Genomic DNA, 126,786 nt, shown 5'->3' with positions numbered 1-126,786 from the left:
GGAGGACGGACTATCACACACACGGAGCCTTGGGAATAAAGCCGGAGCTGCCTCCCCGCGGAACCGCCGGGCCCGTCTCAGGCCTCCAACCTCTGGACGTTACAACAGACAAAGTGACCTCTGCACGGGGCCTGGGCTCCCTGGGGTCCCCAAGAGCCGTCTGCAGAGATGACGGGGAGCAGGTCTGAGGACAACGGGACGGGGACCCTAGGACGGAGGATGAAACACCTTGTTCGGAGTCCGCGCCTTGGGGTCCTGGTATCTGCACCCGGAGCAACGCCTTCCTGCGGGGACGTCCCTGTCCCGTCCTGTCTCCCAGACGCCCATCGCCTGTCTCCTCATCGCAACCCCGTCTGGGCCCCGCCTGCTGCCCACAGCTGTCCTTCCCGACCCCACAGACACGCTGCCGCCTCTCACCTTGAACGACCTTGTATTTTCAGGTGAACAAGAGGAAGCCGGCAGGGTGGACCCCAGGACCCCAGGAATGGCGCGGCAGCTCAGCTACTTGTGAGTCTGCACTGAGCCTAGACACCCCTCAGCATCCCCCGGGTGAACAGCAACCCCTATCACCCAGGCTCACCGTGACCCTCCCCCCAGCCTGCTGGCTCCAGTCACTCCCCACCGGCCCCCCGATGAGGCGGCGGCAGGCGGACGGCTGTGCCTGGAGCCCCACTCCCAATGCACAGGTTGAGGGACCCCCTTTCCGAGCAACCTGGGTGAGTCCCTGGGCCTCGCTATTTGTGGTCCGGCTTATTTGCATTTTTCAATTATGGAAAAAACCATCAGGGAGACCCAAGGGGATTTGACTAACGAACAAACCTAGACACAGGCGGAGCGGACCCAGCAAGAATAATAACAGGCAGAACCGCACCATGAATACATTTCTCATCCAGCGGCCCCGGGAAAGGCAGCTAAAATGTCCCCAGCGTGTCTCCGGCTGGGCTGAACTCATCTATTCATCCATTTAGCACGACCCATGGCATCACGGGAGAATGACATTTTGGAGAGTTTGCCCGGACTTGGGGTAAGTACACAGGACAGGGGAGGAGCCCCGTGTTGGGAAGAGCAGATGAGAAGTGAGGTGATGCTGCTTCACCAACCACACGGGTTTCAACTGTGCAACTCAACACAATGCTGTCTGGACAGACGTCAGCGCAGGCAATGCATAGAAAACAGAACGAGATGAAAATCATGAAAATGAGGGCCCTCAACGGATATGTAGACACTGTTCACAGCTGCCAAGAGGTGGAAGCCACCCCGGTGTCCACCCCTGTCACCCGGTGGGTCTGAATGTCTCCCCGCAGGTCCCCCCCTAATGTGTGTCCATGGGCTGAGCAGATGTGCATGTAAGTTCTACGGTTTATCTCTTCCCTCCCCTCCCCTGGTCCCCTTGTCCCTCTGAGGTTTGTACCCTACTTCTATGTCTCTGGGTCTATTTTGTTCATCAGCTTGTACTGTTCATTATGTCTCACAAATAAGTGAGATTATGTGATACTTGTCTTTCTCTGACTGGCTTATTTCACTCAGCATCATACTCCCCAGCTCTCTCCATGTCATCTCAAAGGGTAAGAGATCTTCCTTTTTCACAGCTGCATAGTATTCCACTTTGTAGACATACCACAGCTTTTTAATCCACTCATCTACTAATGCACTATGACTGTTTCCAGATCTTAGCTGTTGTAAATAATGCTGCTATGAAGATAGGGGTACACATTTTCTTTCTGATTGGTGTTTCGGGCTTCTTAGGATATATTCCTACAAGGGGGATCACTGGGTCAAATGGCAGGTCTATTTTTATTTTTATTTTTGGAAACTTGTATCTAATCTACATTGGCCGACGGCACGTGAGCAGACTCCGTTTTCCTTTATGGACCTACACCCCAACAGTACAAGAATACCCCTCAACAGGTAGGCTGCATCCGTATCTCGGCTATTGTAAATAATCCCACAGTGAGCAGGGGGTACCGGTGTGTTTTGAATCAGTTTTCAATGCCAGCTGTGGATGAGAGTCATCGGGGGATCACTTTGGAAGTCCGACAAATGTCTAAGTGCCATGCTGTCCACCTGAAACTCACACAAAATAATCCTGAAGGTCAACTATCATTAAAAAAATAAATAAATAAATGCAATGATCAAAAAGATGCACCTGAAATAATAGCTAGTTTCAAAATAATGATATCGTAGGGGCTGATATCGATCCAAGTGGATACAGGGGTTCAGCTTAGCCTGGGGGCGCCCAGCCTAGCGGGGCCCAAAGACCCACCTCTGTGGCAAACACACTTTTATTATTAGAGGGGATTGACAATGTGGATATTTTGTTACAGGACGTCATTTAAGTTATAGCTTCTTTGAGGGTGGGGCAGGTTCTCAGCAACCTCTTTCTTTTTAAAATATTTTCATTGGTGTTTTAGAGAGAGTGGAAGGAAGAGAGAAATAGAAACATCCATGAGAGAGAAACATTAATCAGCTGTTTCCTGCACACCTCCTACTGGGGATCGAGCCCACAACCCGGGCCTGTGCCCTGACGGGGAATCAAACCAGGACCTCAGTCTCTATGATGACGCGCTATCCACTGAGCCACACCAGCCAGGGCAGCTCCCTCTTTTTTTTAAAAGAAAATCTCCAGCAAATTGTCTAAATGCTTTCCTATCTTTTTCGGTGATACACATGGTTTGTTCTTTATCCCAAAGTTAAGATAAAGAGGAAGAAAAAAAAAAAAAAAGAACAGATAAAAAAAAAAAAAAATCCCAAATCCTTTGCAAAGCAGGCTTTGCAAACTCTGTTGACTTTAAAAAAGCACAGGGAGCTGCTCGCAGAACTGGTTCGAAACACGGCGTTTGGATCAGAAGCAGAGACATTTTCAAAATTCTCCCGGATCAGGGACGCCGTCGGCCTGGCAATGGCTTCGTTATCCCAGGCAAGACGCGGCAACCTGCACCTGTCCGTTTTGTCCCTTGATACATTTACATACAACAGTGTGCATCTCACCTTGGAATTTGGAATCTATTGTATCTTGGTTCTTACACAACAGTTACATTGTCACGTTTTGTTGCCAAAGACGTCTGGGCGGAGGAGACGCTACAATGTATCTAAACCTCCTAATGACGTCTTCTCCCTGCTCTCTGCTTCGCGGCCTTGCTCTGGCACCTTCTCTTCATCCCGGTTGATAAAAGTAGACTCTGAAAGATACCTCCCGAAGGTGGCGACCCCATCTTGATACTGCTGCTGTGTGATCACACGCGATACTAATTCAGCATTTTCTGACTGTCCTGCTTCTGCCGTGACAGGCCCCCTTTCCAAGCGCCGCCTTGATAAACGGTCCTTTTTAGCTTTTTATCATCTGAGAGAAAAACAGACGCCATCGGGCATCACCTCCTTGTTCGTGAGGCAAATGGGGGGCGTTGGTTTGTCCTCAGCTGGTGACACATTTCTCCCTCTGAGCGTCGTTTTCCGAAAGGACGTGTGTGTTTCCTTTCTTTCTGATGGTTGCCCAAATTCCTCTGATTAGAACCAAAAAAAGGGTTTGACTGGGGGACACGCTGTGCGCGCTGCTCTGTTTGTTGGTTTCTTGACTTTCTGGGCGTCTGGAGGAGAAACATCAGACGCAAATCAACACACGAAGAAACGAGACCTCGGAGTCCTCGGCTGTGAGTCCTCGTCCCTGAGCCCTGAAGTCGTGCTTTTGTGTGTGAAGCAGACGGAGATCCCAGCGCCCGGTTCCACGTGCATTTGGAAACGGGCGTTTTGCAGACGCAGACATGTCTGTTCCGGATGCTTCTGCAGGAGGAAAGGACGTAGTTTCAGCGAGATGGCGCAGAGCGGATGAGCAGGTCCAGGGAGGCCGGTCGCCTCTGGGATCTGCAGCCTGCCCTTCCCCAGGGGTCTCTGACCGAACACATCGCCCAGAAGACTGTCTCCTGCTTTATCTGTGCTCTTTGGACCTCGGTAGGCAGAAAGGTCTAATTTTAGGAATTCCTGGGGTCGCCTGGGGTCGAGCTGGGTGACGCAGAGGATCTCCCTGGTCTGGTCAGCACAGCAGCGGCTGCAGGTCCACCTGCAAAGCCCCCGTAGGGTGTCACCCATTTGCAGGGGAGTCCAGGGGCTGCATTCTGGGAGAAGCCAACAAGCCCAGCATGGACGACAAGGACCAAGTTAGGGAGACAGTGGGAGGCGACGCATGAAGGCAGCTGAAGAGGAAGAAAGAGCCGGACACACATGGGATGGTGGACAGTGGGTTTTCATGATTTTTTTTCTAGACAATGTCCATTTGGGTTAATCCACGCTGAACCCACAGCTGGTGTCCAGGCTGACGGAAGACATGGTGATGGTTGAGGTGCAAATCTTCCTGGTGCCGAGATGCAGGGTAAGGCTGATAGCGCCAGGTGTGGAAAGAGCCCTCTTGGGTGTGACCCGGCTGCACGCCACCCGCTAGGCTGGGGAACCTTGGGGAAGTCAGGGTACCACTCCGTGCCCCAGAGTGTCCATTAAATTCGGGAGACACTGGGATTCTGAGACCCGGAGATGAGAGTTTATATAGAACAAGTGCCGCAGAGACCGGTGAGTGCCAGGTGCTCCCTGTTCGCGGCTGTGTCCATGCGAGGGACCCTAATATTGCTGTCGTGATGGTGACAACGGTAACACGCTACCCTGGGCGTCTAAGTGAGGGTGCTGTTGTGACGGCTGAAACAGAAGGAAATCGTCCCTTGGCGACGGTGTGGTTGGAGCTGGAGACCATTATCCCGAGTGAAATAAGCTAGTCTGAGGGACACGGGTACCACGTGACCCCACTAATATGTGGGATCTAATGAGCAAAATAAACTGACAAGCAACATAGGAACAGACCTGCCCGGCCGGTGGGGCTCAGTGGTTCAGCATCGTCCGTAGACTGAGAGGTCCGGGTTCGATTCCTGGTCAGGGCACAGGCCCGGGTTGTGGGCTTGAGTCCCAGTGGGGGGCGTGCAGGAGGCGGCTGGTGGATGTTTCTCCTTCACTTCAATGTTTCTCTCCTTCTAAAAAAAACCAATGAAAAATATTTTTAAAAAATACAGGGAGATGGTTTTAGAGGTTGGATGAAAAGGTAAAAATATTAAGAAAAAAAGAAAAGAAAAGAAAAAACCACAATACGTCCTAGACAACAGTGTGGGGGAAGGGGGTGGGGAAGTGGAGGAGGGTGAAGGGGGTACATGGTGACGGAAGGAGACTTGACTTGGGGTGGTGCACACACAGTACAATATATAGGTGATGTCGTATAGAATTGTGCACCTGAGACCTCTATATTTTATTAACCAATGTCACCCCAATAAATTCAATAGAAACGTAGAAAGAAAGAAAGCTGGAATGGTCCCCATGGATCATCTAACCATGGAATCTCCTGGACAAGACAAAGGACCAAGGACAGAGAGGAAAATTAAAGAATGATGAACTAGTCATAAAAATGCTACTTGTGCATTCACTCAGTGACAGACGTTCAACTGAGCAGGAAGCCAGTGGTAATACAAAGAAAAAGAAGAAATAAACCAACGCATGATAGTGATTGGAGCCTGGTCCCGGTCCGATTCCCAGTCAGGGCACATGCCCAGGTTGTGGGCCCGATCCCCAGTGGGGGGCGTGCAGGAGGAGGCCAGTCGATTTTCTCTCTCATCCATGTTTTCTATCTCTCTCTCTCTCCTTTCCTCTCTCTCTAACATCAATAAAGAAAAAATATTTAAAATACATTAAAAAAATAGACTGGATAAAAATGGTGGTATGTATATGCGGTGGAATACTACTCACCCATGAAAAAGAACGAAATCTTACCATTTGCAAGAACATGGATGCATCTAGAGATAATTATGCTCATTAAAATAAGTCAGACAGAGAAAGACCAATACCATATGGTTTCACTTACATGTGGACCCCAAAGAATAAAATAAATAAACAAAATAGAAACAGACTCATAGATGCAGAGAATAAATTAGTGGTTGTTAGAGGAGGGGAATTGGGGGCTGGGTGACATTTTTTAAAAACTGAGGACCAATAGCCAAGCAGGACAAGGCAACCGTGGAAAAAGGGAACCTGCTGTGTAATTTTAAAATTAGGTTTAAAATGGGCAGCTGTGACATATTCCTTTCAAGCTCTGCTTCCCCATTTTCCTTAGTTTCTCCTACTTTGGAGACAATTTAGCTCAGGACGTGGTTATGGTTTCTGCAAGAAAACGACACAGAAGGATTTAAATACAAATTGAACGTGAGCAGCGAGAAACTGCATTTCGACAGGTAGTTATACACGCCAGTCATTAAAAAAAAAAAAAAAGGAAGACATTCCCGGATATTCCTCTAAATATTCACTTTGATGTGCCAGGAGCAGGACTGCGAACGTCCGTCAGGTTGCAATTAGGGAAACGCGGCTTCCCCCGCGAGAGGGGCGGGGGTGCCCGGGAAACACGCAGAGCTGAACGGCTTTGTGCGTTTTGCCAAAAGCGCGGTGCATTTTGACAACACGCCAGCCTCGGAGAGATCCTCGAAACAGAAGAGCTACTAACGCCGGGCATGACGAGGACAAAACATCGGCCGGGGTGAGGCTGGGGAACAGAGATAAAACCTGTTTCCTCGGGTCCCTTTTCACAACCAAACCTTGGAGCAGCTGGTTTCAAAGCTGTTTTGTTCTGTCTCGATGATTTCGGCGGACAGAGGCTGAAGAGATATTCCTTCCCACTCTCTTCTTTTTATTTTACTTATTTTTTAAATTAATTTATTGATTTTGTTACCGATATTTCCCCATTTCCCCCCACTGATTCCCCCCTCCCCACCCTGTCCCCAGCTTTGTTGTCCATTGTTCATGCATACATGCATATAAGTTCTGTGGTTTATCTCTCCCCCACCACCCCCTCTTCTGGGGATTGTCAGTCTGTACCCCACTTCCACATCTCTGGAACTATCCCATTCCTCAGACTGTTATGTTCATTATATTCCACAAATAAGGGAGATCATGTGATACTTTCTCTGCTTGGCTTATTTCTCTTGGGATAATACTCTCCAGGTCCCTCCATGTCGTCTCAAAGGATAAGAAATCTTCCTTTTTTACGGCTGCATAGTACTCCATTGTGTACATGTACTACAGCTTTTTTATCCATTCGTCTACTGATGGACACTTGGGCTGTTTCCAGATCTTAGCTATTGTAAATAGTGCTGCTACAAACATGGGGATACATATATTCTTTCTGATGGGTGTTTCAGGCTTCTTAGGGTACATTCCTAGAAGTGGGATCACTGGGTCAAATGGCAGTTCCATTTTTAATTTTTTTTTTTCCATTTTTAATTTTTTGAGGTAACACCATAGTGTTTTCCATAGTGGCTGCACCAGTCTGCATTCCCACCAGCAGTGCACTAGAGTCCCCTTTTCTCCACACCCTCGCCAACACTTATTGTTTGATGATTTGTTGATGGCGGGTATTCTGACAGGTGTGAGGTGACACCTCATTGTTGTTTTAATTTGCATCTCTCTGATGATTTGTGACGTGGAGCATTTCTTCATCTGTCTCTTAGCCATTCCCACTTTCTTAAGAGCAAATGACTTAAAAAAATAAATTAAAAATAAAGGGAGATTTAAATAACTCACCCAGGGGATGCTGGATAAAGGTGGCAAAAGGGTTTATGCCCCTGAAACCCAGAATTGGATTCAGACCCAGTCCTGGGTGAGCAGACCCCACAGAAGGGCAAAGATGGGGTTCGGTGACCGGTCCAAGGCCTCCTTCGGAACCCCCCATCCGATGAGGGTTGCATGTCCATCAGGATGTCTCCCTCATGCCCTCTGTAAACTCATGCAGATCCTCCGGGGGCATCTGAATCCTTTTCCATGAAATTCTCAGAGATCACGAAATGCTCTTAGGGACCACAGATGACTGGTAACTACTGCCTCGGGGTCGACGAGATGTCCAAAATCCTTGAACTCTGTACCGTCCGGTAATCTCGTGATAGTCATCAGCCGCATCAACCACGTCCCTCCTCCAGATCCGTCTTGGCTTCCGGCGGTCATCGTTATCAGTAGAAGTGGGGTGTCCACCGGTGGAAGTGCCCTGGGTGCTAGCGGTTGAGTCCTTATGAAATCTCGACAACAAGAATCTTCTAAGACTCGCTCCGGAGAAGGAGTGATTTTTATTTGCGGGACATGACACCGCTGGGTTCCTAAAGTCCCCTTTTCTTACTCCGATCCTGGAGGAGATGCAGCTAGGGATTCAGAAGAGGTAGAAGAAGAAAAAAAACCAGTGTCCAGGGCTTCTGTCCCACGGGGGACGGGTCCCACAGCACCAGGTGAATCACCGTCCGTCCGTCCACGGTGTGAGGGGAATTCCCTTCATTCCGCCCTTTCCCCAGGGTTTTCGAGAAACAGACCCGGAGGGTGTGTGTCCAACACACCTGTTTTACCTGGCCTCCCCTTGGCTTCCTTCCTGTTCATGCATCACCAGGTACATGACAACAATATCAGGCAGGAGGGGCAAGGGTACATGACCCAGGTGTTCACCGAAACTCGGGCAACACCGCGGGCTTTGGGTGCACAAAGCCCGCTGAAGGATCTGAGAAATGGCACAGAGCGCCGGCACCCAGAAAGTTTCCGCGGGGCTGAATGTGATTATCAGAGAACACCTCAAAGTGCCCCCCGTCTTCGGAACACAGGAGGGGGCCACGCACAGGTCAGAGGAGAGATGCAAGAGGCACCGAGTGGCCTGCACTTGGGCCGGAGGCATCGTCTCGGGGAGCTTAGTCGGCCTCGAGGGGATGGTTTGAAACGGATGCGTCTTGACGGTGCAGGGTCCGTGCTCATTCCTGTCAAGACGGTTTCCCTCCAAACGCAGAAACTCGGCGCTGCTGGGCGCCGACCAGCCTCTCCGGGGATGATCATCGAGAAAGTGCTGATCAAAGGCGTGTTTCTGCCTTCTCCGGACCGGCCCCGAAATGCCACGCGTAAATGTCACGAGCACGACGTGATCAGGGCGCCGGGCAGACTCGGGAGGGCGAACCCAGGCTCGAGAAGCAGATTGAATGCGTCCAGAAGCCACATCATAGGACGAGGGATCGTTTTCCGAGACCCACGCCCGGATGTTTGACCGAGGACGGGCCGGCAACGGACATTACTTTCCATTCACGGCAATTAAAGTCGGATGCTACACAACGGGTTTCCAAACTCAGAAGGCAGGGGAACTTGTGGGTGACGGAGACAGACAAAGGGATCGTACCCTAAACGATCCTTATTTTTAATCAATGTATTATCTATCCTCACCCGAAAACATTTTTCATCAGACAGAGCGTGAGGGAGAGAGGGAGGGAGAGAGAGTGAGAAACATCGACGTGAAAGGGACACATCGAGTGGCTGCCACCCGCACAACCCACCAGGGCCGGGGACAAACTGCAACCGAGGTCCGTCCCCTTAGCGGGAACCGAACCCGGGTCTCTCTGGTGTGTGGGCCGACGCTCTAACCACTGAGCCAAACTGGCCAGGGCAGGCCATAAATTATCTTCATGTCCCCTTCCTCAGACAAGGGAATTTTACATTTTCCCTTAAAAATACTTTCATTTACCCCTGGACGGTTTGGCTCAGCGGTTAGAGCTTTGGCCCTCAGACCAAAGGGTCCCAGGTTGGATTCCCGGGCAAGGGCGTGGGCCTGGGTCGCAGGTTCCATCCCAGAGCTCGGTCAGGGCGTGTGCAGGAGGCAACCGATCCACGTGTGTCTCACATCAGTGTTTCTCGGTCTCTCTCCCTCCTGTCCTTCCAGACTGTGCCTCTGGTCCTCTCTCTCCGCCGCTGCCCCACCCGCTCACGGGTCCACCCTCATCCTCCCGGCCCAGGGTCTGTTGGGCGCCGGGCCTGCCCATCGCAGAATGACCTTTCACGTCGATGTTTCTCTCTCTTTTCCTCCTTCTCTCCGTCCCACTCTATCTGAAGATAAATGCAAAAATGCCCTCGGGTGAGGATAAAAAAATTGGTTTTAGAGAGAAAGGAAGGGACAGAGAGAGAAACATCAATGTGACCGAGAAACATCCGCCGGTTGCCTCCTGCACGCTCCCTGAACAGGATCGAGAGCGAGAGAGAGAGAGAGAAACACTGATTGATGGCCTCCCTTATGTGCCCTGACCAGGGATCGAACCTGCAACCCAGATATGTGCCTTCACTGGCAGTCAAACCCACCACCTTCGGGTGTCCAGGACGACGCTCCGACCCCCGGACCCTCTGGCCAGGGCTCGTCACACTCGCGGGAAACTGTTTCTCTCCAGGATTGCACGAGGCCGTCTGGAAATTTTTCCCCGCAGGCTCTTCTGACTTCGTTGGCGCTCAACCCCATCTTCCTAGAATTCGATGGAATCCTCGCTCTTGGCGACACCCGTCTGCATGTTTGTCTTGGCAAAAACAACCACTTGGCAGCTGGGCGGCCCGTCTTGCTCACGGCGCAGTTAGAAAGCGGCCCCTGAGGACGTGGGCGGTGGACGTCCGTCCCCACGCGGGTCTCCCCAGTGGTGTTTTGCAGGAACGTTGCCCCGCGGAGGGGTGCCGGCCCCGTCCACCTGCAGAATCCGGGGGTTTAGCTGAGCCCCTGTGCCCTGAGCTGCCGTCAACCTGCAAACGTCAGTGCTTCTGATAAGCTGACCTTGTTGTCTGAAAAGCACCTGACAAGGATGTTTGGTTCCTAGGATTAGGGGTCCTCAGATCTCTGCGCCTCCTGGGCCCCCGGCTAGGACCACGGTGTCTCAGGAGCCGCAGGCTGAGACACGGCAGTGCCCACCGGCTTTGGGCTGAGCCCTTCATCCCCGAGGACGCTGCCGTGAGGGCTTAGCTTTCATTGTTCCGGGGAGCATGGCAGGACGATGCGTCAAAGGGTTTCATAGCGCACAGCAGCGATGATCCCCGTGGGACGAGGGATCAAGGATGTCACGAGGCAGATCTCGCTCTGTTGGCTCAACCCAGGGACAGACGGGGGAAATGAGCGCTTTAGAAATGAGCCCTGGACGGGTCGATCCTTGTCCGTCACGCTCTCAGACGCCCCTCACGGCGCGCCGGCACTGTCCAGGCAAAGGCACGTCTCCCCGAGCTTTTGTCTGGACGGTGTTCATTCAGGTCTTCCCTTGAAGGTGAATGGTTTTATCTTTTCCGGCACGGATTAAAAGCAAATCAGATTACGGAGACGGCGGAGCTGACGTGGGAGTAGATGGATGGAGGGTTTAGAGTGCGTGCAGGGAGGGGGGAATGGTTGTTTGCAGGGTGCACACAGCTAGAATGAGGCATCAGGATTAGGCTGGGCAGGCGCTGAACCCCTGAGACCATAGTGCTTAATGACAGAAGTTTGATTGTCTCACGTAAAAGTTGACTCGGTGGCTTTGTCAGATGGTCCTCAGACACCGGGCTTGTTGAGTCTTCTTGCTCCTCTATGCCTAGTTATGACCACTGTCCTCATGGTGCCAGATGATGGGTTGTCATCCCAGGGGGGATGAGGGGAAGGGAGGGAGAGGAGAGCAAAGGGCAGGCTGTGTCTCTCTTTGAAGAAAGGTTTCTCGCAGGTGGTAGTAGTGCTGGGCAGAGAGAGGAGAAATCTTTGTCTTGGGAGGGACTGAGTGGGAGTCATGGTGACCTTATTGGTTAGCTCTGGGACTTCGGGCAAGGCTAGATTTCTGTGGTGCTAGCCTTGTTCTCTTGTAATGTGACATTGGTGATAGTGAGAGGGTGGTGATGATGGTGGTGGTGATGGTCATAAGGATGGTTATGATGGTGATCATGGTGATGATGGTGATGGTGATGGTGGTGGTGACAGTAATGAGGGTGGTGATGATGGTGTTGGTGATGCTGCTGCTGCTGATGGTGGTGGTGATGGTGATAAGGGTGGTGATCATGATGGTGGTGATGATGATGGTGATTATGATATGATGTGATGATGATGGTGATGAGGGTGGTGATGGTGGTGGCCATGAGGATGGTTATGATGGTGATCATGGTGATGATGGTAATGATGATGGTGATGGTGATCATGGTGGTGGTGATGATGATGGTGATGATGATGATGATGATGGTGATGATGATGGTGACAAGGGTGGTGATGGTGATGGTCATGAGGATGGTTATGATGGTGATCATGGTGATGGTGATGGTGATGGTGGTGATGATGGTGGTGGTGATGGTGGTGATGATGGTGATGAGGGTGGTGATCATGATGGTGATGAGGGTGGTGATGGTGATGATGATGATGGTGGTGAGGGTGGTGATGGTGGTGGTCATGAGGATGGTTATGATGGTGATGATGGTGATGATGGTGACGGTGATCATGGTGGTGGTGATGATGGTGATGATGATGATGATGGTGATGATGGTAATCATGGTGGTGGTGATGGTGATCATGGTGATGAGAGGGGTCAAGATTATGTTGATGATACGGTGGCCTGCCTCTGGACTGTCATAAAAGACAAATGACCTAACTGATACAATCCTCTGAAAATTACAGTGTTATACAAACAGTAGTTGCATTGTTGACCTACTTCTAATAAAAGTCTTTACTTTGCTGAAGGCTCCCGCTGCAGAACAATCCCCGTTAATGAGCCAGGAGGAAATTGCTTATTATTTCTTTGTTTACATATGCCTGCATTGATCTAACTGGAGAGATACATGTGACTATTTCCCCATTAAAATTTAACATCTAATACCACAGAGGTTTAAAAGCACCGCTCGGAAAAAACAAACAAGTTTTATTTTCCCCAACGTGTTCTCAGACTAGACAGACGACGCCGTGGTATCGATACCCTGACCTTCCGGCTCATATGTTCATCACACCTTGGAGGAGAAGGACTAATTTCTGTCTCCCTGGTGTCTGGCTCAGTGTCTAACATCTACAAGATGCCCCACCATAGCTTCCCACCACATGAAATTCTGAAACACTGTTAATGAGCCAGATTGAGGGGACAGGCATGGCGCAGAGCAGGGCAGGTGAGGGGAAGAAGAGAGAATGAGCAGAGCAATCGTGAAAGCGACAGGCCCAGCCAGGGTGAGACAAGCCCAGCCAACCACTCAGGCTCCATTAATCTATTCATGCAACTCATCGCACCATGATGTAAAACACTCTAGTGCTTGATAATTTTACTTTTCTCAAATTAAAAAAAAAGCAAAAGCAAAAAATAAAATAAAATAAATCTACCCATGATTCACGGGTCCTTCAGGATAGAAAATAACCCTGGATAGAAAGGTCTGCAAATGGTTTTTCTTAGACTAAACAGGGAGAGGAAATTGGACAGAATTTCCGTGAGGGGTAATTTTATGTTTCAGCTGGGCCAGCCATGGGGTGCCCGGATATTTGGTTAAACATTATTCTGGGTGTGGGATACCTACAGGTACCTTTGTCCTACCCCAGGGGGCTGAACCAGAGAACCGGCAGAAAGGAAGAGAGGAAAACACAGTAAGTCCTCATGGAATGTCCTCCATAGGTTGTTGGGTTCCTTGCAAAATGATGAATAACGGACCTGACTCTGTCATCAGCTAACTGATACAAGTAAGAATTAAATTGCTATAGCACCTTCCCGGTGATATAACGAGATTACATAGAGCAACATGGCGTTATTTGGGGACCTGCCTCCACGAGCCTGGCCTTTTGGGGGACGTGGCGATTATAAATTGTGGCCGACTTCTGCAATTTCTGAACAGAAGGGAGCAACCTTTCCGATCATGTGTCATGGGAAAGAATTGTGTCATAAATATTCCACAATCCGTTGATACAATCTGTATTACGTAGTTTGTGATGTATATTAGTATGTGTATGTCTGTATGAGTGTGTGTGGGGGGCATGCATGCTTATATATGTGTGTATATTATGTACATTCAATCACAGATATTGATTATTGATCGCAGGTAAATCATTAAGTGCATAAATCCAACCGCAACAGCCACGGAGATGTGATTGGCGGTGAACGTGGACAGATGTGGTCCCATCAGCAAATGTAACACTGAGCCTGTCCGGTGTCTGGCCAACAGGGAATCCGGGTGGGATAATGTCCACCCTCAGAGAGAGGTCCTTCCGCCTCTATAAGCCTACACCTTGTAGGTTTCCCAGCAGACGGTGCCACACGTGTGGACATCAACGATGAGCTTCAACTGTTTACTACAAAGCATTTCTGTTCTCCGCCCCTGGCACCTCTGCTTCTGCACCGAGGTCCTCCCGCACCCCCTACTCTGCTCCTGTGACTGTGGAATTAAGCCGGCACTCGGCCTCGATTGTCTCATGTGAAAAGGTCGACCAGAAGATTGTCCTCCTCCCCGGGCTGTTGTGATGGGCCAGCTGACACGTGCCCAGACCACGGCTGGGTGGACAGAAAACCTTTGAGGATCGAGTGCAGTCTGCTCTTTATCCCGTTCTCGTTTTGTGTGTGACCCTCATGGTCCTCTGTTCATCAAGGGGATGTGTCCAGCCAAGCCTCCCCGGACAGACGGACCTGCTGGACACGCATCTGTGGCTCACCGCTGAATGCGCTTTGGCGGGGCCGGCCGCTCTGGACCTGAGTCTCGGGTGGACCTGAGACTGTGCATATTAAGGAAAGTCTTCCGTTGAATCTGTTTCTGAGGACCCACCACTGAGGGTGCTGGACATGAGAACACAGCAGGGGTCCCCTAGCGCATCCCCAAAACACCTGTAGGCTGAGGGCAACAGTGAGGATTTTACTTTCCAATAAGGTAGCGTGTAGAATACAACATACCACTCTGACGCACACACACGTGCACATGCACACACACACGCACAGACACGCTCCCGTGATCCACCAATTCTCCGTAACCAAGACCGCCACAGAGTCACCCCAATTCAATTTTCCAGGTCCTTCCGTAAACTAAAGAGAGGACCTTGAATTTCTGAAATTAGAAATGGTGCACATTTCAGAAGATTCGTGGACGCCTCATTCTTAACGTGCCCCACTTGACATGGATCTTTTTCCTACAAACACCTTTCTTTTTTCTTTCTTTTTTTTTTTTTTTTTGTACCACATAACAGTGGATGACTCTTGGGCCAATAATTGAACCATTCAGAAAGATTTCCAGTTCTAAATTTTAATGTGGGAACCCGCTCCCCCTGTTAAGGGGCATTCGTCTCCAGAGGCACGTATAAAATTAAAATCAACTCATTGTGTTTTTGCCTTCAGAGAAAATATCTAGTCCCCATCAGAAAATCCGATTAAGGGTCATTTGACCCTGTGCCTTGGACGGATAAATCTGGAAACAAAAACATGCGTTGGCTGCAGCTGAATGTTCACTAGACTTTTGACGATCATAATCTGTTCTGCTTCTGGTGTTTGATTTTTTTCTTTTCCAAGTGTGGATTAAGAGTCAAACATGTTTACCCATTTGAACGGCTGTGAAGGTGGTAATCAACCATGAGCAAAACAGTCTGATTTCAGGGAGGAAATCTTTTTTGCTGCAAAATTCATTCATTTGCTTAGAGAGTGTTTGTCTGCCTGTCTGGTGTTTCTTCAGCCCTGCAAAATTCCTTTAGTGAAGTAGAGTTCACAGTGTTAAGTCTATTTTAAATCATTTTAACCATATTTTTTTTGTTGTTGTTTGTTTGTTTGTTTTTTTAAATCCTCACCCCAGGATATTTTTCCATTTTTTGTTCAGATAGAGTGGTAGGAAGAGAGAGGAAGGGAGAGAGAGAGAGAAACATTGACGTGAAGGGACACATCGAGTGGCTGCCACCCGCACGACCGACCAGGGCCAGGGACAAACTGCAACCGAGGTACGCGCCCTTAGCGGGAACCGAACCCGGGTCTCTCCGGACCACAGGCCGACACTCTAACCGCTGAGCCAAACTGGCCAGGGCCATTTTAACCATATTGTGGGGAGAAGTAGATCATTCTACAGTGGGGGTCACTGTGAAATGCTTGATAATAATTTTTCCTTCTCCTCCAATGCTTGGCTATTTAATATTATTCTGTAATTTCTTGTGGGGTCTTTTGTTTGTTTGGGGGCTCCCTATGAATAATCAGTTTTATTTTTATTAAAATTTTTTTCTTTATTGATTTTAGAGAGAGAGGGAGGGAGAGAGAGAGAAAGAAAGATGGAAACATTGACGAGAGAGAACATCGATTGGCCGCCTCCTGCACGCCCCCCACTGGGGATGGGCCCACCAGCTGGGTATGTGCCCTGACCGGGAATCAAACCGGCGACCTCTTGGTGCAGGGTCAACGCTCAACCACTGAGCCACACCGGCTGGGCTTTCTTTAACTTGTTGGAGAGTTTTACCAGAATAAGTCTAGAATTGATTCTGTTTCACATTTTAAGATAACTCAGCCTTTCGTGAGTTGACAACATTTGTCTTCTACCGTGTCTATAATTATCGCTTCTGATCATTGACCCACATTCCCTTGTAGCACATCCTACTGCTCGTGTGTTGGCTTTGGCAAGATTCTCAATGTCTCTGCATTGATCCCCCCCCACCCCCAGCATTCGATGCTTTTGTCTGCCTGCCACAAACGTGTTTTCCTCACGGGTTTCGTACTTTCCCCAAATTTGATAGCTCACACTGCAAACTGCCCGCCTCGGTACGTGAAACTCAGCCGTTACGTTTTCTATCTTACAAAGACCGTTTCATCTCAGTCTGTTTATTTCTTGGGAGCGACTAATCCAATTACCTCTCAACCTCATAAATCTTGTACACCATACTTATTTTTTTGTTACTAAAAAAATATCGTCTTCTCTTGCTAATTCTGGTTGTGTTTTGTCCAGCTCAGCGCCTCCCATGCTTTTGGAACAGGAGTGTCACTCAGACCTGCGTTTCAGGGGTGATATTGATTTCTCCCTGTTTGAACACTATGAGTCAATGTCATTGCAGTTTCGAGGTACAGTCCTGACAGGCATTTGCTCTGTGGGAGAGTCTTGGGAAGACAGGATAAGGGGAGACATCCCAGGGAGGGGATGCTGCTTCGGAAGTGGGAGGCAGCTCGGACGCACCCCTCCTTGGCTCAGTCATCAATCAAACTTCGATTGGTCACCATCAGGAGGCAGGTCCTGGAAGGTGCTAACAGCTTCCCATTAGAGACACTTTCTACTCCCTGAAGACATGTATCACAATCAATAGCAGACATAGATGGTGAACAACAACAACAACAAAATGAATGACTGAAGAACGTGGTGTGTGTCTCAAGGATGGACAGCGACGGTGGGAGAGGTCTCCACGAATAGAAAAACCAGGGACGTCCCTCTGAGGAGGGGACGGTCAGCGTGAGCTCTGTGAGAAGAAATGGACTTCCCAGGGAAGACGCAGTGGAGAGCAGAAAGGGAGGGGTCGGTGTGGAGAGCGGAGGAAGCTTGGTGTGCCGGCAAGACGGTGACGTTGGTGGAGGACCTGAAGCATGAGAAGGTGACACTGCTCTTGAAGGGTTTGGTGGGGCGGTGACTTGTTTTGAGTCCGTCTTGGGAGGGAGGCTGTGGTTGGTGCTGCTTGGAGAACAAGGTGGAGAGAGGACTTTGACCGCGGTCCAGGCCCCTGGGGCGGTTGGGTTTGGGTTGGCGGCCACCGTGCTGGGGAGAATTGAACAGATTGGAAGTGAGTTTCATGGATACAATGGACAAAGCCTGAAAATGTATTGTATACGGGGAGAAGGAGAAGGAAGAATCCACGTTCCAGGCCAGGAACCGGTGGAGAATGGGGGGTGGAGAAGAGAGACTTTGCTTGGGGGCACAGAGCCAGTGTGCTGGGGATGTTCTGTTGAGTTGTCCACGCGAAACTAGCATGGTTTTGTGAACCAATGTCACCCCTATATATTAAAAACGGAACACTTCACCTTAGCATTACTCGGGAAGACTCCAGGTATGTTAGGTAGATGCTCCGTGTGTCCTGAAATTTCCAGTTACCTGGCAAGGACTTCCCTTCTGTGTGTGTTCAGCTCTTAATGAAGTACCGTGAACCACCCATTCTCGCTTCCGATATGTCATGTCCTGCCACCCCCTGCTTTTGTCCAGAGGGAAGGGGGTGAGGGAGGAAGGGAAGGGTGAAGGGGGATAAATGGTGACGGAAGGAGACTTGCCTCGGGGTGGTGAACACACAGACAATAGACAGATGATGTCCGGTCAAATTGTGTACCTGAGACCTACACAATTGTACTGACCCACGTCAGCCCGATAAAGTCGATAAAACAAGACTCGTGAGGCTGAACACTTTGTGGGTTTGTAACCCTGTTTAAAGAAGTTCTTCCCAAGGCAGCGTCAGAGTTGTTGGGAATGGAGTTGGTGACACGATATTAGACGTGTATTTAGTTGATTCCAAGGATGGCTTAGGTTGATTTAAAGCTGATGACCAACAGGGTGGTGATGTCCAGAGAGAAAGGGGTGTGGAGGTAGGAAAGGGTAAAGGGGATCAATGGTGATGGAAGGAGACTTACTTGGGGTGGTGAACACACCATACAGTAGACACATGATGTGTTATAAAATTGCACCCCTAAACCTATACAATTTTATCTACCAATGTCACCCCAATAAACACAACAAACACAAGAAAATGATTATAAAATTGGGCATTAAACAAAGAAAAGAGAGGACGCTTTTAGGTATCAAGACGCAGACAGTGATGGTCATTACCCAAGGCAGCCCCAGGACCAACGGCAGCTCTGCACCAGCCTGAGCCTCTTGAGTTCGTCTGGGGAGGGTCAGGTGTTTGCAAGGGGGCAGACACCTCTGCTCCAAGGAGTTGACCCAAAGGCCTTGAAAATGTACGTCCACACCGGACCCTGCACATGGATGTTCACCACATTCATTCACCGTGTACAACGCCCCGCGCAAGGAAACCACCGTCCGTGCATAGGAAACCGACCGACCCGACGTGAGCTGCCCGCACCGAGCTGACCGTTGTACCCCCAGGAGGGGTCTCTGACATACTGCAAGTTTGTTGCTGTTGACTGACATGTCTACATTTCTCCGCACCTCCAGCCTTGGTCAACACCACTCCTGTCGTCTCTGTTTCCACGAGTCTGACTCCTTTTGATTCTACAGAGATGAGATCACACTGTCTTTGTCTTTCTGAATCTGACTTATGTCCCTTCCCATAATGTCCTCCGGGTACCAGCCATGTTCTTGGCAATGGCAGGATTCCTTCCTTTTTCAGGGCTGCATACTATTCCGTTGCATATACACAGACACTGGGGATTTGGATAGTTCTGGAGCTCAGAAGCCCCAACGCCTCGGTGGACATGTGAGTTGCCATCATGTGGGGACAAAGCACGTTGTCCAAGAATTCTCAGGGCAGACCTGTCTCACCCTTCGCTTTGCTCCACTATCTGCCTCCTGCCTTTGGCTTCCCCTTTGAAATTTCCACTACGCATCAAAAATAAAATGCACAGATTGAGAGGCGGGACATAATAATAATAATAATAATAATAATAATAATAATAATAATAAAACACCAGGTTGAAACTCTGCAGAAACAGCACTGCAGAAACGGGGACGACAGACACACAGGGACCACGCAGGGGCCTCGTCCACACAGCGGCCTCAGCAAAAGTGCAGGCATCCGGACTGACTTCGATTTGGAAGCGGACACCATCCCACATTCATCCGGTCAGCCAAGGATGGTGACGTCTTGCTGGGATGGGCAGAAACACCAGAGAAAGGTCACTGAGTGGGCGTTTGAAATAAGGGTCGACGGGAGCCAGGAACGGCGGTGGAGATGACTTCCTGTTCCACGGCCAATGTGCCACGACTCCGTGATTATCACAAGGGGTGGGGTGGGGGGAGGGTCGGCCACACGCAGGACATCACTGATCATGACAAAGTCCCTGGTGCGATGATGACCATGTTCACCTGCCATCGCGGTCTTCTTCCTGCTTCTGCTGTTCGTTGGCCACCTTCTGAGCGCCCCGGGGGGACTGGGGCAGTAATTACACATCATCCGTGCTTTCTGCTCTCCGTGAAGCTGAGGATGGTGGCAACAGAGAAAGTGTGGAGATAGGGATTTTTACTGAGACAGAGAGAGAACTGAAAGTCAAGAGAAATGAAGACAAAAGAAGCATTTTCCTTCCAGCCCGGATCCCTTTCTGACGCGGAGCTTTGCCAACTGAACGAGCTAATGAATTTCGCCGGATGAAGCGACGGGTGGGAACAAAAGGGTTCGCTGAGCTCCGGGAGGGAAGGGATATGACACATTTTTCACCACCGAATTGACCTGAAACGGAGCCGATGCCGATGAAGAAATTAAAGAACAGAAACGCAAGAAGAAATGTACACTCTCTTGGTGGAGAAAGGGGAGCCATGTAGATTCGCATTTGCGGTAAAGTCACGCTGAGGTGTGGAGCTGAGTGGCGTCTGAGGCTGGACGACTCAGTGGAGCTGTGTGTTGGGGTTTAAACTGACCCCAACCAGGATGGACGCATCCGTCCGCAACGCTGTCAACCGCCTTTGTATTTGGGGTCCCGTAGTTTCTATATTTTTGTTTTTATTTTTTTCAGTTACAGTTGATATTCAATATTGTATTAGTTGACGCATACAGTTTAGTGGTTAGTGTTTATATAACTTACAAAGGGATTCCCCCCACCCCGATAAGTCTAGTACCTGCCTGGCACCCTACATAGCGATTACATTAGGGACTGTATTCCCTGTGCTTTATACCCCGTGATATTCGGTGAGGGCCCATCTGTACTTCTAATCCCTTCCCCCTTTTCACCCAGACCCCCAATTCCCTTCCCCTCTGGTGACCATCAGTCTGTTCTCTAAGAATCTGTTTCTGTCTTCTTTGTTTATTTATTTTGTTATTTAGACTTCACCTATAAGGAGAGCACGTGCTATTTGTCTTTTTCTTTGTGTGACTGATCTTGTCGAGCATAATCCTCTAGGTTCATCCGTGTGGTCGCAAGTGGGGAGGTTTGATTCTTCCTATGGTTGAGTAGAATTTCATCGCGTATATATTATTCTCCCTATCATGTGTCTATTCAGTCATTTATTTATTTAAACACATTTTTTTATCTTTTATTGATTTCAGAGAGAGAGGAAGGGAGAGCGCGAGAGAGAAACAGATGAGAGAGAACATCGATGGACCGCCTCCTGCACGCCCCCCACTGGGGATCGGGCCCACAACCTGGGCCTGTGTCCTGACCGGGAATGAAACCAGTGACCTCTTGGTGCAGGGTTGACACTCAACCACTGAGCCACACTGGCTGGGCTATTCACTTATATTAGTATGAATTGATGGGTATTTATTTCATGCTTTGGGTTCTACACCAACATTACCTTTTTATTCTGCTGCTCAATAAATAAACAAATAAATAAATAAATAAATAAAGCATTAGCCCTGGCCAGTTTGGCTCAGCGGTTAGAGCATCAGCCTGTGATCCGGAGAGACCTGGGTTCGGTTCCCGCTAAGGGCATGTACCTCGGTTGCAGTTTGTCCCCGGCCCCGGTTGGTCGTGTGGGAGGCAGCCACTCGATGTGTCTCTCTTACATGGATGTTTTTCTCTCTCTCTCTCTCTTCCTCCCACTCTATCTGAACAAAAAGTGGAAAAATGTCCTTGGGTGAGGATAAAAAAAAAAAAAAGCATTAATTACATCTTGAAAACCCCACCGCACTTTTGCGTGAGAATTATTTTGTACATTTTTGCAAGGCAGGACTCAGGAGTGACAAGGTCGCCAGTTTTGACTGTCCTCCGTGCTCAGTGTTTAAAACATGGTCTGGCATCGTTTCTCAATGACAACGCAGTAAAGATGGAAAATAACATTAGAACAGGATGTGGTGGATGCCCTCATAGGGAAGAGAGCAGTTAAATACTGTAATAGAAGTTTTCCAAGGATCCAAGTTAAGATCAGGTTGCAAGAGTGTCAGTCATACAACTCAAAACTACAATGGAAGCATCTGCAAGACATTGAAAAATTACTGTTGACAGATAAGCCGACCTAGAGGCGGAAAAAAGACTAGGAAAGGTTTTGTAAGCCTTTGGGGTAGACCAGATGTCCCGTCCTGAATTTTCCCTGACCATGAATAACTATACCTGTGAAAGGGTACAGAGGCCACATCATCTCATGATTAATTTTTCTTTTTCTTTCTTTTAATGCACCAAGAAAGATCACTCAAAGAATAAGGTTGGAATTCATCGTTGTTGTTTTTTTGTAAATTGGAACGAACATTTCTGTAAATAGAGGTTCGTGTTGAGTGAAACTCTCATTTGTTTTAAAAGTCTGCTCTTCACAAAAGGGATGGAAAATGCATTTGATGGGTGACCTGTGGAGTCCCATTGCTCGATTACCGTGTTGATCAGAATGGGAGAAGCAAAGAGTAAAGGACAATGTCGGGGCACAGAAGGAGGTGTCTCTGCAGAGATATAGTTACGGTTGGGGCTTCTAATATTCCAACTTCCAGACACTCGATAGCTTTGAGACACAGGCCTTGATGATTATATAATGCCACTGTCATCCCTTACTTTTATTTATTTTTTTAAAGAAATGTAGTGGGATGACATTGGTTAACAGGATCACATCGTTTCCGGTGTGGATTTCTATGTTTTAAGATCTGCACATTACACCGTGTGCCCTGTTTCCTACAGAATGCCCAGTCTTGGTCAACAGACAGCAATCGGAACAATAATACAGAAGTCAGATGGTCTTCACCTCAGAGTCTTAAAAGCTGTAGCCATGGCTGAGGACCAAATGCTTTCTTTTTTGTGTGTGTCTGAACTGGTGTGAAGGATGGGATTAAACTCCAAACGCTCTGTCGTCTCAGAGAACCAACAATGACAGCGAAAATTAGGGGTTTTCACAGCCCGGTGCCGTGCCTTATTTTTCGCTTCTCGGAAACAAGAAATAGGCGTGCATAAATTATCCCGAAGTTCTATCGCAACGGGTAATTAGCCTCAGTGGCACAGGGAAAAGTATGGGCTTGGTGGTGTGTGTCACGGAATACACAATTTTCTTTTGATCGGGTGCAGGAAAGACCTGACATTTGGGTGGCGCCTTCATGGAGGTGCCAATCATAGAACTAAAATCGTTAAAAAAAAAAAAAAAGAAAGAAAGAAAATCTCACAACCAACACAAGAGCTGCATGTTGATGGGGAATCAGATGGATGTGTTTTCTCTGGCATACTCTACATGAGTGATGCTGCGAAGGTGGAGTCTCTCCTTCTAAACTCTTTAATTAAGTGACTTAAAATTGGCGAAAAGATGATGTCACCCGTGTGAGCCAAGTGATTCTCAGATATGCTCTAAGCCCATCACCCTCACTACACATTGCATTTAAAATGACTAAGAATTGGGTCCATCACAAGAATGAGCAATACACCCAGCAGAACAATATATAGTCTACATTTTCATTATTTTCTATTGATTGATTGATTTTAGAGAGAGAGGAAGGGGGAGAGAGAGGCAGACACATCAATGTGTTCTTCCACTTATTTATGTTCATTGGTTCAATCTTGTCTGTGTTCTGATGGGAGGTTGAACCCACAACCTTGGTGTATCCAGACGATGCTCTAACCAACTGAGCTACCCAGGCAGGACAATTTCTATTATTTTATTTTTCAAATTTATTTTATTTTCCTTTATTGATTTTACAGAGAGAAGTGACAGGGAGAGAGAAATAGAAACATCAATGAGGGAGAACATCGACTGGCCGCCTCCTGCACGCCCCCCACTGGGGATCTGCCCACAACCTGGGCATGTGCCCTGACCGGGAATCGAACAGGGATCTCTTGGTGCAGGGTTGATGCTCAACCACTGAGCTGCACCAGCTGGACTATTTTTATTATTTTTAAAAGGAGAGGTGATATCGTGATTACACACACACACACACATACACACACACGCGCGCGCGCACACACACACACATAGATCACACATTGGGGACAAGAATGAATTTGAGAAATCATTCAAAATAACTAGACTTTATCCTAATTTGATAGGTCTGGGGTCTGTGGCCTGTCTGCTGGCCACTAACCATGATGATCAGCTTCCCAAGGAGGCCACACCCAATCAGGTGAGCAGGGGGACTCAAGGTAGAATTCAGCGGTTCTCAACCTATGGGTCATGACCCCTTTGGGGGTCAAATGACCCTTTCATAGGGGTCACCTAATCACCTAAGACATAACAGTAGCAAAATTACAGTGATGAAGTAGCCACAAAAATAATTTTATGGTTGGGGGTAACCACAACATGAGGAACTGTATTAAAGGGTTGCAGCATAAGGAAGGTTGAGAACCACTGAGGTCGATGAAGGGGTGCGTACACACCACTGGTGTATAGCCAGGTAAGCCAGATATATAAGTCAAGATTCTCAAGGACACAGAATCAGTTAGGTGTGTGTGTGTGTGTGTGTGTGTGTGTGTGTGTGTGTAGAGGGAGAGAGAGAGAGAGAGAGATTTTAAGTAATTGGCCTAGGTGAATATAAGGCTTGTATGTCTGAATTTGTATGTCACCAAGCAAGTAAGCATAGAAGAAACACAACCATAAATCTCAATGTAGACCCCAGAGACTTTTACCCAAGCTGGCTTTCCCCAGAATCTCAGGGACGTCATTCTTTCTTTCCACAAGCACCACCACATACTCATGGCCATCCTGCCTGCTCCTTTATTTTTATAGCCTCTTGTCAGTGCTGATATGCAGGATATGCTCACAAACATGGCCAATCACATGAATAAGACACATGACTAAGTGCTTTGTGCTACCAGCCCTCACTGAGAGCTGAGCAGAGACTCCAGGCAAGTACTGCTCATTTTAGATGGTGCCTAACATTGATGCTGATATATGTGCCTTAAACCATGTTTAATAAGATAAAAAAGAAAGGTGTTGTATGATAACCCAAAGCTGAAGTGTGCCTGATCTTATTTTCTGAAGAATGTGAGCCTCATAGCTGAGCAAGAAGCATCATCACCATCATCACCACCATCAGTACCAGTATGATCATCACCATCATCATCACCATGATCATCACCATCATCACCATCACCATTATGATCATCATCATCATCACCACCATCAGTACCAGTATGATCATCACCATCATCATCACCATGATCATCACCATCATCACCATCACCATCATGATCATCATCATCATCATCACCATCAGTACCGGTATGATCATCATCCTCATCATCACCATGATCATCACCATCATCACCCTCATCATCACCATGATCATCATCACCATCATCACCACCATCAGTACCAGTATTATCATCACCATGATCATCACCATGATCATCATCAACATCATCACCATCATCACCACCATCAGTACCAGTATGATCATCATCCTCATCATCACCATGATCACCCTCATCATCACCATGATCATCATCACCACCATCAGTACCAGTATTATCATCACCATGATCATCACCATGATCATCATCAACATCATCACCATCATCACCACCATCAGTACCAGTATGATCATCATCCTCATCATCACCATGATCATCACCATCATCACCATCATCACCACCATCAGTACCAGTATGATCATCATCATCATCACCACCATCATCATCATCACCATCACCTTCATCACCAGCACCAGTATGATCATCATCATCTTCACCCTCCCCATTGTTTTCACCATCATCATCATCATATCATCATCATCACCACAACTACCATCATTACTATCACCTCCGTCACCATTATCACCACCACCACCATCATCATCATCATCATCTCCACCATCTCCATCATCACCACCATCATCAGCATCCATAAGAATTTGAATTGTATGCAGTGACTCAGCAAAGCTGCCACAGAGTTTCTGAGAGAACAATCTGACCTGGAAGGACCTTTTCCCTCTCTTCTTTATCCCAGAGAGACAGTGATTTCACTGATGCCTTTTGGGGAGCTGAGGGAGCATCCTTGGTGGCCTAGAAACAACTAAGAGTGATGATTGCACCTCCTTGTGAGACAGCATCTAAGTGGCCGTATAACAAATTGGTCTGGTTGCGCCTTCTGAAAGAGTTTTAGTTCCTGTGCACTCATTTGTTGGGCTGTCGGTCTATGGCACCTTGGGAATGAATTAATGAAACCTCAACTCAGTGGTGCCTCTTTCTCACCTTTTAATTCCCCTTCAACAAGAATTGGTTTCTCTCTGGAAGCACTTAGTGTCCTGAACAAGTGTGGGCATAGAAATATTCATTTCTGTCACTTCTGCAGAAAATAAATACAAGGAAGAGCCATCTCAGGTTGTGACCAACTGGAAATGGAAACACTCCCTTGGACCCACTGACTAACTTTGAAATAATGGCTTTAGCCATGTGGTGTGCCTCTGAGAGACTGAACTTAGATATAAGTCACAGAAGGGCCCCAGAGAAGTTGAGCGAGAAAAATACACCAGGAAAAAAACAGAGCTGGAGGTGACGATGAAAAGCAACGGTGATGATTTAGATCAGACGTGATTGTATCTGACAAGACCAAAGACACACGTGTCCTCAGTCCCAGCTGATGCCAACCCTGGGCCCCATGGAGGAGCAACGGAAAGCAAGGGTGCCAAGCTTGTCCATTCGTTTTGAGCTGCTGTGGCCGACAGTTCTTTTGGTCCCCAAATGAGAGCTTGGTATCCAGACCTTAGTGAATCTGGGAGAACAACCAAGCTGACCGGGGTGACTCAGCCAGGCCAGCCTGGGGCTCCACAGGTTCACACAACTGCTTAAGCAGACGAATGTCATCAGGCTGCCCAGATGACATGGCCAGAAGGAATCAAATGGGCTTACTAATGGGAACGCTGGTGGTATTCCCGACCAGGTCCCGGGACCTGGAGAGGAAAGCAGAATAATAATGATGAGGATGTCATAATGATGATGATGATGATGGTAAAGAAGAGGAAGAAGAAGAAGAGGAGGTGGAAGAGGAAAGAAGAAGGAATGGGAAAAAGAAAAAGGAGGAGGATGAGGAGGATAACTAGAAGAAGAAGATGAAGAAGGAAAAGGAGAAAGAGAAGAAGAAGGAGGAGAAGAAGAAGGAGATGGAAGAAGAAGAAGAAGGAGGAGGAGGAGGAGGAGGAGAAGAAGGAGAAGGAGAAGGAATAAGGAGAAGGAGAAGGAAGGAGAAGGAGAAGGAGAAGGAAGAAGGAAGAAGGAAGAAGAAGAAGAAGAAGAAGAAGAAGAAGAAGAGAAAGAAGGAGAAGAAGAAGGAGAAGGAGGAGGAGGAGAAGAAGGAGAAGGAGAAGGAGGAAGAGATAGGAGGAGGAGAAGGAGAAGGAGGAAGAAGGAGAAGAAGGAGAAGAAGGAGAAGAAGAGAAAGAAGGAGAAGAAGAAGGAGGAGGAGGAGGAGAAGAAGGAGAAGGAGAAGGAATAAGGAGAAGGAGAAGGAAGGAGAAGGAGAAGGAGAAGGAAGAAGGAAGAAGGAAGAAGAAGAAGAAGAAGGAGGAGGAGGAGGAGGAGGAGAAGAAGGAGAAGGAGAAGGAGGAAGAGGAGAAGAAGGAGAAGGAGAAGGAGGAAGAGTTAGGAGGAGGAAAAGGAGGAGGAGAAGGAAGAAGAAGAAGAAGAAGGAGGAGGAGGAGGAGGAGGAGGAGGAGGAGGAGGAGGAGGAGGAGAAGGAGAAGGAGAAGGAAGAAGAAGGAGAAGGAGAAGGAGAAGGAGAAGGAGAAGAAGAAGGAGGAGGAGGAGAAGAAAGATAAGGAGAAGGAGAAGGAGAAAGAGGTAGGAGAAGGAGAAGAAGAAGGAGGAGGAGGAGAAGGAGAAAGGAACTGGGACATATTGATACTGAGTTGACAATTTCCAACCATGTTGGTATACACAGCAAAGACCTTGAGAAGATCCTAAGAAGACCCTTAGAGGTCTTGAGGACTCTGTGGCTAGAGCTACACTTTCGAGAGTCGTTTGCATGGGGGATCGGAAGATGAAGATTTTAAAGCCGAGTGAATTCTCGAAGACGAAAACTGCCACGGAAGCACAGCTGGAAATCCCGAGACCCCAGCAAGGGTCTGCCGTCGCTCTCCGTGACCTGCGCGTATTCATCCCTTTGGTGCTCACAGAAACCCTACGAGTCGGGTGCAAAGATGATCCTCATCTACAGAGACACATGGGAAGCTCAGAGGGTGAAGGACTGCGCCCAAGGTCAGTCTGGGGAGGCTTGAACGCAAATCTCGATGGTCTGAGGACTCGAACACAGGATTTCAGGTGTCGACGTCCACGCTGTCCACGTGGCCAAGAAGAGAGAGGAAGGACCCAGGTGTGGAGGAACCCTGACCTTCGGGGACAGGAAGGAGAAAGGGAGGAGATGGACATCAGGGGAAACTGAGGCAGGGAAGAGGTGGTCCTAGAACTGAGCAGAAGCATGGCAGCCCCAACTAGGGTCTGTGAGCGGATGGAAATGAGCAGGATGCCCGAGCGATGGAGTGGATGTTAGCGGAAAGCACCCCACAAGAGCCTTTGCACACAGGTGGCTTTGAGACCTCACCCTGGGCCCTGGCAAGGGATTGAGCCGGGCGGGGACTGCACACCGATGGAGCTACCGGACTGGGCGGAATAAAGAGAGCAGCTTTCGTTTTCTTTGCACAGAGAACGGGAATCATACGCGTGGTTTTACTTCGACAATACAAAGGAATCTCAGCGCCTTGGAATAGTTGGCCATACTATGAATTTCCCAGGGACGTCTTAGGTTTTATTGTCTGAGTGTGGAGTTGGTCATAAAGAGGGACACCCTTGTCCCGGCCGGTTTGGCTCAGCGGTGAGAGCGTCGGCCCGCGGACCAGAGAGACCCGGGTTCGGTTCCCGCTAAGGACACGGACCTCGGTTGCAGTGTGTCCCCGGCCCTGGTTCGGGTCGTGTGCGTGGCAGCCACTCGACTCTCTCATGTCGATGTTTCTCTCTCTCTCGTCCTCCCTCTCTCATCTGGCTCTGTCTGAAGATAAATGCAAAAATGTCCTCGGGTGAGGATTAAAAAAACAAAATCGGAGGACACAAGGAACTCACGCAGATCCTCGATGCAGACCCACCGGGGAACAGGCCTGGGTTAAAAGACAGCGGCAAGAACTCAGGAAGAGACCTTGCAAGTCATTGGAGATGCTGACAGGATGTAGAAAAGCAACGAGAAAGGTGGACATCTACCTGGTTACCGCCGGGAAATGACACAGTCGATGGCCCAGACCGGCCATCAGTCTCCTTCCCAGAAATTAGAAGCGGGTGTTTCTTCCCCACAAGTCAAGCCAAACGTCTAAGATGGGCTGTCGCTAAAAAAGTAGAGAAGGAAGGTTTGTCGCGCAGAAGATCGTGTCTCTCAAAGCACAGACCCGTGTGTTCTGGGAAGAGAGTGTTCCCCACAGCTTGATGTCTGCACCCTCCCCACCCAGACATCAGCTCGAAAGAAACCAGGGACCAGGAGAGTGTCCTGCAACGTGGGGAGGTCCCTACCACAGACACATCGCCCCTGTGCACCGAGTGCCTCTCGCGTCTTCAGCAGCCAGAACTCAACGACTTAATCCCTCAGGAGGTCTCGGCGTCACCGAAGACGGAATAAACACCGGCGTCTTTCTCGGCCCCCAGGACGCCCCCTCCCTCCCTCTCCAGTTGCATCGAAACTCCATGCTTCTATTTTATGAGGAGGACGAATCTGAGAAATGTTTCTCTCCCCACCTCTCGCTTTGACTAAATCAAAGAAATCTTTCTCTTCAAGTCCCGTTGTGTTTGTTCACAGCACCCACGGACGTATGTTTTCAGAGGTGGTTCTGCAAAGCCAAGAGCATCCGCTGCAAATCAAACGCAGCCACCCAGAGCCCGCACTCAGCACCTTCTCTGTGGGGCACTTATACTCCACACTCCATCCACCTGCCCGATTCCCCCAGCCCAGGGCGGGTACCAGACAACACAGAGGCCCCTGTGCCCCAGAACCTGCTGAAGGGATTCACCCTGGACAGTCCTGAGCATGCTCACCATGCCGCACCCGTTTCTGCCAGGAAAACGCACTGTAAAGGTTCTTGTCCCCATGAATTCCCATCCTTCTGCCTCCCCACCAACCCTGGAGGTACCCCGTGTGCCCCTGAATGACTCGGTCTCTCTTCCAGGCACTGTGAGGAACCAACTCTGTCTCTTTTTTCCATTTTATTGAGGTTAAAAAAAAAGCTGTGGTACATGTACACAATGGAGTACTATGCAGCTGTAAAAAAGAAAGATCTCTTATCCTTTGAGACGGCTTGGAGGGACCTGGAGAGTATTGTCCTAAGTGAAACAAGCCAAACAGAGAAAGACAAATACCACATGATCTCACTTATTTGTGGAATATAATGAAGTATACAAACTGTTGAACAAAATAGACCCAGAGACATAGAAGTGGGGTACAGGCTGATAATCCTCAGAAGGGGGGGTGGAGGGAAGTGATAAACCACAGAACTTACATGCATGTATGCATGACCGATGGACATGGACAACAAAGCTGGGGATGGGGTGGGGGGATGGGAGGAGGGTGTCAATGAGGGGAAAAGGAGAAACATTTGTAGCAAAAATAAATTAATTTAAAAAAATGAACTCATAAATAAACTATATGTTTCAAGTGTACCACTTGGTGTTTTGCTCTATGGACACATTGTGACATGATCCCCCGAACCAAGCTCATTGACGTGGCTCCATTATCCCACAAAATTCCCAATTTCTTTCTTTTGTTTGTTTGTTGTGGGGAGATTTGCGATCAACCGTGGCTGCAAATGTCCAGTATACACAGTACTGATAACCGGTCCCTTTGTGGTCAATCTCTGCCTGAACCATCTTCTGTCAACACCTGTCACCCCCTGACTTGTTGGCTGATGGTCAATCTCATGCATGAACCATCTTCTGTCAACACCTGTCGCCCCCTGGCTTGTTGGCTGAGTAATAATAAAACTTATGTTTGACAGCAGTTCCCCGCCCCCAAGTGTCTCATCAGAGTGTGGAGAGGTTCTGTCGGACGCAGACGGAGCCTGCAGACCACATCTCCTGGCTGTGGCCGTCAACGTTGATCTCGGGGGCCGTCTGCCCCGAACAGCTACATGCATCCGTCACCCTCAGCCACACTGAGCAGAACAACTGATATCGGAAAATTGACACATCCCCACAGTGGTGGCATAGCGCAGTGTTCAGAGCATGAAGCGATACCAAGTGCCCCCAAAGCGGCGACGTCCTTAGTCATCATTTATGATGCATTCATGTCTTATTTGAAAGAAAAACAAGGATGCATTCCTAGTCCAAGCCTATCATTGACCAAGGGTGTCTTGCCACAGGCGTCGCTCTTGCCGGGACCATGGATCTACAGTCCTATGAAGACATTTCTTTTAAAATATGTTTGTATTGATTTCAGAGAGAAGAAGTGAGGGAGAAATATTGATGAGAGAGAAACATCAATCAGCTGCCTCCTGCGTGTCTTGTACTGGGATCGAGCCCACAACCTGGGCACGTGTCCTGACCGGGAATCGAACCGGGACCTCATGGTGCAGGGTCGACGCTCAACCCCTGAGCCATACTGGTCAGGCAGGTGGTTTCTTACACTGTCCCTCACTCACTGCCCCCTCCCGCCATGGACCTAAAACCCTTCCATTAAGGATCTTTCTTCTGTATCTTTTGCACTAGGGCTGCTCGTTGCTACGCCGGGTGCAGGTTCTGAAATCGGATGTCTTCAGCTCTGAGTGTTGGAACTGGACCACTCCGGGAATCTTCCCACGGAGCACAGATCTGGACACCTTGCCCTGCTGCTGAAGGGGGTCATCCATCCACACAGTCCATGGGGTCATCCATCCACACAGTCCATGGCCACCTACACAGGCCTGCTCATGACCGCCAGGCCGAGGCATCCTGTTCTGCCCTGTGCTCCTCCCCCAGGCCCACTGCAAGCACACGTCTACGAGATGCCAACTCTATGCAGGACGCTGAGGGGAAACAAAGGGAATGGAGCCTCTCGTGAAGAGCTTGGTGTCTTTGGACAGAGTCAGCAAGTCTTGTGGGCTGAATTATGACCCTTCGAAATTGGTGTGTTGAGGTCCCCACCTCCAGGATCCTAGAATAAGTGTATTTGGAGATGGGTCTGTACAGAGGTGATTTGGGTAAAATGAGGGTGGGCCCTGATCCCCTAGGACTGGGGTCTTCATAAGAAGAGGAGGTGAGGACACAGATCACACAGGGACAACCACATGAGGACACGGAGCGGACGGCCGTCCACACGCCCAGGAGAGAGGCCTCCGGAGGCACCAGCCCTGTGGACACTTTGATGTCAGCCTCCTGGTGTCCACACTCATGACAAAATCAATGCCTGTTGTTTAAGCCACACTGTCAACGGTCCTTTGCTACGGCGGCCCCAGCAAACTCAGACACCAGTCAAGGGCTACAAAGCAAAACAAAAAGCATCGTCTATCATTGGCTGAGCAAAGACGGGTGGTGTCCGGGATGCGTCCGATGAGAGGGAACCTCACACGCGCCATGATTAGACATCGTCACACCGGGGAAGAATGAAGCCTTCGCTTCCTTATTGACAACATACTGAGACTTCTACCCGGGGCCGCACATGGGGTCTCTGCTCCTTTGTGTCTCTGTAGACCACTTCCAAGGACGAGCCCACAGCTCCTCAGTGATGGGGATGAGGACCTCTGTTTACTGACCCTGTGGCCTGCGTAGGTGGGTCAGGACCTCTCAGACCTGTCCCTGTTGTATGATTGGTCTCCACATGGTCGTTGGCCAAGGAGGGACTCGGGGCTCTAGCTTGGGTGGGGGAGGTATATGGGCCCTGGTGGGTCTCCAGCTCACAGGGGTGGCAGAAGGAACCCTCCTTTTGACTCCAGGTCCCAGCCAGGCCAGTGTCCTGTGTAGATCACAGAAGCTGTCCCGAGGCCACTCAAACACAGAGGACAAAAGTCATCGGCAGGTTGCGGGCAGCTGTTGAATGGACCAAGAGTTCAGTTTTTCAAGGTAGAAGGAGTTGTAGACATAGATAGCTCTGACGGCCGCCCCCCGGTGGGAACATGCCCATTGCCACAGAATTGTACCCTTAGAAATGGTCAAGGTGGGCCCAGCCGCTGTGGTTCAGTGGTTGAGCATCAACCCTGCACCAAGAGGTCGCTGGTTGGATTCCCGGTCAGGGCACATGCCCAGGTTGTGGGCCCGATCCCCAGTGGGGGGCGTGCAGGAGGCGGCCAGTCCATGTTCTCTTTTGTTGATGTTTCTATCTGTCTCTCCCTCTCCCTTCCTCTCTCTCCAAAATCAATAAAAATTTTTAAAAAAATGGTTAAGGTGGTAAATTTTGTTATTATTATTTTTTTACCATAATTGAAAAAAAATAATAATAAGCAATGTCATCCAGAGGCCCCAAGTCAGGAAGCTCAGAGGTAGGCCTTGAAGAGGATGATAGGTCAGCCTGGAGTTACTGCCACTTACATTTCAAGCTGTATTACTTCTCGAACCTCCTGTATATTTTTCCAGAATTCACAACACCGGGACAAAGCGTCATAGGCCTAGGACAGCGTGTACAGCGAAAGCACATCATGAAGATTCACACTGTGGGTTTTCTCTGGGGGCCAAATCACAGGGCATCCAAGTTTTGTTTTATCCTCACCCGAGGACATTTTTCCATTTTTTGTTCAGAGAGAGTGGGAGGGAGAGAGAGGAAGAGAGAAACATCGACGTGAAAGGGACACATTGAGTGGCTGCCACCCGCACGACCCAACCAGGGCCGGGGACAAACTGCAACCAAGGTGCATGCCCTTAGCAGGAACCAAACCTGGGTCTCTCTGGACCGCAGGCCGACGCTCTAACCGCTAAGCCCAACCGGTCAGGGCTTGGGCATCGTTTTCGACGCCGCTCCAGAGGACTGAGGAAATAATTCCTGCTGTGTTTTCTGGGTGTCAGAGCCTGTGTGCATGTGGGTGATCAAGGCTGCCTTCACGTCATGCAGATGAACAGCCTATTACAGGAGAACCCCTGTGCAGTGTTGAGCTGGGCTTTGTGCAGGCTTTTGCATTTGACCCCCACAGCAGCCCCGAGGTGGGGTGTTTCCATCCCCATTAGGCAAGGGCGCATTTGTCTTGAAGCCCAGGCATGTCTGCTGCTGCAATGTCTGTGCTCAACGGCTCAGTGGAGCGGTGTGGTCTTGCTATGGGGAAAATTAAATGGGAATTTAAGTCTAAACAATAAATAAAGAATAGATGTCCTGTGCCTCTTTGCTCTGCGTCTATTACCTGAGGGGCGCTTGGTAGCCTTGGGTGCTTGGTGGCCTCAGGAAACAAGCTTTGGATGTACCTGTTAAGGACAGAGAGCATCGGGCGGGAGGGAAGGTACCCGATTCCACCTCATTGTCCTAGTCCCTTTGTAATGAATGTGGTGTCACGGCTCAGACAGAAGAAGCCCCAGGCAGTGGATCAAGCAGCTGCAAACTGAATGTGCAGATGGAATTACGGGACGCAGGCTGCTTTCTTAGCCGCTGTCTCCGATGAAAGGTGACGCTGTCAGCTGCACGGGATTTGAATATAGAACAGGATAAAATGGTTTTACTCTGTACTTTCCAGCTCATGGGATACTGTAGCCATTTCTTACTGGGGTTCTCTTTCAGGCTTATGCTCCATGGCCCTGAATTTTTGAGCCAGTCACTGGAAAGTGAATAATCTATATCTGAGGGCCTAGGATGGTGTTGAGGATGATGGTGGTGATGATGATGGTATTGGTGGTGATGATGGTGATGATGATGATGATGATGGAGATGATAATGATGATGATGGTGATGGTGATGGTGATGATGGTGGTGTAAATAATTGTGATCATGATGGTGATGATGGTGTGATGATGATGGTGATGATGCTGGTGGTAGTGATGATAATGATGGTGATGATTGTGATCATGATGGTGGTGGTGATGATGATGGTGGTGATGGTGATGATGGTGATGATGGTGATGGTGATGATGGTGGTATAGATAATTGTGATCATGACGGTGATGATGGTGGTGGTGATGATGATGGTGATGATGATGGAGATGATGATGATGATGAAGATGGTGATGATGGTGGTGTAAATAATTGTGATCATGATGGTGATGATGGTGTGATGATGGTGATGATAAAGATGGTGATGATGCTGGTGATAGTGATGATAATGATGGTGATCCTGATGGTGATGGTGGTGATGATGATGGTGATGATGATTGTGATCATGATGGTGATGGTGATGATGATGGTGATGGTGATGGTGATGATGGTGGTGGAAGTGATGACAATGATGATGATGATGATGATGAAGATGGTGATGATGGTGGTGTAAATAATTGTGATCATGATGGTGATGATGGTGTGATGATGATAGTGATAATGATAAAGATGGTGATGGTGCTGGTGGTGGTGATGATGATGATGGTGATGATTGTGATCATGATGGTGGTGGTGGTGGTGGTGATGATGGTGATAATGATGGTGGTGATGGTGATGATGGTGGTGTAGATAATTGTGATCATGATGGTGATGATGGTGGTAATGATGACTATGATGGTAATGATGATGATGGCTTATTTCACTGAGCACAATGTTCCCCATGTTCATCCATGGTGTCATAAAAGGTAAGATTCCCTTCTTTTTTTACAGCCAAGCAGCACTCCATTGTGTAAATGTATCACACCTTTTAAATCCACTCATCTACTGATGGGCACTTGGGCTGCTTCCAAACCTTGGCTATTATAAATAGCGCTGCAATGAACACAGAGGTGTATATATTGTTTTGAATTAATGTTTCGGGTTTCTTTGGATATATTCCCAGAATTGGATTCTTTGGGTCACAAGGCAGTTCATTTTTAATTTTATGAGAAAACTCCACAGGGATCACTACTCTAGACATTGCCTGATCATAGTAGCTTTGGTCGTTAGCAATTAGCTTAGTGAACACCATCTTTTTGAGTTTCCGTCCCTGGACTTATTGGTGTTGAGGAGGCCAATGTGGATTCACCATTTCGAAAAATCATAAACCTACACTCGATTACCTCACTGGGGTGCTGTCCTCAGTTCAGAAATGGAGCAAAGAGAAGAAAACAAGATGAGATTTCTCCAACGCTGAATGGATCCCTTTGTTCCCTTGTCCAAAAACACACAGGTCCCCCTCCGTACTCTGTGGAACGATTTGCGTTTCGAGGTCTGGCATTTAGTCTTGCACTCTTCTGTGTGTTCACGGGGAACCACATGAACTGTGAGAAAAGAATCTTTATTTCATGGAAGTCCGTCAAGAGCCCTAGCTGGTCAGCGGTAGAGCTGGAATTCAAATCCACAGGACACTGTCCACAGAGGAGCCTCTCTTCTTCCTTCTGGGACTTCCCTCTGTGGGGGCGGGGGGGTCCCACTGTGCATTACTTCAAACATGTAAAAATACTGCCTCATCTCATGAGGTCCATGCATGTTAACAATACATGTATTGGTTTCTGAGTGTGGCCATAGCAAATGACTACACACTGAGGGTTTAGAACAATAGCAATTAATTTTCTTCTCGTCCTGGAGACCAGACGTCTGGGATGGGGTGTCCCAGGGCCGCACTCCCCCCGAGGCTCCAGGAGGGTCCTTCCGGCCTCTTCCGGCTCCTGGGCTCCAGGCGTCCCTGCGCGGGGGGCCCATCCCTCCCGTCTCTCCTCCGTCCCCATGGGGCTTCTCCTCTGCGTCTGCGTCTCCTCTTCTGTCTCTTCCAAGGACCTGTCATTGGACGGAGGCCCCCCTGACCCAGGACGGCCTCCACTCAGGTCCTTCACTAACGCCATCTGCAAAGATCCTATTTCCAGGGAAGGACACATACACAGGAGAAGGCTGAGCACAGCCACACCCATGCTCACACAGCCCTTGCGAGCCACGGTGGAGCCCGTGTTGGGTGGTATGGGTTGAGGTCTCCATGCTTTAGAGCAACAAGACCCAGAACAAGAGACGGTGCTTGTGTCAGTGAGCAGGTGACGGTATTGCTTTCCCAGCCCCTCTCTAATGCTTCCCAGCAAGACAAGACTGTCCCTGCCTTTCTCTCCCCTGCGTGGGACAGTAGCACTGAATACGAGACGTCATGAAGTCAAGCTTTGGAGAGAAGCAGAGGGGATAATCTCATAATGGACTCAGGACCCGCTGCTGGCGGTACCTCAGGGCCAGACCGCCTCCGATGGACGATCAATGGAGCAAACATTCATCTCCACTGGCCCCGGTGAGCTCATCTCCCCGGGGACCCCGAGGAGGAGCCTCTTTGGGCTCCCTGCCCCCAGCTTCTCCCTTCCTGCCTTTGACAGGCCTCCAAGCTTCAGGGCAGAATCCATCATCGCTTAAGTACTTTAACCTGGATCATCAATAACAAGGAAGAATTTACGGAGTACTTCTCCGTTGCATGTGGGAGAAAATAAGTCAGGGAGGCACAGGCAGTCTCTGTGGGAGAGGGCTCCCCCCCTGACCAGAAACGGGGTTGTGCACCCCGGGGGGATGGGACCCAGGGTGTAAAATGTTCTACAGAGTGACTTTGGCACGAATCACCTTGCTTTCAATTCCACACACACTCCTACCCACACCTGCAACGTCTCACGTGAGAGCCGACCTTGATGCTGCCGCAAGGTTCATTTTATTCCCCTGATATGGGTACGTTTTCTGCACATGTGCTCGGCTGTCTCGTGTCCTCTCTCATTTATAACGATTTTTTGGTTGTTGTTGAAAGTAATACAGATGTTCCCCTTTTTTCCTCATGGACTCCCCTCCTCTCTGCTCACACCACCCTCCTGCCTCCCGCAGCCCCGCGTCTGGGTCCACTGGTTCTGGATCTAAGTTCTTTGGTTGCTCGCTTACCCTCCCCCTGTCCTTCCCTCTGAGGTCTGTCCGTCTGTTCCCTCCTCCCACGCCTCTGGATCTCTTTTGGTTGACAGCTTATTTGTTCTCTGACCGTTGACCAGTCTCTTCCTCAGGATGAACGTTACCATCGGCATGTTCCTGGGTCATGAGAAGAAGCAGAGGAAACGGAGGGTCTCGTCTCTGCCACCTTGAACTTTGTGTGACCGCAGAACCAGCTCAGACTGGGCATATCCTGTTGCTAACCAGGACCAGCCCAAAGTGTACCCCACTCGGGAGGAACGCTTGTGAACCCTTAACTGCTCACCGCCGACGGAGCCAAAGAACCTGGACACCAGGGGACCTTGGGCACGAACACCGGCTGTGAACGGGGCGCTGTCCGGGCAAACCCAGTGCTGAAAATCCCGCCCTGAACTCTGGATCTAGCGGGAGGCAGATTTGAACCTTGACGTTGACTTCCAAGCACGTGAAAGCTGTTTCTTTTCTCAGAAGCCGATGTCACAGTACTCAGTGCTGTGTACACAGGGCAGAGAGCCCCTCCCGGGTGACAGGAGGTGCAGGCTGTCCCCCACCCCTCAGGAGCCGGGGAGACCTCCAGCGAGGTGGCGTCTTCAGGTGCAGGAGCGCCTGGTTTGCAGACGTTCAGCTCTGAGTCCTCAGAGGTCAGTGCTCCAGAAGGTGGGTGGTGAGGATCTGGAGCCCACAGGGAGGGCCTGGGTGCCCTGGGCAGTGCAGAACCACACCCAGGAAAGAAGGTGTCTGCAGACTATTGTACAGGGACCACATTGGGCCCGGGCCCTGCTTCTGTGAATCGAATTTTCTTAGCACACAGCCCAGCCCATGCATTTGTGCAAGACTCATGGCTGTGTTCTGGAAATATTGGCACGATCGAGTCACTGCAAGCAAGACCTTCTGCCCTGGAAAACCCAAAATATTTACAACATTTTCTTGTGCTGCTTAATGCCCTTCAGTGCACAGGACACCCCACATCAGTCACCCAGCCCCAGATGTCAGTATATGAGGTTGAAAATCCCTGTATCAGCATAAGACTATCATCTATCTACCTATCCATCCATCCATTATCTATCTATCTATCTATCTATCTATCTATCTATCTATCTATCATCTATCTATCATCTATCTATACCTATCTATCCATCCACGTATTTATCTATCATCTTTCATCTATATATCTATTATATATGTATCTACCTATCTATCCATTATGTATGTATGTATTATCTATCTATCTATCTATCTATCTATCTATCTATCTATCTATCTATCATCTATCTATCTCATCTATATATTTATCTTCTACTTCCCTACCTATCATCTACCATCTGCTATCTATAGCACTGGTTAGAAATTGAGAAAGGCCCAGCCAGTATGACTCAGGGGCTGAGCGTCGACCCTGCACCAAGAGGTCGCCGGTTCGATTCCCGGTCAGGGCACATGTCCAGGTTGTGGGCCCATCCCCAGTGGGGGGCGTGCAGGAGGCGGCCAATCAATATTCTCTCTCATTGATGTTTCTCTCTCCATCTACCTTCCTCTCTCTCTAAAAAAAAAAGAAAAAAGAAAAAAAAAGAAACTGAGGAAGATTCTGCCCATCAGGGGACACTTGGCAATGTCTGGAGACATTTTTGGTTGTCACAGCTGTGGGGCAGGAGCTTCTGCACTTGGGGGGGGGGGTGGAGACCAAGGACCCTGCTCAGCACCCTACAGAGCCCAGGATGCCCCACATCTGAGAGTCACCAGCCCCCAATGTCAGTAGTGTGAGGCTGAGAAGTTCTGCTCTTGAACATAAGGCCATGGTCAGAAACTGAATTTTTGATGCAACAGCAGCAGCCTGGAGGAACAGCCCCTCAGGTCCCTGCTCCGGCACAGAATGGTCTCCGCATCAGCCTCCGTGTCTCCGACCTGAGCTCAGCATCATCACACCCCGCAGCCCCTCAGCCCTCCGGGGAAGGTGCTGTTTCCGGCCCAGTGGGGCCCCACGCTGAGGTCCCATCCCTCGGTCATTCTTGCAAAACTGGGACCTTTTAGAAAAACCCACAATTTACAAACTCATCGTGTGGATGGCCTCAGAATGTGAGAAATCTCTGCTACCCAGAGAGAGAGGCAGTGAGAGACCTTGAGGCTGCCCCGCCCCACCCAGGTCGTCCTCATGCAAGAGTCTCTGTGGAAAACCAGGTGATGCAGACAGCGGGTGGACAGGTGCAATCAATCCACAGGTGACATCCATCTCTAGAGAGGCTACATCTGAACTGTACCATTTCATTTTATTTTAAGGGCGTCTCTCTGTCTCTTGTTGTTTATCAGTCATATAGACGGATGCACAGATCCACAGTGACTGGCAGAATTTTCAAAGGACGGAGCTCAGGTCCCCCCAGAAGCCAGCTCGCAGCATCAATTACTGATGTGGTCTGCGGCACAGCCCCAGGGCCGGGCTGTGACTGCCCGCTGGGCTCTGTGCCCTTGGCCTGGGGCTGAACCCAGCATCAGGCACTTTGAGATGAGAGCAGATGTCTCCATGTGAAGTCACTAAATTAATCTCCAAGACACCGGCAGAAGTCTCCATGCAGATCCTAGGAAATGCAGAGGAATCTCAGCCGGAAAACCGAGGAGGAGGGGATAATACGCAGAGAAGGGGGGACCATTTCCAGGCAGGAGCCAGAGACAGAAGAAGGATGGGGGCTGACACCCATTCTTGGGGACACCCCACTTTGTCAGCTCTAATTTGAGGAAGTGCGCTCTTGTATTTTTGTCCTTCCATTGATTTCCAATGAACAGACAACAAAAGCTAAGAAATCGATGGTCATATTTCACTCTGCTTTGGTGATGATGAAAAGGTCCATGAAGAGAGTTTGATCCCGGCCGGTGTGGCTCAGCGGTTGAGCGTCGACCCTGCACCAAGAGGTCGCCGGTTCGATTCCTCGTCAGGGCACATGCCCAGGTTGTGGGCCCGATCCCCAGTGGGGGGCGTGCAGGAGGCGGCCCGTCGATGTTCTTTCATCAATGTTTCCATCTCTCTCTCCCTTCGTCTCTCTCTAAAATCAATAAAAAAACAAACAATTAAAAAGAGTTTGAAAGACATGAGGAAATACAGAACCATATTGGATCTATTCCTGTTCAGGGAAAGGTGGCGGGGGGGGGGGACACTTTCTCCATTTCTCACCTTTTCCTGCACAGACAGGGAGGCGGAGATTTTGCTGAAACCCAGACGGCTGCTAGGAGGGAAGGTTGTGAGCACCTGCCTTTGGCGATTATGCTCGAATAGCAAAGAGCAAAGGTGCAGCTGCCTTTAGCGCGCGTATGCAGAGCCCAACCCAGGAGCGTGAGGCAAGTCCCGGGTTTGGGGAGGGACCTGGTCGGCTCTCAGGGGCACTGCTGAGATTAGACGGCCCGGGTGTTTCCCTGTCAATTGAACAGGATGAAAGTCAGGAGCCCTGGGAGGCAGGTAAGACCTCGAAGTGGGGTGTTCGGTTCTCTTCCTGGGACCTGAGTCTGAGTGCAAATGAACAATGGGACGAGATATTGCAGAACTTGGACTTTGAACAGCAACACGTGCGTCTTGAGTGTAAGTCTTGGAAACGCTGAGTATGGAAATGTCACACGTGGAGATAATGCCAGTAAGGTCCCGTGGGCAGGGACCCGGGAGCCCTGTCCATCCCACTGCGATCCCCCCCCTTCATTTATTTTTTATTTATTGATGTTTAAAGAGCGAGAGGGAGGGAGAGGGAGGGAGAGACAAAAGCATCGATGAGAGAGAACATCGACTGGCCGCCTCCTGCAGGCCCCCCACTGGGGATCAGCCCACAACCTGGGCATGTGCCCTGACCCAGAATCGAACGGGCGACCTCCTGGTGCAGGGTCGACGCTCAACCCCTGAGCCACACTGGCCGGACCCATGTCTTTTTCTTTAATATGAGCATGGGGGACCTCACTTCCGGGTAACACAGAGGGGTCAATGAGATGATGCTGGAAATATCTTTGCTTGAAATCGGACCTTCCCAGTGCAAGCGACATCACCTCTCCTTTGACAAGGCAACTTACACCTGCATTATTTTTGATCAAACTGAACCAAAAACAAATCACCTCGAGGGCTGGCCAATCTTTACGACAGGATGTAGCTAATACCCAAAGAGCCTGCGTCCAGAGCTCGGTGTGGGGTGGGGGAGTTCGGCGTAATCCCTGTTCTTGGAAAATCAGGATCATCTTGGCAGCTTGTTAGAATTCATAAGCATAGTAAGCCAATGCAATCGTCACTGGCCCCGGACATCTCTGGAAGAATGACCTTCTTACCCTGTTGAACATCACAGCTCAAGGGCATAGGGCTCATGCAGTGTGTACATGAAGAGCAAATGAAAGAAACTGGACATTCAGCATGGATTTGATTCATTTCCGTGGTCAGTTTGGTGTGGTTCAAAGAGACACATGAATACCCAGTATGGGTGGGGCACTGTGGGAGAAGAATGTACCTACTTTCCTCTTCAAAATGAATCCATGATGCTACTGAGCAGAGGTGCATATCACATATAATTAATCATTAAAAATGTACAATTTAGGGGTATTTAGCACAGTGTTGTGTAACCAGCACTTCTATCTCGTTCCAGAACATTGTCATCAACCCAAAAAGGAACCAGCACCTGAGAGCAGTCATGTTCCCATTTATTTACCTCCCCTAGCCTCTGGCAACACTAATCTGCTTTTGTCTCTTTGGATTTAGTTCTTCTGGATATTTTGTAGAAAGGAAACCCTACAACACGTGTCTTCTTCTGTGTGGTTTCTTTCACTTACAACGTTTTTGAGGTTCATTCATGGTGTAGTGTGTATTGGGACTTTGTTCCTTTTTCATGGCTAAATAGTATTCCATTGTAAGAATGCATGATAACACAGTTTTACTGCCCCCTATATTCTCCTGAGATGATCATAGATATTATCACCTAGAGACCAGTTTAATAACAGCCACACAATGTCGACATTTGAATGTTCAGATCCAAGTAGCCTAATAAATCCCAAGTAGGATAAACACAAAGAAATCAACATCTAGGTGTTTTCTTCTCTGACCGCTGGTAGCCATAGAGAAAAAAAAAACATTTTGACAGCAAAAAGGAAAAAGGGCAAATGATCATGTCCGTGCTGGGACTTACAGCCAAATTTAATAATTGCCACATAATGTAATTTATAATAAAGTGATACACATTTGACACGTCAGTGGTTGGAGCTCCTGCTCACCCTGGTGATAAGGAAGCATTCAGGGTGCTTGTCCTTAAATGCTGGATCCCCCAAAGGTGCCAGCTACAGACGGAGGCTGCCCCAGGCATGTTATGTTGACGACGCAAATGCCGATCACGGGAATCTGCATTTTTCCAAATGGTGACCAGAGAAACCAAGGACAACCTTCTGTAAAGGTCAGGGTTGCTGGCCTCGAAAATGCCACCTCCTACGCTTATGTGAAATCAAAGTTCTAGGCTTAGGTTACAGTGAAGAGGCTTTTCACCTACGTGGACTTGGTCAGCCACTGAAAAGTCATGTGGGTTGTGGGAATATTTATACTAGGTTGCCGTGTTTGATGCTTTGGGACTAGTCTAATACTCAGTACGGTCCTCCCTACCTTTCATGCTACTGTAGACAACAAGCACTGTAAACCAACTGGCCACAAGCAAGGGGACCCACGCCATCAGCACCGTGGTATGACTCACATAAGAAAGAGCCTTTGTCGTCTTCAACGCCTTTCGTATCCACCCCTCATCTGACTCTTACAACCACGAAAAATCCATGAACAGAAAAGGACAATCTTTTTCCACATTCCACAGCCAGCAATAGACATTTCACAGTGTGTGTGAATCAAACACCTTTAATACACACAATTTTGATTCATCAGGCAGACCTCCACAAAGCCAAAAAAATTATGTGAATATTCCTCTGTAAAAAAAAAAAAATGAAATAAAAATATGGTTCCCTTAGTTTCTAGGCTACGTTTTTCCCCCCCAGGATATTCTGAATGAAAACTTCTGCTTGTACCCACACATCTGGCCGCACGGTGAGCCTCGCTCACTGCAGGGTCTTTGAAGGAAAGCACAGGGACATTCGGGGTGAATTAGAGCAAGTGTACTTTTTGATGCACCTACATTATTTTTAATTAAAAAATATTTAAATTCTAAATTATTATTTTTAATTCTACAGAGTTGGGTATTAAAATTTTTTTTTCTTTATTGATTTTAGAGGCAGGGGAAGGGAGAGAGAGATAGAAACATGGATGAGAGAGAACATCGATGGGCCGCCTCCTGCACGCCCCCCACTGGGGATCAGGCCCACAACCTGGGCATGTGCCCTGACTGGGAATCGAACCGGTGACCTCTTGGTGCAGGGTCGATGCCCAACCACTGAGCCACACTGTCTGGGCTAGATAGTGGGGTATTTTAAATGCTCTTTTAGGTCCCCTGTGGGCTAATGAGGAAAACGAGGACCAAACTACACACCTCTATGATCGAGCCCCAGCGACGATGAAGAAGGGGACCATGGACAGCTATGACCAGAAATATAAAAACTAAAAAATAAACGCCGTGTGTCAAATCAGGAAGTCGAACAGTACATCACAGAATGAAGGCAAATGTTATAAGAAAAAAAAAAAAAGGGAAGGCGGTTATGCCATTGATTTAAGCAAAAACAATAAATTAGCAATAAACGCAAAGATTGGTAAAGGTTATTCCTGACTCTGAGAAGGTGCTTTGTTGTAGAGTCTGAGACCACGACTTTTAAAGCTCTTTACTGCACACAGATGTTCCCACTCTGCCTGCTCTGGGCACAGGTCCGAACCCCGGAGAGACTCAGGTCTCGGCTTGTGTTTGTGTTTTTGGTGCCTTTGCTTAACGAGCAACAAATTTCGATCCAATCACCACTGATGCTGCTACTAAAGAAACAAATGAAATGACCAGAGAGCATGGATGCAAAACCGTGGGTGTGGTTACTTCCCTGTGAGTGTCCCCCAGACAGAACGCACGGGTTTGCTGTCTTCTCAGGGAACCTGGGTGTAGACAGGGTGCATGTTGGAGTCATCCCTTGATGGACGAGGAAGCACAAAGAGAGACCCAGTTTCTATGATGGTTCCCAATGCAAGACATGATACTTCCCAAGGCATGGTGTGTCCTTCCTGACTTGGAGATCAATCCACGTAGCTTCCCCATCCAGCTTCCCAACCTGTCCCGCCCTGGAGACAGCCAGGTGTCCCTTCTATGGCTTTATGTCTGAGTATCCAACATGAGAGATGCCCATTACATGTGAGACACAGTTGGTGTCTCCACAGAGGGAGATTAAACCATGATGTGTCTGACACCTACCAGCCTTTGCTGAGTCCACAGTGTTTTATTAAAACTCCCTCTGATCACATACAGTCAGTCATATCCTCATTTTCCAAGGTTAGGACCTGGTATCTTTGGGGTCCATTACTCAGTACCCCACAGACCTCAAGGTCTTTTAAGATAAGAGCTGTTTCCTGTTCTGCTCTGTCTGCTGTTTCCTCATCGTTGGCTGCAGAATAACTGGTTATGCAAATTTGTTGAATAAATGTATAAATGAATGAATGAATACATGTATGAATGAATGAATGAATGAATGAGGTGGTCCCTCCCAATGAAGGATCTTGGTAAAACTCATTGATGCCACATTGAGGGGACACAAGAACACCTTTACTGAAACCACACACATCATGGGCCCCCCTGTTGAATCAAGCCTTGGCCAGGGGTGAAAAGCCATCTGTCCTGATGCACAGAACTCTTGCCAGTGCCCCTGACATCAGAAACAAGCTCAAACCCAGCATCCACAGTGCCCACCGTGCCATCGATTCAACCTTACTTACCCAGAAATCCACCTGATGTCCGCCTCTGCTGGGGAGTGTCTCTGAGCTCCAAGGAGTCTTCCAATCAGGTCTTGAAGGGCACATGTTGACTTCTCAAACCCATGTCTTCCCTCCCTCAGGGAGGAGTGGAGACGTAAGGGCGGTCCCCAGAAGAGGATGCGGGGTCCTCCAAGATTCAAATTGCTCTTGCAGCCCAGCTTCTCAGCCTGGGGACTGAGCATCCATCAGATTCCAGCAAGCTTGGTCTCTTAGGGGTGGACATCGGCTCAGCCAGGACCCCACCTGTCACTCCGTCCTGACCCTGTACTTGGAAACCCCTGTGTGGTCAGAGCAGCCAGCACCTGTGTACAGTGACCTCAAGTGGTACGAGGATCTTTGAGGAGGTGCAAACATTCCAAGATGGGGGACCTCCTGGAACTCAGAATTCTTCCAACACTGGGGACTCCCTCAAATTCAAGACCTTTCGGGTGCATCATGTCGGTTGTTTGGAGATACAGGACAAGGCACATGCCGGTCTTGGTTTCAATGCACAAAGCGATTCTAGTTCTAAAACACGTGAGTCCGGGCTCGCGGGCTGAGCTGGGAAGTTGGAGGAGATGCCAGGTCCAAGCACTGAAAGCTGAGGTCTGCATGTTCTGGGTTCGGGGCGTCTCGAATGTGACTGAACTAGAGGCGGGTTTGAGGAGCTCTAAATAAATGTTGACGCACAGAGGAATTCACCCTGGAAACCTGAGTCCTTTTTAGAGGTTCCCTGGTCATTGATTAGACCCAACAGCCTTACTGGACCCTGGAGATCTTGAGTGTTGTTGATTAGATATCCATTAGATTTGCGTTTACCACATTCACCAAGAAGAGCACCATCTCTCAGGTGCATGAGGCTGAAAGAAAACCCATGACTGGTCTTCTCAAGTACCCCCAACATGACCAGTGAGTCCGTCACATGTCCTTAAGTGGCCATTGAAAGACCCTCTCATCCCAGAATGACGGCTGGGGATGCTGCTGCTCAGTAGTGACGCGCCACCCCAACTTCGCTTGTGAACCCCAACGGAGAGCTGCTGGCTGACATTCCAAAGCGCCGTTTGTTTTTTTGTGGGGTTCTGTCAATGAACAGAATGGACAGGTAGGTGCGGAGAGGCCGCTGGTTGGGAAATTCAGGGTGCAGTCCAGCAGGACCCAGAGTCTCATCTCAGTAGCATTTCGAAAGGCTCGTCTGTCCATGCTGGACGTTGGGTGTCCAGTATCTCCCTCAGAAGAGCATTGAGCCTTCCTTGACCAGCTGGTGGGTGAGGAAGGTTGGATCCTGATGCCAAGGAAAGTGCCCACAGGATGGCCTAAAATGTCCAGAAACTGTAAGTTTCCTGTGACAAATTACGATCATTGTGTTGGTGGCTCAAAACCACAGGACTTCATCCTCCCCCGTCCTGGAGACCAGACATCTGAGATCCAGGTGTCCCAGGGCTGACGGTGTCATTATTTCCATCTCTCCCTCCGTCCACACGGGGCTTCTTCTGTGTGTCTCTGTCTCCTCCTCTGTCTCTTATAAGAAAACTATTGATGACATTGGGCCTCTCTGAACAAGCCAGGATTCTCTGCTCATCTTAAGGTCAAAATTACATCTGTAAAGACTCCGTTCTCCAAATTAAACCACATCGACAGGTTCTAGGGGTTAGGGTGCAGACATCTCTTTTACGGAGACCACCATTGAATACACATTAGAAGCTAATGGGATAAAACCTGGACCTCCTAACTCTTCTTCTTCTCCCTGGGAATAGAGGGTGACCTGTGAGGGACCGGGGGTTGAGTTCTCCATGATGAAGATACACAGGGTTTATGGGGAAGGTATTAGTTCAGGAATAACCTTGCCCCTGTCCTACAGAACCCCGTGGTGAGTGGTGACAGGTCCCTCTCTCTGTCCCTGTCCTACAGAACCCCATGGTGAGTGGTGACTGGTCCCTGTCCCTGTCCTACAGAACCCCACGGTGAGTGGTGACAAGTCCCTCCCCCTGTCCCTGTCCTACAGAACCCCATGGTGAGTGGTGACAGGTCCCTCCCCCTGTCCCTGTCCTACAGAACCCCATGGTGAGTGGTGACAGGTCCCTCCCCCTGTCCCTGTCCTACAGAACCCCACGGTGAGTGGTGACTGGTCCCTGTCCCTGTCCTACAGAACCCCACGGTGAGTGGTGACAAGTCCCTCCCCCTGTCCCTGTCCTACAGAACCCCACGGTGAGTGGTGACTGGTCCCTGTCCCTGTCCCTGTCCTACAGAACCCCATGGTGAGTGGTGACTGGTCCCTGTCCCTGTCCTACAGAACCCCATGGTGAGTGGTGACAAGTCCCTCCCCCTGTCCCTGTCCTACAGAACCCCATGGTGAGTGGTGACAGGTCCCTCCCCCTGTCCCTGTCCTACAGAACCCCATGGTGAGTGGTGACAGGTCCCTCCCCCTGTCCCTGTCCTACAGAACCCCATGGTGAGTGGTGACTGGTCCCTGTCCCTATCCCTGTCCTACAGAACCCCATGGTGAGTGGTGACAGGTCCCTCCCCCTGTCCCTGTCCTACAGAACCCCATGGTGAGTGGTGACAGGTCCCTCCCCCTGTCCCTGTCCTACAGAACCCCATGGTGAGTGGTGACAGGTCCCTGTCCCTGTCCTACAGAACCCCATGGTGAGTGGTGACTGGTCCCTGTCCCTGTCCCTGTCCTACAGAACCCCATGGTGAGTGGTGACTGGTCCCTGTCCCTGTCCCTGTCCTACAGAACCCCATGGTGAGTGGTGACAGGTCCCTCCCCCTGTCCCTGTCCTACAGAACCCCATGGTGAGTGGTGACAGGTCCCTCCCCCTGTCCCTGTCCTACAGAACCCCATGGTGAGTGGTGACTGGTCCCTGTCCCTGTCCCTGTCCTACAGAACCCCATGGTGAGTGGTGACAGGTCCCTCCCCCTGTCCCTGTCCTACAGAACCCCATGGTGAGTGGTGACTGGTCCCTGTCCCTGTCCCTGTCCTACAGAACCCCATGGTGAGTGGTGACAGGTCCCTCCCCCTGTCCCTGTCCTACAGAACCCCATGGTGAGTGGTGACTGGTCCCTGTCCCTGTCCCTGTCCTACAGAACCCCATGGTGAGTGGTGACAGGTCCCTCCCCCTGTCCCTGTCCTACAGAACCCCATGGTGAGTGGTGACAGGTCCCTCCCCCTGTCCCTGTCCTACAGAACCCCATGGTGAGTGGTGACAGGTCCCTCCCCCTGTCCCTGTCCTACAGAACCCCATGGTGAGTGGTGACTGGTCCCTGTCCCTGTCCTACAGAACCCCACAGTGAGTGGTGAAAGGTCCCTCTCTCTGTCCCTGTCTACAGAACCCCATGGTGAGTGGTGACAGGTCCCTCCCCCTGTCCCTGTCCTACAGAACCCCATGGTGAGTGGTGACAGGTCCCTCCCCCTGTCCCTGTCCTACAGAACCCCATGGTGAGTGGTGACAGGTCCCTCCCCCTGTCCCTGTCCTACAGAACCCCATGGTGAGTGGTGACTGGTCCCTGTCCCTGTCCTACAGAACCCCACAGTGAGTGGTGAAAGGTCCCTCTCTCTGTCCCTGTCCTACAGAACCCCATGGTGAGTGGTGACTGGTCCCTCTCTCTGTCCCTGTCCTACAGAACCCCATGGTGAGTGGTGACTGGTCCCTGTCCCTGTCCTACAGAGCCCCACGGTGAGTGGTGACAGGTCCCTCTCTCTGTCCCTGTCCTACAGAACCCCACGGTGAGTGGTGACAGGTCCCTCTCTCTGTCCCTGTCCTACAGAACCCCATGGTGAGTGGTGACTGGTCCCTGTCCCTGTCCTACAGAACCCCACGGTGAGTGGTGACAGGTCCCTCTCTCTGTCCCTGTCCTACAGAACCCCATGGTGAGTGGTGACTGGTCCCTCTCTCTGTCCCTGTCCTACAGAACCCCATGGTGAGTGGTGACTGGTCCCTCTCTCTGTCCCTGTCCTACAGAGCCCCACGGTGAGTGGTGACAGGTCCCTCTCTCTGTCCCTGTCCTACAGAACCCCATGGTGAGTGGTGACAGGTCCCTCTCTCTGTCCCTGTCCTACAGAACCCCATGGTGAGTGGTGACAGGTCCCTCTCTCTGTCCCTGTCCTACAGAACCCCATGGTGAGTGGTGACAGGTCCCTCTCTGTGTCCCTGTCCTACAGAACCCCATGGTGAGTGGTGACAGGTCCCTCTCTCTGTCCCTGTCCTACAGAACCCCATGGTGAGTGGTGACAGGTCCCTCTCTCTGTCCCTGTCCTACAGAACCCCACGGTGAGTGGTGACTGGTCCCTGTCCCTGTCCTACAGAACCCCACGGTGAGTGGTGACAGGTCCCTCCCCCTGTCCCAGTCCTACAGAACCCCATGGTGAGTGGTGACAGGTCCCTCCCCCTGTCCCTGTCCTACAGAACCCCATGGTGAGTGGTGACAGGTCCCTCCCCCTGTCCCTGTCCTACAGAACCCCATGGTGAGTGGTGACAGGTCCCTCCCCCTGTCCCTGTCCTACAGAACCCCATGGTGAGTGGTGACAGGTCCCTCCCCCTGTCCCTGTCCTACAGAACCCCATGGTGAGTGGTGACTGGTCCCTGTCCCTGTCCTACAGAACCCCACAGTGAGTGGTGAAAGGTCTCTCTCTCTGTCCCTGTCCTACAGAACCCCATGGTGAGTGGTGACTGGTCCCTCTCTCTGTCCCTGTCCTACAGAACCCCATGGTGAGTGGTGACTGGTCCCTGTCCCTGTCCTACAGAGCCCCACGGTGAGTGGTGACAGGTCCCTCTCTCTGTCCCTGTCCTACAGAACCCCACGGTGAGTGGTGACAGGTCCCTCTCTCTGTCCCTGTCCTACAGAACCCCATGGTGAGTGGTGACTGGTCCCTGTCCCTGTCCTACAGAACCCCACGGTGAGTGGTGACAGGTCCCTCTCTCTGTCCCTGTCCTACAGAACCCCATGGTGAGTGGTGACTGGTCCCTCTCTCTGTCCCTGTCCTACAGAACCCCATGGTGAGTGGTGACTGGTCCCTCTCTCTGTCCCTGTCCTACAGAGCCCCACGGTGAGTGGTGACAGGTCCCTCTCTCTGTCCCTGTCCTACAGAACCCCATGGTGAGTGGTGACAGGTCCCTCTCTCTGTCCCTGTCCTACAGAACCCCATGGTGAGTGGTGACAGGTCCCTCTCTCTGTCCCTGTCCTACAGAACCCCATGGTGAGTGGTGACAGGTCCCTCTCTCTGTCCCTGTCCTACAGAACCCCATGGTGAGTGGTGACAGGTCCCTCTCTCTGTCCCTGTCCTACAGAACCCCATGGTGAGTGGTGACAGGTCCCTCTCTCTGTCCCTGTCCTACAGAACCCCACGGTGAGTGGTGACTGGTCCCTGTCCTTGTCCCACAGAGCCCCACGGTGAGTGTGACTGGTCCCTCTCCCTGCCCCACCTCATCCCATCAGGTCTAGTACTATGTCTGCACGACTCATGGGCCTGAGGTTGTGCAAGTAGGTCTGAGAGTGGCAGGTGGCCCCTGCGGACAGGCCACTCTGAAGATGGGACAGTGGACGATGGCTCGCACCAACCTTGACCAACGTGCTGAGTGAGGCTCGTGTCTGTGTCTTTTGAGGACGCACACGTCCAAGCCCTGTCTCGAGCACAATGAGTCGTGTGGGTGGAACAAACACAGGGACACCCGGAGCCCTGGTCTCCCAGCAGCGGCTGCTCTCCTGAAACCATTCATCTCTCAGGGACCATTTCTCCCCAACCCCCTTGTCTTCTCTGTGCCAAGCAAGGAGAGCCGGACACTCAGGTGGCAGAGTTTAATGATTCATGGCATCTGGAATAATTGGACACTTTGGAATCACAAGACGGATGGGGGAGGCCCAGCGGCTCAGGGTCACCCTCCACCTTCCTCTTGCTCCTTGGCATCCCGAAAGGCTTGACGTTTTGGCAACAGAGTGTGAGTGAATGAGGCCGGTGCGATCTTTCACAGACCCGTGAGTGGTGGACCCCGTGAGACGTCCTCCCGACGGGGCAGCTACCCTGAGAAGACGTCCCGGGTCACGTCAACGATGCCGGTCATCTGGCAACTTCTGGCCCAGAGCTGTTCCTGCAGCTCTAGGTCGTAAGTGACCGCTAGTGACTGGGTCTTTTTCTCATTGTAAAGGTAGAGGCCACCCACGCCCTCCAGGTCCGGGGTAACGGCCGCATAGACCGACGTCCAGGCTCCTTCATCCACGGTCTGTGGGGAGAAGAGAAAAGCGGAACATACTGATGTTTGGAGCAGAGCACAGGGTTCTCGACGCATACGATGCTGGTGGCAAAGACACAGAACCATCCCCGGGTCCACAAACCCATGCCGGGAGCCCAGATGAGTCACCTCGCCACGCCTCAGCTCCGGGGTGGGTTTTCTTTTCAACCCAAGCCAACAGGAGCACAGTCTTACGTGGGTCAGATTTCCATGTTTGCTTCATTTTTTAAAAAACGAACTTTTAAAACAATATGCTTTTGTTGATTTCAGACAAAGGAAGGGAGAGGGAGAGAGAGAGAGAAACGGTGATGAGAGAGCGAAACATCGATCGGCCGCCTCCTGCACGCCCCCTACGGGGGATCGAGCTCACAACCTGGGCCTGTGTCTGGACCGGGAATCGAACGGGCGACCTCCTGGTGCATGGACAGTGCTCAACCAGTGAGCCACACCGGCTGGGTGGGTTCACTCGTTTTGATAGGAAGACGCATAGAAAAATCCCGGATGTCAATATTCACTTTAACGACTTGTGAAACGGAAACAGAATTGGCTCAGAGGCGGTGTGTGCTCAGCCTCCGTGCTTGATCAGTAATAGGGAGCAATTTGATACAACGTGGTCACCGCTGAGAGATTCGTGGTTTTGGTGACGCGAGGTGAGTGTCATCGGGGGACTGGAGCCTGTGAGGGCTCCAGCGACATGCTCGGGGAGAAGAGAATTCAAAGAGTAGCTTGAAATGCAGGGATGTGTGAAGGCAGAAGGCAGCGTGTTGGAGTTGGCCCTTGAGCTGGTCAGTTGGAGAAAAACACCCAGGGCCACCGGAGAGACAGGAGGAGAAATTCAGAGGATTAGAAATGGTGGGAACCTCAGGGTCATCATGACTGTGATTCAATATCCAGAAAACACTAGACTTTACTCTTAGCAGCTTATGATTGGGATCATGACTTTCAGGAGCTTCTCGTTTGTGATCAACTTTTGTAAATCCAAATCGGCTCAACGGACCAACCTTGGACTGTCTGGTGTAAGTCACAGACGACAGGGATCATCGCCAGAGCCAAGGCAACCCAAGCGGCAGGGTTTCTGGAGGCTGACCTACTCAAAGTGGTCATGACAAATGTCACCCAGGCCGTTATGCTGAAGAACGTGGAGATGTGAACCCCAAACTGTTTTTTAAACCACAGTACTTGGGTCGGGTGTAGAGCCTGGGATTTTTTTTTTCTATCCTCACCCGAGGACATTTTTGCATGTATCTTCAGAGAGCAGGAGGGAAGGGGGGGGGAGAGAGAGAGAAACATGCATGTGAGAGAGACACATTGAGGGGCTGCCACCCACACAACTCCAACTGGGGCCGGGGACAAACTGCAACCGAGGTATGTGCTCTTAGCGGGAACCGAACCCGGGACTCTCTGGTCCGCGGGCCGACGCTCTCACCGCTGAGCCAGACCGACCAGGACATCGGAGCCTGGGATTTTTAAAGCATATGTCAGTACGAGGACAACCGTCTCAGCAAGCAACCTCCTGTGCACACCGCGTACCGACCTTCCCAGGACACTTAAAGTGAATGATGGGAAATGGCCGAGGGTGGCTCCTTTGACATCCCTGGGTCCCACCCAGGCAGCAAGGTGGCGCCGGGCTGTACGGAGGCCATGGCGTGGCCTGGAGGACCTAGGGCATCTCAGTCAGCTCTGGGGGCAGCTCAGGGGTTTACAAGGCTCTGGAGAGTGAAACATGGGTTAAAGGAAACCCTGGGCTCCTGTGTGTGTGTGTGTGAGTGTGTGTCTGTGTGTGTGTGTATGTGTCTGAGTATGTATGTGAGTGTGTCTGTGTGTATCTGTGTGTGTGTCTGACTGTGTGTATATGTTAGTGTATGTGTGTCTGAGTGTGTATGTGTGTGTATATAAGTGTGTGTATGAATGTGTGTGAGAGTATGTGTATTTGTGTGAGTGTATGTGTGTGTGTATATGTGTGTGAGTGTATGTATGTGAGTGTGTGTCTGTGTGTGTCTGTGTGTGTATTTGTATGTGAGTGTGTATGCGTATGAGTGTATGTGTCTGAGTATGTATGTGAGTGTGTCTGTGTGTATCTGTATGTGTGTCTGACTGTGTGTATATGTTAGTGTATGTGTGTCTGAGTGTGTATGTGTGTGTGTGTATATATGTGTGTGTATGAATGTGTGTGAGAGTATGTGTATTTGTGTGAGTGTATGTATGTGAGTGTGTGTATGAGTGTCTGTGTGTGTGTGAGTGTGTGTACGTGTCTGAGTATGTATGTGAGTGTGTATGTGTGTATCTGTGTGTGAGTGTGTGTATGTGTTAGTGTATGTGAGTGTGCCTGTGTGTCTGAGTGTGTATGCGTGTGTGTGTGTATCTGTGTGTGTGAGTGAGTGTGTGTGTTTGGGTCCAGGGGGAGGGTGACCCCAGGGAGGGGTGAGTACCAAGGGCGAGGAGGACGTCCCCACGCGGGGCTCTGTGCCTTTGGGGGATGACTTTTCATTTCATTCAGCTCTGTGTCCCTCTCTACAAAATTCAATTAGCTTTTTTTTTTTTTGCTTCACATGAAATTTTGTTTCTCTGAGACCGAGGAGGATAAAATGCTCTTTTGCTCACGGAGACAGACGTCGTGTGGGTGTCTGCACACACGGTGATGCTCCGATACACCCGCGAGGGCAAGAATCCCACAGAGGTTCCGGGGGCTCGTAGCAGCTCCTCTGGGTAGCGGTTTCCAATGTTTACTAACCTTCCTGTGTCTGTCTCAGCTTCCCCCCAACATCCCAACTCTTATGAACCCACAAGGGGGGACCCACCGAGGCGCGTGTCCCTGCTCCTTCTCGAAACATTTTCCCTGGTGCATCGAGCAACCAGCGCCCTTTGCAAAAACATACAAATAACTCATTTACCTAAACGGAACCCGGCTCCCACATTTGGCGGACAGGTCGAGCGTGTTTTACTAAAATGAACGTTGAAGTCCCCCGTCTCCCAGGCTTCTTGTGTTTGGATTCCAGGACCGCCCACCGCCCCGTTCAGGATGTCACCCGCATGTGTCTGGGGTCCGCAGCTCCGCGCTACACTTCTGCCCCACGGATGACAGATTGTGGGGTTCCCAGGACCCCCTCCAGTGGGACAGTCCAGGAGAGAGATGCACAGAACTCAAGAGAGTGGTATACACATGAGGTATTCCAATAACGCTGTTTTCTTATAATGTTGATGAGGAAAGAAAAAAAAAAAAGGTTTCTGGCCGGGGCTACTGCCCCCTGTTGTCTACATGGACTGGTTTCTGCAGACTCAGTTTACCCCCTGCCACATCCCAAAGGGTGTGTCGCAACTGTCCCCCTGGGAGTGACCAGCTTCACCCTGTGTTCTGGCCTCTTGTGGGCAAACGAAGAAAATTTTGGAAACAGGCCCGATGCCCTGGGGTGTAGAACAGGCGGGGTGCGGTTGTCGGAGGTGCACCAGGGCACTGGAAAGACACACACACAATACATAGCCACCGAAACAGAATCCAAGTGGGATTTCAACGTGTGCTGGGCATGGCCGCAAGCAGTAAGCAACTGGAAGTTGAGAAAGGAGTCTTACAACCACAGGATTAGATAGGGTCCATTGGGGTAACGCTTTGTTAGGGGATATTAACACCCAGCATTAACAGCCTGCAGAATTGAAGGCACAGCACACGGAGGACATGAATGAGCGGGAACTCTTGAGGATTGGTCTCACCTTGGTTTTCCAGGGACCTCCATGTCCCCCCTTCCCCTCATGGACCCATCACTGGGGCCACGCCCTCCCCTTCGAAAGGACCTCCTCTGAGCCACAGATGTGTTCGTGGGGGCCCAGCTGCCCTCTGGCACTGGAGACCCTCCACTCACACCTCAAGGTCAACCATCCCCAAACACGTACCTGGGCATGTGCCCCGTTCCCCCGTCTTGGACAGGTGCCACCCTGACCCCCCAATTTCTCAAGTGAGACCCCTTTGAGCCTTTCCTCTTTTAATCCCCGTCGCCAACAACAGACGCTGCCTGGGTTTTATCTCTGGAGTCGTTTTTAAAACAATCTCCTGGGTCTGACCCCCGTCCAGCGCCCCCTGCACTCCGGACAGCTGCAGCCGGACGCCAGGCCCTGCCGCCATGCAGTCCAGGTGTCAGCAGTCTGTAGGCCGGGGCATCGGATGCTCTTGCCTCTTCTCTGCCTCTAACCTATTTGCTCCTTTGTAGAAAAAGACCAAGACGTGTATGCATGTCCAAGTCTGTGGCCACCTTCTCACCTCGGCTACAGGGACATGAAGGGGACACAGCACATCCTTCCCCTTTGCGGCTGTTGCATCCAACACCGTACAAGTGGCCTCAAGGGGCCACCACACGGGTTCGATCATGGACGCAGAAATGACCCGTGGCTGCTTGGAGGCTCACCTTGAAAAACCACCAGGCAAACAGCTTCTTGAACAGACGTGTGCCCCAGAAGACATGCTTGTAGAGGTTTGTGTTCACCACCCCAGGGTCCACCACGTTGGCGGTGACGTGACTGCCCTGGGCAGCCAGCAGCTTCTGCAGGTGGTAGCTGAACAGGACCAGGGCCAGCTTGCTCTGGGCGTAGGCGTTGTGCGGGGAGTAGGAGCCGCTGCGAAGGAAAGAGGGAGCCGGCGTGAAATCTGACTGCGTCCACGGTCTTCCCCCTGCCCCCTGCCCCTGTGCCCCTCACCAAGTCCCCGTGCAATCACCTCCTGGGTCTCCATGGGGTGTTTATTTTATTTTATTTTTTTATTCTCACCCGAAGACATTTCTGCATTTATCCTCAGATAGAGCAGGAGGGAGAGAGGGAGGAAGAGACAGAAAGAAGCATCCATGCGAGAGAGACGCATTGATTGGTTCCCACCCACATGACCCCAATTGGGGCCGGGGACAAACTGCAAACGAGGTGCATGCCCTTAGTGGGAACCGGGACTCTCTGGTCCACGGGCCAATGATCTAACCACTGAGTCAAAATGGCCAGGGTGCATACTGTGCTTTGATAGGAAGCCCTGTGTCCAGTGTGTTACGGCGGCTGGAGGGACAGGTGACCGTGAACCAGGTGGGAGACTGTAAGGACAGACGTGCGTGAGCACCAACCTGCTCTGAAGGTTCTCCATGTCCAGCTTCCCGACGTAATGCGTGGCCGACGACACAGTCACCACCCTGGCGCTGCGGCCGGGACATCCCGATGCTTTGAGGGTGTCCAGGAGGAGGTTGGTCAGAACAAAGTGTCCCAGGTAGTTCAAGCCAAAGTGTTTTTCAAACCCGTCCACGGTCTTATTCTGAGGGACCATCATCACGCCAGCTGGGGACAGAGGAAATTCAGGGGGCGTCAGGTGAGGCAAGGTGGGGGAGTCATCCCACAGACGGTGTGTGGTTCTGGCTTCCAGGTCACCTTTCTGGTCAGAAAGGAAATGTGCCAAACACCCCCAGGGCCTTCTTGTCTGAGAATCACAAGGAGAACATCTGGTCGACCACCACAGTAGAGCCCTGACAATGGGTAGTACCGACTCCCACCACTGGGGGAGCTGTCCTGCACGGCTGCCCCAGGCCTTTACGTTAGGGGCTCAAACTGTCCAAATTCCTGCGCCCACACCTTGCAAAATGAAATGGTGATTTGCCACTCCCTGGGATTGGGGGTAGCAGTCCCTGGACTAGCTGCATGCCGAAATATTTTTTAGTTTGGTTACTCCTCCCCTGAGGATATTTTACATTGATTTTTAGGGTGGAAGGGACAGAGGAGAGAGAGAAACATGGATGTCAGAGAGACACGCTGATTGGTTGCCTCCTGCACGGCCCTGACCAGGGCTGAGGATCAAACCTGCAGGCCAGGTATGTGCCCTTGACTGGGAATTGAACCCGAGACCATTCGCTCCATGGGTTGATGCTCTATCCAGAGTCAAACTGGCCAGGGCTGTGTGCCTAAATTTTGTTTTTTCTTTTTTGATTTTAGAAAGAGAGGGAGGGAGAGGGAGAGAGAGATGGAAACATTGATAAGGGAGAACATTGACTGCCCGCCTCCTTCATGCCCCCCACTGGGGATCGGGCCCACAACCTGGGCATGTGCCCTGACCGGGAATCGAACTGGTGACCTCTTGGTGCAGGGTCGACGCTCAGCCACGGAGCCACAGCAGCTGGGTTGCATGCCTAAATTTTAAATTTCATGGTAAGCATCCCTGTGTCATGGCATCAAGGAGTAACCAATACATGATGTCAAAATGTGCTGCAAATGCTTGATGGAATGAGGGGGGTGGTGTTGGAAGGGGATGTGGGGCACCATGAGGATTGCTGATGGAATTTTGGGGTGCTCACAGCTGGTGGGACCCCAAGGTTTCCGTCAGGTCTGACAGAGATGGGAGGCTCAGTGGAAATGTACAGCCAACGTGGAGGGTGTGACCTCGTTCATGGGGCTTCCCTCTGCTGCGCTGAGGATGACCTGTTGGCCCAGGGACGAGGGATGCCGGGGCCCCTTCTGGAGCTGGCCTTTGTCTCGCTGCATTTGGGCAACAGAAGAGACAGCCCGGAGACTGGCCGCCCAACCTCGCTGAAGGCACGGGCTTTTCATGGCACCCGGGGGTCTGAACACGGGACCCATTAGCGTCCGTTTCCGCTGGGGCCGCGGTGGTCCGGTCAACGGTGACAGGTGCTCAAGGGCACCCAGTGCTGAATCTCCTTAAGGCTTACAATTCCCTGCTCATTCCGATCCTATTATGTGCCTTCCAGTGATCACGCACCTGACAAGCAGAAGGTTTCCCCGGGAGAGAGACATGCCAACACGGATATCTGTTCGGTCCGAGATGGGCTGTCAGGTCGTAGCACAACTCACGGGCCCCGATTCCAAGAATTTGACAGTGGTTTTGCTCTGGGCAAAGAGCGGGTTCAAGGGGACTCGGGACATCATCCGAGGTGCTCCGAGCACATTCTCCATGTGCTCAGCATCATTGGGGAAATGTGTTTTTTTACAGCAGCCGAGAGATCATCACTCCCGGTGCACATCCACCGACATCCTGGGCTCCACCAGCAACCGGTGGGGTTATGGGAAGAAATCCTACAGAAACGACATGCATGTCCTGTGCACTTACTAAAGGTCTCTGCACGCGCGTGACAGGGGGAGGAACTAGATGAATTAAACCGCAGAGCGAAAAAACACCAAACCGTGCCCCAGCCTGCGGGTGTGCGCGCGCATGGTATTGATTATTGATTATCCTTGGGATTGAGAGATCGCCAGCTTCGGGTGGGAGCTTCCCCAGCCAGAAAGAGGGGGTCTGGTTGTGTGTCCGTCACGCTAGCAACGGTCACAATAGCTCCTGTCTAGAATGCTGACCGTTGACAAAACGTCCGACACCCTGTCTTCAAGGGTCTCGTGCTAAGCGAAGCAGGTAAGACGGAGAAGAGTCAGAAAGCATATGATCTCGGTCCTGTGTGGGATACAAAACTGGAAGGAATATATGAACAAAAAAGACAAACAAAAAACAGACAATAGTCCCGTAGGGAAGGGGGTGGGGGGCAGGGAAGGGTAAAGGGGGGTGTGACGGAAGGAGACTTGACGTGGGGTGGTGAGCACACCATACAATGTACAGAAGATTTTGATAGAACTGTGCGCCTGGAACCTATATCATGTATTGACCAACGTCACCCCAACCAACTCAATTTAAAAAGAAAAGAATACAAACAAAAGAAAACAGGAGTATGAACTTTAGCTCCCCGTGGAAGTCCTGATTTGGGGCTGCAGCCGCTGCGCGCATCCATGAGGTTCGATGCCTGTGACTGGGGAACAGAACTGAGCCCCATGAACCCACCTTGTGTTCACCGATCACCTTTCTGGGGGGAGTTGGTTATCCTGGAGGAAGGGCCCGGGCGACAATTTGGGGAACCCTGCAGGCCCGCAACGACCGTCTTGGGCACTCACACTACCCTTGTCCATGATGGATGGACGTCTATTCTAGCCACTGTGTCCATTTCACGACTGACTTCCTTTCCATATTTCCATGTGGTCTTCCAGTCCAGCGTGTGCAAGTCTGCGGACACCCATTTGAGGGTGTGATCAGGATCGCTCGCCCCGGACGCACAGAGATGGAGATGGTGAGGGAGAACTGGACACAGTGGGCCAAGCGTGTGTCCGGCCCCGACGTAAATGCTTCTCACGAGGGCGTGATGGAAATTTAATAAGGTGGCATGTGTGAAAATACCCTCGGCACGCTCCGAATACGCCCTTGGCAAAATGTCCATGGCACACAGTGTTGCACCCAGAGACGTGGAAGTGGGGTACAGACTGACAACCCTCAGAAGAGGGGGTGGTGGGGGGAGGGAAGAGATAAACCACAGAACGTATATGCGTGTACGCATAACCGATGGACACGGACAACAAAGCCAAGGATGGGGTGCGGGGGATGGGGAGGTGAGTGTCAATGGGGTAAAAAAAGGAGAAACATCTGTACCAAAAATAAAATAATATATATATATATTTATAAAATTATAAAATTGACTATATATATATATATATATATATAATTGACTATGCCCATAACACGAGCCAAGTGTGTGCATGAAATGAAGCCACGGAGACTGTTGCATTTCTGCTTTCACCAACGGCTCTCTCACGGGGACTGAGGGGTTTCGTAATTGCATCGGAATCGACCTCTGGAATTGACCAGAACTCACCGTTATTGACCAGCACGTGCAGAGGAAGCTTCTTCTCCTTGAACGTGCAGACAAATTCCCGGACGGACCTCAGGGAGCCCAGGTCGCAGTATAAAAACTCCACTGGAAGACAGACAGAGAGAACGGAGAGAGGGGTCGAGTGGGGAATGAACCCAGCGCCCAGCGACCTCCCGCCGTCATGACCCCGCTTCCTGAGTGGGGGTGCGGCCTGGGACCTGCTGCTCGTCCACAGAACGTGGCAGATGTTGGGATGTCCGTCCCTTGACTGGGTTCCCTTAAATGGCCATAATGACGGAAGGTCGGCCCCTTGCTGGGGTGCCCTCATCTGGCAAAGAGGTTGGGATGTCCGTCCCTTGACTGGGTTGCTTTCAATGGACGGGACATCACTACCCTCCTGACCACAGGTCACTGTGTAAGACTCCGCTGGGCTGGCCAATGAGAGCGAGGACAGTGTCCTGCGGTCCTTGAAGACCAGGCTGCCAGGATGGGAGCCGGTCATGGGGCAGGGACCTCAGGGCAGCTCCCAGGAGCTGAGAACAGTCCCCGGCCCAGCGCACACAGGAAGGCAGGAGCTCGGAGCAGACGGCCGTGCGAGCTGGGAGCTGTCTGCCAAGTCGGGGGCAGCGGCGTGAACCCCGAATCCTTGCATCTGCTTTGGGTTTTCAAGCCCTGCTCTTGAGGACACGCTCACATAGACCGGTGTGATCTCAGGACCCCAGAGCCGAGCACAGCGGGACCCCCGTAGGCCAAGGACACATGTCTACTGGGACGCACGTCTCAGGCGTGGGCACGTCTGGGGGTCTTTGCTGTTTTATAGTGACTGTAGGACATTTCAAATATCACAACATCCCAGCGCTGGCCAAATCCTCTAGCCTGAGAGGATATATATATATATATTTTAAATTGATTTTAGAGAGAGCGGAAGGGAGAGGGAGAGAGAGATGGAAACATGGATGAGAGAGAACATCGACGGGCCGCCTCCTGCACGCCCCCCACTGGGCGTCGGGCCCACAACCTGGGCCTGTGCCCTGACCGGGAATCGAACCGACGACCTCTGGGTGCAGGGCCGACACTCAACTGAGCCACACGGGCCGGGCCGTCCATATTTTCCTTAAAGAAATACAGTGGAGAGGGGCGGGCATGTCCCTGGATACGTATTTAGGAACAGACATCGACAGTCATTTTGTGTTTGCCGAAGGCACTGATTTTAAGGGGAAAAAAGCAACACAGGGCGCTTCTGTTTTGCATGTTTTTAAGATTCATTTTTTTTTTAAAGCAATTCATTCGCATTCTCCCCACAACAGCACCCGTCTGTGACAGATGCGGGGGGAGCTTTTGCTCACCGGGAAGCGTGGTGCTGGAACGCAGTGCCACGTGGGTGGGGGTTCCCACCAGGCCGTTCTGGTTCCCCCAGAAACACGCACAGACACGCAGGGGAAGGGGAAGCCCTCGCAGATGCTGCTAACGGCGGGATGACAGCGTGGCCACACACGCTCCTTCCACAATCAGAGCGATGTTGGGGATTTCGGGAAAGGCAGACGATGCTTTTTCTTGTGTTTTTTTTTTTTGTGGGGGAACAGGGAAGGTTCATAACAGACAAGACACTGTTCGCTTCAAGGTGGTGGTTGGGCGAGGCGGCCAGAGGGCTTTGCTGCCCTTCTGCCCTCCAGACCTGCCCTGGGCATCCGCTCAGGGTCGCCGGCCCCACCCCAGCATTGCCGTCCACCGGGCACGGCCTGCACAGGACGGGACAGGCACATGGCGGAGAGAGGGTGACATTGCACGGCACCCCCTGAACCACTGCACCCCCTAAACCAAGCTGTACAGCCAGGGAGGGCTGGGCACCCACGGCCGATGGGACCCCTGCAGGGCTCCGTCCCAGAGAACAGGAACACGCTGGGGCGGACGCCAGACACCGGCCCCAGAGCGACCTCGAACAGGACCCTGTGAGTCTTGCTGGTTAGGGGCTCAGCGGCTGCATTCCCCCAAAACGCAAGGAGAGGCTGCAACCCCGACGCTGTGCGTGGTCAGAGGGGACAGGGGTTCTCTATTTCAGAGGGCCTGCCACCAGGACACCTTCATTTTGGTCCGGATAATTTTGGAAATGCAAGGAGACAGGTGTTTTTGAGAGCAGTCTACCTACCCGGGCAAGTGGGAGGTATACCAGTCGTCCAGGAGCAGAATCAAGAGACCCAGGTCACCACGAGGGGGCGCTGCTTGGGCGAAGAGCTGAGAGCCCCCCTAAGGTGGTCAGGAATCAAACCCGAATGGGGGCCCCCCGGGGGAGCCCACACTCAGACTCTGTACGCGGATGATACACTTTTCCTTTTTTAACTTGGAAAGGTTTATTTAAAACATTTTTTCTTCTTCTTTTTTTTATAGAACGTATAGGTTGACGTCAGTGAACAAAATTATTCCGGTTTCAGGTGTGCGACTCCCCAACACGTCACGTGTACCCTGGACTGCGTGTTCGCCTCCCCCAAGTCAGGTCCTGGTCCATCACCGTGGACGTGTCCTCACAATATTAACAGCGGAGCTGCCTGAGGACCCGGCACCCCCTTTTGAGCAGTGGCCCCAAGAAACCCGAAATGCAAATGCAAAGCGATCTATGCCCCCGTGTGTTCATCCCGGCGATACTTACAACAGCCACGACTTGGATGGCACCGTTTCTAAACGGGGATTGAAGTAAGAAGGCCGACCGCAGAACGGAGTCAGGAAGACACCGTGCTCACCACTACACCTGCTGCTCCTTTTTCTTCAAAACAAAACGGCTCAGAGCCCAGAAAGCCGCCAAGCCTGCGCCTGACCAGGCTGCCCACGCACATTTAAAAATACGCATGTGTCTGCGTCGTGAAGATTTTAAAATTACAGGTTCCGGCGTCTCTCGGTCCCCATGCTGTGTTCAATGTACCTCTCGGGTGTGAAAAGCTCAACGCAACGAATGCTTCTCGGAGAAAACGCCGACGAGTACGATCCAATCGGGGACATCAGGGCTCCTCCGACCAACACGCGCAAGAGAGAGAGAAACCACGCGGGGACGGCGTCCGGGAAGGGGGGTGTGGCTGAGGGGTTCAGCTCATTCCTCGAGATCTTCCAAGAACACATAACCCCACTTCTACGGACGGACTCCGTGTCCGCGCAAAGACCGAGAAGGTTTGTTCTGTGCTCTTTGGAACACAAGGTGGGAGAGAAGAGACCGAGACATCGCTGTCAGCTCCACAAGGCAGATTTTAAACAAGAGTAAAAGAGCCTGGTGCAGGGTCGACGCTCAGCCCCTGAGCCACACCGGCCGGGCCACAATGAAACATTTTTAAGAAGCCCGGCCGGTGTGGCTCTCTAAAATCAATTTTTTAAAAAAAAGAACCACAATTAAAGCTCCTGTCTATGTCTCCCCTCTCCACCTGCCTTCTGACCAACCCGAGTCCTTCCGGGGGGGCGGGGGGCCCGAGATGGCATAACCCGTCCCCCCGGAAGCTGTAAAGTTGCTTTTCAAAGGCCCTCGGCGCCCCGTCTGCGGATCCCTCCGGAACTGAGAAATACTAGACCCTGCGTTTTAATACCAGGCCCCCGGTCTCCGTGCTGCCTGGGGTTCATGCAGAAACAGGGCAGAATACAAGACATATCCAGGTGCCCGTCACGCAGAGAGGAGTTTCTGCAGTGGTCCCCCCCCCCCCGCCCCCCGCCCCGGACGCCTGGCTTTGGTTCTGAGCGACTCCTCACATCAAGACTGTCACGATGTGGCCACACGCCGAGCCTCATTGCACACGCAAGGTGCCTCCCGCCGCGCCGGCCAGCGTCCTAACTGTCGGGTGTTCGTGGGCACACACAGGTTTCAGCGCAGGGTCTTCGCCGGCAGCCCCGCCGCGGCGCCCCATTTCCACGCGGGACCGTCCATCGGAAGTGACCGCGCGTGAAGGGGACGGCTTCTTACTCCTTCCGCGACAGCGCACAACGGCAGCCGGGGTCGCACGCTCGAAACGCGCGTCGCACACTGTCACACACACGAGCCACACGCTGGGCTCTGGGAGACGCGGGGGGTTTCATTACTAGGGAGTCGACATCGTGGTCGGCGACGCCCTGACCGCGTGCAAAGCCAAACCGTGCTCTGGGACCAAGCCACCGCCGACACAGAAATCTGCGTTTGACCCCTTCAAACATGTTCGTGCAGACCAGGGAGGAGAGCGGACTTTTCCAGGCTGCTAACGGATTTCTTGGGAGATGGTTTTAAGGGCATTTAAAACCGACTGGAGACATGTGGGCAGTGGGGTCCGGGCAACGTGATGATGACGAGGAAATAACACGCAGGTGCACAGAATCCTAGTGCCAGTGAGCCTTGGAGCTGGATGTCCTTCCTGCTGTCCGGAGGGAGGTTTGCCGACAGCGGGTGCATCGTGGCTGTTCTGTTAGTGACGGACGTGCGGCAGGTACGGGCTTCTGCAGGAAGGGGGTGCTCAGAGCAGAGTCTAAGCTTCCCCGATGGCCCAGGGGGCAGTTCCACGCAGGAGCACCCTCGAGTTCCCGGGTCCTCTGTGGTCAGAATATCAGTGCACAAGGATGAACGAGGGTGCAGGCGGAGACACTGCGTCAGCGGAGTCGAGAGACACCTGGAGCTGTTCTGGATCAAGAACAATCCCCTCTGCTCTGTGTGTGTCTGGGCGGCCAGGGGAGGCAGACCCTGACCCCGGACGGGTGGTGTCTTCATTACACACTGATGGGCGTGCCTATCGGGGCTCAGCCCCCCGGCTCCCAGGAGACCCCCGGTTCCCGTTTGGTGCGTGAGCTCCAAATTCTCAGGAAGGAGGGTGACCAGGCACTGCAGGTCCCTGCACAGTCCTGTGCACCGCGGGGGACGCGGCACCAGGTGGGCTCCATGGCGTGACCCTCACCAGGAGGTGACCCATACGTTCAAGATCCCATCGCGGGGATACGGAAGTTGTCCTTTTTTTTTTTAATCCTCACCCAAGGATATTTTCCCATTGATTTTCATACAGAGGCGGAGGGAGGGGGGAGAGAGAGAGAGAGAGAAACATTGATGAGCGAGAGACACATGACTGGTTGCCTCCTGCACGACCCCAGCCAGGGCTGGGGATCCCACTGCAACCAAGGCCCATGCCCTCGACTGGAATCGAACCCGCGCCCCTCCGGGCTGACGCTCTAACCGCTGAGCTCACGCGCTCAGGGCAGAGTAGGGGTTTTCCATCCACGCGCCCCCAGCCGGGCACCCGAGTGTGGCCGAGCAGCTCGGATCTGGAAAGGGGTCCCGGCAGCCCTGGTCAGCTCCACATGGAAGGCGGTGGCAGGGAGCGGAGACGGCTGTTTGTGGGCCACAGACGCGAACCCCGAACGCCAAGCACCCTGACACTCCCGGTGGGAGCTCGGCATCTCCGCGGCCACGTCCTGACTTCTCTCAGGACGGGAGGTGCACAGAACAGCCCCTGACACCCCGAGTCCTTTGGCAGGTGGAGCTCTCTGATGTCCCCGGCTGTCCTGGGGCTGGTTCTATTTCTAGCTCCCGGGCAGGCAGGTGACCGAGTGCCTGGCGTATCCAGGGCGTATCCAGGGCACCCAGCTCTCTGCGCCCTGGCGGCCACAGCGGCCTTTGTGCTGAGTCCTCCGAGCACAGAAATAGTCACAGCGTCAACTCAGCAGGTGACCAACACGTGAGCTGGGCGTGTCCTCCGGGAAGCTCTGGAACACCTGGCTGGCCCGGCGCGTGGCCTTGGCCACCGTCCCTCAGTCCCCAGGTACGTAACGGCCATGGGACGGCACAGCCAACGTCGCCGCCGCCCGTCCTCACCGGTGCTAACGGCACCCCAGGCTCTGTTGTTCTGAACTTCTCCTTGAGGGCCACGCGGCGTCTCCTGCTGCGTTTTAATTCGAGATGCTCAGCTAGGCGTGCGCCGAGCTTATGAAACCAGGGTAAGCGAGGTTCTGAAGAAGGGGGTGCCAACAGGCAAAGCGCGGGGGACCACCGGGAACGGCGAATGGGAAGGGCCCTGGGAGGAGGGTGTGGAGAAATTCGAAAAGCAGGACTTGGTCCGTGGCACAGACAGGCCGGGGCGTGTCTCTAAGCCGGGATGGCAGGACACAGACAGGTGGACCTGACACCGCCTGTCCTCGTCCTTGTTCCAAACGAAGCCCTGCCTTCCAGATGCCGCCTCCTTCACCGTGTCCACGGGCCCTTCGCCACCTGGTTCTCCTGGTCCCACCAGGACACTTTCTCTCAAGGTGTCTCTGTCTTTCTACCTGTTTGTCTCTAGACAGACAGATGAGTACTAGGTACTAGATAGAGACACAGGTAATAGAAGAGACATGATAGATGGATGGTGGATGAATGGATACAGGTAGATAATAGATGACAGAGATGATGGATGGATGGATAGATAGATAGATAGATAGATGATAGATTGATAGATGATAGATAGATGATAGATATAGATAAATAGATTGATAGATATAGATAGATAGTGGATAGATAGATAGATGATAGATAGATAGATAGATAGATAGAGATACATAGAGATAGATAGATGGACGGACGGATGGATGGATGGATAGATAGATCAATCAATTGATCGATAGATTGATAGATACATAGATACATAGATAGATAGGATGGACAGATGAATAGATGGATGGATAAATGGACGGATGAATGGATGGATATAGGTAGATAAATCATACATGGTAGATGGTAGATAGATGATAGATGTGATAGATGATGATGGATGAATGGATATAAGTAGATAACAGACGACAGAGATGATAGGTAGCTGGCTATATACATGCATGGATATGTAGATAGAGGTAGATACACAGACAGATAATAGATATGGTGCTTGGGTGAATGGCTGGATATGGATAGATAATAGATGAAAGATAGGTAGATAGATAGATTAATAGACAGATAGATAGATGGATGATAGAGATAGATAGGTAGGTAGGTAGATACCTAGCTAGCTAGCTAGATAGCCAGATAAATGGATGGATAGATAGATGATACATAGATAGATAGATGATAGATAATAGATATGATGGGTAAATGAATGGGTGGATGCATAAATAGACAGATGAATGGATGGATATAGGTAGATAAATAAATGATAGACAGTAGATAAATAGATGATAGATATGATACATGATGGATGAATGGATGTAAGTAGATAATAGATGACAGAGATGACAGGTACATAGATAGATAGAGAGATCATAGATGATAGATAGGTAGATAGATAGATGATAGATAGATAGAGAGATAGATAGATGATAGATAGATGATAGATAGATAGATAGACAGATAGATAGATGATAGATAGATGATCCATTCACGCATGGATATATAGATAGAGGTAATAGATAGACAGATAATAGATATGGTGGCTGCGTGAATGGCTGGACATCGGTAGATAATAGATGAAAGGCAGATGACAGAGAGATGAGATAGACCCCTGACAGACAGATGGACAGACGACAGACAGGTGATAGAGAACCAGGTGGATGACAGACAGGTGCGTGCAGACAGAGACAGAGACACACACTCAGCTGCCTCTCGAGTCCCGGGGCTTCGGAAAGCACAGGTCCACCCACCTGCGTGTGGTTGTGTCCAGCAGACACACCGCCGGCCCTCTGCCCCCTGGGTTCACGTCTGTGGGATCCAGCACGCGGGGATCAGACGCAGTCACTCCATCCGCCGCGGGGAGCGGCAGGTGCGCAGGGCTGACCGCCCGCCTCGCTCCACGCCCTTTCGTACCAGGGACTGACCGACCGTGGCGTGTGGACCGGCGGGGCGTCCTGGGCCAGTCCCCTGTGTGTCCCTAGGAGACCCTCCTCCTCCCTGCTGGAGACACTGCTACCCACTGCAGACTGCTCCCCAGGTTGCACCCCGATGTCCCTGCCCCCCGACGGCTCTGCAGAGAAACCCCCTTCTAGAGAGATCAGAACCTCGGGCAAACCAGCCATGACAACCGGTCACTTCACCCTCCGCGAACATGTGTCCCTGGCTAACCCCGGTGACCCCTCTAATAAGGAGTCAAGGAGATTTTGGGGTCACCTCCCACGCCAAGTGTCACAGCTGAGACCCCACGGTGGAGACTCCTGTTCACCGTCGACCTCAGCGTGACCTTCCGGGTCTTAACAAGAAACGAATCAGAGAGAGCAATGTCCCGAGACACAGGCAGGTTGGACCTATTTGCTCTCTCGGTCTGTGGGGGACGTTCCGCCTGCCGGCCGGTCCCCAAAGTGGCCTTTTCACAGCCACACCTGGCTTGGCGGACGGAGCGCGTGGTCAGTCGGACTCTGCAAACGGCACAGCGGTCCGAGTCCCTGGATCCGGCGGGCTGCCCGGGAGGTTCTGCAGCGTCGGGCCTGGGCTGCCTCAGGGATCCAGGAGCCTGTGTCGTGAGGGGACCGACCGAGGAGGTGGCCGGGCCATCGCGAGCCGGGACACGGGGGAGAACGTGCCAACAGGAACGAGCCAGGCGTTAGCGGACCCCAGAGTGAGGCCGGGAAGGACGAAGCTTCCTCCAGCACGTCTGGCCCAGTGAGGTCCGGACGGGGCGGCGTCCAGCCCTGAGGACGCATTTATTGATTCCTGATTGGTTTTCCACACCCCAGCCCCTGGACAGAACATTTCAACAGCCCGGGAATGGGCTCCGGGTCGGCGTGGGCCAGCTCGTGCCCTGCTGTGACCGTGTCTGAACGCGCTTCCTCTTGGAAATAAACGCGGGCCGGCTGTGCCGCGACGGACACTGTCCCCGGCTTGAATCCCTTCCCGCAACACGGCGAGATCGGGGACACGTCTCTGGCCCGGGTCCGTGCACGTCCTTGCCGTCTGAGGGGACAGCCCCGGATGGACGTCCAGGCCCGCAGCGGGGACGTCCGTGCCCCGTGGTGACCCTCCGCCTCACTCTGAGCCCTCGAGTGGACGTGTCCTGAGGCACCAACATCCGACCGACATTCTCTCAAGCTCCGGGGCACGAACCCAGAGGATGGCGGAGAGCAGACGGCCTCCCTGGAGCCCCCGTAGCCTGGTTACGCCTCAACGAAGGCCAGGCGTCTCTCCTAGACCTGCCTGCACCCCAACCTTCCCCGTCTCAGACTCGAGATGATCAGGTGGCCCTTAGGGATTTGTTCTCTCTCTCTTTAATCCTCACCCCAGAATATTTTTGCATTTATCTCAGACAGAGCAGGAGGGAGAGAGGGGGGAAGAGAGAGAAACATCGACGTGAAAGGGACACATCGAGTGGCTGCCACCCGCACGACCCACCAGGGCCGGGGACAAACTGCAACCGAGGTACGTGCCCTTAGCGGGAACCGAACCCGGGTCTCCCGGGACCGCAGGTGGACGCTCTAACCGCTGAGCCAAACTGGCCAGGGCAAAAACAATTTTTTTAAATGTACAAAATACACAAAAAAAGAGAGAGAAAATATTGGGAACACCCTCAGCCAGTATTGCATGTGTTTTGTATCTGATCAATGTCATTAGGATAACACCACCTAGGTTCATGCACGTTGGTGCAACTGGCAAGATTTTGTTCCTTTCTTTATTTAAAAAATTTCTTTATTGATTTTAGAGAGAGGAAGGGAGAAGGAGAGAGAGATGGAAACATGGATGAGAGAACATCGATGGGCCGCCTCCTGCACGCCCCCCACTGGGGATGGGCCCACAACCTGGGCCTGTGTCCTGACCGGGAATCGGACTGGCGACCTCTTGGTGCAGGGTCGACGCTCAGCCCTGAGCCACCCCAGCCGGGCTCATTTCTTTTTTCATTGATCGCAAGGTATATCAATGCCGAATCGCTCCACCGTGCGCCCCCCATTCATGGGCTATTGACGTCAACGGTGATTAAACAGACAAGAACGGGCACACAAGTGTACTTCTCGCCGCGGGTGCTGGAGAAACCGAGTCGATTTCTTTGGCAGGTCCGCGGGTGCTGCCCAGAGGTTCCTTTTCCTTTGCCGGGTGATTTCCATTCGTGTGGAGACGCTGTGTGTCCCCCGTTCCCCCCCTGCCTGACCGTCCTCAGCGACTCTGTTATTTCGGTGGCTTCGCTTGGGCCGTTGTGTCTGGGTCCGGGGAAACCCCAGCTTGCTCGAGGCGTCGTTCTGAAAACCCTTGGGGCCTCAAATGGTCCTCTCTGCGATTTGTACTCGCTTGTTCACAGCCTTGATTACTATCCCGAGGTTTGTGCCAAAACAGAAATAAAAAGAGCTGTTTTCCCGGGGTCCTGTTTTCTCAGAGAAGAAAGACTTCCCTCCTTCTCCGCACCCCCCACGCCTCCAATTCACACAGAAAGAAGGAATTGCGTGACCACGTGACACCTCTCTTACCAAAGCCCAGTTTCTTTGGCCCACGGGGGACTGAAGGTGTCAGCTGAGTGTGCTCCTTGTCGGTAACCAACGCACGGAAGTGGACGCTCAGAGGGGGAGAAAATGGGCAGCCAGCTGCTGCCCACGGCGTCTGTCCGTCATCGGAACAGAATGATGTCCCTCCTGCAATCACAGTGGCCACGAGAGAGGGTCTGACGTCCTGATTCCGCATCAACAGGCTGCAGACCGAGCCTCCACCCTGCCTGGCACCCCCGTGTTGGGTCTACTGCGATGCGCTCTGGGCCCCCAGAAGTGTCCACCCGGGACCAGCACGATCCCTCCTTAGGAAACAGGGTCTTGGTAGGTGGACTTAGATAAGATGAGGCCGTCCTGGGTCGGGGGGCCTCCGTCCAATGACAGGTCCTTGGAAGAGACAGAAGAGGAGACGCAGACGCAGAGGAGAAGCCCCGTGGGGACGGAGGAGAGACGGGAGGGACGGGCCCCCGCCCAGGGACGCCTGGAGCCCAGGAGCCGGAAGAGGCTGGAAGGACCCTCCTGGCGCCTCGGAGGGAGCGCGGCCCTGGGACACCCCACCTCAGACGTCTGGTCCCCAGGACTGCGACACAACACATTTTTGGGTAAGTCCCGCAGTTCCTGGCCCTTTGCTGAACCTTCATGAAGAAAAAGCAGCAGATAACTTGGCGTTCAGAACGGCCCTTCCGCTCGGCCGCACTGAACGTGGTGGTGCCTCCGCTCTCTCTGGCCTTCAACACCTGCTAGGGAGGTGACCGTGACCTCACGCCCTCCGGGACCAAAGCTGCGGTGGGCACTGAGGTTGTTCCGACCCGGCCAGAGAGACCGGCTCCGGCCCGGCGAAGAAGAGAGAAGAATGGAGAGTGGAAACCGGTGTCTCCCAGGAGTGAGCAGCTGGATCCAGAGGCTCAGAAAACTTCCTTCGCAAGTGGTGAGTCTCCGGAGGTCGTTGTCCTGCGCGATTTCGCCAGTGACTGGCTCTTTGCAGGCCGCCGAGAGCTCATCAGTCATCGTGCAGACGGAGGAGAGAGGCCTCCTCCGAGCCGCCTGAGGGGTGGTGAGTGGTCGCGGGGGCTGCTCGGAAATCCTCTTACCGGGCCAACGGGGTGATCCCGCCGCGGGGCAATTTCGCCGCAGAGAACATTTTCCTTGGCTCAGAGCTTAGTTCTCCGATGGAATCACTGATCCGCGGGCCGGCGCAGGAGATTCCGCAGCCTGCGGTGCGTCTGGGGACCGGCTTTGACCCTTTGAGTGACCCTCTTACGGAGAGTCCCGGAAATGAAATGACACGGTGGGTGAGCGCGGACCCGGGTCCCGGGCAGCTGGGACGGAGAGAGAAAGCCGTGGTTTGTGCAGTGGGACTCGAGACCCCGTATATCCGCTCGAGCTGAGCCGTGGCCGCGATTCTAATGAAGCCGGAGACATATTTGCAGAATGGAAGCAATTAGGCCAATTATGAGTGTAATTCACTGGCTGAGAACCATGTAGCGGGCACCGTGGGACCCCATCTAGGGGGCACCGTGGGACCCCACCTGGAGGGCACCTGGGACCCCACCTGGGGGCACCCCCCTGGACCATCCAGGACCAGTTGGACCCACCTTGGGGCACCGGGGACCCCACCTAGGGGGGCACCCTGGGACCCCACCTAGGGGGCACCGTGGGACCCCATCTAGGGGGCACCCTGGGACCTCATCTAGGGGACACCGTGGGACCCCACCTGGGGGGCACCGTGGGACCCCATCTCGGAGGCACCGTGGGACCCCACCTAGGGGGCACCCTGGGACCCCATCCAGGGGACACCGTGGGATCCCACCTGGGGGGCACCCTGGGACCCCATCCAGGGGACACCATGGGATCCCACCTGGGGGGCACCCTGAGACCCCACCTAGGGGACACCGTGGGACCCCACCTGGGGGGCACCCTGGGACCCCATCCAGGGGACACCGTGGGATCCCACCTGGGGGGCACCCTGAGACCCCTCCTAGGGGACACCGTGGGACCCCACCTGGGGGGCACCCTGGGACCCCATCCAGGGGACACCGTGGGATCCCACCTGGGGGGCACCCTGAGACCCCACCTAGGGGACACCGTGGGACCCCACCTGGGGGGCACCGTGGGACCCCACCTAGGGAGCACCATGGGACCCCATCTAGGGGGCACCGTGGGACCCCACCTGGAGGGCACCTGGGACCCCTCTAGGGGGCACCGTGGGACCCCACCTAGGGGGCACCCTGCTGGACCCACCTAGGGGACACCGTGGGGCCCCCACCGGGGGCACCTGGGACCCCACATAGGGACACGTGGGAACCCCACTGGGGGCACCCTGGGACCCCACCTGGGGGGCACCTGGGACCCCATCCGGGGGGGCACCGTGGGACCCCTCTAGGGGGCACCGTGGGACCCCATGCCAAAGGTCTTTCTTTCCTCCTGGTTTCGGAATCAGACGTGACTTTCCTTCCCAATGACAGCACTGAGCACTGGGGCGGGGGGAGGGGCAGCCACAGGTCCCATAGCATCCAAAAACAGGGGAGAAACAGAAATCCACGGACCCCCAGAGGAGGTATCTGTGTTTCTTGGCAGAATCTAAACAATGCGTTAAAGATGCCAAGACACTACGCACAGTTTGCTGTGGCTACTGTGACGCATGGCTACCGGCTTTGTGGCTCCAGCAACCTACTCGTTCTCTTGTAGCTCTGGACTCAGACGTCTGACATGATTCTCACTGGGCCAAGGTGAGGGTGTCTGCAAGGTTGGGCTCCGTCTGGAGTCTCTACTGGGAGCATCTGTTTTGTTTTCCAGCTTCTGGAAGCTTCCGGCATCCTTTGGCTTGAGGTCGTCCTATCCTCCAAGTCAGCCCTGTTGCAGCATCTTTCCCCACCACACCCTTTCCACGGCAACGGGAAGCGTATTCGTACAGGAGGGATTTGCTTCTTACAACGGGCATAATTCAGATTTGGATTAAAAACAACTCAAAAAAAAAAAAATTAAAGGAGAGAGAACCACCCAACCCCCCGAATCCCTTTACAGTCTGTGACGGTTCCTTCCCTGGACGCAATGACGAGCAAACCCACTCTCTCGGACTCGCATTTCCCTGGGGTGCACATACAAGAGCTACGTGAAATGCAACCGAATTCACCAAGGAAGGGTTATAAAAATAGGTATTTTATAACATGCACATTCCAGCCACAGGAACAGAGAGGTGAGCTTACAATGGCAGGATACGAAAGCGCACAGGCGACTGAGGAGTTTCTTACTTTCTGTTGCCCCGGGAGATTATATTTTAATCAGGACAAAGCATATCCAGCTAGTGTGGGGACTGTGAGTATGCCCGATAAATGCCCCTCACAAAAGCACGCCGCCAAAGGCTGTATTGGATAGAATTTCTTACCGGAAATCTCCTTACCAAGGGATAAAGGTTATCTATAGAAATGAACATGAGCATGGGTGAGCTCATTTCTAGTAGGATCAGGGAAAAAGATGGTGCTCTCAGCCTGAGGACAAGTGACAAGATTCAGCTCACGAGAGATTTAAAAATGAAGGAAGGACCATAGGCAAGGGAAAACGGAAGCTCAGAGGAGCTTCTCCCAACATTCACTGTGACAATTCTTAAATAAAAGATGATCCCAGCCCGGGGCATGGTGGTCAGAGAATGAATGAGCCCGTCCCACAGCACAACAGAAAAAGCACATTGAGGCAGGACAGGCATGAATGGGACACTCAGTGCCAGCAGCCAGCTGGGCCTCCCCAGGTAGCCCCCTAACGTCTCTGTGCATCGGCTCCAACATTCTGTGATTGTATGTGATAATAACTACAGTGAAGAAGAGAGCAGTGATCATCACCATCATCATCATCACTGTCATCATCACCATCACCACCATCAGGATCATCACCATAAACATCATTATCATCACCACTATCATCATCATCACCATCATCACCTTCAACATCATCACCATCACCATCACCACCATCACCATCACCACCATCATCACCATCATCATCACCATCATCACCTTCAATCTCATCACCATCACCATCATCACCATCACCTTCAACATCATCACCATCACCACCATCACCATCACCATCATCACCTTCAATATCATCACCATCACCATCACTACCATCATCACCATCACCACCATCATCATCACCATCATCACCTTCAACATCATCACCATCACCACCTTCAACATCATCACCATCACCATCACCATCATCACCTTCAATATCATCACCATCACCACCATCATCATTACCACCATCATCACCTTCAACATCATCACCATCATCACCTTCAATATCATCACCATCACCATCACCACCATCATCATCACCACCATCATCACCATCACCACCATCATCACCTTCAATATCATCACCATCATCATCATCATCACCATCATCACCTTCAACATCATCACCATCACCATCACCATCACCACCATCATCATCATCACCATCATCATTACCTTGAACATCATCACCATCACCATTATTATCATTAACTCTTCAACTCTTGCCCTCGGGCAGACACAGCCATAGACAATGAATGGATGGATAGAGCCATGTTTCGATAAAACTTTATCTGCATAAACAAGAGGAAGGCCATATTTACCGCAGGGTCTGCATTGTGCCGACTCCTAGTCTAGACTGTCCTTGGCAGTTTGGGGAAATTACTCAGGAACTCAATCACAGGCAGGAGTCTTGCGGTGGAAGGTTGTGACTTTGCTATTCTAGTATGCTGCTAATCTTTCTGTGATCTGATTTATTTGCATCTATTTGGGAAAATTCTTTATTTTATTTTACTTTTAGCAGGGGATTGGGGGGATGAGACAATCTTTTATGACTGGTCATCAAATATATTAGCCCAGCATCAAGAAACAACTCCTTTTTGTCCGAATGTAAGTTACATTTTTATTAGATGACATTTCCTCTTCCTTGTTCTAAGGCACACTAATTGATTCCTGTTTTCTGAAAATGTATGATGACTGATGAATAATTGTTTTGTGAAGTATTGTTCCTTCTTTTCTTAAAAAGAAAAAGAAACCATTACTGATCTTCTTTGTAGCTTTTCTGTTCTTTCCACTTGGTGTTGAATTTCTCCACAAGATGACTACTTTTGTAGCCTACGTCCTAATTTCTATTTCATTCCCCTGGTGCTCCGTCATAATTTTTTTTCATTTATTAGTAGTTCAAGAATGTAGAGCAATAGAAATTGTCTCAATATTTTCACTGTATTCCACAGGTTGTAACATAGTTCATTTCTAGTCTTTATCAAATGTTTCATTCCCAGTTATGAACGCTGTTGGTCTGCATGCTTTGAAAAGGGAGCTTCCAAAAACAAATGTGAGTTTGGGCATTTGGAAACTTCATTATAATCAGTAAAATTTATGATTAAAAGGGGGATTTGTCTGCTTTGGCGGGTTTGGCTCAGCAGTTAGAGCATCGGCCTGCAGACTGCAGAGTCACGGGTACTATTCCCAGTCAAGGGCACGTACCTGGGTTGCAGGTTTGATTCCCGGCCCTCGTTGAGGTCACGTGGAAGACAACCGATCGATGTGTCTCTCTCACATCAGTGTTTCTCCCTCTCTCCCCCTTCCTTGCACTCCATCTAAAAATTAATGGAAACATATCGTCTGGTGAGGATTAACAAAAATACGAGGGGAGGAGGCGTCTTCTACCTCACTACCTACAGAAGCACTAGGGTTATAGATAAAGAGATATGAAATGGATGAGAGTCCAAGTGCAGGTTATGGAAGAAATGGGAGACTAAGGGGTGAGACCCCAGAGTCAGAAACCTGAGCCAGGTCAAGTTGTGCAAAGGGGAGAGGAGTTATTCAAAGAAGAGAACTATCTGGAAAAAAATGTGTTGACAACCCTGCCAGCCATGCTCCCCTCGAAGGGAGAAGACATCCAGAGACACCCCAACACCTGAGTCTTGCATTTGAGCAGTTCCTAAGAGTTCCTGAGATGTGCTGTTCTGAGTTGAGGGGTAGCTTCCAAAATATATCATCAATGGATACAAGGAAAAAGAAAATGTGGTCCATGCAAACAATGGAATATTATTCAGCCATGAAAAGGAAGAAAATTCTGACCCCTGCTACCACATGGGTGGATCTTTAAAAAGATGGTGCCCATCTCAGTCCTGAGGAAGCCACTGGGCATGGCAGGACAGAGGCAACTCCATGGGGATGAGCCACCACCCCAGGGCTTGTGGGGGCAATGATGCGTTGGGGTAACTTGGGAGACAGAGTCCTAAGGGGTCATTGTTGGTACCATTGCAAGGGCCCCCAGGTTGAGCCAAGGACTCCAGTGGCAAGAGGTTTGTGGTGAAATAGATATTCATGCACAGAGCACCTTCTGTCATTCCCAACTATCTCCATGAAACACTCCAGCACGCCCCCTTGCCCCCAGTCTCTGGCACCCGACATCTACTTTCTGTGTCTGGAGATCTGACTTCTCTAGGGACCTGCGGTAAGAGTATTTGTCCCTTTAGGACTGGTTTATTTCACTGAGCACCATCTTTTTAAAGATCCACCCATGTTATAGCAGGGGTCAGAATTCCCTTCCTTTTTCATGGCTGAATAATATTCCATTGTTTGGATGGACCACGTTTTTTTTTTTTTATCCGTGCATCCATTGATGATATATTTTGGAGGCTACCCCTCAACTCAGAACAGCACGTCTCAGGAACTCTTTGAATCAGCTCAAATGCATCCAACATGTTACCCAAGAACCCACCACCACCATCATCGTTTGCTAGGAAGAGACAAATCCATGTGAAATTCTAGTCACGAAAAATGGCACAGTGCCACGGTCCGAGGGCACACTCCCTCGCGCAAAGGGCATCCACTGCCAGCATTTCATGGAAACCTTCCTTTCTGTCCACTGGGCTGGTCAGGAGACAGCCGAGTCCACAGCCCAGGTGGACGCGATCACAGCTTCGGGGAACAGACAATGGTGCCTCCCCGGGCACCTGTCCTTGCTGGAAGCATTTGGGGTCATAGAATGAGAAACACAGCAAATGGCCCCAAATGTCTCCCTGGCCACAATGTCAGAAAGGACAGTTTTATTAATGGTACTTAAATCACCGTAAAAGCTAAAGAACACAGCAGCATGTGCAGAATGAAGGGAGAGGCTGCAACCCGCTGGGACTCCTGCCTGGACCGGGGATGAACTGCGGTGCATCTGCTACTCCTGTGTTCGGGGCAAAAGCAAGTCCTCGCCATCACAGGCGGGATCGGTGTGGCCACAGACGGGCTCCCCTCCGTTCTACACCCCGAGTTCTCCTTTGCAGACAGAACCCAGCAGGCCGCTGAGACGCGGATACAGCCTGTACTGACCACACCATTCTTTCTCTCTGGGAACAACGCTCATTATCTCTCATCTGTCCAGCAACGTGTACAGTGCGGGTCCTCGAACCTGTCCGCAATCTTCCTGGTAATTACCGTACAACCACCTGCGCGGGAGGAACTGAGAAATGGACCTGAGCTGGCGATTTCCGGAGTAGAGGCCAAGGCCTCGGCCACTCACAGGAAGGGGGAGGCCTCGCCTCAAGAGTCGGGCAGTCAGAGGCGAGCCTCTAACCTCCAACTTCTAACCCCGACTCTAACCCTGATCTGACCTTGTCTTTAAACCTAACCCTAAACCTGACCCTCACCCTCACTGTGACTCGGACTCTAATCCTAACTGTAACCTTAACCCTGACCCTAAACTTAACCCTGACCCAGACCCCGACTTGAACCCTAGACCCTGACCCTAAACTCTAGTCCTAACCCTGAACCCTTAAACCTAACCCTGTATTCCAAGCTCTAACCATGACCTGAACACCTCACTCTAACTCCGAACCCCAGCTCTAAACACTAACGCCGGATCATACCCTGAACCCTAAGTCCTAGCCCTACACCCTCACCTCTAACTCTAATCCTGACCTTAACTCTGACCCCTACCTTGCCTTTGGAGGGACATGTGTGGAGTTTGTAAAAAGTGAAGACTCCGTAGGCTGAAACTCATCCTCCTTTGTGCAAACCCACCTACAATATCACCCCATGTGCGGACGTCTGACCTCCTGCGCATTTAAAATCCCATCGTGACGGAGGTTTGTCCTTGAAGAGAGGAACCGTTGAACCACGACAAGATGTGTAGGAACCCTAAGTGCACATTATTACAGAACAGAAGACAGTCTGCTAAGGTTCCATGCTGCAGGGTTCCAACACCCTGACATAATTATGGAAAATCCAAAACGGTGGACACAGTAAGAAGGATGGTGGTTGTCGGGGGTTGGGGAGGGAGGGAGCTTTAGGGGGACGCAGGGGATATTTGGGGTGGTGAAATGAGTCTGTGTGATACTATAATGCTGGACACGTGTCATTAAACATTTGTGCAAAACCAAAGAATGTAGAAAACCTGCCTTGGCTGGTTTTGCTCAGTGGTTAGAGCGTCAACCTGCAGACCGAAGGGTCGTGGGTTCAATTCCCGCTTAAGGGCATGTACCCGGGTTGCAGGTTCAATCCTCGGCTGTGGTCGGGGTCATGCGGGAAGCTACCAATGAATGTGTCTCTCTCACATCGATGTTTCTCTCCCTCCCCCGCTCCCACTCTCTCTCTGAAAATGAATGTAAAAATCTCCTCTGGTGAGGATGAACAACAACAACAACAGAGTGAACTCTAATATCAACTGCCGACTTGGTTCGTAACAATGTGTCCATGTGCATGTATCCATTGTAGCTCATGAGTCATCAGCTGTAACTAATAAGAAAAGCTGGGGTGGGGCAGGTGGGCAGACATTTGCTGTATTTTCTGCTCAATTTTCCGCAACCTGGAAACTGAGCAAAAAACCGAAGCCTAGTCATTTTTTTTTAAACAATAAAAATATAGAGAAAAACAACCTGGCCATAGCTGCCAGGTGAATGAATACTGCACAGTGACCCCTGCTGCGTAACCGCAGGCACAGACAAGCCTGGCAAAGGGAACTTGCACATCAGCGAAGCGTAAGTATGTATCGAGGCTCCTTAGGGAGCATGTCTTGGCTGCAAGGACTTAGTGTCTACCGGAAGGTGGATCAGACAGCCTTCTGACCTGCTAAGGCGAGGGCTCCTCTGTACCCCCAAGGTACCGATCCCAGTGATGACGACAGTGAGGGAAAGCTGCCCAGCGCAACCAACCGGACCGATGTACACAGGCTCCGCCACATGCCGGCCGAACCCGTTGTTGGATACGTGAACCTTTTCCTTTACATCTTTTTTAATTAAAAAAAAAAAATTTTTTTTCCAAATGACCATTTACAATGTGTGTTATTTTGTATGAGTTTTGGGTGCATGGTCTGCTGGTTGGATAAGCATACACTGTACAAAGTGGTATTTCCAGTGTCCGCCTGGCGTCATCCGTGGTGACGAGACTAGCGTGGACTACATTCCCGCACAGGATTTTTATCCCTGAGACTATTCTGTAACTGCCAGTCTCTATATTACAGTCTTGACATCTGTTTCATAGAATATTGTCCCTGTTCCATTGATGGACAAGACCCTTCTGGCCCGGCTGGTGTGGCTCAGTGGACTGAGCATCGTCCAGGGACTGAGAGGTCCTGGTTCGATTCCCGGTCAGGACACAGGCCAGGGTTGCAGGCTTGATCCCCAGCAGGGGGCGTGCAGGAGGCAGCCCACTCCTGTTTCTTTCTAATCAATATTTCTATCTCTCTCTAAAAAACCAATCAAGACATCTTAAAAAAAATAAAATAAAAATCAATAAAAAAAAAGTTTCTAATCTATGCGTATACTCCATGTCCACTTAAGTGTACTTCATTTCCCCCTGGGGAAAAAGAAGATGACTATTTTATAATCTCAGAAATTAAATTATATAATTCTTAGACATTGTAACATGTCGACGATCTCTGATTACTGAGTTTTAAAGCACCTTTTTAAAACTCGAATGTGTTGGGGCGACACTGGTTTGCAAAATTCCGTCAGGTATTGGTGGGGGAAACAGAATGACCCCACAGTGAGGGCGAGGCCTCTTCCTTGTGGGATTTGGTGACAAATCCTATAGGGACCCACAGAGAGGCTGAGCAAATGAGGCAGACAAATCACCCCGCTCTCGGAAATCACCTTGCTGGGCTCCCAAAGGTAAACACGGATCGTTAAAGCCCTCGGAAATGAGGAGCCTTTGACACGAGGCACAGTGAGCTGTAACAGCAGATGCAATTTTCAGAAAGTGCTGCAACCCTCCTTCCGCGCCAGTGCAAAGACACAGCGACCTTCGAAATCTAGCAGCCCGCAGGAAATCGTCCGTCCGCCTGTCTCTCTGTAGATCATCACTTACGGGGGAAATCGCTTCGTGAAGTTATCTAAGCGTCTAACCACTGAGCGGTACCCCTGAAACGTAGAGCGAATTTCAACTGTCACCGAACATAGAAATAAAATAAATGTGGAGAAGAAAAAAACTAAAGTACAGCACGGAAAATACAGTTAGAAATATTGTCATGACTCGGTACGGTGCCAGGTGTTTCTATCTCTCTCTCTCCCTAAAATCAATAAAAAAACATTAAAACTTTTTTTTTTTTAATGACAGGAAAAGAAGGACTCTTGTCTGAACACTTAAACAGTCAGGAAGGATCTGATTATGTTCAACAAGGAAGACACGGCGCCTTGAGTCTATACCAGACCTGCACATACGTGTAGGAGACGGTGTCAACTTTTCTTGGGAACGTTGAATCCTGGGCAGCAAAGTCATGTCAGGTGATACAGCTTAGAAAGGGTCTCAGAGACTCGGCAGAATAAGAATCATACATGTCAAGAGAACAAAAGAAATTGAAGTCATCAGTAGTCAGTTTCCCCAAACACAACAAGCCCCATAAAGACGATTCTACGGAACTGGAGTCTTCAGGTAGGAAAAAACTTAGGCATCGTTGGGCGGTCACATGCAAGATACAAATTCTCTGTTGGATGACGAGACCAGTAGATGTCTCTCTGGAGATGTTATGACCTATTCCCATAACCAGCATGAAGTGTATAGCATTTTTTTGTTTTTGTTTTCATGACAAATTTAAGTGCCTGGCATTTAATTGGATTAGCAGACCCAAGGAAGTATTTCTAAGGTGAGATCTCTCAGGGAGATGCGGTTGATTTTCCTGACCACACCAAACTTAGGGAGAACTGATGACTGTTGTCTTTGAGAGAAGTAAACTGGATGTTATTTTTCATGGCCAAGTAATATTCCATTTTTTATATGACCACCGTTTTTTTATCCAATCATCTACTGACGGACACTTGGGTTGTTTCTGTATCTTGGCGACTGTAAATAGTGCTGCTATGAATATAAGGGTGCAGATACCTTTTTGAATTAGTGGTGTTTTTTTTTTTTTTTCTTAAATAAGTACCCAAAAATGAAACGCTGGGTCATAAGGTAGTTCCCATTTTAAATCTGACGGTTTGCGACCACTTGGATGGACCTAGAGTATTACGCTCGGTGAGATAAGTCAGATAGAGAAAAACTGATCGCGAATGCTTTGTCTTATATGTGGAATCTAAAGAGCAAAATAAATACAAACAAAACAGAAACAGACTCACAGATGCAGAGAACAGACTGATGGTCACCGTGGGAGTGGGGCTGGGGGGCTGGGTGAAAAGGGGGAGGAGATTAGCAGGACAGATGGGCAGGCACAGAATAGTCACGGGTGTAAAGTACAGCCCAGGAAATACACTCGATAATATTATCATCACTGTAGACGGAGCCAGGTGAGTCCTTGACTTATGCACGAAATCACTTTGTAAAGTATATAAAAACCACTATGCTCTACACCGGGAGCTAATGGAATATTCAATATCAACTGCAACTGAAAAGTAACATTTTAAATGAGAAAGAAAAAGTACGAAAGACGACAGAGACCACGTTTCCAAGAAAATGCCCCTTAAGATTTCAGATGAAGGAATTTCGCCCCGGCTGGGTGAGTCTATGGTAAAAGGTGCGAGAAAAGCAATTGATTTCCCGTCATTTATCTATACAAAGTAGTCCTTTTCAGGACTAAAAAAATCAATGAAAACGTATTTTAAAAGGGCGGGGGTATAATATGTGACGTGTGGAGACATCGGGGGTCGGCAGCTCTGAGTCACGGGTGTTGTCTGATGATTATCCACCTGGATGGGTAACCCCCGCAGGTGCTAATTCCTGCATCTACTCCCAGTCACTTGATAGGAAGGAAGAGACAGGAGCATGTCGGCAGCTCTGACAAGGGGGACAACCCTGCCACCAAATGCAGAAACCATCACCTCCACCCCAGGCTCCCGGCCGCCCCTCCAGAGAAGGGAAAAGCAGCCAAAGACGGTTCTCTTCGACCCGCTGCTTGCTGTCCCCAACCGTGAATCGCCACGGACACCACGAACGCCACCAAGTCATTTCAACAAGGCTTTTGAGAAGCCACCAACTCATGTAAACAGTAGCCCCCCCAGACACGAGGGCAATTTCTGACACCTTTGTTCCAAGCGCTTCAACTTGTCAGCCGGGGCCCACGGACCCAGTGGACCTTGGCTCCCTTCCCGGCGGATTAGTCCTTAAGCGAGCGTTTTCAACAACATTCATTCAGATTTTGTACAACGTCATGTGGAACCCCCCCCCCCCGAGGAATCGTGCATACGTAGACACAGCGCACCCCTCCCCAAGGCCAGGTCAGCCAGCCGTGCCGAACCCCGTGTCACCAGGGTCCGATGGCACGCACAGCCAGTGGGACCACGGGAAATACCTTTCTCATTCAGCGTCTCTTCTTTGATCTTCCTCACCACTTCCTGGCCATTCGCTTCATGATTTGCCACTAAAAGGAAAAGAGGCAATGAGCGAAATTCCTCCAGAAACCGACCAACGTGCCCAAAACGTGTTCCCGAGATGACCTCCTCCTGCCTCTGTCTAGGACGGCGTGGGACCATCAGACAGACTGGGGCTGGGACGATGCATCCATTTCAGACCTATTTTATTTAGCCTGGACGGGCCAAGAGAGGGCATTTATCGGACACTGAACGTGTCAATCACTACAGGGACGGGAGGCCCCTGGTAGCATTATGAACACGGGGTGCCCGGGAATAGCATCCCCGGAAGATGGTGCACAGATATCAGACTGGAAAAGAAGCTTCTGCCCGGCCGGTGTGGCTCAGTGGACGGAGCGTCGTCCCTTGGATGGAGAGGTCCCGGTTCAATTCCCGGTCAGGCTCATGTCCGGGTTGTGGGCTCGATCCCCAGTGGGGGGCAACGAATCAATGTTCCTGTCTCACATTGATGTTTCTCTCTCTGTCTCCCTCCCTCCTTTCTGCCCTCTGTACAAGGAGAGGCAATAAAAAAAAAATATCCTTGTGGGAAGATTAACAACAACAATAAAAAATAAAGATGAAGAGCACAGCCGGTGAGGCTCAGTGGTTGAGCGTCGACCCTGCACCAGGAGGTCGCCGGTTCGATACCCGGTCAGGGCACAGGCCCAGGTCGTGGGCCCGATCCCCAGTGGGTGGCGTGCAGGAGGGGCCAGTCCATGTTCTCTCTCATCGATGTTTCTATCTCTCTCCCTCTCTAAAATCAATAAAGAATAAATATTAAAAATAAACAAAGATGAAGAAATCTGGGGTGAGATACAGGTAAGGCAGTTCGGTGAATGTCTTGGTTGGTGACTGTGTTGAGCGTGAATGGTTGGGGACACTGTTTGCCCAAACATCTCTGACCACTCGGACAGTGTGCCCAACGGGGCTGTTGTTCTGGGAAACACTTGGGAGAGGCCACCTTCCAGTCACGGGTCCTCGTTACTAACGGGGCCTCGAGCAGCCCATCAGACCCTTTGCGGGGTGCGCCCAGCCTGAGACTCCCTGCCCGGCGGGGTGGGTCACGGAGAGCATCCGCAGAGCGAGACAGTCAGGTACCCTGTGAGGAGGCAGGCGTGAGCCCAGAGGTCCTGGGACCCTGACATCCCCCAGGGCTCCAGCCACAGCACCTGAACGGAGAGAGGCAGGTACACAGGGTGGAGCCAGCCCGGTCCCCCTCCCACCTGGGCCAGGTGTGTTCTGGGCTGAACCATCTTGCCATCTGCATGAACCCATAGTCACAAGCCATCCTTTTTATTTTTTATGCGATTTTTTCATGCTGTATCTATACATGTTATTTTATTTTTTTAAATATGTTTTTCTTGATTTTTGAGAGACAGGACAAGAGAGGGAGAGAGAGAGAAACATTGATGGGAGAGAAACAACATGAATCAGTTGCCTCCTGCTCGCCCCCTACTGGGGATGGAGCACACCACACGTGCCCTGACCGGGAATCGAACTGGGGACCCCTTGGTGCACAGAGTGATGCTCAACCAATGAGCCGCACCGGCCGGGATTTATACATTTTTTTTTTTTAATTACGTCTTCTAACTAACAAGCACAAGGCCTCATTTCTCTGTTCTTTTCCATTGCATTTTGTATGATTTACTTTGGGTCCTTGACCAGTGCCCCCGTTAAGGTATGGAATGCCCTTTCGAAAATACATAAATAAATATAAGTGTTTACAGCAGAGTTACACACATACACACACGAGAGAGAGAGAGAGAGAGAGAGAGAGAGAGAGAGAGAGAGAGAGAAGAATAAACCGTAGTGAAACCGAAAGTCTTCCGCTCCTGCTCGAGATAAACAGGGAAAGGATGTGTTTTGGGTTGAACTGCAAAGAGTCAGGAGCGCGTCACGGCTTTGGAGAGTTCACAGGGGCAGAGGTGAAGAAGACGCAGCGGCAAAGTGATTTGCATAAAGAAACAGCAGTCTGAGCGACTCCTCTGTTTCTGCTCGGACGGTCTCCCCGCACAGGGCCCACAGCGGCAGGATGGGTATGTCGGAGGCAACGCGGATACCACCTTCCCTCTCAAAAGGCCAAGGAAAGAAAGGTCCGTGGTTAAGTGGGGCCAGGGATGTGGACGAGATATATTCCTGAAATCCCGCACGATTGTTAAATATTACATATTTGTTCCTCCAGCACCGAGCACCTCGGGAGGAATGTCTGGGACAGCGGACGCTTTAATAAAGTGAGATCCAAGCTCTCTCTTTTCCCAGAGATGCAATTGGCCCGAGGAAGCTGGGGTTGGAACCATCACGGTCATCACCTTCCCTACCTGGGCTGTCTGGAGTCGCATCGTATTACGGGTATAAACAATTTTACTTTTCTGCAAAAGTTATTATCTGAAGCTTCGTCCTGCAGGCAGTAGACATGGGCCATGACCAAAGGCAGTGGCTGCAATTGTTCCGACATTGATTGGGTGACTACGGCACACCAGGACCTACTCTACCTTGAGGGGTCCCAGGTGTACTGGGGCAACATGGTGCTTTGGAAGGGCGACCTGTCCTGTAGAGGTCCCCTCCCTGGGGACTGGACTCATCCACCAGATTTCGGGGATCTGCAAGAAGCAATAAAAGAAGAAGAAGAAGAAGAAGGAGGAGGAGGAGGGGGAGGAGGAAGAGGAGGAGGAGGAGAAGAAGAAGAAGAAGAAGAAGAAGAAGAAGAAGACGACGACGACGACAGGGAGCCCAAACCAGGGGCCACATCTGAACGGACACTGATATTGGGGGAAAAGTTTGACTGGAATACAGCCATGCCCAATCAAACTATCGGCCACGGATATTCATGGAGCTGATCACTGCAAAAGGGATGGAGGAGAATATGTACTATGTGGCCCAGTCTAGGAAGAGTTTACTGACCCCTGGGATAAACGTTATATGACCATCCACTGAGAAGAATACAAAAAAAGAAAAAATAAATAAAAAAGATCCACCACCTAAAAAATAGACCTTGGAAAAATAAGACGAAGACCGTGGGAACAGAGGGGAAGAGGAATAACGGATGTGTTCAGAGCCACATGCGTTCGCCTGGGTTGATCGCAGACTGTCCTTTGCATTCCTTAAGAAGTAATTGATTATTCTCTAAATAGTAATAGACTGGGGGTGAAGCCATCTGAGATGGGATGTGGCCACTGCTTACGTTGTCCTTCGGATGGAAATGCACCGTGTCCAATGATCATGTTTCAGGAAGTGACCTTCCCAGCAGCTGTCATGCAGAATGAAAAATGGTCCCTCTCAGCATCTATCCAATTATCCCCTCAAAGTCACATGGAGGAGGGAAGAGGCCTTCTTGATTGGATTGCGGGGGAGGGTCAACCCCGGGAGCCGCAGGAGAGGTCACCACGGGCCTCAAGCGCGGGGGGAACAGAGACGTGAGGGTGGTGAGGGGGTGGCGTTTGCTCTCCGTTTCAGTCCAGAATGAAACAGGCACATGTGGTGCTGACAAGCGCTGGTCCTGATGCTCAGCAAACATCACCCCAGTCAGGGGATCGCTGTCCGGGCTCCCGTCCCTGCTGGCCTGGGGGCTGCCCGCTGGTGCACAGGGGTTCCCTGCATTTTGTCTGCGGTGCATCTCCTCATCCTCAAGACGTCAACATGGTGAAATCCTGATCAAACTAAACTCCCTCAGGACCTAATCCAGCCAGACCTGTCCATGGTCTAATCCAAGTGGACTGCCCCATGATCTCACCCAACCAGACCTCCTCCTCCTCTCACCCAACCTCCCCTCCTCATCTCACCCAAACAGACCCTCCTCCTCATCTCACCCAACCTCACCTCCTCATCTCACCCAACCAGACCCTCCTCCTCATCCCACCCAACCTCCCCTCCTCCTCATCCCACCCAACCTCACCTCCTCCTCATCTCAACCCACCTCCTCCTCATCCCACCCAGCCTCCCCTCCTCCTCATCCCACCCAACCTCACCTCCTCCTCATCTCACCCAGCCTCACCTCCTCCTCATCTCACCCAACCTCCCCTCCTCCTCATCTCACCCACCTCCCCTCCTCCGCATTCCCCCAGCCTCCCCTCCTCCTCATCCACGCCACCTCACCCTCCTCCTCATCCCACCAACCTCCACTCCTCCTCTCCCACCCACTCTCCCTCATCTCAACCCACCCAACCTCCCCTCCTCCTCATCCCACCCAACCTCCCCTCCTCCTCATCCCACCCAACCTCCCCTCCTCCTCATCCCCCCCAGCCTCCCCTCCTCCTCATCCCACCCAGCCTCCCCTCCTCCTCATCTCACCCAACCTCCCCTCCTCCTCATCCCACCCAACCTCACCTCCTCATCTCACCCAACCAGACCCTCCTCCTCATCTCACCCAACCTCCCCTCCTCCTCATCCCACCCAACCTCCCCTCCTCCTCATCTCACCCAACCTCCCCTCCTCCTCATCCCACCCAACCTCCCCTCCTCCTCGTCTCACCCAACCTCCCCTCCTCCTCATCCCACCCAACCTCCCCTCCTCCTCACCCCACCCAACCTCCCCTCCTCCTCATCTCACCCAACCTCCCCTCCTCCTCATCTCACCCAACCTCCCCTCCTCCTCATACCCACCCAACCTCCCCTCCTCCTCGTCTCACCCAACCTCCCCTCCTCCTCGTCTCACCCAACCTCCCCTCCTCCTCGTCTCACCCAACCTCCCCTCCTCCTCATCCCACCCAACCTCCCCTCCTCCTCGTCTCACCCAACCTCCCCTCCTCCTCATCTCACCCAACCTCCCCACCTCCTCATCCCACCCAACCTCCCCTCCTCCTCATCTCACCCCACCTCCCCTCCTCCTCATCTCACCCAACCTCCCCTCCTCCCTCCTCACCCAACCTCCCCTCCTCTCTCATCCCAACCCAACCTCCCCTCCTCCTCGTCTCACCCAACCTCCCCTCCTCCTCGTCTCACCCAACCCCCCTCCTCCTCATCTCACCCAACCCTCCCCTCCTCCTCGTCCTCACCCAACCTCCCGCTCTACTCCTCATCTCATCCCATCAATCCCATCTCACCCAACCTCCCCTCCTCCTCATCCCACCCAACCTCCCCTCCTCCTCGTCTCACCCAACCTCCCCTCCTCCTCATCTCACCCAACCTCCCCTCCTCCTCGTCTCACCCAACCTCCCCTCCTCCTCATCCCACCCAACCTCCCCTCCTCCTCATCCCACCCAGCCTCCCCTCCTCCTCATCCTCACCCAACCTCCCTCCTCCTCAATCCCACCCAGCCCCCTCCTCCTCATCTCACCCACCGCCCCCTCCTCCTCATCCCACCCCGCCTCCCCTCCCTCCTCTGCCCACCCAGCCTCACCTCCTCCTCAGCTCCACCCAGCCTCCCCTCCTCCTCATCCCACCCAGCCTCCCTCCTCCTCATCGCACCCACCTCGGCCCGTCCTCCGCACCCACCACACCTCCCTCCCTCCTCTATCTCACCCAACCTCCCCTCCTCCTCATCCCACCCAACCTCCCCTCCTCCTCAATCCCACCCAGCCTCCCCCTCCTCCTCATCTCACCCAACCTCCCCTCCTCCTCATCCCACCCAGCCTCCCCTCCTCCTCATCTCACCAACCTCCCCTCCTCCTCATCCCACCCAGCCTCCCCCTCCTCCTCATCTCACCCAACCTCCCCTCCTCCCATCTCCCCAAGCTCTCCCCTCCTCCTCATCCCCCCCAGCCTCCCCTCCTCCTCATCCTCACCCAAATCCTCCCCCTCCGCCTCACCCATTCCCACCCAGCCCTCGCCCTCCTCCTCATCTCACCCAACCTCCACCCTCCTCCTCATCTCAACCCAACCCCCTCCCTCCTCCTCATCCCACCAACCTCCCCTCCTCCCTCATCCATCCCACCCCGCCTCCCCTCCTCCTCATCTCACCCAACCTCCCCTCCTCCTCATCTCACCCAACCTCCCCTCCTCCTCATCCCACCCAGCCTCACCTCCTCATCTCACCCAACCTCCCCTCCTCCTCATCTCACCCAACCTCCCCTCCTCCTCATCTCACCCAACCTCCCCTCCTCCTCATCCCACCCAGCCCGCCCCTCCTCCTCATCTCACCCAACCTCCCCTCCTCCTCATCTCACCCAACCTCCCCTCCTCCTCATCCCACCCAGCCTCCCCTCCTCCTCATCTCACCCAACCTCCCCTCCTCCTCATCTCACCCAACCTCCCCTCCTCCTCATCCCACCCAGCCTCCCCTCCTCCTCATCTCACCCAACCTCCCCTCCTCCTCATCCCACCCAGCCTCCCCTCCTCCTCATCCCACCCAGCCTCCCCTCCTCCTCATCTCACCCAACCTCCCCTCCTCCTCATCTCACCCAACCTCCCCTCCTCCTCATCCCACCCAGCCTCCCCTCCTCCTCATCTCACCCAACCTCCCCTCCTCCTCATCCCACCCAGCCTCCCCTCCTCCTCATCTCACCCAACCTCCCCTCCTCCTCATCTCATCCAACCTCCCCTCCTCCTCATCTCACCCAACCTCACCTCCTCATCTCACCCAACCTCACCTCCTCATGATCAAACTAAACTAAACCCCCTCACGATCTAATCCAACCAGACCTCCTTCTGATCCCACTTAACCGGACCTGCTCTTGACCTCACTCAAGCAGGACTGTTCGTGATCTCCCCCATCCAGACCCCCTCATGGTCTAACCAAACCAACCACCTCGTGATCTCCCCCATCCAGACCCCCTCATGGTCTAACCAAACCAACCACCTCGTGATCTCCCCCATCCAGACCTCCTCATGGTCTCACCAAACCAACCACCTCGTGATCTCCCCCAACCAGATCTTATCTTGACCAAACCCAACTGAATGTCATTACGATCTTCCCCAGTTAGACCTCCTCACGACCTACCCAGCTAGGCCTCATCACGATGTGATCAATCTAGATGTCATGACGTGGAACCCACCACACTGAGTCAGAACGCATAGAAAAATGGGACTTTCTGTGTCTGCACCCCAACGTTGTCTACTCTCCCTAAGAATTCAGAAAACAAAGACAAAAGCTCCATTGCAGGAACCATGGTCATAGCTAGAGTGCTGTGTACCAGACCCCCACTTTGCTCCGGTGGGGGGGCCCCCTTCTCATCCTCCTCTAGTATTATCTTTCCACCGTTAGCCCAGGCCCAACACACCCTCAGAGGGGCCCTATGGCTCTTCCTGTTTCAGTGCTAAGGTCAAGTCATTCCAAACACCGGCAGGGATCCAACGTAAAGACCTCAGAAGCTCGTTATGTCTTCAATGACACAACAGAAAACCAACTACCTTGGAACATCAAATTGAGGGGGTTCCACCCCCTCTTGAGTCCCCCCGCAAAGCCCCTCTGATCCTAGGCCTGTCTTCTTGAGTTTCTCAGGTCCCAGGAGAGTTGAACAAACCACGACAGGGCTACAGTGGATGGGAAGGTCCAGACATTCACCCTCAGATTTGTCCTCTCCCCTCCCAGGACCTCCCCTGTTGCAACCAACCCCTAGTCACCCAGGGGAAGATACGGACGTTGGTCATTTCAGGGACTTGTCAAAAGCATTTAACATTTTCACTTCTCTTAAGAGAGTGGATATAGCCCTGGCCGGTTTGGTTCAGCAATGGGAGCGTCGGCCTGCGGACCAGAGAGTCCCGGGTTCGGTTCCCGCTAAGGGCACGTACAAAAAAAAAAAAAAAAGAAAAAAAAGAGAGAGAGAGGAGAGAGAGAATGGATACAAAGAGAACAGGCTTAATCCGTACGCCTCTGCCTCTGTTGGATCTCTAAGCACATCAATGCTGACGACCCCGGATGAGCAAACAGCTCTGCATGTCCCATGACCCACGGGAGACAACTGGGCGTCAGAAGCATCACCTATGATGACACGCATGCCGAGTCTTGCCAGGTGCCTGCAGGTAGCCAAGCCGATTCCCTCTGTGCCTCCTGTCACTATAGCAACACGGTCAGGCTGCCGAGGGAAGACTGTGGAAGGAAAAAGAAGAGATTGGTGAGCAGCGGGCACGGTGGCAGGGGTTCAGCCCCTACAGGGGGCCAACGGCAGCTGGGCTTCCACCGCGGGGGCTCCTCGAGGGACGGCAGCCTGGAGAAAGACCCCTGAGAAAGCCGTCTTCCCCCCACACCCGCTGACGTGTCTGGAAGAACGTGCTACGCTACGTTGCCCAAATGACTTGCAAAAGGTCCAAAAAATGTCTACTGTCTGTAGCCATGGGTGAGACTCCTGGGTACCCCCCCAGACAGCGCCGGGCAGTGCATTAGGGTGGGTGCGTGCGTTAAAGTGTAGTTTTATTATTATTATTATTATTTGAATATTGTTCAAGTAGGTCAGAAATGACAGCCGTTGGAAGGTGGTTGGTTCCTCATGGTTCCCCCAGGAGGGGGCGCTCCAGGGCACATGGGGCAGCACCAGGGTGAATTGGGAGGCAGAGGGGGACTTGGGAACATAGACAACCCCCATTACTGGGGGTTCCTGCCAGGAAATACCAAGGAGGAAGGGTGAGCAAGCTGAGGACTGGCCAGTGGGCATCATTCAGCCCCGAGGTGTCCGACCTACTTCTCTCTAGAAATGACCAAACCCCAGAGGCTGCACCATAGTTAACAGGGGCAAAGATGCACTTTTAAAATATATAAATATTGGAATACAAAATATATAAATATTGGAACGCCTAAAGGCAAAATTACATCCATACCTCGCAGTCCCCATCAAAAGAAACGTCAAGATTAAAAAAAAAAAAAAAAAAAAAAGCCACACAAAAACGTTAAACAATCAAAATACTGGAAGAAAGTACAAATGGAGTTTATGGTCAGCGTCCCTGTAGGAGACACGTTCCTCGCGGTCGGTCAACGTTGAGAAGCAGAAATAGACAAATTTTACGACGCAAACGCAATTTTACATGGTAAGGAAAAACACCAGCCCTGGTCAGTGTGGGTCAGTGGTTAGAGGGTCGGCCCTCGAGCCAAAGGATCTCAGGTTTGATTCCTGGTCAAGGGCATGTACCTGGGTGGCAGGTTCGATCCTCAGCCCTCATCGGGGCATGTGCAGGAGGCAACCAACTGATGTCTCTTTCTGTCTCTCCCTCCCTCCGTCCCTTTCACTGTCTAAAAATTTCAATAAAGCCCTGGCCGGTTTGGCTCAGTGGTTGGAGCGTCGGCCTGCGGACCAGAGAGTCCCGGGTTCGGTTCCCGCTAGGGACACGTACCAAAAAAAATTATTTTTGCAATAAAGCCCGGCCATTGTGGCTCAGTGGTTGAGCGTCAACCCTACACTAAGGTGTCGCCGGTTCGATTCCCGGTCAGGACACATGCCCAGGTTGTGGGTCCATCCCCAGTGGGGGGCGTGCAGGAGGCGGCCAGTCCACGTTCTCTCTCATCCATGTTTCTATCTCTTTCTCCCTTCTTCTCTCTCTAAAGTCAATAAAGAAAAATTTTTTTAAAAATTTTTATTAATTTATTTTTGTTACAGATTTTTTTCTCCCTAGACACCCTCCTCCCCATTCTGCCCTCAAAAAATTTTTTTAAAAATTAAAATTTCAATGGAAAAAATAACCTCAGGTGAAGATTCCCCAAACCAAAAACAAAGAGAAAAAAAAAATCACCACATACAAAAATAAACAATGCACTAGAAAGACATTTGCAACTCCTTACTGCGCTCAAACACAAGTTTCCTCATATGTAAAGAGTTCTTAAAAATCAAGAAAAAGAAACAGACACCCTACAGAGAAAAGGGGGAAAAAAATAAGTGTTTCTGTAAAAGCATACCCAAATGGCCCTTACCAGTGCATGTTCAAGTTGATGCCTAGCCCTGGCCAGGTCGCTGAGTTGGTTGGAGCATCACCCCAATATCTTCTCCCTCCCTGCTCCCCTCCTCCTGAGACCAGGTAACTGTAGTTTCACAGTTCACTGTCCCAACGCAAAGCTCTTTGCCACCGATCTGTCTTTGGATAATCACGCAATTTGCATACATGAAAGAGGCAACTAGTACCCCCAACGCTATACACTCAGGAGAGGCATGATGTTCACAGAACCCCAGAAAAAAGCTCCCTTGAGGAGCCCGGGTTACATTGGGACCACCCTCAGCTCACAGTTCTCAAAAATCTAACTTGCGAGGTGGACCTCACGCCTGGGTGCCGGCTGACATTGGGAAAAATGATAAAATGACGACTCCCTGTAGACCCGACTCACTGAACCCCGCAAAAAATCGGACATGGCCCCGAGATTGAAGCCTGTAAAAATCCAATCTTCAAGATAGCGGAAACGGAGGAGGTCCTAGCAGGATGGTTCTTTCTAAGGAAAACGCAAAAGTCGCGGAGAAGAAAATTCCGTAACCGTGACAGCGGAAAAATTATTCAATGCTGTAGAGCCGAAACTGCCTCAAAGGGCCGTGGGCAAATTGCAGGACCTAGGATCAAGAATGCATTTTTGTTTGTAAAGAGCTCTCGTCACATAACTGGGACTCGCCCAACAAATCCCCCAAAAGTAGGCAGAGAAAATGCTAAAGGGATCCATAGATGTTGAATAAAGTAGAGATCCGGAAAACGATGTGGAAACTGACTCGTAATTAAAGAATGTCAAAGTACGTTAGTAGTCTCATCATTCAAAGAAGTAGCGGGGGTCTGCCCCAGGGTGGGTACATCCCCCCCAAATAATTGAACACTTGCCCAGTTAATGAATTTTCCACCAAGAGTGTATCCTCTTAGGAGATGGTGGGAGATGACTGTTTATGCTGAATTGCAGAGTCTCTTTGAGCCAGCAATTCAATTCTAACAATTAATACCCCAGACGCACTCCCACCGGGAGGTAAAATACATTTTTTAAAAATTTTATTACATTCTTGTTTACAATAGAAAGAGGGTGGGTCTGATGGTCACCTTGTGGGAGAGTTTTTACAGGTGTTATTCTAAAGAAAGTCATCATTGTTCCAACAATAACTTGGATGACTCTCCAGGGAATGACACGGAAGTGGGGAAAAAAAAAAAAAAAAAAGGAGCCGTTTAAAAAGGTCCCATTGTGTACGGCCTCATTTGCACGGCATTGTTGGAAGCACAGAGTTGCACAAGCAGAGAGGAGATGAGTGGTTGCCCGGGTGATGTGGGGGTGGGAGCTGAGGCCAGAGGAGGTGGGTGGAGTTAGCGAAAGGCCACCGCCAGGTCCTGGGGGGCTCAGCCGTCGTCTGTTCCTGACTCTGACGGGGGCACTCAGACCCCTCCCTCGCACGGCCGAATCACACGGGACGACATACACAACACACAACAGATACACGCATGCACTGGGAACCTGGGTAATAAGTCCCCCGGGGTTCGTCCATGTTGGTGTCTTGATTTGACACAGTGCCGACAGTTTTGCGAGATTCTATCCTCGGGCAGAAACTCGCGTATGGGTACATAGCCTTCCCGACAGTCTTTCTCCCGGCCTGTCTGCACCCACGAGGATCACAAAGGGAAACCTTTTTGTTTTAAAGTCTTAGAAAACAAACACCAAGAAATGAACAGAAATCTAAGCGATGCCTTATAAGAGTGTTGTATAAAAATAAATAATGAATGAAGACGATGTCTACTGGCCTCCTCGGCCCTCAGGTATTTGGAAAGCATCGTGTATCTTTTTTTTTTTTATCCTCACCCGAGGACATTTTCCCATTTTTTGTTCAGATAGAGTGGGAGGCAGACAGAGGAAGAGAGAGAGACAGAAACATCGACGTGAAGGGACACATCGAGTAGCTGCCACCCGCACGACCAACCAGGGCCGGGGACACACTGCAACCGAGGTCCGTGCCCTTAGCGGGAACCGAACCCGGGTCTCTCTGGGCCACAGGCCGACGCTCTAACCGCTGAGCCAAACCGGCCAGGGCAGCACTGTGCATCTTTGGGCACCTGTCTGAATGGCTAATGGATATTTTCTGGGTATTTTCTCAAATACGAACCTGGTTCTCTCTGGGGTCACAAGCCCTTGTGGACAGGTGTCCGCACACACATGTATTTATAAAGAGTGACAGACAGAGAAAGATATTTGTCATCAGAAACTGACACCTTCAATGGCAGACGTACAGAGATGGGCAACTTCAGAATCCGCGGGGTAGACCAGCAGTCTGGAGACCTCGGGGATAGTTCTCTTGCAGCTCAAATCTCAAGGCCAGCGGGAGGCACGATTCCCTCTTCCCCCAGACACCTCCACGTTCTCCTCTGGGAGTGACCTTCGACTGATTAGATGAGGCCCACCGACGCCACGGAAGGCAATCTGCTTTGAGAAACGTCTACGGATGTCAAATGTTCGGCTCATCCGAAACAAACCCCTTCACAGCCACACACACGCTGGCCCACGTCCAAATGTCTGGGGCGCCAGACCACCCCCGTTGACGCACACAGTCAGCGGGAGGAAATGTAAGCGGTTGCATGCTAGCTGGTGGTGGGCGTCATCTGGAAGCTCGGACCCAGCTACGTGGGTCAAGTCCTTCGTGTGCCAAGCTGTTGCCCGCAGCAGGAACTAGAGGAAACAGGAACTGTGATTCCGAGGAAAGAACTGGAGAGGAGCCAAGACCCACTGGGCTGATCCCAGCTTTCTCTGCATGAAGGAGCCTTAAATGCATGTAATTGAGGGAAAAGGCAATCTGAGGTGGGTACGTACTGAGTGATGCCAAATCTCTGACTTCCTGGAAAAGGCAAAACTATAGAAACAGCAAAAAGATGCATGTTTGCCGGGGATGGGACGGGGGGAACAGGTGCCACACTTCTGAACGGGCACCTCCACTGAACCCTCGTGTGAACCGTGGCCTCGGGGTGATGAGATGTCAACGTAGGTTCATCGTTTGCACGAAGTGTCCCGGCTCGTGGGGGATGCTGGTAATTGGCTGTGCCCGTGGAGGGTCGGGGCCAATATGGGACATTTCTGCCCTTCCTCTGAGTTTCGCTGTGAAGATAAAACTGCTCTCCACTATGAAGTCTGTTCGTGTAAAAACGGAGTCGAGATGATGCCAGGTGTAGGGGTCAGGAAGGGCCAGCACCGAGGGACGTAGCTGTCTGGGGAGGAGCCCAGGGCTGATAAGGAGAAATGCAACATGAGGAAGAAAACATGGGTCCCATGAAGGGCGTTGCCTGGCGGTATTCCTGGTATGTTCTAAATTGTACCATGTAGTAGCCGGCTCTGAGCCCCACCCCCACGGGCTGAGGCCAGCCTGGGATGTGAGCTGTCTGCGGACACCCCGCCTGTCTCTGAGCACACCAGGGAGCCAGCGTGGGTGACGGGCAGTGTCAGCTGGCCTTCAGAGCCCCGCCCACTGCAGGCCTCGGAGGGCTGGGCACTGAGTGTGTGTGGGGGGAGGAGGAGATCCGGGGGTGCTCCAAGCTACCATCCTGGGACGTGCTCAGGTGTCCTCTGTGACATAAGGAGGCTGGACACTGGGAATGTCACAGTTCCTTCAGGGTTTTATAGAGAAACTGTACGCCCAGGCCACATGAACCCATGACAGTGACCTTTTAAGGGAAAACCATTAACAGATGTCACATAGGGGCATTTAAGGGGTTCACTGTATCTTCCCCTTAAACATAAAGGATGGGATAGATGGATGGTTGAATGGATGGAGAGACAGACAGATGACTGATAGATAGATACGTACATTTATACCAACGCACACATATAGAAGGGTAAATAGATGGGTGGTGGGTGGGTGCATGGATGATGGCTGGCTGGTTGGCTGGCTGGATAAATGGACAGATGGACGCAGAGACAGACAGATGATGGATTGATAGATACATACACACACACACACACACACACACAGAAAGATGGATGGTGGATGGATGGATGAATGAATGATGGATGGATGGTGGATGGATGCTGGATGGTGGATGGATGGATGGATGGATGGATAAGTGGTTGGATGGATGGATGCATGGATGGATGGATGTTTAAATGATAGATGGATAATGAATGGTGGATGGATGGATGAATGGATAGATGGATGGATGGTGGATGGATGGTGGATGGATGGATGGATGGTGGATGGATAGATAGATGGATGGATGGTGGATGGATGGTGGATGGATGGATGAATGGATGGTGGATAGATGGATGGATGGTGGATGGATGGATGGATGGTGGATGGATAGATAGATGGATGGATGGTGGATGGATGGATGGATGGTGGATGGATAGATAGATGGATGGATGGTGGATGGATGGTGGATGGATGGATGAATGGATGGTGGATGGATGGATGGATGGATAGATGGATGGATGGATGGATGGATGGTGGATGGATGGATGGATGGTGGATGGATAGATAGATGGATGGATGGTGGATGGATGGTGGATGGATGGATGGTGGATGGATGAATGGATGAAAAGATGGAAGGATAGATGGATGGATGGATGGATGATGGATGGATGGTAGATGGATGAATGGATAGTGGATGGCTGGCTGCCTGGCTGGATGATGGATGAATAGACAGACAAATGATTTAGTTTTTGATGATAGATCAATGGATGGAAGAATAGATGGATGGAGTAGGTAGATAGATAAGTAGTAGAGATGACACATGTAAATATTCATGATAGGTATTCATAATATGCGATAGAAAATAAATAATGGTATATACTAGACAGATATAGATAGATGATAGATACATAAAAAGGCACATAAAACATAGACAGGTAGATGGATGACAGGCAGATAATAAATGCATAGCTAGATAAGAGATGACCAAAGGACAGACTCCATACACAGTTAGGATATAAGCTGCATCGATATGAAAGAGAAAACACTCCATCCGGGTGCGGAATCACCAATGAAGCTTCGGATGAATGCAACCCATCGCCGCCCACGGAGCCGTGACTAACGCCCGTTTGCCCAGCAGTGCGTGATCTCTGACCTCCGTGGGCCTCCCCCGCTCCAGCCTTGGCCTCATTGCCACGGAAACCCAGCCACGACCTTCCTGGACGCAAAACCCAGCTGCGGGCCTGTGGCCACGGAACCAAAACTCCCCCCAAAGCTGCCCTTCCAGACAAGACTGGGGTCCACAGGAGTAAGGAGAAGGGAACCCCGACACGCAGCGATGCGAGGTGCCGGGAGGTGCCGGGAATCGGGCGAATCTTCCGTGTTTCGTGTAGAAACAATCGCAAGTCCCATGGCGACGTCTCAGGCAGGCAGGGGTTGAAATCCTAAGCGGAGTGTGAGATACATGTCCGTTCTCTATTCTTCTAGAATTAACAGAAGCAGCACAAGGGGGGGCCAGGTCCCCACGAGGCAACCCCCAGCGAAAGGCTCACCCTGGGCACAACCATCCTAAGGCCATTAGTTCAGCTCAAAAAAGCAAAACAAAAGTCTTCCTCTCCCTGAAGGGGACCTCGTCCGAGAACGCACACGGGTGAGCTCCTCCAAATTAGGGAACACAGAACCCCGAACTCTCCATGTCCCAGGGGTTCAGGGGGGCCCGCTGTGGCCCTCGGGCCCCCATGTGGGCCTCAGTTTCTCTGCAACACTGCAGCGGAGGACGGTGAAGTTCCCAAATGCTTTTTACGTCTTTAAGTGGCTGGGAAAAAAAGATCAAAAGCACAGGGGTATTTCGAGACACAGAAATGAGGAGGAATTCAAACATGACACGGGAGCCCCGTCATCGGAGGGGTCAGGGCCAGGCTGGTTTAAGGAGGGTGCACGGGAGCTGTGGGGCCCGGGGAGCCAGGAATATTCACTCTTTGGCAGACAAAGGGGGGCTGGTTCCCGCCCCAGCCGCAGCGCTTGGGGTGCAGATGTCTGGACCTGAGATATAATAACAGTAACTGGGATTGTTCATTGAGAAGCTGTGCCTCCCCACAGTAGAATTCTGGAAGCCCCCCAAATCTCTCCCAAGGGGGGAAATAAGCAACGGAGTAAGAGAACCTGGAAATAAGAATCAAACGACCATCGTTCGCGGCAGGAGGACCAGCTGCAATACAGGGTGTTTGCTTCAGGGCCTGATTTCAGACACAACACAGCGGTGGTGGGAGGGACCCCGCATCTCCACAGCCGAGACCCCCCACCCCCCGAGAACACCCTCCCCGCCAGATCACCCTCGGATCACGGGAGGGACGAAGGAAACAGGTCTGCATTTCATCCACGTGGGACAGACTTTGTCACAAGCAGAGAGGCGATTGGGCTGGGGTTCGGGGGAGCACCCTGGTCCCCGGCGTCCCCACCTCCAGACCCGCTCCCTGTGCACGGCATTCAGGGCAATCTGAGCCTCACGTTCAAGAACCGGGGGCCCCTGGCACGCCCCGGTGTCTGCCTTTGTGCCGTTTGCCCGTTTGTTGGGAGCAGACGGACCACCTCCACCAGGTAGTCCCCCGGGGTTCTTTACTCAGCCTCTGGGGCCAGCGACGGAAACGGTTACAAGAATCTACGTCTGCAGAGAAGAGGAAAAGAAAACCCAGCTGAGAAAGGGGGATCGGACACACCAATCGGAGCATTTAAAACACCCAGTCTCGGGGGTGGGGTGGGGGGACTTTTACCCTAAAGAGAGGGGATCCCGGCACCAGAGATAAAATAAACACACACACGCGGTGTGGAGGAGGCAGAGGTCCGTGAAGACTCAGATAAGACGAGTCTGGAGCGATAGGCAGTGGCCGATGTCTTCATAGTGACTGACCCACAGGGAGGGAGCAGGACTCACGGACACAGCCCGGTGACAGCCGGTGGGAGGGGGCTGGGGAGGAGGTGGCAGGGGAATAAAGGGGGGCGGAAGGAGGTCGATTGGGGTAAACACACAATGCAATGAACAGATGATGCTTACAGCACTGGGCACCTGAGACCTGCACGGATTTGTGAACCAGAATCACCCAATAAATTCAATAAAAAGGAAAAATCTAACAAGGCCCCCATAACACCGGTGATGCTGCCTTCGAAACACGGACGGGCGTCAGAAACGACGGTAGAAACAGAGACCGTCTGAAATCCAGTCGTCCCTCGTCTGTCGCGGTGAATCCGGTGCAGACTCTCGCGGTGGCACCTGGCGTTGAGGGGCCCCTGGGGCGCTCGCATGCACGGGCCTACCGTCCACACGGACGGCCCTTTTCATTGTAACAGGGTGTATAGTTGGCTCAGACATCCGAGCGCGCGGTGTATCATTTTCATTGTCTCGATCGACGTGTTAATGGATATATTTGAAAAAATCACCATGGGGCAAAGCCGCAGCAGTCGAAGCGCGAAGTGGGGAGGGGCAGCTGTCAGTGGAGCCGGAGATGTGTCCCCGAGGAGCTGCCTGGCCGGGCTGATGCTCCAAACCTCTGGACGTTAACAGACAAAGAGCCTGGGCTCCCTGGGGTCCCCACGAGCCGTCTGCAGAGATGACGGGAGCAGGTCTGAGGACGACGGGACGGGGACCCCAGGACGAAGATTAAACGCCTTGTTCGGAGTCTGCGCCTCGGGGTCCTGGTATCTGCACCCGGAGCAACGCCTTCCTGCGGGGACGTCCCTGTCCCGTCCTGTCTCCCAGACGCCCATCGCCTGTCTCCTCATCGCCACCCCGTCTGGGCCCCGCCTGCTGCCCACAGCTGTCCTTCCCGACCCCAGAGACACGCTGCCGCCTGTCACCTTGAACGGCCTTTTTATTTTTAGGTGAACACCTGTCTCACTCAATACAAACAGAGAATGCTATGGAATCCTTGGGGTATCGGGACCCAAAATCGACCCATTTAAACTCAAAATGGTGGTGAACAAAAATTAAAGTTATTAGTGATCTCCGCCAACCCCCCCATCACTGCACGGGAAGAGTGACACCGGAGAGCTTGTCAGCTGGGGACAGTCCGCGTGTCTGTTTTTCTCTGGGTATCTTTTTTTTTTTCGTTTTAAATTTTATTTTATTTTATTTATTTTTTGTTTATTGATTTCAGGGAGACAGAGATGGAGATAGAAACATGGATGAGAGAGAACATCGATTGTCCGCCCCCTGCACACCCCCCACTGGGGATCAGGCCCCCAACCTGGGCATGTGTCCTGACCGGGAATTGGACCAGCGACCTCTTGGTGCAGGGTCAACGCTCCACCCCTGAGCCACCCCGGCCGGGCTGGGTGTTTTGTTTTCTTAAGAGGAAGGGGACCCCAGACGGTGGGCGCAGTGGGTGGGAGCGAGACCCCGTACACCGAAGGGCTACCGACCCGATTCCCAGTCAGGGCACATACGCTTCCCCATGGGTATTTCTGTCTGTCCGGCTGTTTCTCTCTCTTTGTCCCTCCCTCTGTCTAAACATGTAATCGGGGGAGGATGTAGAAAAGAAAAAGGAAGGGGAGAGAAAGACGTCCTTGCCCTTGTCATCGGTGCACACTCACCCCCTTGGGGAGGATAACCATTCACCCCGTCACCCGCCCACTCGGAGGTGTGCAAGCGGCTATGAAACCAACCAACCGACAGACACGTGTGCTCGTGGTGGCCGGCTTGTCCCAGATGCCGGCGCTGGACACGTGTCAGACAGATACACGGAGACCTTCGTATCTTACACATCCACGGAGCGGGAGCCCCACGGCAAAGTGTCCAATGAGGGGAACAGGACCCGGACACGGGCTGGCCACACGGGCTTGAAAACAGAAAAAGCCGGCCCTGGCCGGGTAGCTCCGTTGGCGAGAGCATCACTCCGATACCCCAAGGCTTGGGTTCGCCCCTGGGCAGGGCGCACGCAAGAGCAACCCCCAAATGCATGCACGACAGAACAGCAGGTCGATGTTTCTCTCTCTCTCAAATCAAGAATTAAAAAAAAAAAACACACAAAAATACGAGGCACCTGGTTTCATGCCAAGGGACAGGAAGTCAAGGATTGTAAGAAAAATCAAAGGGGCTGTGTGTGGCCCGGAGAGGGGAGAACAAGGGGCTGGGGTGGCCCTCCGCAGGCAGGCTTTCGTGGGGACAGGCAGAGCTCGGGGTCCCTCACCGACCTTCGAGGACAAAGCTCGTGTGAACTTCTGTTCCACCCTTGCTTTTCTGAAAACAGCCACCGCCACGTCATAAAGGTGAAAGTCTGCCCGGCTCGACGCCCCAGGAACTCACCAAATGTACCCCCTACACCTCCATGAAGCGACAGACGTCAGGGGCCCGGGCTCAGTATCGGGAGCAGCTGAGATGGGTTCTCTACACCGCTGACTCCTCACCGACCGTCTGAACACGCGCCGGGCATCACAGACGGGGCCCGCACCCCTGGAAAAGAGGCCCCTCCTTTAAGCAATGCTCGTTAAACACACATGTGAGGGATGGAAACGGCCTTTCTGTGCCCCCCCCCCAAAGCAGAAGCAACCCACAGTCACCCCTGAAGGTAAAACTCTCTGTGGGGATATTTTAAACCTCATTCGGCCCCTGGTGCCGAGTTGAAGAGAGAGAATACTCAGGAGGAATTTTCCATCATCAAATATCAGTCAGGTCACGGACACAGGAGGTTCCTCGTATCGGAGCGCAGGGCGTGCGACGGGGGGTCGTTTTCTCACCTGGAGGAACAGTGATTCTCGGGAAGCCAAAGCTTTGAGGCGTCAGACACACGAAGAAAAGCCCCCAAAGCATCCAAGGCTGAGCAGGCTCGTGCCCACCAAGGGGATCGTGCAAGCGGACAAGTGGACGCGTGAGTAGCAGGAGACAGAACACGGCGAACCCGGCTTTCCTGCTTTTTATTCTTTTATTTTTATTTATTTTTTTATCCTCACCCAAGGACATTTTTCCATTTTTTATTCAGACAGAGCGGGAGGGAGGGAGAGGAAGAGAGAAACATCGATGTGAAAGGGACACATCGAGTGGCCGCCACCCACACGACCAACCAGGGCCGGGGACACACTGCAACCGAGGTACATGCCCTTAGCGGGAACCGAACCCGGGTCTCTCTGGACCACAGGCCGATGCTCTAACCACTGAACTAACCAGCCAGGGCGGTCCTGCTAATTTTTAATATGCGCTTCCACGGTGCGTCTCTTTCAACAGCTTTTACTCGGCGTCAAATGTGACAGCGCCTTCACAACAGGGAGTTGGGATCAAGGACGCCTCATGGGAGTCCCAGACACGAGGTCCCCACTCAAAGGGTTTCCCTTCCCCAAAGACGGCGCAGGTGCCTCCGGCGGTGCTGCAGGAACAGAGAAACCGGTCTCACGCTCCTGCACCATCGCTGTGACCTTTCGTGGCTTTGCCCCGGACTCCGTGACAGCGGCCGTGAGGAGCGTGTGTGTGTGTGGGGGGGAGATTCACGAACTGGAAAGTGGCTTATGTTGTCCCTGTTCTGTTGGGCAGATGAGCATTGAAAATTCGGAGCGAGGGGTCCCGGATGCAGACGTCGGGGGCTTCTGCAGGTCACCGTAAGTTGGTTTCACTGGAAGCCCAGTTGGGCTGCCGAGGAAAAGTCTCGTTCCACCAGAAAGGCAGGTTCCTGGAAGTCCTGTCTGTCTTTTTCTTATTTCCCTCCTTTTCACAACCCGACACAGGATCACTATTATTGTTTTAATAGGTTTTTATTTATTTTTTTAGAGAGGAAGGGAGAGAGAGAAACATCCCTCGGCCGCCTCCTGCACGCCCCCCAACCCGGGCCTGTGCGCTGACCGGGAATCGAACCAACACCTCTCAGTCCGTGGGATGACGCTCAGTCCACAGAGCCACACGAGGCCGGGCCACGGGGGTCAGTGTTTATTGCAAAGCGTGACACCCCACGCCTCATCCCGGGCCCCCTGCTACACAAAGCCACTGTCCCTGATGCCAAAGAAGCCACTCTGGAGTGCGTCCCCGAACGTGAACACCTGCTCGTGGTCCAGACCCCACTCCCCCTCGTCCTCGTCCTCCAGCTCGGGCCCCGCCCCGCCGCGGGTGTTCTCGTAGAGGAACACCTGCTCGTCCACGTGCGCGGGTGCCAGCCGGTTCCTCTTGGCGCTGACCACATTGCCCGATGACCCGAAGAGGCGCTCGGGCGGCACGCACGTGGCCGCCACGCACCAGTACTTCTGCAAGACCTTGGGCAGCACCGGGAACAGCGCCAGGCGGTCCGACCACCACTTGAGCGGGTCCTCGCTGAGACCCAGCACCTTCTGGGACCGGAAGTTGCTCAGCTCCTCCAGCACCTGGGCGTGCCACTCCTCCTGGTCCTCGACGCCCCCCGACTGGCAGAAGATCTCCGCCAGCATGTTGTTGATGACGCTGGCGGGCGGCGGCGGCGTGGACGGCGGCGCCGGCTTCTTCGCCGGGGGCTCCTCGGGCAGCCCGTACAGGTTGTCCTCGGCCGCCTGGTAGCCGCCGTCCTTGACCTTGTTCAGGAGGCCCTTGGCCTCCTCCACCACCCTGTTCTCCACCTGCTGCTTCTCGAAGGCGGACAGGAAGGGCAGCTTCTTGTAGCGGGGGTCCAGGAAGGTGGCCACGTTGAGGAACATGTCGATCTCGGGCGTCTCCTGGTAGGTCTTGGCCAGCTCCTTGGCGATCACCTCCTTGGCCATGCTGATCTCTTTGCAGTCCGTCTCCTTGATGTTGAGCGTGGTGCTGAGGAGCATGTGCAGAAGGGGCTTGACCATGCTGATGGTGGGGTGCTTGGAGGCGGACAGCATCTCGGCCACCTGCTTGAAGGGCTGCAGGAGGTCCACCAGCCCCTCGATGGTGGCCCAGTCGGACGCTTCCAGCATGAGGTGGTGGCTGTTGCTGTCCTCCAAGAGCACGCCGGCGATGACGAACTGCTGCTCCTTGAGCTGCTGCAGCATGGCCAGCGTGCCGCCCCACCAGCACACGCGGTCGCTCAGCAGCATGCGGTTCGGCCGCCGCTGCTGCTTCTGCTTCTCGTACAGCATGTACCTGGCCAGGGCCGACTGCTGGAAGAACTCCACCAGCCGCCGGCACCTCGCCAGCAGCCCGGCCAGCTTGGGCAGCTGCAGGGCCTGCTGGATGCCGGCGTGGAAGGTCTTGCCCAGGCACGGCATGTGCACCGAGATGTCCAGCAGGGAGCAGGCCTTCACGACGTCCCTCCCGCAGTCCGTGGTGGCCCCGGACACCTTGGCGCCGATGCCCCACTCGATGAACGCCTCGTAGAGCACCCGGGTGATGGTCTCCGCCGTGTTCTCGTCCGGCACCTCGAACGTCTTCAGGCAGCGGGAGCTGGGGGACAGGCCGCCGGGGGGCCCGCTGCCCAGGAAGTGGGCGGCCAGCGTGACGTACGTCCTGTTCTGGTTGGGGCTCCTCCAGAGGTCGGTGGAGATGCCGCACCAGGTGGCCTCGGCCAGCTCCTTCAGGACCGCCTCGCGGACAGCGGCGTAGCGCTCGGGCAGGGCTTTGCTGCAGAAAAACTTCCTCCCGGGCAGCTCGTACCAGGGGTTGGCCGTCCTCAGCAGCGCCCGGAACGTGGGCTCATCCACGATGGAGGCGGGGTACAGCCCCTCACAGATGAGACCCAGGACGGCGGCCGTCAGCTCCTGCTGCCTCTTGCCCTCGGGGCCGTACCCGGTTTTGGGGGCCAGCGGGTCCTGCGGGGTGAGCTGCGAGGTCTCCGGCTTCAGCTTGGAGAAGGCGGTGGCGAACGCCTCGCGCATCTGCTCGGTGTTGCTCTTGACGAACTCGCAGAACTCGTCGGGGTGATTCTTCTCCAGGTGGTAGGACAGGTTGGAGGTGTTGCCGGAGTAGGCGATCTGAGCCATGCAGATGCGGCAGTAGATCTTTTTCCACTGCAGAATGCATCCCTCCGCGTCGGTGTCGAAGCCGAAGTACTTCCACACTTTGCTCTTCGCGCGGGGGTGCGCCACCAGCTTCAGGTCGGGCGGGGAGCTGTCCGGGGTTTTCGCCTCCATCGCCTGCGCCACGGCCACCGCTCATTCGTGATCACCTGCTGAGAAGCAGCAACAGAAACAGCGTGAGAAGGGATCCAGGCCCAGGGCGAAGCGTGGCAGGTGCCCAAGCTCCTCTGCGTGGAGACCAGGGGACCCCCGAGCCGCCTCTCCTGGTGCGTGGCCTTGGCAGAGCGGAGGGGACAAAGGTCACGGGCTTCCATCCTGGTCAGTCCTACGTCCGAGGTGACTCCACACGTCTGAGAACATGTGTTTCTTTGGATGTCTCTCGGCTCCTGACGGATGTCTTTCCTCATCTCTGCTGTCCACCGTTCTAGGAGGCCCACCTGTGTGGCACCAGCCCAGGGGCTCATTTTTGGGGAGACCGCGTTCACCAGCTCCCGCCAGCCCAACAAGACCCAACAGCACCTCACGCCTACGTGGAAGCAGCGATGCGCGTCTGTCACGCACGCCGCCTGAGATCGGCTGAAATGCACCCCCCAAAAAAGCAAACGCGAGAGCGGAATTGGGGCCACGCCATCCTCACGTTGGCTGAAGAGGGGTGAAACCTCTTTTTCACGTTTGCAACGCTGCTGTTGGAACGTGCTGTTTCCATTGCATGCGCGTTTCGGGGATCGGGGACGGGGAAGCGTCTCGGGGCGCCGGCGGGTTCTCGATGGTGCCATGTTTCAGAATGCCCCCGTGGGCACTCACACCTGAGATCCACGGTGTGCTCAGCCGGGTCTGGAAGACCTGGGAGCCGGGCCCCGGGCCCCCCTTTGCCGTTCACGCCCACACGCCCTGTCCTGTTGGGCCCCAGCCAAGGCCGGGACACCTAAACAGGGAGCTGCGTTTTTTTTTTTAAAGCTGTGCGTCCCGCGTGTGAGCTTTCAATGCACTGTCCGGCGCTCGGGGGTTCGGCGGAAACCGAGCCAACCAGGAGTTTGCTCAGAGCTGGAGGAATGATCACAGCAAAGCTCGAAAATGACGGCGGTGGGGTGAAGCGTGCGCCCCCCAAATCTGAGCAGAGACACGGACACCGAAGAGAGGCCACGTGGAGACGGAGGAGAGACGGGAGGGACGCGGGGGGCCCAGGAGCCGGAAGAGGCCGGAAGGACCCTCCTGGAGCCTCGGAGGGAGCGCGGCCCTGGACACCCCGTCTCAGACGTCTGCTCCCCAGGACGGAGACGGTGCATGTCTGTGGTTTGAAGACCCTGAACTGTGGTCCGGTTATGGCCCCGCAGAGAGCGAATGCCAGGCCCCACGAGCAAAGTATTTTCACCATCAGAGTTTCAGTAGAGGTCTGTCCAGAGCAGAGTCCCTGGGTCCTTCCCAGCATCTCTGGGGAACCGTCCCCGAGACCCACCCGGGGGTCCACCGTGGTCCTGCCTTTGCTCGCGGCTGAGAGCAGCCGGCTTGTGTCCACTCAGTGGGACCGAAACAAGAAATAAACAACTGAATGGAGAATGAGCTCCCATGCAGGAGGGCCGGGACCCAAAGACGGGGCCTCTGTGTTCCCTCACAATTTCTTTCTTTCTTTTATTTAATTTTGGAGAATATGCCCAGCCGGTGTGGCTCAGTGGTTGAGCATCGACCCTGCACCAAGAGGTCGCCGGTTCGATTCCCGGTCAGGGCACAGGCCCAGGTTGTGGGCCCATCCCCAGTGGGGGGCGTGCAGGAGGCGGCCCATCGATGTTCTCTCTCATCGATGTTTCTACCTCTCTCCCTCTCCCTTCCTCTCTCAAATCAATAAGGAAAAAGTAAATAAATCAATTTTGGAGAATGTAGTTATTTTGCATCTGAACATATTATCTTAGTGGCAATAAGAACATGTGACTTGGCTTGGGATGGTCATTTCAGGTATTTGCTGAAGTATTCTGAACAGAGTTTGAAATGTCTGTTTAATTTCCAGTAGGGGGAATACTGATGTATTAACAAAGGGGGGAAAAAAGCTCACTGGGGGGTCCTCATTTTTTTATTTTATTTATCTTTATTGAAAATATTACAAAGGTCCCACCATTTTCCTGCCACTGAGCCTCTCCACCCCATCCCCCACTGTCCCCGCAGTATTGTCTGTGATCACAGGTTGTGCATACGTGCATGTATGTGCTTTGGTTTATCTCTTCCTGCCCCCCTTCCCTCTCCTTGGGGGTCCTCACCTTCCAGAGTAGGGACCCCTCAGATCCTAAAGTTTGAAAATAATTCCGGCCTCCTGTAACCACAGCTCACATCTGTTCCCAGGTGAAGAAAATCAAGGTGATGTACCTTTCTCTTTATAGGCTTTTGAAAAAAACTCCGTTATTTGCAAACTAGTGTCTCCGCAAACAGCTGTGTACGTGGGCTGACCGGCATATTTTGTGGGCGGATATCGGCGCAGAGGGTGTTGAAGGAACGTCCTGTGCCGTATGGGGTATGGGAACTGGACATGTCTCATCAAGTTTGTCTTTTTTTTTTTTTTTTTTGGTGGTACATGCCCCTAGCGGGAACCGAACCCAGGACTCTCTGGTCCACGGGCCGACGCTCAACCACTGAGCCAAATTGGCCAGGGATCCTTTTTTTTTAATCCTCACCCGAAGACATTTCTGCATTTATCTTCAGATAGAGTGGGAGGGAGAGGGAGGAAGAGAGAAAGAGAGACATTGACGTGAGCGAGACACATCGCGTGGTTGCCACCCGCACGACCCCAATTGGGGCCGGGGACAAACCACAAGCGAGGTACGTGCCCTTAGCGGGAACCGAACCTGAGTCTCTGGTCCGCGGGCCAACGCTCTAACCGCTGAGCCACACTGGCCAGGGCACTTTGTCTGTGTTTCAACACTCACACACGCATGAGGGAAATTTAACTTCTCACAAACCACCTCTTTGTTAATCCAGGTAGGTTCCGGCTTATCACGTGCGACAATTCTCAACAGGTTTTAGGCCAAGGTCTGCCTTACGGTGTCCGCTCAGGATACTGACTGCACTGATTAAAACACATCCGTTGCCTCCTTCTTTGCACAATCTAGGCGGAGTCACGGGGTGTGCCTGCCACATGCACCCAACTTTGAAAACATAGACGCGCTCTCTGCTTCCACTTTCTGCCCCCAAACTGAGATGGGCAATGGGTCCTCTGGGTTACTGGTTAGCTCTGTGCCCAGGGCAAAGGGCAAAGGTTCCTCCTCCCAAAAGTGAAATCCAGGCCCCGGCAAATGAGAAAGAGGTTAAAAGGCACAGGGGAGGGGGTGGAGTGTGGGGAGGGATTGAGCAAGAGAGAGAGAGAGAGAGAGAGAAAGAGAGAGAGAGAGAGAGAGAGAGTCAAGGACATAATTCGCAGTGTCGTGATTTCGGGGGAAGGGGTTGGATGGAGAAGGAAGAGAGGAGGGAGGGTATAAATGGTGACGGAAAAAAATAAAATTGAATCTCTAGGGGACCCAAATTGTATACCTTTTTTTTTTTGTTCTTAATCTTCTCTGGAGGATATTTCTCCATTGATTTTTAGATAGCGTGGGAGGGAGGGATGGGGGAGAGAGAGAAAGAAACATCGATGTGAGAGAGACACATCCATCAGTTACCTCCTGCATGACCCCGACCAGGCTGGGGATCAAACCTGCAACCCTGGTACGTGCCCTTGACTGGGAATCAAACCCGAGACCCTTTGGTCCTCCAGCCAACGGTCTGACGACTGAACCACACCAGTCGGGGCTTTACAGCTTTCTAAGACCTTTATAAAATATGGGACCTTATGTTAAACGTTTATTGGTTGATTGATTGATTTTAGAGACAGAAGGAGAGAGAGAAACAACCATGAGAGAGAACATCAGTGGGCTGCCTCCTGCATGCCCCCCTCTGGGGATCGGGCCCACAACCTGAGCATGTGCCCTGACCGGGAATCGAACTGGTGACCTCTTGGTGCCTGGGGCAACGCTCAGTGACTAAGCCACACCGGCCGGACTTGGTAAATGTTTAGTTATGGATTGTCCTGCACTTTGCGTGTAAAGGTATCTTTCTGAAAATGATGGAGTCCTTGATACTAAAAGTCCAACACATACAAAAATGCCTGCAGGAACCAGTCAATATATTCTTGGATTAAATCTACACGACTCAAGAGAAAAAGACCTGGACAGCTGAAAAAGAAAAACCGCTCTGTGTTCCAAATACATAGAAGTCCATTCTTGTCCTGTTGAGACTCTAAGTCAACTCTGTAAGGATACCCGTCAAAAAAAAAAAAAAAAAAATGGCTCCACAGTGGAAAAATAAGTGAATAGCTTTGGTATTTCTACAATTTTATTTTTTCGGTGGTTAGTGTGAATGGATTAAAAAATACTGATAAAAACAAATAAATAAAAGGCATGAGAAAGGGGCCCCTTGCCAGACTAGTCACCCACAGAGCCATGGCCAAGACTTTCCTCGAAGAGTGTGTATAATTCTGTGTAACCCACAGACAGGTCCTGGCCTGCTCCCCCGCCACGGATGTTTATCTCTATATAAACAACCGTTTTCTGGGGCTGGGATAAGATTGCCTTGCCAGACTCTTTATCTTTTAACAATTTTTATATACAACTGGAAAGGACAGCTAAGTGCTCAGTTTTGAGGTCCCACAAGCACCTGTTGTGAAGGTAACCACACCAGTGTGTGGCTGGGGGTCCCATGGCCAGGTTGAAAGGTCACCCTCAAGGTAACTCTTCTTTTAAGTGAGCCCTGGTCAAACGTAAAGCTGTCTCCCTGGGTGGAAGTTTGGAAACTGTAGCTCGTGCTCAAGGATTCACACGTGTGCGGAGCTGCAGTGTGGCCCACACAGCCCTTCAGAGGGGCAATACCAAGACTCTGAAAGTATTTTCACAATAATAGAAGCTATGGGCCTCCCTTCACTCCTACTCTGGGGCATTTCCAAGAGGTCACCAGGCCCTGTGGTGGGGAGGACATGTCAGAAAACAGAAGTAAGACAGGAAACCAGGGTTGTGTCCTCAGGCCAAACAACAAGCCGATTTGCTACAATGTAACACGGGGGCATTCCCGCTGCAGACAGCTTTGCTACAATGTAACACAGTGTCACTCCCAGTGCAGACAGCTTTGCTACAATGTAACACAGTGTCACTCCTAGTGCAGACAGCTTTGCTACAATGTAACACGGGGTCATTCTCGCTGCAGACAGCTTTGCTACAATGTAACACGGGGTCATTCCCAGTGCAGACAGCTTTGCTACAATGTAACACGGGGTCATTCCCAGTGCAGACAGCTTTGCTACAATGTAACACGGGGTCATTCCCGCTGCAGACAGCTTGGCTACAATGTAACACAGCATCATTCCTGCTGCAGACAGCTTTGCTACAATGTGACACAATCATTCCCGCTGCAGACAGCTTTGCTACAATGTAACAGTGTCACTCCCAGTGCAGACAGCTTTGCTACAATGTAACAGTGTCACTCCCAGTGCAGACAGCTTTGCTACAATGTAACACGGGGTCATTCCCGCTGCAGACAGCTTTGCTACAATGTAACACAATGTCATCCCCGCTGCAGACAGCTTTGCTACAATGTGACACAATCATTCCCGCTGCAGACAGCTTTGCTACAATGTAACAGTGTCACTCCCAGTGCAGACAGCTTTGCTACAATGTAACAGTGTCACTCCCAGTGCAGACAGCTTTGCTACAATGTAACACGGGGTCATTCCCGCTGCAGACAGCTTTGCTACAATGTAACACGGGGTCATTCCCAGTGCAGACAGCTTTGCTACAATGTAACACGGGGTCATTCCCGCTGCAGACAGCTTGGCTACAATGTAACACAGCATCATTCCTGCTGCAGACAGCTTTGCTACAATGTAACACGGGGTCATTCCCGCTGCAGACAGCTTTGCTACAATGTGACACAATCATTCCCGCTGCAGACAGCTTTGCTACAATGTAACAGTGTCACTCCCAGTGCAGACAGCTTTGCTACAATGTAACAGTGTCACTCCCAGTGCAGACAGCTTTGCTACAATGTAACACGGGGTCATTCCCGCTGCAGACAGCTTTGCTACAATGTAACACAATGTCATCCCCGCTGCAGACAGCTTTGCTACAATGTGACACGGCGGCATGTCCAGTGCATACTTTGTTTCCGAAAAAGCGTTCTTTTCCTCTCAAAATGAAAGGCCCCTGACGCTCCCCCCGCCTGAGCGCTCAGCCCGAGCCGCAGGGCCTTCACTGCGCCCGCAGGTTGCTGGGTGTCAGCGCCCAGCCCGTGATCAGGGCAGAGTCAGGGCAGATTCAGGGCAGATTCAGGGCACGTGTTCACGAGCGGGACGCAGGTCCCCAGCCCCCGCGGGAGGGACCACGCGTCCTGACCGGTAACTACTGAGAAACAAAGTTGTCACTGAACGGAAGTTGGGTCCCTTGCAGACTCCAGGGCTCCCCAGCGCCCCGAAAGCCCCCGCTGGCCCCGGCGTGAGGCCCGTCCTACCCACCCGGCTGGGGAGCAGGCCTCCCGGGCGCCCGGCGGTCACTGCGGGGCCGGGGGACCCGCGCCCACGGCGGGACGGCCGCTGAGGTCTGAGCCGCCGGGCCCCGGACACCACCCCGAGCTGGGGGCTCCCCGGGGCGAGAGCCGTCCCAGGGCGTGCGGGGCGCGGGGGCAACAGGGCGCACGACCCCCAGCCGCGCGCCCGGCCCGGCGGCCCCTTCCCCGCGCGCCCCGGAGTCAAGGTCACGCCGGGGCAGGACCGCGCGCGGGCCGGAGTGGCCGGGCCCGCCCTGCAGCGCCGCCGGCCGGCCCCGCGCTCCCGGCCTCCCCGCGGCCCTGCACTGACCTGGCTCCACGAAGCCCCCGCGACAGCGACGCAGCAGCTGCGTCAACATCACCGCCACGCCCGCCGCGTAGACGCGCAGGGCCGCCAGCACCGCAGACAAAGGCGACATGGCTGCCCCGCCGCCGCTTCCGCGCCGCCCGCCCGGGACTCGGCGCCCCGACCGGCCGAGGACGGAGGAAGCCCGCCCGCGGCCCCGCCCCCGCCGCCCGCGGCCCCGCCCACCGCCTCGAACGCCGCCCCGCCCACCGCCCCGCCCCAACCGCCGCTCCAACCGCGGCCCCGCCCCTGCCCGCGGCCCCGCCCACCGCCCCGCCCCCACAGCCCGCGGCCCCGCCCACCGCCCCAAACACCGCCCCGCCCACCGCCCCGCCCCAACCGCCGCTCCAAACGCGGCCCCGCCCCTGCTCCGCGGCCCCGCCCACCGCTTCGCCCCGCCCACCGCTTCGCCCCGCCCGCCGCCGCCGGCACCGCGGCCCGGGCCACGACCCCGCCTGAACCAGGAGCCGCCCAGCCACCGACCCTCCGCACCGACCCCCACTCGGAACCCCAAACCAGGATCGCGGGGCCGCCCCCAGGACGGACACCCCCGAACCCCCGGCAGGGATTCCCACCGAACCGCAGGACAGCCCACCCCCCCCCACAGAACCCTACCCGGTCTACCCACCCCAACAAGGATTCCCACCCGGACGGCGGGACCGCCCCCTCCTGGGGGGCCCTGCAACTGCCCCCGCACCCCACGCCCTGGACTGCCGGCCAGAGGGCTCCCCGCAACAACCCTCCCACCGCGGGTCCCCGCAGGGACCCCCACCCGGACCAAGGGGCCCCCACCCCCGCTACAGACCCTGCCTGAACCCCATCCCCCGCCACGGGCCCCTCCCCGACGCGTAACCCCACCAGGAACTCGGCCCTGAAACCCACCCGGACCTCAAGGACTCCTCATGGACCACAGACCCCCCCCCCCCCCGGCCCAGACAGGGACCCCAACCCAGATCCTCACGGAGGCTGCAAAGACCCTCACTAGGACTGTTACCGGGAGTAGAGAACCCCCCACTGGATCCTCCTGGACCCCCCCAGGACCCTCCTGGACCCCCAGGACCCTCCTGGACCCCACCCAGACTCCCACAGGGACCCCACAAGGCCCTGGAACAGCAGCCCCCCATCCAGGTCAGGGCTGTGACCCTCTGCCCGCATCTCCCCACACTCTTGCCTGGACACCACCACACCCCTGCTGGGACCACGGACCCCCAACCAGACCCCCAGTCACACCCAACACAGACTCCTACTCAGAACCCCAGGGGACATCTACCAGACCCCCACAGAGACCCTAAGCCTGGCGGACCCCACGAGGACCTCAGGACCCACCAGGAACCTGACCTCCATCCGCACATCCCGTGCGCCCCCAATTCTAATGCCCACGGGACACTGCCCGTACATGCCAGCAGAGACACCCAACCCCTGTCAAGATACAGGACCCAGCTCTCCAGAACCCCCAGGACCCCACACTCCACACCCCTCTAGAACCCTAACCCGCACCCCTTAGGAAGCAAACCCAGCAGGCTGCCCTTAGAGGAAATCCTAGACCAGCACTGGGGGCCGCCCAGGCAGGCCACTGAGGCCACTGGGTGCACCCCCAGGCTGGCTTAGGGAAGAGCCTCTGGCCTTGCAACCCTCGGTCCTACAGATGAGACATCGGAGGCCAGGAAGCCCGCCCACGATCCCCGGAACACCAGGGGATCAGGGCGCTCCCGGCCGGGCACGCAGGTGCACCATACATGCCCGGTGCGCCCAGCAAGGAGCACCTGGGACGATCACCGTAGCCCCAACCCTCAAGGTTCCCCACAAGATGCCCCAGTGTGTCAGATGTGAAGCTGTCACCCCCGGGTCAAAATCAGAAGGACCTAGAACCAGTCAGGCACCTGTTCTTCCCTCCCCCACCTGTCCTGCCCTCCCCCACCTGTCCTGTCCTGCCCCACCTGTGCTTCCCTCCCCGGTGGGAGAGGAGGAACAACTGGTTGTCCTGAAGGAAAGACGGGTTGTCAGGCTTGTTATGCGTGGGGGCCTCGAGATGTCCGTTAACATCTAGGGGTGAGACTGGAGACCCATCCTCTCCTCCGGTCCCCATCTCCCCCAAGTGTATTTTAATGGGGTTTCTCAAGTTGTGAATTGGGGGCCGAGAACTGAGGACTGGGGTAACCCCAGCCGTGGCTGGAAGGACCCCCTCACCCAGGGCTCTTTCCTCCTCAGTAAAATTCAATGCGTCACTCCCTACGCCTCCGGTTGGGTCACACCTGTGATAAATCACCCCAAAGGAGCAGCTCCCAACACCCCCAGGCGGAATCTCACGGCGGTGTCTGAGACCCTCCAGCTGTGGGACCCACCAGGTCTGCTGCTCAAGGTCCCCCAAGGTCGACAGGAGCTGCCCCACCAGGCCAGTGGGGTGGATGGGGAAGGGCCTGCTTCTCAGCTCACTCCGGGGGGCAACAGAACCCGGTGCCTCGGGGGTGTAGGGTGGGCATATTCTCTCCCCGCTGGCTGGGAGCAGGGCCAGGCCTTCCCGCCGGCTCTCCCTCTGTCCGGGCAGGTGCACCCTGAATCTCACACTTAGCATCTGCTCACCTGCCCTTTCTGCTGTCTCTCACCCCAGCCAGACCAAACTCTGCTTGGGAGGGTTCCTGAGAGTCAAACAGACACCCGGGTTCACCCGGATCACCTCCCTCTTTTAAGGGGCACACCTTCGTCACACCCGCAAAGACCCGTGTGCCCTGGAAAGTTCCGAAGTCTCGGGGTCCAGAGGGATGTGGGTGCGGAGCTACCACAATTTTCCAGCTTCCTGTTTCTTCAAGGATTTAATGGGTGCAGCCCTGAACGTAGGTTCAGGTGGACAAGAGGAGGCGGGAACCACCCCAGGGGGGCAGGGCATCCTTCCTGGAAAAGGGGGTTCAGCAGAATAGACGTCTTAGTACAGACCCAGCGGAGTGTGAGAGCAGCCATCTGGTTGACCCAGAGCCAGCATCACCCTCTGCCGAGGGTAAGGACTTGTGCTAACTGTAGGCTCATGACAATGCTTTTAGTTCATTTCTTTTCAAATAAGGAGGTGGGGAATATCATGAATATAGATAATGATGTGGCCTACAAAAAAGTGTTTTAACCGGCACTTGTAAAATATAAGTCTAATGATTCCTTAATGGAAGAGGCGAGACCACAGAGTGGCCTGGAGGGTAGGTGCGGAAGCATCGAGGGGGGGTCGTCAGTATCCACGGGCCTTCTGGTCCCAAAAGAAGGCGTCAGTGTCCCTGGCCAGAGCACCTAAACCCAGCTTGGTGAGATGGACCTTATTGGGGGACCTTTTTTTAGGTAAGAACCAACTTTATGGTCAAATCAACCTCCCCACGCCAAACCCTGAGAATTCAGAGCCGCCCCCCACATGGGTCTCCTTGAAATCAGGAAGTCTGGAAGCAACTTTCTGGCCATCGTGAGGCACATGCGCCACCGGGGGGCTCTGATCCATCCCTCTCCTGTCCCTGAAACTAACACGCGTAGGCCGGAGTAGACTCCCAGTGAATGACGGTGAATTTCACGAACACCATGTGGGCTGTTGTATTTCACTGCGACGCACTGGTTGGTCTTATACCTGTGACCCAGGTTGCTACAGAGGAGTATTTTAAATCTTTGCATTGACTTCCCGAAAGTAACCAGGCCCCTGCCTGGGCTCCACAGTGACCCAGACTGAGCTCCTCGAGCAAGATGAGTCTTGCAAAGGTGTGGTCCGTGCATGAGTGGGGGGGCAGACTCACAGAAGGGACTGTGTCTCCTGAGCCATGTTGAACTGAATGGTTCACCGTCCAGCTCCCGTGGGACCCCTCCCACCTTTTGGGTGCCTGAGAATATCTCTGAACCTCACCACCCAGCACCCCTGTCTTGCGTGGAGTCCGAAGAAAATGGACGAGCCGTCGTGATTTTGCGTGGGTCTGAGTACGCGTCTCACAGGGTGTTCTCAACCCAGTGTGAGCGTCTCTGGCCCTCCAGGCTCCTCCTGCCCAGAAACTAATTATCTGGGCAACAGTCAGATGGTAACATTCTGTAGCACCCGCCTGGGGTACCTCTGTGCTCAGACTGGGACGTGCAAGAGGTGTCCACCTGCAGCGACATGTATGTGTAGCTTGAATGGGTGACAATGGCTTGGCTTTGCAGAGTCGGGTTGAAGGTTTTGTTATCTGTTCGAGATTGTCTACTCCCACAGTTGCCTCTTGGTGTTCTAAGGGTATCGTCCACGTCCAGTTGCTTTCTCCCTTTTTGTGGGCGCTCGGTGGCTGCTTGGGTCTGTCTCTCCTGCTGTGGTCCTCATCAGCGTGAGCACACAGATTGAATCGTGCAACCGGAGGGGGTCTGGAAGCTGCAGAGGCTGCACCGGACGTTGGACATGAGGGTGCTTTTGGGGACGTGGGAGCGGGTGTGTGTCCGAGGAGTCAGCGGTGGGGGAGGAGGGGTGCGAGGCTGTGTTTGAAATTCACTTGCAAACCTGACCATCGGTTTTATTTTCGGCCACAGTGATGAGCAGTGAGAGGGAGCTGGAGTCCTCCTGCCTCGCCGGGTATCGACTCTGTGTTGGTTTTGTTTTTGTGTTTGTTTGTTTTTTTCTTTCTCCAAAGTGGGCTGTTTTGTGAGATCCCGGGGCCGTCCTGGTGGTCTCTGCAGACCCCACGTAAGAGAACCCTTTCGGTGAACTCTGTCCGGTGACATTTATAAGTGACAATGACTTTGCATCGGAGTTTGAGTCTCTGTGGCTCTCGGCACAGGGTTTCGGGTTAAGCCTTGGAGCAGGTGGGCTGCTTTGATGGGGAAGAGTCTGCGGAGGGCCGACGTCAGGGGCTTCTGCATCTCTCGGCCCCGGTGCACAGCTTGGGTTCCTCATCCGTGCTCCGTGGTGCTCACCTGAGTTGTGACGCACACGGAGGCCGGCTGTCAGCCTCCGGGGCATGGCCACCCCGGGAGGCGTCCCGGCTGGGAGTCCCCCATGGATCCCTAGAAAACCAGGTGCCCATCCTGCTCTGTGACAGAACCAGGTGATACCAGCCTTCATTTCCCCCACGTATTCCCGGGGACCATCCGTAGCTCAGCCAGCATCCCGGCTGGAGGACATTGTTTTTTTTTTTTGTCATCTACAGTTCTGTCTTTTCCTTAAAAATCTAGAACAATTGCAGCCATCCATCGACTTATATCGAAAGTAATTGTTGGTCGGTGGATTTTTGGTGCATGGGATGTTGCTCAACCTAAAGGTCGCTGGTTCAATTCCCGGTCGGGGCACATGCCCGGGTTGTGGGCTTGGTCCCCAGTAGGGGGACACGCAGGAGGCAGCGGATGGATGTTTCTCTCGCTCTCTGTAAAATCAATGAAAATGTACTTTAAAAATCACTTAAAGGGCCCTGGCCGGTTTGGCTCAGCGGTTGGAGCATCGGCCTGCGGACCAGAGCGTCCCAGGTTTGGTTCCCGCTAAGGGCACGTACCAAAAAAATTAATAAATAAATAAAAATCACTTAAAGGGATTGTTGACAAATGTGTAGTTACTTCCGTGTTGTTATTCATTTTGAAAAATCTTTTCTTCTTGTTCCTGAAGATGTCCCATTAACATTTCCTGTGACAAACTTGGCCTGGCGGGGACGGACTTCCGTCGGGCTCTGTTCCCCGCGGAGGTCCTGACCTTCCTTCGATTCTCCCTGCTAACAGCCCAGGAAAGGATGAAGATCTCACCATTTGTGACGGCAGGGGTGGACTAGAGGGCGTTATTCCAACCGAAATAGGTCAGACAGAAAAGACAGATACCATACGGTCTCTAAGGAATCTAAGGAACAAAATAAACAAACAAACAACATAAAAACAGACTCACAGATGCAGAGAACAGACTGATGACCACCAGAGGGGAGCAGGGCTGGGGGGCTGGGTGAAAAGGAGACGGGACAGAGACATACAGGTGGGCAGGTGCAGAATAGTCACGGAGGCAAAGCACAGCATAGGGAATATGCTCAGTACTACTGTAATCACTGTGGATGGGGCCAGGTGGGTCCTGGACGTATTGGGGGTCCCTTTGCAATGTACATAAATGTCTCACCACTGTGTTGTACACCTGAAACCAATATAATGTTGTTGATGTATTATGTATATAATATATGCACACGTTATATGTGCATGTTTTATGAATGTATATATATGTGTGTGTGTCTGTGTGTATTTATATATTATATATGTCTGTGTGTATATTTATATATGTATATATGTGTGTGTATATTTATATATGTATATATGTCTGTGTATATTTAAATATATGTATATATGTCTGTGTATATTTATATATGTATATATATCTGTGTGTATATTTATATATGTATATATGTCTGTGTGTACATTTATATATGTATATATGTCTGGGTATATATTTATATATGTAAATATGTCTGTGTATATTTATATATATGTATATATGTCTGTGTGTACATTTATATATGTATATATGTCTCTGTGTATATTAATACATGTATATATGTCTGTGTGTACATTTATATATGTATATATGTCTGTGTGTACATTTATATATGTATATATGTCTCTGTGTATATTAATACATGTATATATGTCTGGGTATATTTATATATGTATATATGTCTCTGTGTATATTAATATATGTATATATGTCTGGGTATATATTTATATATATGTAAATATGTCCGTGTATATTTAAATATATGTAAATATGTCTGTGTATATTTATATATATGTATATATGTCTGTGTGTATATTTAAATATATGTATATATGTCTGTGTGTATATTTATATATATGTATATACGTCTGTGTGTATATTTATATATGTATATATGTCTGTGTATTTATATATGTATATATGTCTGTGTGTATATTTAAATATATGGATACATGTCTGTGTGTACATTTATATATGTATATATGTCTGTGTGTACATTTATATATGTATATATGTCTCTGTGTATATCAATACATGTATATATGTCTGGGTATATTTATATATGTATATATGTCTGTGTGTATATTTAGATATGTATATATGCCTGTGTATACATTTATATATATATGCCTGTGTATATTTATATATGTGTACACATGTCTGTGTGTATATTTATATATGTACACATGTCTGTGCGTATGTTTATATATATGTACACATGTCTGTGTGTATATTTATATTTGTATATATGTCTATGTGTATATTTATATATGTGTGTATATATGTATAAAGCAATTGTTACAAAATTGGGAAAACAACCCGCAACGTCCTATACGTCACACCCCCCGGACGGCGTGGGACCCCAGGACCACTGTGAGCTCAGCGAAGCTCACGGGTTCCCAAGTGCCCTGGACTTCAGTGGGCTCGAACGATGTCATCACACCCAGAAAGGTGAGTTGGCACCGTGCCCCGAGCCTCTGTGCAAATGCATCTTTCGAAAGGCAGCTTCCCCTCTTGGAGGGCTCCCTGAAACATGCCTGCAGACGCCGTGCTGGGCACCCAGCCGCGGAGAGCCCGTGGGGGCTCCCGACCCCCACGCTGGGCAATGCTCAGCATGGCACATTCACACCGCTCATATGTGCCTGTGATGTGCTTATAACATTTGTATATTATCACAGTGAGAATGTGGAATACATATCACATCTCTCTGTATCCCCTGCTCACCCCCAAACGGCACAATAACCCAACAGAATGCACACACACACACCTGTGAATTGGGTAATCCTGTGTGTGTGTGTGTGTATGTATTTTATTTATTTATGTATTTTTGGATATGAGGGTGCTCATCATGTAATCGAATTTGTTCTCACCTTCTCTGGCGTTGCTTAGTCTGTGTGGGCATGGAGAGAAAATTGCGCACCCTTGTCCCCAGCTCTGGAGCAGACATCCAGCCAGAAGCCGAGGTGTTTTTCCTGAGGTGGCCGAGACCGCGACGTGTGCTCATGTGGCGCTGTGTTTATATATAGCACCGTGCCCTCCTTTCTCCCGAGCCGGCCGCGGCGTGGAGAGCTGGAAGGAACGTCAGCACCTTTTTGTTTTTTTGGGTTTTTTTTTTTAACGTCTCTCTCGCGTTTTTGATCCGTGTACAGCCGAGGGATGGAAAGTCTCCATGGACGGGATTGGTGGGGGTTCCCCAGACAGTCCCCCAATTGCCACCCATGCCTGGTCCACCTTCCATAGGATTATTTTCAAGGCAACCGTTTTCCCCTTCAGAATTCTTTCTAGAAATGGACGAAAGTGTGCTTCCCCCGAGGGCCGCCTCTTCCAAGCTGAGCTGGAGGGACCTTTGTGTGACGGGGGGCACGTGCCCCCCTCTCCGCCTGGGGACAATAAACATACATCGGATGGAGACTTTGCCAGTGTCCTCAGGGCAGGACAGCATCAATGAGAACACGAAGGCAGACCTTGCTCTGGATGTTGCATGAATCCTGGCGAGTTAAACCAACATCTATTTCCACGTGCTCCCTAATTTTGGCGCCTGTCATGCAAAGTGAGACCTCGCGAAGCATTGGGGCACTAACCCCAGCGGGGCAGTTACCACACTGACTTTGAAGGTTGACTTTGCGAACCTTCAGTTCCAAGGGAGCAGTCCCCACAGAACCACCCTGAATTCAGACACCAAGTGTAAGTTCAGCGGGTCCCCAAAACTACCCTCAGCTTTGATAATTAGCTGGGAAGACGCACAGAACTCAGGAAGAACGGTCCTATGACGACCTTGGACTAGCGTCTTCATAACCCAACCTTATCGACTGGAGCATAGATGGTAGACATTTATTTCTCATAGAACAGGTTTGTGCTTCCAAGGGGTCTCGATGGCCAGAGTTCATCCTGGTTTTAAAATCATTGCCTCTTGCCCTGGCCAGTTTGGCTCAGCGGTTAGAGCGTCGGCCTGCGGTCCGGAGAGACCCGGGTTCGGTTCCCGCTAAGGGCGCGTACTTCGGTTGCAGTTTGTCCCCGGCCCTGGTTGGTTGTGCGGGTGGCAGCCACTCGATGTGTCCCTTCACGTCGATGTTTCTCTCTCTCTCTCTCCCTCTCACTCTATCTGTACAAAAATGGAAAAATGTCCTCGGGTGAGGATAAAAAAAATAAAATAAAATAAAATGAAATGAAATGAAATAAAATAAAATAAAATCACTGCCTCTTTGGGTGTTTGATCCATCTTGAGTGAATTTTTATATATGGGGACAAACAAGATGTGAAAACAACCCAAGCGTCCTTCGATGGCTGGTTGGCTCTGAAAGATGTGGTACGTCTATACAAGGGAATACTACTCAGCCATGAAAAAGGAATTACTGCTATTTGTGACAACATGATGGAGCTTGAGAATGTCAAGCTAAGTGCAGTAAGTCAGACAGAAAAAGTCAAGAATTACGTGATTTCACTCACATGTGGGATATAAAACCGAAAGCCAGAAATGAACAAACAAGAAAAAGAAACAAAATTCATAGACACAGACAACGGTATGGTGGTTACCAGAGAGGAAGAGGCTGGAGGAGGTAGAAAAAGGGAAAAGGGGTCACATATATGATGTGCAAAGGAGACTAGCATTTGGATGTGAGCACACAGTACAACATCCAGGTGATGTACTACAGGAGTGTACACCTGATACCTGTTTCTTTCTCTTCACCAACGTCAGCCCAATAAACTTAATTTAAAGAAAATTTCTGGATCATTTATTGTTGGGACAAATCATGCCGATTTGGAAGAGGTGTGCAGGAGAATAAACAGAAATCAATAAGTCACTTAAAGACCATGGCCATTCATGGTCTAGATAAAACACCAGCCTTTATAAACCAGGAGCTGAACAGGAGAATATACATTCCCTCACTGGATTCTATGTGTATGCAAGACACTCTCCTGTTTCTTACTATGTGTGACCTCTGATCAGTGGGTTCATCATTGGAGCTTGGTCTCCAGGGCATGTGTGTAAAGGACCTAATTTTTTTAATTGTGCAAAGCAGTAGTGCCTGTCCGGAGTGTTTCCGTGGACATAGATGAAAGCTGATTTATGTACCAGATCTGACCACCAGCTTAGTAGTTGTCATGGGCGCCTGCCCTCCTGTTCAAGCTGTTAAGTCCAAACTCGAATTATTTCTACACGTTTAAAGACTGTGTGTTTAAAAGGATCATAACTCCAAACGCGTTTGTGTCCGATTTGAGACTCATTCACGGTCAGAGGTGGTCTGCTCCTCCAATTCCTGGCATGGAGCCCCAGCTGGTGGGGCTCAGTTGGTTGAGTATCGGTTCGATCCCCGGCCAGGGCACGTGCCTGGGTTTGGGGCTCCATCCCCAGTGGGGGGCGTGCAGGAGGCGGCCCGTCCATGTTCTCTCTCTCCCTTCCTCTCTCTCTCAAATCAATATAGAGAGAAAAATAATTGAAAACCGTCATGATGTAAAGCTGAGCACTGGATAAATGCAAAGAGAAATCCTTGCATGTACCCTGTTCATGTCTTTTCTTCAAAGAGGAGAAATTTCGCTCTTTGTCTGCCTCCTTCTTTTGGTAAATATTAAAAGCACTTCCTGGCGCTCCTAGAGCCATCGCTTTCTCTGTGGTTTCCAGATTTGTCTGTTCCTCCCGGTGTTTTGTCCATTTCCCCCAGTTCTCGCCCCAGAAGAAGCTGTGTTTTGCTCATCATTCGCTTGCCTCACAGGCTAGGAATTTGGGTTTTAGGAGGATGCATCCTCCCAGCCCCTCTCGGTGAACACGGTGCTTCTAACCTGTCCCTCTGAGCCGCGTCCCCGGGTGTCCCCAGGGGCTTGCAGACACCGTCCCGCCTCATGGCTGGGAGTCCACCGGCCTCTCCCATCTCTCTTCCCTAGTCCGCCCACAACTTCCCACGGTATCTGTCTGTCTTCTGTGTGGGGTCGTGACCCGTCCCACCTCCGGTCAGCCTTTTCCTTCTTTCTGTTCCAGCAGCAGACTCAGCAGGACCACGTCGACCGGAGAGCCAAGCTTCCTCCGGTCACAGTACTGGGCCCGAACCCGCACCGGACACAAGGTGAGGTGCTTCTCATTCTTTTTTTTTTTTTTACTGCCCCAATCTCAACTGCATTTCATTTTATTTTTAATTCTATTTTTCTTACCGATGTTTCTCCTTTCTTACCCCGTTGACACCCTCCTCCCCATCCCCCCACCCCATCCCCGGCTTTGTTGTCCATGTCCATCGGTTATGCGTACACGCATATACGTTCTGTGGTTTATCTCTTCCCTCCCCCCACCACCCCTTCTTCTGAGGGTTGTCAGTCTGTACCCTACTTCCACGTCTCTGGGTCTACCCTGTTGCTCAGACTGTTATGTTCATTATATTCCACAAACAAGTGAGATCATGTGGTATTTGTCTTTCTCTGTTTGGCTTGTTTCACTTAGGATAATACTTTCCAGGTCCCTCCATGTCGTCTTAAAGGATAAGAGATTTTTTCTTTTTCACAGCTGCATAGTATTCCATTGTGTAGATGTACCACAGCTTTTATATCCACTCATCTATTGATGGACACTTGGGCTGTTTCCAGATCTTAGCTATTGTAAATAGTGCTGCTATGAACATGGGGGTACATATATTCTCTCCGATTGGGGTTTCGGGCTTCTTAGGGTGCATTCCTAGAAGTGGGATCACTGGGTCAAATGGAAGTTCCATGTTTTATCTTCTCCCTACTGGTGCCCGCGTGGCGTGGAGAGACGGGGACTCACACCGACTTCAGCTGATGTGCACCCTCAAGGTGGTATGTGCAGAGACAGCCGTACAGAGGACACAAGTGTGGTGACTTTCTGCAAGTGGGCTGCCCCCAAGACCACTCCTGGGGACACCCCGTGTGTTCATAATCACCCTGTGCATGGGGGAGGCTGAGGTTTTCTTCCCCTAGAGCTTGCTGACGATGATCCGACGTCCCTGGCGTCAGGCGGTCCCTTCCCTGGCTGGGACAAGGTCCCCTTGTCTGTGTCTGAACCAGGAGGGGCGGCTGGCCTGCGGTGAACAGCTAGACAGGAGCTGCAGCCCTCGGGGGGAGAAGCCGCCTCCAAGTGTGGGCGTGGAAGCTGACCCCCCAATGGCACATTTGCAGCCTGCAGAAAAGGAGCAGATGGGCTCATCCCAGTTCCGACTCCCACATCCTGTGAGACCATTAACGGGTGTTGCCAAAGCCTGGAAGGTGGAGGTCGGTTTCCTTCTCGACAGGAGCTAACGAACCCAGAAGGGGAGAGCTCTGGGTGATGATGGGTTTTACAGAGTGTCCACCCTGGCCCGGGGCACCTCAGCTGGTTGGAGCATCGTCTCGATACGCCAAGATTGTGGGTTCGATTCCCCCTCCGGGCCCGTGCAAGAATCAACAACCAATGCATGATAAGTAAGTGGGACAACCAAGCTGTGTTTTTCTCTCCCTACAAAAGTCAATGAAAAGAAAGAGTTTCAAGATTTTATTTTTTATTGTATGTCACGGAAGCAGAGGTCAGGATGGGCAAAGTCGTTGGGCCGGTTGGTGCTCCATGGTGGGCAGCCTAACCCTGGGCATTCCCGTGTTGTCTTCTGAGCTGGGTTCAATATTTCCAGAGGAGCCAAGCCCCGGACAAGAGTGGTCTGTCCCCAAGGTGGGCCCAACACTGCATCTGAACCTTTTCCCCACAACCGGGTGCCCAGCTGGCGGTGTCTCTGTCTCACCTGCGTCGCTGTGTCCAAAAGGAGTCTGATGCAGTCGGGCCTCTTTCCGGATTTCGGCTGTGTCTCCGCCAGCACACGTCCCCGCAGACGCGTTTGTCCGTGGCTGGCCTGGCCCCGCCTGGGATGACGGAGGATGCTACCCTCTGCTCCGACTGTCGCCAACGCGCCCAGGGAGACGCAGATGTCTCTTGAGCAGGGGGAATTGCATTTGGTATCTCATTCACACTCACGGGTCGAGGTTTTATTTGTTTATTGGTGGCCTCGCTGGGAAAAAAAACAGGTTATACCGAAGAGGTGGTATATTTTGCAAGTGGAAAAATACTGCAGACACACACACACACACTCTCTCTCTCAGAAGGTTGTGTTTGCACGGCGGGTGTTGAGGTACCCAGTGAAATGTCCATGCACCGAGCTCAGTGTGTCTGGATGCAAGGGGCGGGGGGGGGCTCCATGCTCCAGGCTGGGGGCCAGCAATTTCTGTCCTCATCGGCTGGGAACTGGACCACCCATGGGCTTGTCTGTGCTCCAGGTCCAAACAGCTCTGCTGAGACAGACAGAGAGAGAGAGACATCGATTCGCTTAAAAATTTTTTTCCTGTATTGATGTTAGAGAGAGGAAGGGAGAGGGAGAGAGATGGAAACATGGATGAGAGAGAACATCGACTGGCAGCCTCCTGCACGCCCCCCACTGGGGATGGGCCCACAACCTGGGCATGTGCCCTGACCGGGAATCGAACCGGCGACCTCTTGGTGCAGGGTCGACGCTCAACCACTGAGCCACACCGGCCGGGCCGCTGGTTCATTCTTAGACGTGCCCTGACTCGGGATTGAACCTGCCACCTTGTGGAATCAAGACAACGCTCTAACCAACTGAGCTCCTTGGCCAGGGTCTGCTTTTTATTTTTTACTGGGAGTGACTTTGTGCCAGGCAGCTGGTTAGACACACGCCCGTCCAACCACCCTGGGGAAGGGCTGGCCCTAGTTTCCTGCCCAGAGGATCCAGAAAGTTTGGTTCCTGAAACCGACGCAGTTGAGCGCGACCACCT

At 52.1% G+C, this 126,786-nt stretch overlaps 2 protein-coding genes across 2 annotated transcripts; both read right to left on the bottom strand.

The window, feature by feature from the left end:
* Positions 1-51,337: 51,337 nt before the first annotated feature.
* On the bottom strand, positions 51,338-113,167 carry DHRSX (dehydrogenase/reductase X-linked). The gene is made up of 7 exons (XM_036270399.1): positions 113,055-113,167; positions 91,420-91,527; positions 83,508-83,576; positions 60,432-60,533; positions 56,868-57,075; positions 56,172-56,379; positions 51,338-51,768 (listed from the first exon to the last, which is right to left on the bottom strand). The coding sequence occupies exons 1-7, from the start codon at positions 113,161-113,163 to the stop codon at positions 51,565-51,567; spliced, it is 1,008 nt and encodes a 335-aa protein (XP_036126292.1). The 5' UTR covers positions 113,164-113,167; the 3' UTR covers positions 51,338-51,564.
* Positions 103,728-113,112, bottom strand: ZBED1 (zinc finger BED-type containing 1). Its single transcript, XM_036270398.1, has 2 exons — positions 113,055-113,112; positions 103,728-106,344 (listed from the first exon to the last, which is right to left on the bottom strand). Exon 2 carries the CDS (start codon positions 106,304-106,306, stop codon positions 104,219-104,221), a length of 2,088 nt encoding a protein of 695 aa, XP_036126291.1. The 5' UTR covers positions 106,307-106,344; positions 113,055-113,112; the 3' UTR covers positions 103,728-104,218.
* Positions 113,168-126,786: the final 13,619 nt, after the last annotated feature.

The sequence above is a fragment of the Molossus molossus genome, unplaced genomic scaffold (genome assembly GCF_014108415.1).
Source record: "Molossus molossus isolate mMolMol1 unplaced genomic scaffold, mMolMol1.p scaffold_m16_p_2, whole genome shotgun sequence".
In the NCBI taxonomy this organism is placed as follows: Eukaryota; Metazoa; Chordata; class Mammalia; order Chiroptera; family Molossidae; genus Molossus; species Molossus molossus.
This window is presented reverse-complemented; position numbering and strand designations above follow the sequence as displayed.

Bases quoted from the DNA above. Each gene is read 5' to 3' on its own strand.
- DHRSX (XM_036270399.1), bottom strand. From the start codon at position 113,163: ATGTCGCCTTTGTCTGCGGTGCTGGCGGCCCTGCGCGTCTACGCGGCG. The intron at 56,380-56,867 runs GTTGGTGCTCAC...TTTCCTTCGCAG, and splicing joins ATGGAGAACCTTCAGAGCAG to CGGCTCCTACTCCCCGCACA. The intron at 51,769-56,171 runs GTGAGCCTCCAA...TTCTCCCCACAG, and splicing joins TTGCCTGGTGGTTTTTCAAG to ACCGTGGATGAAGGAGCCTG.
- ZBED1 (XM_036270398.1), bottom strand. From the start codon at position 106,306: ATGGAGGCGAAAACCCCGGACAGCTCCCCGCCCGACCTGAAGCTGGTG.